At 35.5% G+C, this 144,179-nt stretch overlaps 1 protein-coding gene across 1 annotated transcript; it reads left to right on the plus strand.

The window, feature by feature from the left end:
• Window positions 1-49,116: 49,116 nt before the first annotated feature.
• SRFBP1 (serum response factor binding protein 1) lies at window positions 49,117-112,241 on the plus strand. The gene is given in 8 exon segments (NM_001133644.1): window positions 49,117-49,183; window positions 61,348-61,436; window positions 62,475-62,547; window positions 82,494-82,565; window positions 103,722-103,803; window positions 104,545-105,259; window positions 106,809-106,846; window positions 111,405-112,241. Coding segments are annotated over 8 exon segments (1,290 nt in total). The 5' UTR covers window positions 49,117-49,147; the 3' UTR covers window positions 111,590-112,241.
• The last annotated feature ends 31,938 nt before the right edge of the window (window positions 112,242-144,179 follow it).

Consider the following 144,179-nt stretch of genomic DNA (forward strand, 5'->3'; position numbering starts at 1 on the left):
AAAATGACATTAGATAAAAATTTTAAAAACTCTGAATAAAGTATGAACTCCAGTTAATAATAATATATTAATACTGAATCATTAATTGTGAGGACCGTATCAAACCAATTTAAGACACTAATAACAAGAGAAACGGGGCGAGGAGCCTAAGGGAACTCTCTGCACTATTTTGAAAATGTTTTTGTAAACCAAAAACTGTCCTAAAATAAAAGTTTATTTTAAAAGGCAAATGTCATTAGAAAACTAGTGTGACTATATAAAATTATTTTTAAAGCAAAAAATGCAACATACATGTAAAGCATTTTTATATATCTTTATTGATTTTGACCAATTCTCAGTGCCTTAAAATATTTTCTACTTCTTCATGGTCATTTTCTCAATATAAAGCTACTTCATTATCACTAGAATTTAAAGGACTTTGATCAGTAATAGTAATAGAAGAAAAAACTATGACAATAAAGAATTTTTAAAAATCTGGATTTCAATGCCACCTTTTGGACTAGCAACAAATGTGACCAACAACTCACTAGACCCCTGATGTCTCCATAGTCCTCATCTGTAAAAATGTGTTCTAAACTACATTTTATTAAATGCAAACATTTATAAGTATTAAAATACATTATCTTAATCATTAATAATTGATAAAATCAACATCTTATCTAGGAAGTCTTCTATAGACTACAGTTGGCATAACCAAATCAGCTATTACTAATCTCTAATAGCAGAGAAATTAGAAAAGAAATAAATTAAATAAAAAAATTATAAAAACAAGTCTGCTGCTTAATGAATTTGGTTAAACCTCTCAGAAATTTAATTGTTGCCAAATATTCTAAAGATTCTATAAACAACTAAAAATCCTGGCAGAATTTCCTTATTTATACCATTTGTTGATATACTACTTATTTATAGTATCGTATATAGCAAAGCTGTAGACATTTTAACAGTTTTCAAGGAATCTCTCTCAATTTTATTTCAAAGCGTTATAAACCAGAGGTTTCATGAATACTGAGTAATAGATACCTTTGATGGGAACCTTGCTTTTAGCAATACTATACTGTATATTTTAGTGCTACACAAAATTAAAAGAAAAAAATGTCTTTCCAACTACATAGGAACTTGATATTATAACCAAGAAAATTAAAATGAAAGGTAGGCATGAGCATTTTTTAAGTTAGCAGTCATATTTCACTAGGCCATTTGAAATATTTCAATTCCTTAGAGATGAATGAGAAAAAATTCTGTCACATTTAAATGCAAATGTTGAACATTACATTTGAAAGATCTCTCAACATTCTCCTACCACTGCAACTCTTCCTCCAAAAATTCTAGATTTTTATACTTTCCACTAGTATTAATTAGACTCCTAGGCAATTTAGCTGACACCTTAAAAATGTCAAAGATCTGGTTGAAAATTTAGAAAAAAAAAAAAAAGGAAAAATAAATTGTGAAGACCAGGAAACCTGACAATGAAAACAACCAGCTGTCCTGGGCTGGAAAGAAGTGGTATTCAATTGAGGAATCTTCCTGGATTTGAGTCTGAGTTGGCATGTCATTATGCAAGAAAGAGATAACCAGAGATGGAATATTTAAGAGACCAGAATTTTTCAAATCATCCAGGAGAGACTGGCATTCTACACCAAGGAAAAATATGTACAAATATATGGTAGGCTCTAGAAAACCCACACAGTCCCAGATCGATGGATGAAGGCTAAGATTGTATTTCACTGATTTCTACAGAAAGTAGTACAATGCTGGTAAAGGAGTTGTGCATGTGATTAACTGTGGTGCCAGGCTGGCTTGGAAGAAATGGGCATAGGATCATTGATGACTTGACAAAAAACTGAGAGTAAATGTATTAGGTTTAGATTTTGTTGAATTTGAGAAAATAAAATAATACGGGCTGAAAGAAAACAAGTTGTTTTTTTCTCTCATGTAAAACAAGTCTAGGAAACAGGCAGTCTCGGGTAGTATAGCGCTCCATAAAATCAAAGAACCATTCTCCTCCTTCTATCTTGTCCTCTGTCCTTCAGCTCATGGTTTCCTTCCCATGGGCCAAAGGAGGGCTGGAACTCCAGATAGAACATGAGCTGTCAATCCAATAAGAAGGAAGAAAAAATAAGTCCCTCTTCTCAACTACCTTTATGGAAAATTATACACAAACTGTTGCTCATATATTTTGACCAGAACTTAGTCATTTGGCTAAGACTAGCTGTAGTAGATGCTGGAAAATAGTAGTCTTTCTTTGGATAGTCATGCTTACTAAAAATCATGGGTTCTATCCACAAGGCGGAAAGAGAAAGGATATTGGGAGCATTTTAATTTAATATAATTTAATAATAACATTTCAAAAATAAAACAGTTATAGATGATGATAATGTCCAGCAGCATCTGTTTTCCAAAGTATAGAGAACATAAAAGACGTAAAGACTGAGGAGCTTAGAAGGAGGTGAGGAAGTTGGATGGATTATGCACAAGAACACGGATATCAATCAGAACAATAACAGAATTTGCAAAGAATAGGTACTAAAGCATATTCAAAATCCTCACTGAATTTTGAGAGAAAACTAAAGTCAGTTAATAACTGTATAATCAGAAGGTGTGATTTTTCATAAGAAGAGTATTTTGTAACAGAAGAGGAGAATCCTGGTACAAAGTTGATAGACTTTTAACTTCAGCCCTTCAGATCAGGAGATCCAGAAGGTAAGGAAGGTAAGTGAAGAGCTCTCAGCAATATTGGTAGTGAAAAGAGCATGATCCCACAGATTTCACATTTAAGGACACCTTTTTCATTCACTAATTTCATAATTATTAGCAAGGTACAAAACTATCTTGTTTCCTCATTTAAGAATTGGGAATAATATGTGCCTCAAAAGTGTATGGTAAAGTTAAAAAAAAAAAAAAAACACTAAAACATTGCTGAACTCATAGTAGAATCCCAAAAAAGATTAGCCACACTCTCTTCTTCCTACAGTTTCCAATCTGTCTGTAGTGGGAGTTTGCTTTTTTAACATTATAGTCATTTCTATAAAAATTTAGGACAGAGAACAAGAATATCATGGACAGATAATGCATTATTTAACCTTCAATTAAGACAGTTCATATTAGCCTTAATTTAGCATGAATGAGGAATGTCTGTTAGGTCATAAATTCAGCCACTTGTTTTCTTAGTACCCTCTATTAGGCATTAGGAGAAAAAGGGTGCTGTGAGTCTCAGTGACACGTACGAAAAATAAGCAAATATCCTCCCAGGGTGCCTCTTTGCTAAAAGCCTGCCATATGTCCACAATGCACTGAAGCATTAACAGCACATCTCATTTTATATCCCCATTTGACAAGCACAACTTAAAACAAGGATGAGCTTGCACTGAGTGTGCTTGTCTAATTCCCATTACTGCTAATTACGTGTACACAGCAGGAAGACCACATCTCTTCAAAATAAGGCTTACTTTTCAAGAGAGAGGATAAAAGTCAGTAAATTTTCAAAGTACCAAATGATTTCTTACCATTATTAGCATTTTATATACCTGTGGATATTTTATTTTATAACCCTAACCATTATTCAGTTGTGGCCACAGGCCCTATATGAGCTTTCGAAAAATAAAGTCATTCCTAATCTATTGCCTGGCAAGATCTAGCAGCAATTTGTCTTCATAAAGAACCCTTGCCATGCTATTTCCTGAATTGCAGACTAGAAAATTTGTCTCAAGATTAAGAGGCACCAGTGAAAATAATGAAATACATAAAAATAAAAACTTTCCTATCTCTTTATTTGAATTCTATTAAACTAGTGTGTGTCATTTTAAAAAGGAGATAAGGAAATTTTCAACCAGTTTTTCCGTTGATTTTCTATTTTGATTTTTCTGATTATACAAGGAAGTGCTTATGAAATGCTTTGGGCATAATAGCACAATACATGTCATTATAGGATACGCTATACACACACATTTCTCCGTGCAGTTTTCCCCAGGATATTTATGATGCAAACAAAAGTTAAAATCTAACAATTTTTTCAGTCTTCCACCCTTGATTGTATGTTTTTAAGATATTGAAGATTACAGAACATCAGAGAGAAAGTATATGTTGATAAGATATAAAAACACAGTAACGTAGTGTTACCAAAGCTGCAGAGCCTGACATATTGCTGTAATAAACCAAATTGAGTAAATTCTTGTGTCGAGATCTGCCTGTGTTTTTAGAAACATCCATTTTCTTATGAAATATCCAATAGTAAAACAAAATCCCTTTCTGTACTACAATGCAGATAGCAAAATAATCCAAATTCCAATGCTTGGAAATACATAGATTTATACTTACCTTCTTTATCCCAATTTGAATGAATATATCATTTTATTTTTATCCAAGTACCAATTCAACTTGCAATCTCTGAAGATTGCTTAATGCTTCTATGCCTTTTATCAAATGATCCTTCAGCAGATTTCAGGTCTCTGTAAACTCTCCTTGAGATTTCATATTTTGAGACTTTCCATTTTAATTTTATCCTCAGGAGTGTTTGAGGCATTTTATGGAAAGAAAACTATATCTGCCAAATGATTCCTTTAAAGTCAATTGTTATAAAGGATGTCTTTGATTAAATAGCATGTGATCACTGTATTCAGTTCACAGGGAAAGTAAGTGTATGCCTCAGAGGGGGACACAGAGATATGGGATTAAGTTTATGGACAGTAAGGATTAGACAATTCGTTTCTTTAACTTTACCCTATTCTGTTCAAATTACACATGATTTCATGGGTGTCATCTTCAAATGGAAAAAGACCAAAGGCAAAAACACATGCTTTGTCTTATTTAGCTGGTTAAGTCTTTCAAATGTGGTCAACACATGACTGTGAAAATTTCAATTTAAAACTACATTTATGATGAGTATAAAACTGACCCCAAAACTTCAATTAATTATAGCAATTGTACCTTTTCTTTGAAAGATTTAGAAGTTGCACTCCTAAGTACCTGAGAGAGCAGCTCTGATTATTTGATTCCCTACTTACTCCCCAGGTGAGCTCCAGAAGCTACGCCAAGCTATATCTAGGGTCATTTTTTTCTTCTAGAGCATAGAGAGATAGCTATCCGGCAAATGAGAAAATGCCTACCTCTCCTCTGCTTCAAACCATTCATTCTTCCCATTCTTTAAATATCAGAATGAAGTATACTTTCTAGGCCAGCTTTAGGACTGGGACTAGAACAATGTCCAGCAAAAATGTCCCATCCAACAACTGAATCAGTTTACTGAGCAACTTCCACAACTAGAGATAAAATGTGAATGCTGACAGAGAGATCATGTTGACTCTATTAACACTGATGGGTGGCCAGAATAAGACTTCCAGAATGAACAAATGAAAAACAACTGTGGACTAGCAAGACCTTCTTCGTAAGTTATGTAAGTGCAAAATAATTTTAAGAGGTCTGGAATTGGTTCAACCTGGCTGGTTATTCTTGGCAATGGTGGGATTAGTGGACTCTTTCTCCGGTTTAAATGAGTTAGATAAATACTCAGAAATTGATTGAGGTTACAAATCAAGCTTCTAGAAAGAGAATAAATGAGCAGCTGTAAATGTTTGTGAAGATGCCTCGTTAAAGGGACAGCCAAATTACCTGGCTCCAGCCTGGCCCTTTGACTCACCCAATCAAACCAGCTGCCAAGTCTCTCCCCAGAAGGTGGCCATTAGGCCGCTGGCTAAGTGGCAGGAATTACAATATAAACAGCCTTTTTTCTACATATTTCTTCCCTACCTCTTCAATGTTAACAGTATTGGGAAATAAGGAAAAAATCAAAAATAGAGAGATTAAAAAATAAATGTGATTTCTAAACAAAGGTAATTTATAAACCATTCAAATAAATACATTTGCAGAAAAAATAGATTCTTTTTCTGCATTTGTATTAAATAAAATTTGTCACACAAATTTACTCATCATACCTACCTACTAGATGTTAGTTTCCTTTAAAAATAAGCATTTGCTACCTGAAATTCATAAACTATATTCATCTGTAGGCAAACACTTGGTCTTTTTATTGTATTCCATAACTCTGACACTGGCGCCAAACAACCATCCAAATTCGAAGCCTCAAAGGCACGTTTGCCATTTCACTTACCCTTACCTCTAATCTTAGCCCTCTTTCCATTGCCCTTAGAGTCATCCATTCCAACTCCCCAGAGGTTCAGTCACAGCCTCCAGTACAATTTGTCTGACTCTGATTCTGCCTTGTGCAATGCACTGTGTGCATTCCTGAGAGAATAATCTTTACATGTCTTATTTCTCATTATATCCCATGCCCCAATGGCTTCAACGGCTCCTAGAAGCCTACAAAATAAAGTCCAAGTAATTTGTTTGCTAAGTATTCCAGGAAGATTTTCAAGACCACAATCTGATTTGACCTCAGCTTCTCCCACACTGTCCCATTACTCCTCTTCAAATCAAGCTATGTTCTGGACAATTAGATCCACCACTCACACCAGTCCTGCAAACGCTTCTTATCTTGCTTTGTCTGCTGTATCCACTGCCTGAGTTGCTTCTTCTATGGTCAGCCTCCTCATATGCCATATGAGGAATCTTCTCAGATTCCGTCTCGGGAAAGCCTTTGTTGAAAGCCCAAAATAGGTCAGGACCTCTGTTTCACGCTCTTCTGGAATCAGTGTTTCTCCTTTGTAGTATTTGTAGCATGTGTGATTAATTAAATATTTGCAAAATTATTTGTCTAATTCTGTTTCTGTCACAAGATAGCAAGAGCCATGAGGACAAAGATTGTTATCTATTTTTTTCTTTGTATTCCCAGCACCTGGAAATGCAAAATGCAATAATTATTTCATTTAATAATAATATTTCATTTAATAAAGGGAACTGTGCAATTTTTCATTTCCTTTACTAGAGTAGTTCTCAGACAGAAGGTGCACTACAGTAATGCATTGTGATGATGTGTGTGTGTCCTATCTGCAGCCTTTATGTTTTATTTACCTTTGTCTCCCTGATAGCACCTTGGACAAATCTGTGCAGCTACTGCTCAGCAAATTTTTTTTAATCTAATGGGAAGGAAAAATTATTAAGTGAATACTATTTTTTCACACTGAAAACCCACATAGAAAAACTAACCTTTGGCAGACTGAGATAATTAGCTCTGATTTCAGGTACTTTTTAAAATTTGATGTGTTCATTTTTATAATTGTCTAAAATTTTCTACATAAGCACATTCTGGATATCTGCCTTATAACCAAATACGGCTTCATCATTTCAGCACCTGTTGCATTTTTCTTTACTACAACATTGAGACTCAATTGTTCACTTTAATTGTTAAGGCTAATGACAAAAGAACAGATGTGGACTTAATACACAAGTAATATTTTCATGATGAATGAAGGTTAGATGGATATCACTGAGCACTCTTGAAACAATGGTTATGAAGCTGTTTTGATGAAGAATAGTGGAGGACGTTTTGAATTATCCCCTAGCATATGGTGGCATAGGAATGCCAAACTTAAAAGAACTTGCCTATAGATGTTGGTTTCATATTTACATTTTGAGCAATGATTCAGTTTCAGCAAACAATATCATCTGTCACAGTAAAGCAATGTTTCTAAATAAAATTTCGTGTTCTGTTTTAGTTTTGTTTGCATTTAATTGGTAATCTTATTTTGGATAGCATGAGTAGGGGGTAGAAATTATGGGGAACTACTCCCCATCCCTAGCTACCAGGACCACTGGGCAGAACAATAGAAATACAGTATTACTGTATTAGTAGATGTAATTTTTCACATTGTTTTAAACCACAAAACAAAAATTAGTCATTTTCTATGCTTTCACATTCAATAATCTTATAAAAGAGGGTAGTATATTAATAAATACAAACCGCTCACTTTAAAATATTGATGATGATGACAAATAAAAATAATTTAAAACTACATTGAGGAGGGGTATAATAATTTCTTTTTCAATTAAAAGAAGTCATACATTTCTCAACTTTGAGAAACATTGTTCTTACCTTCCCAGTGTGCACCCCCCCAGCTTTTAGTAACAGCACCCCACACTTCTCTTGGAAAACCACTCTCCTCCTTGTGGTTTTAGCAGAACTATAAACGATGCTATTGCTGCTAGCCTTATCTAAGGTATAACCACATGACTCACATTAGAGCAATCATATTCTCCCAACCAGGAATTTGAATATTGAGTGGAGAGACATAAAGGTAGAAGACAGATGGATTTGGGCTATTTCCAGTGGAAATAATTGTGAGTTTTTGCTACTGAGATCCCTGAAGTTACAGTGGGTTTCTGTTCTTTCCTGAATCGTTCTTGAGCCTATCATTTTATATCATGAGTAATGCACTATCCTTCTTATAAATTCTTTTTCTTCTCTTTTCTTTTATTTTTGCTTAAGTTGATCTGTTGGTTTATTTTGGTTACCACCAAGAATCCTAACCAATGCAGTAATCTAAACAAAACTAACCCAAAGTCACACAAAATTCAGAGGAGAATTTGAGAAATTGAGAAAAAGTATTCAAGAGCTTACAGAAAGATAAGGAAGATGAAAGCAAGACCATGTATAACGTTTTCTTTCCTCCTCTGTCTGGTTTATAAGTTTAGAATTCACTTATTAATACATTTTGAAACTGATATTCTGCTCCATAATGTCTCACACCTGACCAAATGTTTCTTGAAAGCAAGAAGTAATTCATATTCATGTGATATCCTAGCATCTCACAGAAAGTTTGGCACACATAATAGGCAATCAATAAATATACTTTGAACTGATAAGTTTCACCTCCAAGGTTTACAGTTACAGCAGTAGGTCAATAAAGAAACAGTTTCTAAAATTTATCAAGTTTCTTATAAAAAGAGGCACAGGTGAGTTTTCCAGTTACTGGAGAATGATCTTTAGTATTACTGCCATAAACATCCTCCAGTCTACAGTAGGCTGCTTTAAGTTAGAAAATGGTGTTTACCTTTATACCTCCACAAGCCAAAAAGTGCCTGGTATATAGCTGTCACCTCAATCACTGTTTAGTCAATTAATGTAGACTGAGATTAGATCTGTCATTCCAGAATTTATTTTCAGGATATAAATCAATGTGACTTGAATTTGAAGACAATGTTTACATCATATTCCAGTTTACACATATTGTTGTTCTGCTGAAATTGATATCAAACTATCTCTGTTGCTTACCAAATTTCCTCCTTTAAACTAGCATGCCATACAGCAACACCAGTTCTTCCAATTGTCTATACTAGGTCTGTTGAGGTCTAAGGTGAGAACCACTGAGCACTGAACAGTAAGTTAATTAGTAATACTAACTCTTTTGGGTGTACCATCATTGTCAACATCTTTACTAAAATATTTAAGTCATTTTTGCTGAAGTACATGATACAGAAGAGATCACTTTCACCTATGCACTGGTGACCTAGCTAGTTTTTCATAGAGCATTAAGAATGAGCTAGCCATGCCCTTACCTCTCCCCACTCCATCCCCATTCCACTCCCCTCAACCCAAAAGTGTCATTTTTATTGGCCACTCAGCAGAGATAAGGCTTGGTCTTATGCAGATTCTGCTTCACTTAATGATGAACGTTGGTGAGAAGAGTTTAAAGGAAGTCATCCTAAAGACTGAACAAAGCTGTGACAAATTCCATATGAAATTTAAAGTAGTTTTTTCTAATTCTGTGAAGAAAGTCAATGGTAGCTTGATGGGGATAGCATTGAATCTGTAAATTACTTTGGGAAGTATGGCCATTTTCACAATATTGATTCTTCCTATCCATGAGCATGGAATGTTTTTCCATTTGTTTGTGTCCTCTCTCATTTCCATGAGCAGTGGTTTGTAGTTCTCCTTGAAGAGGTCCTTTGCATCCCTTGTAAGTTGGATTCCTAGGTATTTTATTCTCTTTGTAGCAATTGTGAATGGGAGTTCACTTATGATTTGGCTCTCTGTTTGTCTATTATTGATGTATAGGAATGCTTATGATTTTGGCACATTGATTTTATATCCTCAGACTTTACTGAAGTTGCTTATCAGCTTAAGGAGATTTTGGGCTGAGACGATGGGGTTTTCTAAATATACAATCATGTCTTCTACAAACAGAGACAATTTGAGTTCATCTCGTTCTGTTTGAATACGCTTTATTTCTTTCCCTTGCCTGACTGCCCTGGCCAGAACTTCCAATACTGTGTTGAATAGGATTGGTGAGAGAGAGCATCCTTGTCTTGTGAGGGTTTCCAAAGGGAATGCTTCCAGCGTTTGCACATTCAGTATGATATTGGCTATGGATTTGTCAGAAGTAGCTCTTATTATTTTGAGAATATTCCATCAATACCTAGATTATTGAGAGGTTTTAGCATGAATGGGTATTGAATTTTATCAAAGGCCTTTTCTGCATCTATTGAGATAATCATGTGGTTTTTGTCATTGGTTCTCTTTATGTGATGCATTATGTTTATTGATTTGCATATGTTGAACCAGCCTCGCATCTCAGGGATGAAGCCGACTTGATCGTGGTGGATAAGCTTTTTCATGTGCTGCTGGATTCAGTTTGCCAGTATTTTACTGAGGATTTTCGCATCGATGTTCATTAGGGATATTGGCCTGAAATTTTCTTTTCTTGTTGTGTCTTTGCCAGGTTTTGGTAGCAGAATAATGCTGGCCTCATAAAATGAGTTAGGGAGAAGTCCCTCTTTTTCTATTGTTTGGAATAGTTTCCGAAGGAATGGTACCAGCTCATCTGGTAGAATTTGGCTGTGAATCTATCTGGTCCTGGACTTTTCTTGGTTGGCAGGCTATTAATTATTGCCTCAATTTCAGAACTTGTTATTGCTCTATTTACGGAAAACAGCCTGTATAGCCAAGACAATCCTAAGCAAAAAGAACAAAGCTGGAGACATCATGCTACCTGACTTCAAACTATAATATAAGGCTACAGTAACCATAACAGCATGGTACTGGTATCAAAACAGATATATAGAACAATGGAACAGAACAGAGGATTCAGAAATAATGCCATACATCTACAACCATCTGATCTTTGACAAACCTGACAAAAACAAGCAATGGGGAAAGGATTCCCTACTTAATAAGTGGCATTAGGAAAACTGGCTATCCATATGCAGAAAACTGAAACTGGACCCCTTCCTCACACCTTATATGAAAGTTAACTCAAGATGGATTAAAGACTTAAACATAAGACCTAAAACCATAAAAACCCTAGAAGAAAACCTAGGCAATACCATTCAGGACATAGGCATGGGCAAAGACTTCATGATTAAAACACCAAAAACAATGGCAACAAAAGCCAAAATGGACACATGGGGTACAATTAAACTAAAGAACTTCTGCACAGCAAAAGAAACTATAATCAGAGTGAACAAGCAACCAACAGAATAGGAGAAAATTTTTGCAATCTATACATCTGCCAAAGGTCTAATATCCAGAATCTACAAGGAACTTAAACAAATTTACAAGAAAAAAAACAAACAACCCCATCAAAAAGTGGGCAAAGGATATGAACAGCCACTTCTCAAAAGAAGACATTTATGCAGCCAACAAGCATAAGAAAAAAAGCTCATTATCACTGGTCATTACAGAAATGCAAATCAAAACCCCAATGAGATGCCCTCTCACACCAATTAGAATGGCGATCATTAAAAAGTCAGGAAACAACAGATGCTGGAGAGGATGTGGAGCAATAGGAATGCTTTTACACTCTTAGGGGGAGTGTAAATTAGTTCAACCATTGTGGAAGATAGTGTGGCAATTCCTCAAGGATCTAGAACAAGAAATACCGTTTGACCCAGCAATCCCATTTCTGGGAATACACCCAAAGGAATATAAATCATTCTACTCTAAAGACACACGCACACGTTGTTTATTGCAGCACTATTCACAATAGCAAAGACTTGGAACCAACCCAAATGCCCATCAATGATAGATTGGATAAAGAAAATGTGGCACATATACACCATGGAATACTATGCAGCCATGAAAAAAGGATGAGTTCGGCCAGGCGTGGTGGCTCATGCCTGTAATCCCAGCACTTTGGGAGACTGAGGCAGGTAGATCACAAGGTCAGGAGATCAAGACCTGGCTAACATGGTGAAACCCCGTTTCTACTAAAAATACAAAAAAATTCGCCGGGCGTGGTGGCGGGCGTCTGTAGTCCCAGCTACTCGGGAGGCTGAGGCAGGAGAATGGCGTGAACCTGAGAGGCGGAGCTTGCAGTGAGCCGACATCCCGCCACTGCACTCCAGCCTGGGCGACAGAGCAAGACTCCCTCTCAAAAAACAAAAAAGGATGAGTTGATATCCTTTGCAGGGACATGAATGAAGCTGGAAACCATAATTCTCAGCAAACTAACACAGGAACAGAAAACCAAACACCACATGTTCTCACTCTTAAGTGGGAGTTGAACAATGAGAACACATGGACACAGGAAAGGGAACATCACACACTGGGGCCCGCTGGGAGTGGGGGGCTAGTGGAGGGATAGCATTAGGAGAAATACCTAAGGTAGATGACGGGTTGATGGGTGCAGTGAACCACCATGGTACATGTATACCTATGTAACAAACCTGCACGTTCTGCACATGTAACCCAGAACTTAAAGTATAAATAAAAAAAAAAAAAGATGTGGCAAGCATACTGCCCTTCTGAACTCAGTGATGTTGTTGTAACTTTGAGAGCTGTGGAATTTGAAATTCATGAGTGGAAATTGAATTAAAGACTCCTTGTCCTGAGGTATTAGATTACTCCTAAAACAAAAAAAAAAAACCTGTTTTGTTTTTGTTTTTAAATTGTTTTGTTTGTTCTAGTTCTTTCTCTACCATTAACTAGCTCTATTACCTTACTTAAGTTACTTAATCTGTCTGAACCTCGCTGTCATACCTATCCATCTATCCATCTATCCACTTTCAGATGGAAATTTTTTCTTTGAACATATAAGGCTCTTTCATGCCTTTGTACATTTGTACATATTGGAAACATGCTTGCCTCCTGTAGACTGGATAAATTTTTGTTTAGTTAGCTAACACTCGCTCAATCCACACTTCCTCCTAGAAGCCTCCAAGACTGCTCTAGTTGCTTCTCCCTGTGCTCCCCATCCTGAACACATGATAACTCTGATCACACCACATTATTAGTGCTTTTGTTGATCTATCCATCTCTAATCTCGGATTAAGAACTCTTTGAGAGTACAGACTATGTGTATTCCTAATGCTATTTTTATCACTTAACAGTGACTGTGAATATTTGGAGCTCAGTACATTAACTAATAGAAGGATGAATGAATAAGTAAACAGATTCTCTTATAATATTTGTGTCTTTTAGTTATTCATTGGAATAGTTTGGCCTCATTAAAATGTAAAAGAAGGATAGGAATTTAGCTGCATACCCTCCTGACAGAATAGCATTACGCACAAGATTTATTGTTTTTGTGACCCTGAGATTAGCTTCATTACAATGCAGTTATCCATGTAACCACAATTATGCCATTTGTAGTCAATTCACTATTAATGTTTTCTTTTGATGGTTGCAGAAGTTAAAGAAAAAATGAGCATCATTACCAGCACAGCAATTATTATAACTGAGTTTTGAATAATAAACAAACAGTATACAAAAGTATACTTTAAGAGTAGTTTATTAGGCATATTATTTCTCTTGATATATTAATTTTCAATGTTTTATTGGTAAAATGGTATCAAATGTTATGTAACCAAGATGTCAATATTTGCAATATCACTAAATTTTAGTTTTAAAACTTATTTTCATAAAATTATATTTAAAATATTCTTTACCGTCAGTGTAGTAAAATAAAAATATATATTATTTGAAGCCTGAGAAGAAACCACTTACCAAGAAGGCTTTAAATATTTGTTGTGGGTCGGATTTTGTGCCATAACAAATAAACAAGTCATATCATTCATATTAATGTTTGGTTGGTTTTATCATCCCTTTATATTTCATTTTACAATAGAAAGATAAGCCTGAAATTCAGTCTTAGACTATGAAGTATAGTCTAAGCCTGAAATTCAGTCTTAGACTATGAAGTATAGTCTAAGCCTGAATTGCACTGTTTCCAATATCTCAAAGACATATATATCTGAAAACTAAGTGTGTCAAAAAGATAAAATTTTATTTTTGACGATGGTTATAAATGGAAGAAAAAAAGAGCTGAAAATTTAAGAATCTAAATTGTTTTCTTCTTTATCAAAATAGTTAACATTATGATTAACAATGTTCTAAAAGTAAGGTAGACTATAAGTTTCCAAAAAACCATGCATAAGCCGGAAAAAAAAGGGAGGAAATACATAGCCAAAAAGTTTATTTCTCCCAATCACCACAGTTTTTCTGGAGCAGCTGAATAATATAGATGCTACCATCTGGAAAACCTCTAAAATGTAGTCTATGTAAAGAATTTTTCAATTGCCATTTATTCCTTTGCCTTGTATACTATCTTGCGTATGTGTATATTTGTGGTTATTTATTTTCACTGTTTCATACCTGTCCCTTAAAATTTATCCTAAGAATGAGCAGATTTAGGAATTAAATATATTTTTCTCTAAAATTTAGAACAGCTCAGGGTGACTATAAGTTTGAAGAGAGATATGAAGGCAGCAAATCTGATTGTACATATTATGCAAAAATAAAAAGTCAGAATGAACAAGTAAGCAAACAGTGAGTCATCATTTTATAGCAGAATTTAATTGATCAGTGCAGCTCAAAATATCATGGAGTTGGTACCTAAAGAAAGTCATGGCATCAATTTTTAAATTAAAAGCTCATTTTACATCTTCTAAGCAATTATCAAAGGATGTTGGTAAGTTACAGAAATTATAGCATCACCGTTTGGCATTCACAGTTCTGATAGCTATCTTCGTGGCTTCCCAGTAAGGAAGCTGGTTAACATAGTGAGTGGATGCTTGAAATCCATTGTTCATAGTTTTATCAACATGGTAATGATAATAATAACTAGGAATCCCTCATTAGTTATGTATATACAAATTTTATGTATTCTTGAATTATATAATGTTTTATTTTTACTATTTCTATATTATTATTTAAAATAATAGTTGCTATCTATGGACTACTCACTATATTCCCATCATTATGCCAAGAACCTTATGGAAATCATCTCATTTAATGCTTACAGTGACCAAATTAAATAGATGCTATTATTATTTTCATTTTATAATTAAGAGAACTGAGACTTTGAAAGGACTTTTTGGCCTAATTATTGGCAGAACCTGAACGCTTCCCAGATCTGTCTGATTCTTGAACCCACAATCTTAGCCACAAACTTACACTGCTTGAGTAAAGAAATATTCAAAAAAATACCATTCAAAAATCTCATTTTCATGACCAATGTGCTTCATAATTTTTTAATTTTGTCTTAACTAAAAACAGGAAAAAATGAAATTCTTCAAATGCAGATAGAAGACACTTGCTTTATTGAGAAAATCTGCTGTTAAACCTTGATCTTGAATTCTGCTGACTCTTCATAGTATTACCACTAGCAATGCCAGATTCATAACATTGTGTACCAAAGACTAGAGCAAGTTTTTCTCTTCTATTCATTCTATTTTACCAAAATAGAATGTTTTATTTAAACCGACGTGCAAAATAATCACTAAACATTAGTTTCTAAATTATAGGTATGTAATTTAGAGTAGAAGAAAAGGAATATTGTACCTATATAATCAAATCTCAACAAAAACGTTAACAGGTGTCAAATCCTGCATAGTTCAGTACAGTATTCTCTAAGCTTGATGATATTCAATATATTAGAAATCTCTTAAATCATACACAGCACATCCCATGGGCTTCCCTGAATTGTGTAACTTACAGATTTTTTAAAGATGGCTTTACATCAAAAGCATTTTCAGTTATCCCTCTCAGGACCTTCAAATTTTATCTAGATACTTTTTTACAACTTAGGAGAGAATATAACCTTGGTTGTCTGTATGGTATCCCATTTACCCACCACTTTCACATCCACAGAAGTAGAAAATTAACAAGTGCCATGAAAATCTGGTGTTCGTAAGAACGCTTTGATGGTCTTTTCTTTAGTTATTAATATCCAAGGTCACCATTCTTCCCATTTTGAGAAACTTTGTGCCCCTTTTCCTGATTCTTATTTCTGCCCACAAACAGCTAAATATGACACTACTGTTAGTGGACCATATTTTATTCAGAATTTCCATAGAAATAATATGTATTTTGTGGGATAATTTCCCATTTATTCAGACCATAGTATCTGAGTTTATATTTTAACCTAAAACATCATTTTTAAACAAAAATTTAAGTGACTTGTCTATATTTGTCTAAGACTTCCACACATTGAAAACTGAGATTCCAACCCACAATCCTTTTATCCGATTGTAGAAATCCCACCATTGCCAGGTCCCAAGACTATAGTCTTTCACGGCAATATACACAGAGGTGTAGATATATTAAGTACCTTGTGCCCTCATAGCAGAATAATGTATAATATAATACAGTCATTCCCAAAATGTGGAACACTCAACATTCAGAGTACTTGATATAATTTAGTTGGTACACCGATAAAACATTTTTAATTTTAGTGGTAGTGTGTTTATTGAACATATATCAGAACATATTAGTAATATATTAAAACTGTAATATTAAGTAAATAATAGGAAGGGTGATATATGAACGAGGCAAAACTTATGAAATTCTACAGGAATTACTGAGGTTTAAAAAACAGTCATATAATTGTAATATAATTGAAACTTGACTATTCTCAAAAGAACATCAAAATTAGGCCAAGCTAAGGTATTATAACTAATTCATAGTTTGTACTTAAAGTAGAAAATACAGGAATAATTTCTTGCTATATTAATGAATAATATCTTCAGGCATTCTCAAAGCTAATGTTTTATTAAATGTGACATTATAAAAATTAACTTTTACAAACCTAGCCAAGAAGTAAAATATGCTGCATTTTAAATAGTGTATAATACTTATAGATTTTTCTCCCACTCAAATTTGTGCTTTACCCTGTAAGGACAATAAATAACAATGGCTTGAAAAAATTTGTAAGTACTTCTTATAAGGCTCTCCAGACATTTATTTGAGACAGAAATATTAAGAATCACATAAAATCAAGCAAAACTGATGGTAAGTTCTATTCCTAATGGCACATCTAATAAGCAAGTTTTATTTATTTGAATGTAAACAAGAACACAGTAGAATTTCTGTTCAATTAGGTGAAGGCTTGAGCTTTGTCCATTCTTAGCTCCCTCAAATTGTGTGAATTTGTGGCTTTAAAAAAAACTTTAAATGAAAGTTGAGTTATTTCTTTTATGTTGAACATAGTCTTCGTTTTGAGCTATTATTTTCAGGAATAATGCCAAATCACAAATACCATAAACATTACAGGAAAAGGAAACCAAATACAGCATGTTCTCGCATATAAATGGGAGCTAAACGTTGAGACACATGGACATAAAGATGTGAAAAACAGACACTGGAGACTACTGTAGAAGGGAACAAAAGAGGTGGGGGTTGAAAAACTACTTATGAGGTACTATGCTTACTACCTGAGTGATGGGATCATTTGAACACTAAACCTCAGCAACACACAATTTATCCATGTAACAAACCTGCACGCGCACACCATGAAACTAAACGTTAAAAAAAATAAATATAAAATACATTACACTAGAGTATTCTAAACACAAGTGGTTCAATACCAAAGGTCGGTAGTATCACAATCCAGAAGCAAATAACAGATACATAATTCCACAATTAAAAGTTTAATGTATAATTTACTGTATATAAATGATATCTCAATAAACAAAGCTTAGTGGGAAAAACATAGGAAGACCTATGTAGTGAAACTGATAAAAGAATTACAGAATTAACCAGCACCTGGTAATAATGAGTGCTGACTGACAATTATTTCATGGAATAACACAAAGATATAAAATTATACTATACAAAGCTTTGTCATAAAAATTATGACAGACAGTAGCTCGGAGGTAAATTAGACAGCTGAGCCTGAGGCACTCTAGTCAGCTTGTAAGAAATCAAATATGTGTCCAGTGAGACTAAAATATATACAGCTTCAACACAGTAAAGGGACTGGCAAAGTCACTGAGAATTATTGTTAGAGATACACAGCATCTGCACAAAATAATAATCATAATCAGAAATCCATCATGTTGACTGACCTTCCTCTCCACTATCTACCCAGAGGAAGAGAAAGTGTTTGTTTAGGGTGCGGGAATTAAGAAAAAATTCTCTCTGGGTTGGGGGTTTTGTGGCTCACACCTGTAATTCCAGCACTTTGGGAGGCCAAGGCGGGTGGATTGCTTGAGCTCAGGAATTCTAGACCAGCCTGAGCAACACGGCGAAACCCCATCTCTACACGCACACACACACACACACACACACAATTAGCCAGGGGCAGTGGCACACACCTGTAGTTCCAAGTTCCAGTTACTTGTGAGGCTGAGGAGGGAGGATCACCTGAGCCTGGGGAGGTTGAGGCTACAGAGAACCATGATCATGGCACTGCACTCCAGCCTTGGTGACAGAGTAAGGCCCTGTCTAAAAAGAGAAAAAACAAAAATCTGTCTGCCTCCAAATTTAGAAAGGATTTACATTGAGTACTCATTCTTGCCACTCTGATTTTTTTCTTTTTTTTTATTTTTAGCTTTTTAGTTCAGGGGTACATGTGCAGATTTGTTACATAGGTAAACTTGTGTCGTGGGAGTTTGTAGTACCAATTATTTCATCACCCAGATATAAGCCTAGTACACATTAAATATTTTCCCTGATGTCTGTTTTTCCCCTCTATGTGTCCATGTGCTCTCACCACTCTGATTTTGTATTTGTAAGTATTTATTTCTCCTTCTCACATGTTTTTTTCAGTTTGCCTTTGCCTCCCTTTTCTTTTTCCAGTTTAGTTCTGACTATATTCAGTTATTTATAGTATAGTGTTCATGACTATCATGATAATCACTGGTCCTTATGAGTCTCCTTAGTTTCTGTATCTGTTATATCTGTATCAATTATTTCCAGCACCATTCATTTATTCCCTTCAACTAAACTTCCAAGTTGCATATAGATTTATCTGTGATATATAATAGTGTTATATGTGACTATAACTTACAATTTAAAACAATGGTGTTCAACAATTTTTCTCTTTTGTACTGTTTCCATTCACATTATGTTTCTTGATATCCATGTTGCTATACAATCTAAGTCTATTCCTTCTAACCTGTACATAGTATCCCAAAGCATGCAGATGGCACATTTGCTTATCCAACACACCTAGCAGCAACAAACATCCGCATATCAGCCTCCTTGCACACCATAGGAATGTGTCCAGGAGTAGATATCCAATAGCAAAATGACTATGCTTTGCAATATGCACATATATCAACTGATTTTTTGACTTAATATTACTCTCACTCTCACATATAACTGTACAAATTTAAACTCCTACTAGTTGTACATGAGGTCTTATTTTTCCTGCATCCTAACCTGTCCCTGATTTTTACTTGATTTTTAATTTTTACTGAACAGACAGATATGTACTCATATATTACTGCTTTTTAATTAGCATTTTCTGATGACCATTGATGTTACAACACTGATCAAGTATTTAATTTTTCCCTTCTAAAAATTGTGTCTTTATATTCTTTGCCCAGTTTTGAACTGACTTTCCTGACATTTACCGATGTGAAGTAGTTCTATGTACATAATAAATATTGTATTTGTTGAACATCAACTTTTCCATCACCTTTGTGAGCCTGTTAACCTTTGCTTTGATTGACCAAAATGTTTAATTACATTGTAAATATTTATACTGTTAATAATTCTGATTATTGGTTTAGATCTTATTTAAGAAATTATTTCCCATTCTCAAAATATTCCCTGACATTTTCTTCATTAACATCATAGTTACATTTAGAACTTTAATTGATTTTAAATTTATTTTTGTGTCGGTTTGAGGTTGGGATCCAACTCAATTTTTCTTCATATAGCTTTCCAACATTCTCTCTTTTTCCCTTTTATAGTAATTTATCCTTTCACACAAGTTTGTAATCCTATATCTCTTTTTATTGAAATTGTATATCCTTTAGCAGAGTTTATAAAATTTAATCAGTTTATAAACGTCCTATATAAAAGTTATGTTTCTTGCTATATTAATTCCTGGATACTATATAATCTTGTTTTCTATTCTATGTAGCACTTTCTAATTGGTTCTTGTTGATATAAAGAATGTTGCTGCTTTCCATATAGTATTTTTAAAACTGGAACTTTTTAAAAAAAAAATCTTAGTTTTGGCCGGTCGCGGTGGCTCACACCTGTAATCCCAGCACTTTGGGAGGCCGACGCGGGCGGATCACCAGGTCAGGAGATCGAGACCATCCTGGCTAACACGGTGAAACCCCGTCTCTACTAAAAATACAAAAAAAAAATTAGCCAGGCTTGGTGGCGGGCTCCTATAGTTCCAGCTACTCCAGGAGGCTGAGGCAGGAGAATGGCGTGAACCCGGGAGGCGGAGCTTGCAGTGAGCCGAGATCGCGCCTCTGCACTCCTCCCTCTCAAAAAAAGAAAACAAAAAATCTTATTTTTTTTATAAGAAGTACTTGGATTATTTTGATTTTTCAATGTAAGTAATCAAATGACATATAATTTGAAAATAAATTGTCCCTTCCTCTCAAATCTTGTGGATTTTTAAAATTTCTTCCTGTTGTTTTGCAGGACCCGTCTAAAATCTCTCCATTTATTATTATGCTTGCTATAGGGTTTTAGTGTATAGCTTTTCTTAAAGAATTTCCCTTTCTGCCTATTGGGGGGTGGAGGGTGGAAGAATCAGGAAAAATAACTGATGGTACTAGGCTTAATACCTGAGTGATGAAATAATCTATAAAACAAAGTCCCGTGACACAAGTTTACCTGTGTAACAAACCTACACATGTACCCCTGAACTTAAAAGTTAAAAAATAAAAAATAAAAGAATTTATCTTTCTAATCCCAGCTTTCCAAGAACTTTCTATCATCTATAATTTTTTTATTTTATTGTTTTTATTCATCTATGGACTTGATTATAAAGAGGTTTTTTAGTCTTTTATGATTAATTGCATTGATAGTTTATATAAATGTTTATTATTTTTGCTGATAAGACAAATGCCCAAGGTAGAAAATGTATAACATATAGCCAATTTTTAAAAAGAAAATAGTCACTAATAATCTCAACACTCAGAGAAAATGTCTTAATAAATTTGTATATTTCCTTCCAGCTTTTTTTTTCTTATTTACACACATATACATATTTTTCAGATAAAATTTGAAGTACATGTGGCCTGGGAAGCTTGTACTCCTTTGTTCATTTAACATTGCATTGTGAAAATTTTGCAGAATCATTACTGGCATTATACTTTTGTAGCCTGTATCAAAGATATTTCAACAATTGCTTATATTAAATATTTAGGTTACTTCCAATGCTGATAGTTAATGCTTTTTACATAAATGCTTATTTAAACAAATCTGTTGTTCAAAAACCCTGGATTTCTAGGAAACATATTTATTGAGACCGTGTCATATGAGTTTTCAAAAATTTCTTTAGAAATACTACCAAGTTCCTTTTCAAAAAGATAGTAGCAAATACAGCATTTAGCTGGGCATGGTGGCATGCACCTGTGGTCCCAGCTACTCACGAGGCTAAGGCAAGAGGCTCACCTGAGCCTGGAAGGTCGAGGCTGCAGTGAGCCATGATCATGCCACTGCGCTCCAGCCTGAGCGACAGAGTGAGACTCTGTCTCAAAAAAAAGTTTTTAATGTTATATGTGTATAATATATACTATATATTTATAACAGCAGTTAACAATGATTCCAGCCAAATACAAGAGTGCTCGTGTAATCATACTTGTCAAATTTGAGTTAGAGCAATAAAGAAATTATTAACCAAAATCTTACTTTCTCCTACCCATAAATATGACACTATTTTACATTTTGAAAGAATGCTTAAAACAGAATTACATATTCATAAATGTAGAAATGAAATTCAATGCTAAATAGCCTAAATGATGCAGTACTTTGAAAACTATTAATATATTTGTGGTCTCAGCAAAAACATATATCAACAATAACTAGTTAATACATTGCCAGTTGTGTTTAATATTCAGTAACCTGGCTCTCTCCCTCTAGCTCTACATAATCTGAGTTTTGACCCTTTCTAAAATAGCTGTTATCTTTCACTTGTGTCTTCACCAGTACTGTCTATATTTTCAGTTGTTCAAAGACCTAACTTTTGGCTGTATTTATCATCTGTATTTCATGTTTGCTTCCTGTTACACTAGTTTCGGCATTTCTCTTTATCATTTTCTTCCTTCTACTTATTTTGGCTTTATTCCATGAGTTTTTTTCACTTTTTAAGATACTTAGCTTATTAATGTTAAATCTTTTACCCCAATATAGGTATTTAAGACTATAGACACCCTTCTAAATATGACATTAATAGCAACCTACAAAATTTTAATGATAAATACTACTAAAAACACACTATTTTAGATTATAGACTGGGGGCTACTAATTCTCAGAAATTTAATGAGGTTCGCTTTATACCCTATATGACACATGAACTATCTTAATAAATTTTCTGCATAGGCTTGAAACTAGTACATTCTCTAATTCTTCAATTTAATATTATGCATGTCTGTTTGAACAAGTTTAGTAAGTATGCTGTTCAAATTATCTGTAGTTTTATTGGTTTTATTATACACCTAGTATAGTAGTTACTGAAGTGTTTTAAAATATTGTAATATGATGGTAGATAGTCCTTGTGAGTTTGCAAATATAGGCTTTATGTATTATTAGACTAAGTTATTTAGTGTACACCAGGTTAGGACTGTTGCATCTTCCTGGACTATATAACTTTTCACTATTTTCTAATGATTTTTGTCATATATACATATACGTGTATATATTATCTGTGTCTGTGTGTGTGTATAAACAGAGAGAAAAATTTAGATGTCTCTTAGAAAAAAATTGTATTCTTAATCCTACTTGACAAACCTTGTATGTTACTTTCATCCTTTTACATTTACTGTAACTAACAACATATTTTAGTGTAGTGCTGCCATTCATATTGTACTATTTGCCTTCCTATTTCAATTTATTTTTCTCTGTTTCTGACTATTTATAGATTGATGGAGAGGTTCTATCCTTTCTTTTATTCCACTCCTACAAATTAATAAAATATATTCTCTAAACATTTTTTGTGAGTGTGCCTTAGATATCTTAACAGGCACACTTAATATATAAATTTAATGATCTTTACCTTTCCTTCAAGCAACAGATAGATCTTTAATGATTTAACTCTGTTCATTCTTTGTCAATTTATCTTATCTTTTTCCAGTATTTTAGCTTCATCTTTTACTTAAACCCCATAAGTCAGACATTATTTTATTATTTTATAAGGTCATTGCTAATTTAGATGTACCTATATATTTTTCAACATCTTTGCTTATCACTTTTTCCTCTATTTTTAGCATCTTTAGATTACTTTCTTTTGTATCAGGCCAGTGATGCATTTTTAAAACTTATTTTTATGTTTAATCTAGCATTTTTTAATTAACGGATCTCCCAGAGTAATTAGACTCTTGTTTTATCCGAAATTATTTGTAATCTTTACTTTTTTACATTATTTAGGTAAGTTTTACTCAAAAACCAGATGCTAATTTTTAAATACACTATTTGATTCAATGAGCTAATATGTTATTGAAGACTATTGCATCTATGTTCTTAAGTGAAATTGGCTTATAATTTTGTACTACCATATCTAGTTTTGCTACCAAATTCTACTATCCTCAAAAAATACTTTCTTCTTATCTTTCACTGAGCCTATTATTTAATTGAACTGTGAGAAAACATGCAAACCTAAAATATGAAGCCAAGTGAGAGAGAGATAGAAACTTGAGGGGGTTTAGAAGTTTAAACAGTGCTTGACAAAAAAATGAGCCAATATTTGCAAAAAGAAATTTTACTGACATCCCCAATTTACTGTTCTTCATTATGAAATATGACTCTACTATATACCAACTTTTTAGGAATATCAAATACTCAATAGGAGACACACACTTGTCTGAAACATTTACTCTTTCATAAACTAGGAAAGATTATCAAAATTTATATGTTCATATAAATATAAACATAAATTTATATATTTAATTTGTTAAAATTATTTATTTAATATGTTAAATATTAATACAATTTATTAGTATTTATAAACAAATTATAAAATTTATATATTTAGATGAATGTAGTCAAACATTCATCTAAATAGAAATACAAATTAGGGAAAAGAGATACTGCAGAGTATGGCTTTTCCACTTCTTACAAAAAAGTATCAAACTAGCTCTTAGAAGAGTTTTTAAATTTACAGCTGATATTCACAAAGGCATGATTTAGCACAGTATTCTCTTTTCCTGTGTTGGCACAGTATCTGGCACGTGGAAGTTACTATGCATTCATATACTGTTATTGTGATAGCATCCCTCACCTTTTCCCTAGCTTTAGAATAACGCTCAAGAAACTATTGTATTTTTCCTATCATTTAATTATTCCAGACATACTGGTACTTGTTCAATCTCTCTCTCTTTCACTCACAAATCACAAAAATGTCTTCTTAACTTCAGTTTTTCTTCTTGACAATAAAAAAGCTATTGGTAGTGTGACATAATATATTGACTCACTAATTAGCCTTAATTGATCACAATTGATTAGTTTGACAAGCATGTGACTTAATAGAAACAATTCTATAAGCAGTGATAAGTAGAACTAAAGGTACAAAATTATGAATGTGATTAAAAATGCTTTCACCATGATCAAAAAAAAATTAAATGAGAATACAGTAGGTGTTTAGTTTTAAGGTCTCTGTGTAATAAGTGGATTTAAAATGTTTTCTTTCTTTCTTTGTTTTGTTTCTGATGCCAGGGCTGCAGTGCAATGGCAGAATCACAGCTTATTCCATCCTCAAATTCCTGGGCTCAAGCCTTCTTCTTCTCAAGCCTTCTTCTGCCTCTGCCTACTGAGTAGCTGGGACTACAAATGTGCACCACCATGCCCAGCTAATTTTTAAATTTTTTGTAGAGACCAGGTCTCACTATATTGCCCAGGCTGGTCTCAATTTCCTGGACCCAAGCAATTCTCTCTCTCCACTTCCCAAAGTGCTGGGATTACAGGCGTGAGCCACTACGTCCAGTAAAAGATATTTTCTTATTGTTCTACAACAGGTAGATGGACCGTTAAATTGTGTGATTAATTTTATGAGAAGAAAAGTAAAACCATAACAAATAGATAGGTGCTGAAGTAGTAAATAGAAAACTCATACTCACTTACAAGAGAATTCTGGAAACCAACTAATAACTTTAACTCTGATTTCTTTCCCTAGATAACTTTTATTCAATACATGGAAAATGAAACAACTCAGGTGGAAACAGATCAAAACATTTGAAGAAAGTAGTGTCAGGGAATTTATGAGAAAGGAGCGCTGAATAGTGAGAGAGAAAAGAAGAAGAAAACAGTGAAGAATTATGTGCCTAAATACTTCACCCTGAATACTAATCATTATGTTATATACAATGAAAAACTGTGGATGAATCTTGACATTATTTATCTGGCTTGATATCTCTCTCAATACAACAGATTTTGAAAGTCAACTTCTGTTTGAGGATATAAATACATATTCTTCCTTTTTGTTCCAGTCAAGGAAGCATCAAGCACTTAAATAGGAGACATTGAAAATTGTCACTGATGTTATCACACAATATAAGCACCAACCCTTTGATCAACTAAATTGTTAATTTTAAAGTTGTTTTAAAATTACAGGTAGAAGCATGGATCCAAAGTAATACCAATGTATTACAGATGTCGGTTGTTCTAAGTATAGTATAATGAATATCCCATCATTATCATTGTCATCATCTTCTATTCTCTAGGTACCATAGAAGAACAGAATTAAGCAATCTCTTACATTCCATATGTATTTGTGTTGGAATTTTTTTGATATAACAGAATTTGGTGTTTAAGGGTATGGCTTGACCCAGACTATCCCTGTTCAAATAGTGGCTTCAACATTTCCTCACTGTGTGACATGCTCTGGTGAATTAATTTGCTCACTGTGCTTCAGTTGTTGAAACTATTGGGAAACTTTTTTTCTTAATAACGGTACCACCCTTAAAGGGTCATTTTGAAGGTAAAATAAAGCACATCAAGTGCTTAGAGATATACGGCACTTAGAAAACAAATTTTGCTGTTTTATTATTGTGAATACTAGAATTCATTATTATTTTTTATTACTATTAACATTGTTCTTAATCCTTAACTTTTCTCCCTTTTTGTCCTTTCTGGGAGATAGAAATATTAACAACTTGAGGTTGTTATAACTGTGGTATAACTACACAACTTGCTGATTCTGAAATAATGTATTCTTTCTCACTCTCTACCCCTGGAGCCTATATCAAGTTAAAGTCTCTTGTTTTTGAAAGTAAAAAAAATATATATATACATAATGAATAAATAAAGCATATAGTTAATATTTCACAACTAACCTTTAGCAGAAAAAGATTGCCAAATTATCTTCCATGTAACTCATCACTGTACTTTATTTTCTGAAAAAATGGAGCGATGTCCTTGATCCAGACAGCTTCACAGGACATATTTGATTAGTTCCTAAGGATACATATGAAATGTCAAGGAAATATTACCACTAGGCATTTTAACACCTTAATGAGATCATTTTATTCTCCCTTCCTCTGCTCTATTACCTTTCCTTATAGACTCCAGTTGCTTATTACTTTGGCAACAATAGATGATGTTACTGATATGACTACAGAGTCTCTAGACTAAAATTTAAGTTCTTTAGCTGATGATAAAATTGTCAGAAATTCATTGTAATAAAGATGTTCATTTTTTCTCCCACTTCTTTGTTCTAAGGACCTTTGCAAAGGCTTATTCTACCATCTCCAAGTCCCAACCAGAAACTTGAATTCAGAAATATGAGAAAAGAGTATGCACTTGGGAACCATACAGGCTGAGCTAACTTAATGCTGTGGTGGGTAAATAAAACATATTTGAATAGTTCCTAGTATAATGTTCAGTTTAAAAAAAGTACTCAATTAACCTTAATTTCTTTTTCTGCTTCTTTTCTTTTGAAGTCTCACTTTTTTGCCCTTAATTGTACTCTGTATTTTAGATGTCTTCCAACTGTCAAAAGTCTTATCTATCCTTCTTACCCAACTCACCTTTCACCTTCTTAACTAAGCCTCCTAATATCACTATTAAAGAATTTTAATTTTTTAGTTCTTTGAGAGTAGTAACAATATCTCCTGTCAGAATTTCTAAAAGAGTAAGTGGCTTGAACACAATGAAAAAGTAAATTCCTTTGAATGAACTATTTGAAACTGGAATGTGAGTTTGGGTGTGAGGTCAAGAATACTGGCATGCATAAGGATCCAACTTGTGCTGCGTATAAATCAAATAGGCTGTATCAAAAGTAAACCAAGATACAGCTGGAAGCCATTACCCTAAGCAAATTAATGCAGAAATAGAAAACCAAATACCATATGCTCTCACTGATAAGTGGGAGCTAAGCATTGAGTACACATGGACATAAAGATGGGGATGATAGAAACTGGGACTACAAGGGAGAGATAAAAAGGGGAAAGGGGCTGGAAAACTACTTATTAGCTAATTGAGTATTATGCTCACTACTGGGGTACTGGGATCATCTGTATTCCAAACTTCAGCATCACAAAATATTCCCATGTAACAAACCTGGACATATACCCTTAATCTAAAATAAAAGTTGAAATTTATTTTATTTTATTTTAAGTTCTGGAATACATGTGTAGAATGTGCAGGTTTGTTAATAGATATATGTATGCCATGGTGGTTTGCTGCACCCATTGATCTGTACTTTAAGTTCCCTCCCCTCATGCCCCCACACCGCAACAGGCCCTGGTGTGTGTTGTTCTCCTCCCTGTGTCCATGTGTTCTCATTGTTCAACTTCCACTTAAGCAAAAATGCGGTGTTTGCTTTTCTGTTCCTGTGTTAGTTTGCTGAGGATGATGGCTTCCAGCTTCATCCATATCCTGGCAAAAACATGTTCTCACTCCTTTTAATGGCTGCTTAGTATTCTATAGTGTATATGTACCACATTTTCTTTATCCAGTCTATCATTGATGGGCATTTGGGGTTTTTTTTTTAAGTAAACCAAGGTTCTAATATCGGGGGGCAAGCACATAATAAAAGCACAAACTTTTAACTATTAACTGGGAGTCTCAACATGGACCTTTAGCCTTAGACAGCAAAACCAGCGCTCTCAAAGGGAAATTTTCTTAAACATGAATAGCACAGGGTTCACATAATATGACTCGGCTTTTTCTACTAAACTTTTCTATTTCTCTGCAGCTAGAAGGTACTTATTTAGACTTTATGTAAATAATATTATTTCTACCTACTGAACTCCTGCTAGAATGGCCTGCTAGCATTTGTAGTTCTATATTCACATAATTATAGTACTCATACATTCCAATTTGCATGACAAATAAATTCTACAGTTTTCTTAGCAGGGGCTTCTATGATAAGGGGGGAAAATACCTAGGGATGTGACTGAAATAACTACATTGCAGAAATAACTAAAAATAAGACCACCAAAACTATGAACATTGATTCTATACAGGAAATAAATTATTCTGAAACAAAAATAAATTTTCAGAAATATGTACAGTGAATATCAGGGTAATAGTAAATAACAGAAAAATCATAATGCAATTATGTAAGATGTTGTTTTGGCACTGAAGGATTAAGTAATAGCTACATTATGAGAAGGATTGGATTTGCAAAGAGTGAAATGTAGGGAAGATTTCAAAAGTAGTAGGATATTCAAAAGTTAACAATTGTTGCCTGTAGGAGTAAGGGAGATGAAGAAATTAAAATCACTTCAAGTATCCATGCTACCACTGAAAGGATTCATTTTATTATTTGTCAGTTTACAAGGGTGTTGGTTGTAAAATATGTAAGCAAGCCAAAAATAAAAAAAATATCAAATTTTCAAAAGCATACAGACCCATTGTTAACAGTGTTTTGAGATTTTCTGTGTTTTTCTTTGTTCTGTTTTTTTTAGGCATTTATAGCCGTTTGATAGTTTCAGGTTCCTTTCAACAAAAAGATAAGCATAAATGCGACCTTTTTTCAACTTTTTTATGGTGCAATAATTATTTTATTTTCAATTTTTCACAATTTGCAAACAAGATTAGAGTACACTAAATAACTTGGAACATATATGACTATATATATGTCTGTGTACATTTGCAAAGTTTACCTATAGTTTTAGGAATAAAATTGCTGAAATAAAAGGTAAAAACATTTTACATTTTAATATATTTCACAAAATTTCTCTAAAAATTATTAGAATACTAGAGTATTACACACCTACTAGAGCAGTGGCCCCCTGCTCATATTTTCAGTAACCCAATAAATATTTTTTAAGTGCTGATTTTAAGTGTTGTTAAAACATTCCAATGGAAGCACCTTTTCCTCGCTCTCCAGTAGAGCAAAAGTGAAAGGATTATTTCTATAACAAGGCCAACAAGAGAGAAGACATACATGCAAATATAAATCCCAACTAAGAAAACAGTTCAAACTCTCACAGGAGAAGGGTTATAGTGAAAAACGTAGTCCACATAATAATTAAAATAATATTCTATTATGCATAAATTCTTTGTAGGTTTTCTCCAACTAGTCCAAAGATGAACTTTTCCTCACTTTAGACAAAAATTGTGCCAAATCAGAAAATAATTTCCAACTCAAATATTAGTCTTATTAAAAATATAATAAATTATCTGATGTCTGTGATAGTAAAAATGAAGAATGTCTTCTGAGTATAGACTAAGCTGTTTTGTGCCTTTCTTAATATGTTTAAATTTAGAATCCACTGACTAGGGTACATTAATCTGCCAATTTAAACTTTCCAGTTTTTTCAAACAAATTATCATATTATACGATATCATGATTGAAGTAAGGACTCTAAGGATGTTGTATTTTCTTTAAATTTAGTATAAAGGAGTGATTAACTAGAAATAAAATTATATTCAACTTACAAAATTAAATTTAAGACCACCACTTACCTGAGTCCTTCAAACACTCATTTAATCAATATGTGTTTTTAATGCTAAGTTACATGCTTACTCACAGAGCTTAATTAAGAAATACAATGATGAAATTAGCAAAGGTACTAAAAGAGGCCATCTGGACATTTAGTCTTTCAGACCGTAGACTATCTGTATTTATTTTATGTTTTTAAAATTCATCTAGGAACAATTTAGAGAACCATTATAGTAATACCAGATGTACTTTGCAAGATGATTATGAAGCAGATGGTTTTATGATCACATTTGTGTTTTAAAAGGTGTTATTCTATTATATAAGGTTCACATTTATGACACATGCTTCTTGTTTAATATCATGGATGATGTCATCCCACCAGAGCTTATCACACATTTCTCTTCCTTGCATCTGTTCAGCAAGTATGCAGAATGATTCTCTTAGCAGGGGGTATAAATTATCTCATTACATTGTTGGAAGAATGATATATTACACAGTCCTAATTTTCTTATTAGCATGATAATATCAGTAAAACTTATACTATAGGCAACCATGGAAAATCAACACAGATGCCTAAAAGCCAACTTTAGTTGTGTCCAGTTAGATCTGATGTGACACTTCACTCCTTGGTGATATCTTTCTGCTATGTATAATAGAGTTTTATTTAACGAAGCTCAAAGGTACAACATACTCTGAAAGTAATTCTGTATTAAGAGACTATAACTGTGATTATTCTTGGCATACTCAACTAATAATAAAAATATTAGGCTTTAGTTAACCATGATAGAGAATAAACGTGATTATAGTAATAGTCGTGCCCTAGTGAAGAAAGCAATTAAGCATTATGCCCTTCGTCATGTAGTAAATTTTTATTTTCTCACTTTTTTAGGATATAGTTAAATGTAAGAAAAGCATTTCAGAAAAAGCTTGCATTGGCTATAAACTCAGTCTGTGTCCTGACATCCTGCCACTGTTCCCTGCCTGACTTGTGTAAGTAACCTAATTTTGGATCTGAATGATCCAGTGGGAATGATCCTATTACCTAAACTGACTAGATTAGTGCCACTGTGAGAAGGTAACTTCATTCATTCTAGCATTTATTTATCACCTGCTAAATGGTCCTAGGCTAGCCATTGGGAATGCAGATATATGTAGATCATTGCACATGCCCTCAAGGGGATCATAGTCCAGTGGTAAAGTAGGCATGCAAGTAATCACATGTATATGTATGCATTCAGAAATATGTATTTCAGAGAGAATAACATATTGCATGATATATTATATAATTACACAATTATTATGTACAGTAATTATGTTTTAATACAATAATAATTTTAAAATATATAAATAATTACATATATCAGAGAGAATTACTATTATAGTAATAATATTACAATAATAATAAACTTTGGTTAATTACATTCATTCTGAGGTATTAAAGGGGAAGTTTATGGATATCTGAAATTTACTTTAAAACATACCTAAAGTAAGATGGATTAATGGTGGAGAGATAAATAGATAGATGATAGATAGATAGACAGATAGATAGATAGATAATGTTATACAGCAAATATAGTACAATGTTAATGATAGAATCCGGGTGGTGGGTTACATGTATTTACTCTCAACTTTTCGGTATGTTTGAAAATTTTTTCATAATAAAATGCTAGAAAGGAAAAGAAAGTAGGATGGCTGATAGTGATTGGATGTTTGAGAGTGAAAAATATGGTAAATGGAATCAAGAAACAGTTTGCTGAATGTATTAGTCCGTTTTCATGCTGCTGATAAAGACATACCTGAGACTGGGAAGAAACAGAGGTTTAATGGACTTATAGTTCCACATAGGGGAGGCCTCACAATCATGGCAGAAGGCAAGGAGGATCAAATTATGTCTTACATGGATGGCAACAGGCAAAGAGAGAGAGCTTGTGCAAAGAAACTCCCATTTTTAAAACCGTCAGATCTCATGAGACCCATTCACTGTCATGAGAATAGCATGGGAAAGACCCACCCTCATGATTCAATCATCTCCCACTGTGTCCCTCCTACAACACATGGGAATTATGGGAGTTACAAGATGAGATTTGGGTGGGGACACAGAGCCAAACCATATCACTGAAGCTTTGGCAAAGTCTCTTAGTTCCTCTAGCACATTTGCCCTTGCCTCATGGTATTCTGAATTCCTTCTTTTATCTGGTCCTGCACTCTATTTATACAGTTTGTCCAAGCAAGATTAACATTTCCGTGTGTATTCTAGGACTTCTGAATTCTGCTTTGACCAGTGGCCTTTCTTTTTTCTTTCCACGTGTGCGTGTGTGTGTGTGTGTGTGTGTGTGTGTGTGTGTTTAATTCTTTCCATAGCCTTTATCCGTGTTCTTTGATTTTTGGCCTTTTGGCGGGGGAGGAGAAGAGACTCTCAGCATCCAGGTGTAAGTATTACATGGGATGTGAAAAGGAGGCAGATATTCTTTTTATTTTTATGTAAATTTGCTATTTCATAATATTATCTCGCCAAACTGCATTGAGTGCTTTTGAGTAGATAGGCAATTGTCTGGGAGGAAAAGTGACCAGTTGGTAGGCAAATCAGCAGAAACTTTTTAAAAAGATGGTTACCATTACCATTATATCAGAGAAATTTAGGTTGACCCAACTGTTACAGAAAATCAAAATCAACAGTGGCTTAAACACGTAAATTTTTTTGTTTATTTGGTTGGTTGGTTATTGTTTTCTTCAAGGAAAAGCCAAAACTTGGTATGATAGCTTGACAAAGTAATCAAGGTCCCAAGCTCCTTCGAAACTTTACTTTGCAATTTTTACATGTGGCCTCATCTGTATGTTTGCAAATATTGCTGAAGTTCATACCATTGTATCAACATTCCTGTCAGCAGGAAGGAGGAAGACTTGGAGGCACATTCACTTCAATGTAAGTTGTACCTACCAATTCACTTATATTCCTCTAAAGGATTCAAAATGAGTAAGCATGCCAACATTTCTGTACAGGAGGCTAACCTGTAGTCTATACTCTGGGTGGATGAATATATTTTTAGTTGTCCCAGCTTTTTAAAAAAATCAATGATTCTCTTAAAATATCTCATGAGGAGAACAAGGAGTAGAAAAAACTATCAATCACAGTTACAGAATTATCAGTCTAGAATAACATATAATAAAATAGAGAACTTGAGAGTCCTGCAATCAATATTTCAAAGAATTTAAAAAATGAAACCAACTAGAAGTAAAATATAGAGGGAGACAATAGTTTAGTGGCCCTGGAGCTAATTCAATGTATGCTGAATCCTCAAGGACATATTGGTGTTTCATTGTACTAGATTTGGTCTGAAACAGAATAAGCAGAAATGGAAAGTAGGAAACACCTTGAATTATCCTTGATGAATATTTCTTTTTGATTAATTAGAGGATAATGATGGTAAGTGGTAATTTGCCATTTCCTCACATTGGGAATTGGACAGAGAAAGCATATCTTCAATTTGTCAAAAAAAATATGAAGTAAATTTATGAAGCCTTTGGGGCAGGGAGTGCTGCTGTACCTTTTGTCTTGTGGAATTAAGATAGTCTATGTAGAGATCTATCTACCACCCTAGTTTTACAGGTGACGATCCTGAAGTCCAAGAAGATGAAGTGACTCTCCCAGGGCCACAGCAGTAATAAGTTTTCATATTGGCACTAGACACAGAAGCATTCTGATTCATAGTCCATGGCTCTTAAATCTCTTAAAAATTTTCTTGGCAGCATCTAGCTATTCATCAAATTCTCAATCTTGGAAAGGTATCAGCATGTCAATGTAGAATTATTTTCAGATCTTTGTAACATGGAGTCAAAAAACCAGTTTAACTCAGAGTCCCTTTATAATTCTCTAAATTCTGCATTTTTATGAGGATTCATTTAATCCATTGCTTAGCCTGCCTTTATGTTCATACTGATGTAGCTTTTTATTCATCTTAGTGACTACTAATAGTAGTCTTGAATATTAAGAAAATCTGACTTTGCTATTTTTATTAATAATATTCTCAATTTGACCAAGTACTCAATCCCACCATGCACAAAATACATGTAGTAGTCCCTGTTAATAGCACAGATATTCAGCTAGATGCGGGGAATAAGATGGTGAGCAAAATCAAACATGGTTCCAACTAATACTGGGCTTAGAGTTTAGTGAGGAGACAGACATTTAACAAGCACAGTAGTGGTCACATAATTTTAAAAATTACAGAAAGTAACATGGCCCAATAAAAGCACATGATAAAGACCTTCAACAAATATTTGTTGAATGAATTATTGGACACTGACCGTATATGGGAAATGGTAGACTGATCTGAAGAGAGATGGTAATGTAAAGATGCACCAAATTGTTAAGGGCTTTGAATGGCAGGATAGGACTTTAGACCTTGTGCAATAAAATGTATGGATAAAGAGAGTCATTAAAGGTTATAAAATGAAGAAACAAAATGATCCTTTTATGTTTTGGGAAGAAGGTTTTGATATTAGTGAGAGAATGGCATTGTAGGGTGTAAAACAAGAAACAGGGAGACCAGTTTGCTGGCAATTTTAACAGTTTAGGTAAGATAATGAAAGACTGAACAAAGGTAGTGAGATAGAGGACAAGGAATGAATTTAAAAGACATTTCATGCATACTTATGACAGAAATTGCTGACAAATAATCCTTTCAGGTGTCAGGGGTAAGATAAATGAGATATTAAAATTAATCAAGTGTTTCTGGTTTAGATGACTAAGATTACATCAGTAAATAAGACAGAACAAAGAATAAGTTTTGTAAATAGAGCTGAAGAAGAAAAACAGCCGCTCCTGATATTGGAGAACTGATCTAAAACAGTGTTGTTACAAGTTGGTTTGATGCTCTAAACTAGGCCATATTGTTCTGCTCTTGAACATAAACAGTCTCACAGAATATCAACATCAAATGAGGTAACTCTGAGACCATTACTAAGTGAAACTAAAAAATGGTCATTATTCAACCACAAAGTACCAAATATTCTTTTCCCCAGCTAAAATGAGTAAGTGTTTTATAAACCAATTTCAACTTTATCTTCACTGTAGTCAGCCCACCCCTATACATAAGATTTATTGAGATATCCATGGATTTTCCTTCTGCTTTCTGAAGCACCCAATTTAGATCTAACCCCTGCTTCATCAGATCCTCTCCAAAATTACTCAAGCAAACGCCTAATTCTACAAATGCTTTCAAACACCTTCTTACTGAGACCCTATAGTGTGCATTCTCCCTCCTTGAAACAAGTAATAAATCTAACTCATTTAACTACAGCTGTGCTTCTGGTGGTCTTTGGCTCAAGGTCATTGCATGGCAATAGACCTAGTATTAGACAATGTAATCTTGAAGTGTTTCTTGGGGTATAAGATACCATGGAAATACAGTTGCTGTGTTGTGTCATTCATTTCCTTTTGGTTCATTAAGTTCTTAGAGATACACTTTTCTGAGGAAAATCATTCTGGAGGAACCTAAAAAGGGACCAAAAATTTCAGAATTGCTTAAGAATCTACTATCAGTGTCTTTTGATAAATTCTGTGTATCCAAAAAGAAAGCAACCATGTAAAAGTCTAACTTAGATAAAAGTAATGTAAATATCTTTGCGTATTAACATACTATGAAAGGTACCATTCAAGGCAAAAAATAAATAGGAGGAGAAAAGGTAATTTTTATAAAAAATTGGAGCAGTGAGGTCTGCTTTTTATTAAAAAGATTTTCTAAGCTTTATCATAAATATTGCCATTTTTGCAATTACAGTATGATATTATATGGTAACTGGTCGTATATAACAATCTACTGCATAAATAGAATGACTTGGATTAATCGGGTATGTCATGTAGCATATATACAGTTAAAACCTAGCATGAAAGATTAAATAGGAAATGTTGCGCAATATTTCTTAAAAGTAAAATGCTCCATTGTAATGAGATTATTTGGTTTAATATCACATTACTCTCTGATATCTTTTAAACTTTTTGGGAAGAGGGATAATTTGTAGAAAAATCTTGATTTAGGTTAAATATAGGGTTTTAAAACTATTAATGTTGTCCTTTTTATACTTTTGTAAGAATGTACAAGGAAATTACTTTAGAAGAAAATGACCTTCTATTTACATGTTGAAATATTTGTATGCTGTGAGTTTAAGAAGCCTTTAATTACCTGTAAGTTTTAGAGAACCATCTGCTTTCTATGATTGTAAAAAAAAAAACAAAACTATGAAAGCATCATTTTAAAGGCTCCTTACAGATTATATTGATTTTCAAGTATATTTAATAAATTATTAATCAAACACAAAAAGTAGAGACATTCCTACATATTGGTGTATCACAGAACTCCCTAACACCATTACTGTCTTTGTTTTTAAGCCCAAACTTCTGCAGATTTTATCCTCTCCCACAGCCCAGCCCTTGGTACTTCATTGCACTATACAGTTGGTTGTTATGGACATAAACATAGATCAGGGGTTTTCGACCTCAGCACTATGGACATTTGGGCTGGATAATTTTTTGTTGAATTAATAGTGTCCATGTGGCTAGGTCAGGTATGAAAAAGTCTGGTGTGAAGCAACCACTACCTGATGAGGCTTATAGCTTAGACAGTGATACACGTTAGGAGGCAAGAGAGGAAGCGGTCACTGGCTCAGCCAACACAGTCAAGTCTGTCAATCAATGGCAAAGGACTGGGATGATGATCTTATACTAAAGCGCTCTGAAATCCAGCTTAGTGCCTAGGAGGTCACTGGTGACATTGAGAAGTAGACTTGCAGTAGAGTGGTAACAAGTAGTTACTAAAGTTCAGTGAGCACATTGAGGAATCTCTGTAAAATAATGAAGCAGAGATATCATGCTTGACTATGAATTGGGCAAAATAACAGAGCTTCTCTGTCTTACTCTTCTTCTTACTAGAGAAACAGCATTTGATTTCTTCAAGGAGAGGCTAGGTGAGCTGATAATTTTACCTCTCCAGGCCATATATCTTGCCTCTCTCTTGGTCTTGATGGAGAAGTGGATCAATAAATTTGTTACAAATCCTTTATTCCTTGATGGACAAGTTAAAAATGTTTTCTCTGGACAGGCTTACATTGTAAACCTTAAGTAAAACTATTTATAGTTGAATTTCCAAATAAACAAGTTATTTGGGAATAATATACAAGGATTAAAATTGCAATTCAATGCACACAATCCAGAGTAGCTCTTAGATGTGTCTGAAAAACAAAAAGAAAGGCTGGAATTTTATTGAGAAAAAGAGAAAAGTTATGTACGTTGTTTTGAAAGAAAGTTCATTGGCACTAGTAGTGTTGAGCTGAGTGAGTGTAGGAGCTTCTGAGCTCTAAGTAGTAAGTGGCTGCAGTTACTATGTAAGATGTAATCTTAAAATGATGTTTTTTTCTCTTGAATTGCAAAAATAATTCCTGGAAGGGACTTGGGTGTCCTTCCCCATGGCTTCCCAATTCCATTTTAGTTGGGTATGACATGAATGTCTCCATTTTGAATAATTAACTTTCACAATATCATTCACTTTACTTTCTTTCAAACTTCTATCTTTATGTTTCAGTATAATGCAGCAAAATTTCCTTTAGAGATTACTCAATCATTTACGGATCCATAAATTTCCAGGTATTCTGAAACCTACTTCTATCAGTCTATTAAGATTCATGTATTTTGTTTTTTGCCTTAAACACCTTACTTCAGTTTTTTCAAATGTTTAATAACTTAAGAAAACTATCATTTTTTAGGAGGGTCGTGTGTAGAAAATATATTTAAGAAATTAAAAAGGTTTTCATTTCTAGGCCTAACAATGTTTTTGGAGATTTTAGGGGTTTATGAAAAATCCTTTGGAAGCTTTATTCTATTTGTGAAATAGTGTGTCTTCTACTACCTACTTTTATCTAACTAATTTCCTCCAGTGGAAACTTTCTCTTCCTATTCTTCAGCTTCCTATTAAAAGTGCTTCCTTCCTTGAAAATGAAACTCAAATTCCACCTCTTGTAGGAAGCATTCTTGTCAAACTGCTTGTTCACTGCCCTGTTAGACTCCAATAGTGCCTCACACTCTTACTACCGTACTTAATGTAGTCTATCTTGGTATTAGAATCATTTAAGTTACTACTCTGTGAGTCCACAGTGGACACAGACAATGTCTCCATCATTTTTGTATCTCCTACTGAACCTAGTACAATACTTTACAAAATAGACACTCAAAAACGTTTATTAAAATGAATCAAAGCCAATCACTATGTCGAAAAGAATCTGAACTGCGTTTTAATAATGTTTTCTGAACTTAACTTTACATTATTACAGGCTTTGTTGCAATAATCTTGAGCCTATCTTGGGCTAATTGGCAAATAATTAAAAGAAGTAAATTGTATATGTGAAGGAATGTATAGTTTATAAATTATATTACCTAATTAATTATTGATATTAATTAATAAATAATTAGATGAATGGGAATTAATGACATGGTGGCTACAAACTATTAATGTAATTTTACATTCATATCATACAGCTGTTATAAAATTGCTACCAGTGATTTTATGTCAAAAGATTTGGAGTGCCCCCTTATTACCTCTATGATCTTAGGTATATTTGTTATACATAAGACATGAATCCCTCATATGTACCATGCCTATCTCACAAAGTTACTGTTAAGATCAAATGAAATAATAAAAATAACAGTAAATTATTTAGAGGTAAATATTCATCAAGAACTCTATACTGTGTTTTCATTTAAACATCACAACAATCCTGTGAGATAGATTATCACTCCTATTTTCACAAATAAAGATGCGTTGGCACAGAGAGCTTACATAATTTCCCCAAGATTATATAGCTATTAAGAGGTAGAATTAGAATTTAATATCAGATAGCCTGATTCCAGAGCCAAAGCTCTTAGCCAAAATGTTAAATTGCTAAGTACATATTAGCTCTATCACTTCGAATTTTATAAAACTTGGCTTCATGACATTAACTAGCTACTGAAATTTTTAAGATACAAAATTTCTAGAATAAAACTTTCTTAAATTTCCTAGAGACATAAAGTAACAAATCTAATCAAAATGCTCCATAAAAATTAAAATGCAATTTATGCCAGAAATATGTTAGAAGATTGATTTAGTAAAGCTGTTAGCTTAGTGACTTCTGAACTACCTGCCCCTTATACAGTAGCTGTTTACACTCTTTAGTTTGTTATATATTTTTTAAAAACAGAATCTTAAATGAATCCATTAGTGTTTCACTTAGACACTTTATTATTGTTTAGTGACTTACTTAAAATCAAAGTTTGAAACCTTAAGGTGTTAATCCCAAGCATTAAATAAATACAAGACCTGGTATATCCATCTATTTTCTTTCTAATTCAGAAAATGCTATCACATATCATATTTAGATTGTTTTCCTCAACATCTGCAATTTGGATTACAATGTGCAATTTGGAGAACAACACTGCCACCCAGGGGATAGAGGATTGAAAGTGCAGAGTCAAAATAAAATTTTAGAGCAGTGGTACTGGATTGCGGATGAAACAGTTGTGTTGCAATCTGTTGTGAGCTGAATTACTAACAATAGTTCACATGCTAAAGGTTGTAAACAATATGCTATAAAAAAGATAGGATTCTCAATAATAACTTCTCCTTTATCTATTCATTTAAGTAAAAGAGAAAAATATAGAGCTACATCTACTTTTTTAGTAATGGCCCGTAAGTTTCTGACAGCTGCGATACAATTACAACACATATGGGAAAAATGCCTTAAAAAGAAAAACAACATATCAAAGCAATTAAGGCCTCTAGTAAAGTAGAAAAAAAAACCTGAATTTGATTAAATTATTCACCATGAAAAACACCAAATATCATTTTAAGCTGTGAAATGTTAAAGCTCTTCCCATGAAAGTCAGGAAAAAGTAAGGGATACTCACTATCACTGTTATTACTTACACTGTTAATACATTTGTTTGGAAATTCTAATAAATATAATCATCCAAAACAAAATAATTGTTATAAATACTGAAAGAGGTAATTATCTTTCTAATAATGTGATTGCAAACTTAAAAATCCTTCTCACTTCCAAAAAATACTTGAAAAGTGATTGGATAACATACACAAAAAAATTCATGATTTATAGTTTGTATCTATATTGGCAATAACCAGCTAAAGTATATGGAAATGAGAGAACATATTCTTTTCACAATTGCAACAACGACTATGAGACTATGTTTTAAATTTTATTTGGTTTAAAAGTTAATAACACATGGTGCAAAATTTATAAGGTACAAAAGGAAACATGGTAGAAAGAATTTTCCTACATTTACCCAGCTCCTGACTTCCCCTATAAAGAACAAAGATAGTATACGAACAAGTAATTGTGATTTGTGTGTGTGTGTGTACACATATCTTCCCTCCTAACACACACAAACAATAGCATACTATTGTGTAGTGATACTTGATTTATTCATTATGCAATATATCATGAAAAGCCTTTCATTCCAATAAACAGCTGGTTATTCTTTTTAATGGATTATTAGTCAGTTACGGGTTGATGGACAAGTTCCCTCCAATCTTCTATTATTACAAACACTTATATACTGAATAGCTTTTTACATGCATCAATAATTTGTACCAGTGTAATGTTACTATATTTTTCTAGAAGTAGAACTGCTAGTCCAAGGGTAAATGTATTTATTTAACAGCTTTATTGAGCTTTAATTGACACAGAATTAACTGCATATATATATACAAAGTATACACTTTGATAAGTTTTGACATACGTATCAACTGTGATACCATCACAAATTGATATGATGAACATATCAATTACCATCCAAAACTTCCTCATGACCATTTGCAATTTTTTTTCTGGCATCCTTCTATCCCCTCTCTCTCACTTCTGCAGGCAACCATTGATCTATTTTTGTAACTATACATTAGTTTGCATTTCCTAGAATTTTATATAAATGAAATAATACAGTATGTACTCTTTTTGTCTTGATTCTGCCACCCAGCATAACTATTTTAAAATTCATCCATGTTGTAGTGTGTGCCATTGCTTTCTTTTACTGAATGATTTTCGTGTGTGTCCACGTGTGCGTATGCGTGTGTGTATCATAGTTTATTCATTTGCCTTTTGAATAAAGTTTTGTATTGTTTTTATCATTTGGCTATTAAAATTAAAACTTCTCTGAACATTTAAGCACAAGATTCTGTATGGACACGTACTTCCATTTCTCTATTAATCTAGAAGAGAAGGCCTAGGTCATATACTAGAAACTTCTTAAGAAACTCTGTCTCTAAATTGTACCACGTTACATTCCCACTAGTGATGCTTGAGAGTTCCAGGTACTCCACATCCTACTTGGTATGATCAGACGTTTTATTTTAGCCATTCTAATAGGTATATAAAGAAATCACATTGTGGTTTTAATTTGCATTTCCCCGATGTCTAATTGTGTCTGGAATTTTTTGTATTTTTAGTAGAGATGGGGTTTCACCGTGTTAGCCAGGATGGTCTCGATCTCCTGAGCTCGTGATCCGCCCGCCTCGGCCTCCCAAAGTGCTGGGATTACAGGAGTGAGCCACCGTGCCCTGCCCCGCGGGGAGGCGGCTGAGGCCCAGCGAGAATTCGAGCGCGGTGCCAGGAGGGGCCGGCAGTGCTGGGGGACCGGGGCGCACCCTCCTCCGCTGCTGGCCCGGGTGCTAAGCTCTTCACTGTCAGGGACCTGCGGCGCCGGCGGCGGCGGCGGCCGGCAGCTGCGAGCGTGAGGCCCGCCAAGCCTGCGCCCACCCGGAACTCGCGCTGGCCCGCGAGCGCTGAGCGCAGCCTCGGTTCCCGGCGGCGCCTCTCCCTCCACACCTCCCTGCAAGCAGAGGGAGCCTGCTGAGGCCTGGGGCAGCCCAGAGAGGGGCTCCCACAGTGCAGTGGCAGACTGAAGAGCTCCTCAAGTGCGGCCAGAGTGGGCACTGAGGCCGAGGAGGCGCCGAAGCCGAGCGAGGGCTGCCAGCACGTTGTCACCTCTCATAAAGATGCTGAACATATTTTCATGTGCTTATTTGCAGTTCACATATCTTTTTAAGAGTGAAATAACTGTTCAAATATTTTGCCTGTTTTCTTAACTTTTGTGTTTGGAGAGTTCTTTACATAGTCAAGGTTAAAGTGCTTTACAAAATATGTAATTTTCAAAATTTTTCTCTCCATGTGTGGTTTCTCTTTTGGCTATCCTCCCAGTGTCTTTTGAATAGTAGAAGTTCTATTGTTGATTCAGTCCAATTTTTTAATGTATTTTTATATGGATTCTGCTTTTTGTCTAATATCCTAGAAACTTTTGCCTAACCCAAGGTCGCAATATTTTTTTCAATTGAAAAGATTTTTTTCTTAATTTTTTGTATTGTTAATTTTTATGGATACATAGTAGGTGTATATATTTATGGGGTACATGAGATATCTTGATGCAGGTATACAAAGTGTAATAATCACATCAGGGTAAATGGGGTATCCATCACCTCCAGCATTTATTATTTCTCTGTTTTATGAATGTTACAATTATACTCTTTTAGTTATTTTTAAATGCACAATAAATTATTCTTGACTGTAGTCACCCTGTTGTGCTATCATATACTACATCATATTCATTCTATCTACCTATATTTTTGTACCCATTAACCACCCCACTTCCCCCATCCACTACCCTTCTCAGCCTCTTGTAACCATCATTCTATTCTCTATCTTCATGAGTTCAATTGTTTTAATTTTTAGCTCCCACAAGTAAGTGAGGACATGTGAAGTTTGTTTTTTCTATGCCTGGCTTATTTCACTTAACATCATGTTCTACATTTCTTTACATGTTACTGAAAGTAACAGGATCTCATTTTTATGGCTGAATGTATTTCATTGCATGTATGCATCACATTTTCTTTATTCATTTATCTGTTGATGAACATTAGGTTGATTCCAAATCTTGGCTATTGTGAATAGTGCTACAATAAATATGGAAGTGCAGGCATCTCTCTGATAGTCTGATTTCCTTTCTTTTGAGTATATACCTAGCAGCGGGATTGCTGTAACATATGGTAGTTCTACTGTTAGTTTTTGAGCATTTGTTATTGCCTGTCTTCTGGATAAAAATCATTGTAACTGGAATGAGAAGACATCTTATTGTAGTTTTCATTTGCATTTCTCTGACGATCAAGATATTGAGCATCTTCTCATACTTGTTTGCCATTTTTATGTCTTTTCTGAGAAATATCTATTCAGATATTTTGCTCATTTTTAAATCAGATTATTAGACTTTTTTCTACTAAGTTGTTGGGGCTTCTTATATAGTCTGATTATTTATCCTTTGTCAGATGAATAGTTCCCAAATATTTTCTCCCATTCTGTGAGTTTTCTCTTCATTGTGTTGATTGTTTCCTTTGTTGTGTGGAAGCGTTTTAACTTGATGTGATCCCATTTGTTCACTTTTGCTTTGGTTGACTGTGCTTGTTGACTATTACTCAATAAATCTTTGTTCAGACCAATGTCCTGGAGAGCTTCCGCAAAGTTTTCTTTCAATAGTTTTATAGATTCAGGTCTTAGATTTAAGTCTTTAATCCATTTTTATATTATTTTTATATATGGTGAGAGATGGGGGTCTCGTTTCATTATTCTGCATATAAATATCCAGTTTCCCAGCACATTTATTCAAGAAAATGTCCTTTTCCTAATGCATGTGCTTGGCACCTTTGTAAAAATTGAGTTCACTGTAAATGTGTGAATTACTTCTGGGTTCTCTACTCTGTTCCATTGGTCTGTGTGTCTATTTCTGTGCCAGTACCATATTTTGGTTTCTATCGCTCTGTAGAATAATTTGAAGCCAGATAATGTGATTCCTCCAGTTTTAGTCTTTTGCTTTGGCTAGCTATGGCTATTCTGGTTCTTTTGTGGTTCCATATAAATTTTAGGATGTTTTTTCTATTTCTGTGAAAAATGTCATTGATATTTTGGTAGGATTGCATTGGATCTGTAGGTTGCTTTGGGTAGTATGGACATTTAAAAAATATTGATACTTCGAATTCATAAACATGGAATATCTTTCCATTTTTGTGTGTGTCCTCTTCAATTTCTTGCATCATAGTTTTCTTGCATTATAGTTTTCATTGTAGAGATCTTTCACTTCTTTGGTTAAGTTTATACCTAGGTATTTAATTTTATTTGTAGCTATTATAAGTGGGATTACTTTCTTGATTTTTCACATGGTTCACTGAACACAGAAATGCTGCTGATTTTTGTATGCTGATTTTGTATCCTGCAACTTTAATCAATTTATCAGTTCTAATAGCTTTTTGGTGGACATGTTGTTTTTCCAAATATAAGATCATATAATCTGCAAAACTAGGATAATTTTACTTTCTTTCCAATTTAGATGCTCTTTATTTCTTTCTCTTGTCTGATTGCTCTAGCTAAGACTTTCATTACTATGTTTAATAACAGTGGTTAAAGTGAGCATCCTTGTCTTGTTCTAGATCTTAGCAGAAAGGCATTCAGGTTTTTACCAATCATGATACTGTTTCTGTCATATGTGGCTTTTATTATGTTGAGATATGTTCTTTGTGTACTCTGTTGAGTTTTTATTGTGAAGGAATGTTAAATTTTATCAAATGTTTCCTCAGCATCAGTTAAAATTATCATATTTTTGTCATTTATTCTGTTGATATGATGTGTCATATCAATTGATTTGCATATGGTGAACCATCCTTGCATCCCAGGGATAAATCTCACTTTGTCATGATGGATGATGTTTTAATGTGTTGTTGAATTCAGTTTACTAGTATTTTGTTGAGAATTTTTGCATCAATGTTCATCAGAGATATTGGTCTGTAGTTTTCTTTTCTAGATGTGTCTTTGCCTTTAGTATTAGGGTAATACTGGCTTCCTAGAATGACTTTGGAAGTATTCTCTTCATTTCTCAGAATAGTTTCAGTACGGCTGTTCTTAGTTCCTTAAGTGCACAGTAAAATTCGGCAGTGAAGCCATCAAGCCCCAGGCTTTTCTTTGCTGGAAAACTTTTTATTAAGGCTTCTATTTTATCACTTATTGGTTTATTCAGGTTTTGGGTTTCTTCATGGTTCAATCCTGGTACATTGTATGTGTCTAGGAATTTATCCTTTCTTCAAAGTTTTCCAATTTGTTAGCATGTAGTTGCTCACAGTACAAAGTTTTTGTCCTGTGATTCCTTCTTGAAGTTTTATAGGTTTTCCATTTAGATATAAACTCAACCATTTTGAGTTGTTTTTCTAGGTGGTGTCACATGTGGGTGAAAGTGGTGTGTGTGAACATGTGTGTGTTCCAGATATCCAATTATTCAGGCACAATTTGTTGAGAAAACTAACTTTTCCTCACAGAATTGCCTTTGAAACTTTCTCAAAAATCATTTGTTCATATATGTGTGAGTATGCATTTCTTAATTCTGTTTGCTAAACATCCATGTTTAGTTGTAATCTAGAATTGTATGAATAAAACTTAAGAAAAGTGCAAAATGAGAATAATGGCAGTAATCCAGCATGTTAGATAAGAGATTACTTTGACATAATCACGGAAGATTTCTCAAGGAAAGTAGGTGTTGTGAACTGAATTGTTTTCCCCACCCTTCAAATTCATATGTTGAAGACCTAACCCCCAATATGATGCTATTCAGAGATAAAAATCTTTAGGGAAGTAATTAAGTTTAAATAAGGTCATAATGGTAGGACTCTAATCCAATAGGATTGGTGCCACTATAAGGAGAGGAAAACACCAGAGAGCTCTCTCTCCACATGTGCACAGCAGAAAGGTCACATGGGGTTGTGGCCACAAAAAGGTGGCTATCTGCAAGCAAAGAAGAGAGCTCTTACCAGAAGCTAATCCTGATGGTACCTTGATCTTGGACTTCAAGTATCCTAAATAAATTTGTGTTGTGTAAGCTATCCAGATTGCGGGATTTTATTATGGCACCCCAAACCAACTAACACAGTGGGACTAACACAAGTTCCTCTTGAGGAACTTGACACTGAAAAACTTGAGTCTCTATTGAATGTGTTTGTGGACCCTTAGTTCCACTAATTGGAGCACTGTAATAAAAAGAAAAAAAAGGTCTCAAACTAGTTGCTTTTGATTATTATAGCTTTGTCATTTCACACATCTGACAGCATTTAATTGATCCGGGTCAGCCCTCCATGAATAAAACAGGGAGACAGTTTGCTTTCTAGAGAAACTTTCAACCTAATTATCACAAATACATTATTATTACTGGATAAATTGGGCATTGCTTAATGAAAGCCAGTTAGTAGAACTAACTTTGTTATCAAACAAAATAATTTTTGAGATTGTGGCATCAAAAGAGGTAGGAAGATTGACTTGGAGGTGATATATCTGGAACAAATGATTTCACATTAATATTGTGAAAATGGAACAATACTGGTCTCTTTAAAAACAAGAGTATCTAAGGTTGTTGAGAGCTTTTAATATAAAAGAATAATCAGTACACAAATAATTTCAAATTAAAGTAGACTATCATAAATACTATAAGTATGACCCACTGGTAGACTATCATAAATACTATAAATATGACCCACTGGTGAGCAAAATTAAACTTATCTTTGGGGATGTGGTAATAATTCTTAAAAGAGATGGATGGAATTTGACCTGGTCTTGAGAAATAGCACTTGAGCAAGCAGATGTAGCAGACGAAGCATCATAGCTAAGGGAGACAGCATGGGCTAAGAAGGAAAACAACTAAGCAAGTGCTGATCCTGAGGAGACTGGTGGTTTAAGAACTGAGATTTTAGGGAGTAAAAGAAGTGGTCAAGAGAAAAGACTGCAAAGCTTTTCAGAGTTACAGGGAAATTTTGTATTAATAATACATTTTCTGAAGCATTATGGGATCATAATATCTCCTTTCTCCCAAATTCGAAGACAAATTTTCAATAAAGCTCTCTATTTATCTTGATTATTTGACATTCCTTCCTATGTATTTATATGCAAAGTGTACACTACCCACCTGGAGCTGAAAAAGCTCCTACACTCCAGGAGTTCAGCTTTAATGACAGAAAGTAGACAAAGGAAACAATTATAATTCAGCGTACTATTTAGTAGTGGCAAATCTACCTTCATGCAACACTGGTCAAACAGGAAGTCAGCTGTTAAATCCATTTGTGTCCAAATGCACCAAACTAAAAGAATACCCATTTCTTTTACCAAGTCAGAGCTATTCTAAGTGGAGTTCAGTTTTATGAGGTAACAACATGGGTTCTGGACAAGGCTGGTTTCTTGGGCAAAGGCTCAGAAGTGGGCCTTGGTTAACTGAGCTTTGGGCACAGTCTTGAAATTATTAGTAATTTCATTTTGGAATTTGAGTTTTGTAAGTGAAGTCTAGTGGGATAATGGAACATGTGCCAAGGCCTTGTTGTCTCAGGTCATGTGTGTTCCTGTCCCCAACAGCTCCTCAGGTGGATTCTCTGGTTTCCTGCTCTCCTGTCCCCACCCAGCAACTGCTGCCACCTTGCTCCAGTGTATACACTCCTACCTGAGTCTTGGGGCAGGGGTCTCAGGCACCTCTGAGGGTCTGCCCTGACAACCTAATGTCTCTGTGCTTTAGGGAGCATAGTATTAAATAGTAAATTAACAAACACCATGAAGAGTCAAGAAACACTATGGAAGAAACTGTTTTTTTTTTTTTTAAGACGAAGTTTCACTCTTGTTGCCCAGTCTGGAGTGATCTTGGCTCATGGCAACCTCCGCCTCCCAGGTTCAAGTGATTCTCCTGCCTCAGCCTACCGAGTAGCTGGGATTACAAGCATGCGTCACCACGCCCGGCTAATTTTGTATTTTTAGTAGAGACGGGGTTTCTCCATGTTGGTCAGGCTGGTCTCGAACTCCCGACCTCAGGTGATCCGCCCACCTAGGCTTCCCAAAGTACTAGGATTACAGACGTGAGCCACCGCCCTCTGCCGGAAGAAACGTTTTTCCTGCATTTTGAATAAAGGGGCCTGGATTTTCATTTTGCACTGTACCCCAGGTATTATGTAGCTAGACTTGAAGTCCTGTAGCAGTGGACAGTCCCAGGCAAGTGACTCTGGGCGAGGCACTTGGGGCCTCCGAAGTCACTTTCCACATCTGTAAAATAACAGTTCAGAGCAGAGTAGGGTGGCTCACTCCTGTAGTCCTAGTTATTTGGAAGGCTGAGGTGAGAAGATGGCTTGAGCCCAGGAGTTTGAGGCTGCAGTGAGCTATGACTGTGCCACTGCACACCAGCCTGGGTGACAGAGACTGGGTCTCTAACAAAATAATATTAATAAAAGGATAATAATTTCTATCTTGTTGGATTTCTGTGGAGATTTGGAGCTAATTTATGTAAAGCTCTTGGGCCAGCATTTGACACATTTTAATGGCCAATACTAGAAGGTGTTACCATTCCCTAAACCTAAACCTTTCTATAGTGTGCAGGAAAAAAATATGCGCACCTCAGCTATAATGTGAGGTTGGAACAAAAAACTGCCAGGATTTAAAAAGGCGTGCTTGTTAGAAAAGCAGAAATCTTCACAAGCACTAGATTTAAAAAAATGGAAGCAAAAAATCGTTCATTCAAGTGATCATTTCAGAAGAGCTCTTTCACCGCCGTTCAGCGCCCCCCTAGCCATTAGAGAGAAAAACCAAGGCCGGTACAATGCGAGCGCAGTGTACCAAGGAAACACACACACACACGAACAAAAACCGAATCTTGAAAAACTAGACGTTGCCCAGCTACCAGCCCCCGTCTGGTTTCCATAGGAACGCACAATTCCGTTGCGTAGCCCTCTGCGCCGGTAGTTGCTCTATCTCAGTTCCGGTTTTCCCTTCCAAGCGTCAACGTTTCTTTTTCCCAGGCGGCAGCTAGAGCAGAAGGCGGATGAGTTTTGGACAGAAGAGGCTTCCGTTGAGGGGCGTGGCGACGCAGCCGCGGTCTGAGAGACCCGGTTCACGTGCAGGCAGCGGTGGAATGTCATATTCCTTCATCTACCATGGCTCAGCCGGGAACTCTGAACCTCAATAACGAGGTGAGCGCCGAGGAACCTATGGGGCTGACTTTAAGGGTCCTCAAAACCAGCTCTTTTGAGACGCGTGGTCGGAGGCGGGCATAGAGGGTGCGGTTGGAGGAACTTTCGTGGTGGGCCCAGGCGGGTTTCCCGCAACTTGGAGTTTGGCAACCGGTAATTTCCCTTTTCGGTCTCTAGGTGACTAAAGTGAGAGACATGTGTCAGGCCCCACGAATTTATGTCTGTGGCACTTTGGGAAGACCCTTTAGTGTGTATGTTCAATATTCTCGTCTGTAAAGCGGAACTCAAGATAGTTCGTCCCAGGGTTGTAAGATTAACTCTGAGATACGTAAAGTATTTGCAAGTGCCTGACCCTTAAACTTTCAGTACACATTACCTGCTCTTTATTGCCTGTCGAAAATGAAGGAGAGAAATTAAGAGCTGTAGCTTCTAAGAAATTGCTGATCTTGAATGAGACTGTATGCTCAATAATTCGTTTCCTCTTCCAGTTAGTGTCCTATTTCTTTGCTTCCGTTTACAGCAGAACTTCAATAAAGAGCTGTTTATACTTGCTATCCCCAATTCTTTTTTCTGCTTCTTCAGTCCATCCTCATCAGACATTTGTTCTCACCACCGTAACTTCCATAATGTGCCAGTGTCAGCAAAATACGATTTCTACTACTTATCCCCCTCTGGTTTCTGCTTCTATTCAACAAAGTAATGTCATCCGAAGTCTTAAAGTAAGCTGGAAACATAAGGATCGAGTAAGGACTTCACAGTTACATACAGAAAGGAAATTCTTTATCTCGTTTATGAGCAAGTCACTGTTTAGATTACACACAGTAGTGTAAGGGATATTTCATATTTTCTAGTAACCTATACTCAAATAAGAGAGCTAAGCAACACTCACCTGTGTTACAGAACAATGTGTGAAGAATGCCCCCCAAAACTAGTAATGCAGTAAAGTTTCCAAAGGCGGCAAAATGAAGTGGGTGATATATGTCCTTGGTCTTTAAGGATCCTACACAGGAATTGCAGTCAGTGATTCAGGAAAGTGGAAGAAGTCATTCCAGGCAAAGGGACTGGTATAAGCAGGAAAGGGCTAGTAACAGAAGAACCCGTGGGTAATATAGGGGTAGGTAACTCTTCACTGATGGGAACTTGTGAGATGAAGAAGGAAATAAAACTGAAATATATTTTCTGCTGCCAGATTAACGAGTCAGGATTTCAGTTGACAGTGGAGTACAGGATATGCTGAAGAGGGAGGGTGAAAGCAGTTACTATTTATTCATAAACATACATTAAGCTTATGCTTTGTGCCAGAAAGCGTTTGGTGGGCTATTTTCCATTAGGTTACCTGTGATGTATGAAAGATCAGAGTAATGTCCCTGGGGATGAAACCCCAGGGAGCTTCATATCAAATTTTGTAATGACTTTGATGATGGAAATGACAGGGGATGAGTCATTTAAGACTCTTTTAACACTTAGCTAACTTCTGTTCTTCTTCAAAACAGTTAAAATTTGACCTTTAGGAAACCTTCATTAACTCATCTCGGTCTGGGTTAGGTGTCTATTCTTTGTGCACCCAGATTGCTTTCTCCTCTGGAAACACTTATGTAACTGTTTCTGTCTTCCTGTGTTTGTGTGTCTGTCATGTGTAGTGCATATGTTTACTAGGTGATTAAATGAATTTATGAAAGCAGGAACTACACGCATCCACCACTGAAGTCTAGTGTGTTCTAATGTGAAGGAGATAAAAAGGACAGAAAAAAGTGGAGATGATAGAGGATATTATAATTTAAAATTAGTGGGAAAAAAAACCCACAAAAGGAAAGAGAGATTTATCTACATAAAAATTGAATAACCTACCAAAGAAAAGAAAAATGACAACCAACTAGAAAAAAAAATACAGCAAATATGACAAAGGGCTAATGCCCTTAATAGGAAATACCTCATAGAAATTAAAAGAAACCATCTCAGAAAATAGGCAGAAGAAATGAATTAACTTCTTCAAGAAGGAAATGTATCTGAAAAATAATTTGAATTAGCTTTCAATCTTTTCACTTCTTTTCCATCACCACTAGAATCCTAGTACAGCTACTGTACTAGCTTCGCAACTACTTACATTGACTCTTCTCAAACTTTAATCTTTTTTTTTTTATATGTATACTTTAAGTTCTGGGGTGCATGTGCAGAACGTGCAGGTTTGTTACAGGTATAGATGTGCTATGGTGGTTTACTGCACCCATTAACCTGTCATCTACATTAGGTATTTCTCCTAATGCTATCCCTCCCCCTTTCCCCCCACCCGACAGGCCTTGATGTGTGATGTTCCCTTCCTTGTGTCCGTGTGTTCTCATTGTTCAACTCCAACTTATGAGTGAGAACATGCGGTGTTTGGTTTTCTGTTCTTGTGTTGCTTTGCAGAGAATAATGGTTTCCAGCTTCATCCATGTCCCTGCAAAGGACATGAACTCATCCTTTTTTATGGCTGCATAGTATTCCATGGTGTATATGTGCCACATTTTCATTATCCAGTCTATCATTGATGGGCATTTGGGTTGGTTCACAGTCATTGCTGTTGTAAACAGTGCCACAATAAACATACGTGTGCATGTGCCTTTGTAGTAGAATGATTTATAATCTTTGGGTATATAGCCAATAATGGGATTGCTGGGTCAAATGGTATTTCTATTGCTAGATCCTTGAGGAATCACCACACTGTCTTCCACTATGGTTGAACTAAATTACACTCCCACCAACAGTGTAAAAGCGTTCCTGTTTCTTCACATCCTCTCCAGCATCTGTTGTTTCCTGACTTTTTAATGATCGCCATTCTAACTGGCATGAGATGGTATCTCATTGTGGTTTGGATTTGCATATCTCTAATGACCAATGATGATGAGCATTTTTTCATATATTTGTTGGCTGCATAAATGACTTCTTTTGAGAAATGTCTGTTCATATCCTTCGCCCACTTTTTCATGGAGTTGTTTTTTTCTTGTAAATTTGTTTAAGTTCTTTGTAGATTTTGAATATTAACCCTTTGTCTGATGGATAGATTGCAAAAATTTTCTCCCATTCTGTAGGTTGCCTGTTCACTCTGATGATAGTTTCTTTTGCTGTGAAGAAGCTCTTTAGTTTAATTAGATCCCATTTGTCATTTTTGGCTTTTGTTGCCATTGCTTTTAGTGTTTTAGTCATGAAGTCTTTGTCCATGCCTATGTCCTGAATGGTATTGCGTAGGTTTTCATCTAGGGTTTTTATGGTTTTAGGTCTGACATTTAAGTCTTTAATCCGTCTTGAGTTAATTTTTGTATAAGGTGTAAGGAAGGGGTCCAGTTTCAGTTTTCTGCATATGGCTAGCCAGTTTTCCCAACACCATCTCTTAAATAGGGAATCATTTCCCCATTGCTTGTTTTTGTCAGGTTTGTCAAAGATCAGATGTTTGTAGATGTGTGGTCTTGTTTCTGAGGCCTCTGTTCTGTTCCATTGGTCTATATATCTGTTTTAGTACCAGTACCATGCTGTTTTGGTTACTATAGCCTTGTATTATAGTTTGAAGTCAGGTAGCATGATGCCTCCAGCTTTGTCCCTTTTTCTTAGGATTGTCTTGGCTATGCAGGCTCTTTTTTGATTCCATATGAACTTTAAAGCAGTTTTTTCCAATTCTGTGAAGAAAGTCAATGGTAGCTTGATGGGGATAGCTTTGAATCTATGAATTACTTTGGTCAGTATGGCCGTTTTCACGATATTTATTCTTCCTATCTATGAGCATGGAATGTTTTTCCATTTGTATGTGTCCTCTCTTATTTCCTTGAGCAGTGGTTTGTAGTTCTTGAAGAGGTCTTTCACATCCCTGTAAGTTGTATTTCTAGGCATTTTATTCTCTTTGTGCAGTTGTGAATCAGGAGTTCACTCATGATTTGGCTCTCTATTATTGGTGTATGGGAATGCTTGTGATTTTTGCACATTGATTTTGTATCCTGAGACTTTGCTGAAGTTGCTTATCAGCTTAAGGAGACTTGGGGCTGAAACAATGGGGTTTTCTAGATATACAATCATGTCATCTGCAAACAGAGACAATTTGACTTCCTCTCTTCCTATTTGAATACCCTTTATTTCTTTCTCTTGCCTGATTACCCCGGCCAGAACTTCCAATACTAAGTGTGTTGTAAAGAGATTAAGATTAAAGTTTGTTGTTGTTCTTGCGAAGTAAAGTAAAAATTTATCTTTACTCTTCTAAAAAATAAACCATCACTTTTTACTCTATCTTGATGATTATTTATTGCTTATTTTTGGTACTTTGAAGAGAGAATTTTTAATTGCTTTTATAGCAGCTTCCCTAACCTCCAGCACAGTACCTTGTCTACAGGTAATAAGAAGTAGGTATATAATGGGCAGATGAAAGCGTGGATAGCATAACTGTCAGCTAATGTTCAAATGAGAGGGAAAATCTCCTAAATGCTGACTTTTTTTCCTCCCTTTCCATTAGAACTAGAGGAGAAATGCACAATTGAAAACAACAGTGCCATAGCATTTAGTGAGTAAATAATTTGCAAAACTAGAGCTAGATTTTCTTAAGTCATCTGTTTTCTAAAATTTAGGCAGTAGTGATATGTAAAAATCAGATTTAGGAGATGTAGCAATCTGATGGAGTGCTTTAATTTCATAGGAAGGCCAAAGGCCTATATGTACAACTGACATTTTTTTTTTTTTTTTTTTTTTGAGACGGAGTCTCACTCTGTCGCCCAGTCTGGAGTGCAGTGGCGGGATCTCGGCTCACTGAAAGCTCCACCTCCCGGGTTCACGCCATTCTCCTGCCTCAGCCTCCCAACTAGCTGGGACTACAGGTGCCCATCATCATGCCTGGCTAATTTTTTTTTTTTTTTTTTTTTGTATTTTTAGTAGAGACAGAGTTTCACCGTGTTAGCCAGAATGGTCTCCATCTCCTGACTTCGTGATCCACCTGCCTCAGCCTCCCAAAGTGCTGGGATTGCAGGCGTGAGCCACCATGCCCGGCCTATTTTATTCTTTGATGGCAAATTACCAATAAGCCCATTAGAAAATTGCTTTTCATTTCATGTAAGACAGTAAAGGTAGAAACTGAAGTGCCAAAGAACAAAATGAGTTTCCTCCACATATTGTAAAACATAAGAATGTCAAGAACCATGTTTGTATGCGCTTATGAAGTTACAAAACTCCTGTGTCATGATTAGGTGCATAGTACTTTTTAATAATTTTTTTCTGAAATATTAAATTAGGGCCTGTCCATAAGAACCAATTTGTGTTTAGTTGTTAAACTATTCTGGGAAGTTTTGCTAGGTGGCAGCATATGCCCAATAATGGTTAAATTGTAGATAATCCCTAAGCACTCTAGATATTTTAAAAAATTGTTGCTCATCAGAAATAAAAAGTAAAATCAACAATAAGTTATCATCCATATGATAAAATTAGGGTCCTCTTTATAAAAAAATAATTTTGACCAGGTGCAGTGCCTCACTCTATAATCCCAGCACTTTGGGAGGCTGAGGCCGGCAGATCACTTGAGCTCACGAGTTTGAGACCAGCCTGGGCGACATGGTGAAACCCCGTCTCTACAAAAAATACAGAAAAATTAGCCAAACATGGTAGTACTTGCCTGTAGTCCCAGCTACTTGGGAGGCTGAGGTGGGAAGACGGCGTGAGCCCGGGAGGGGGACAGAGGTTGTGATGAGTCCAGATCACACAACTGCTCTCCAGCCTGGGCAATAGAGCCAGACCTTGTTTCAAAAAAAGACAAGAAACCCAATAATTTTGTTAACTATGAATTACTTCAAACGTATGGAAAATAATGTAACAGATCTTCTTATAATCTACTTCCTATGTTTAGGAAATGTCAGTGTTTTGCTATATCTTAATGTTTAATTCCACCCATCTTCTTTTCTACCTCAGAGGTACTTATTCCTCTTGGTGTGTGTTTTTCTCTTCTATATTTTTCACAATTTTTGTAACATAATATCTATACCCAGTGTATAGTATTGTGTTGTATACTTTTAAACTGCATATTGTTTTACAAATTATAAATTGTAGTACTCTCCCTTTATCCATGGGGGTTATGTTCCAAGACCCCCAGTGTATGCTTAAAACCTCAGATAGTACCAAACTCTGTCTTCTTTATTATTATTATTATTATTATTATTTTCTGTACAGTAATGGGCAGGTAACGGATACAGCAGAAATACACTGGATGTATGATTTACATCCCGTGTGGGATGGAGTAGTACAGTGAGAGATTTCATCATGCTACTCAGAGTGGTGTACAATTTAAAATTTATGAGTTATTTATATTTGGAATTTTGTCTAACCGCAGGTCACTGAAACTGCTGACAACAAAATTGTTGGTAAGGGGGGACTACTGTATTTTATTCACGAAATGTTACTTTTCAGGTTTTATCCATGTAATGCCTAGAGATCTTTTGCATTAATTTAAAATACTACATTGCTATATGCTTTATTTATATACATTATTTTCTCTCTCATGCTACATTTTGTTAAAATGATGCAATGAATAATCTTGTGTGTAGCCTTTTCCTGTTGTTGAGAATATGTCTTCTGAATAGATTCCTAGAAGTAGGACTTTTGTTAAAGTACAGCATGGTTTCCCCCAAAGGAGTAAATCAGTTTGCATTTCTACCAGCAGTGTATTTGTCTGTTTCCTCACAACTTCATACGGAGAATGTGTTGTCATAGTTTTTTTGTATTTACTAATCTGATAGGTAATTATTGAATAGCCAGAAGTGTTAGTATTCTTAGAAACGCAGATATACTTAGATTTTTCTTAACACTGCAAGTTCCCCTGGAACAATACTAGCTCTTAGAATAACTATTTTCTAATAACTATAGATTTTTGTTACAGGCTAACTCAAAAACATGGTAAAGTTGGTGAATTATCAGAGGCTAACTGGTTGGCCAACTATCACATAGCCAGCCAAAAGTCAATTCAAGTAGCATTTAATTTTGTCTTTGGACCAGTCTCCTGTCTGCTTTATATATCAGAAACTTGCTGTCATTGTCACCCCAGAAATAGAGCTCATTCTCTAAAAAGCAAATTCATATTAAACATAAGTGTATAAGAAATTGTGTGAATGAGAAAGCTAGTTTATTAAAAAACGTATCTAATATACATAATAATGCTCACATTGTAAAACACATTCTTTTCCTGTATACTGACCATCAGCTGCTTGGTATGTAGAAATACAGAAAGGGGTTTTAGTTGCATGATTCATGTTGAGCTATGATGCATCTGTTCCCATAATTGAGTTATTCCAGAACAGATTAGATTTCTCAAGTCTCTGAGCTGGGGAACCCTTTCTTTGGAATTTCCTTGAGTTGGACACTGCCAACTTTTGCCTCTCTGTGGTTTCCTTTCCTGTGTTTGTGTTGACTCTTCTGAGTCATCTCACATGGTCTTTTCTCAAATAGGTATATTAGACTTCCACTTTATTTATAGTATTTTTATACTGTCTATGCAAGAGATGCCCTGTGTTTAGATTTTGCCAGGTTAACTTTAAAGTCTTCTGTATGCCTAATTTCTAGGCGATACTTCACTGTCAGTACATATATATTCACTGTGTATGTAAGTCTTAACTCTTTTTCTTCAGATCTTATAGATTGTCTTAAATGCGTTCTCTTGCTATTTGGAAGACCCTCGGCTTGGCTTAATCAGTCTTGTTGGTGATGGCCTCAGATTTTCCCTTCAATTTCTGTCTTCAGACCCTTTCCTTCTACTTCTCTTTCATTTTCTTTCTTCTGTGTCAGCATATTTTATTTACATTTCTGTGCCTCTGTTTTCTCTGTGCTCACACTATTCCTCTGTTTTTTCCGTCCCAAACAATAATCATACTGTTTTTACAGTTCTAACAATGATAGTTCCTGCTTTTGGTTAGAGTTTTGCCAAAATGTACTGCCATTAAGCAGTGCACTTGGACTTCTGGCAGTATTGGTGTGTTAGGCCTGTTCGTTGACTTCTGGGTTGTCAGCCAACTTTATAATTCCTGGGTGACAAATAAATTGGCAGCCTTTTAAATCCTAACTTAAAGGCTATATTTGTCATCAGTTTTGCAAAAATCTAAGTGCTTGGGGAAACCTAAGTCTTAAGTATATGAGGTATTCCTTTTGCTTTTAGAATTCCCTTATCCATTAATGACAAACGTAGTATTTCTTAAATTGGAATTTTAAAATTGGAGACAAGCTTTGTTATGATTGGAATGTAACCAAAGACCAACTCTGCCCACTGCAGTTTATTAGTTTAGTTAACAGCGGTTAGCAAATGGTATATTATCATCTCATGCACCTGCAAAGTTCAGCAATTAGAAACATTTGTTAATATATTTTAATGTACAGTTCATTGCTTGCTATTTATTTTATGAATAACTTAACTTTAAAAAATGTATCATGACACTGTATAATTCTGTTCATGCAACGTGGCAGTTCTTTTTTTTTTTCCTTAAGCCTTGTCTGTGTGCCTTTTCATTTATGCAAAGTATGATTTTTTTTCTAAATGGGTCTTCGAAACAAATTCCTAAGAGGTTAACTTATCTAGCAGGAAAGAAACCTGATTACTGTGCATTTTTAAAATATATTATGCATTTGAAACAGTGAATAGACAGTGTGTATTGCTACATTTCTGGTCATTTATTTAACCAATATTTATTGGACACATACTGTGTGCCATGCACTATGTTAGGTATTAAGATGCAGTGTTGAATAAAACCAGATACTTGATCAGCTTCACAAAATTTATAACCTACTGGGGAAAGACACGTTAAAAATAATCAGATTCAAAGTAAAGTATTAAGTTATAAATTAAAGGTACTTGTGACCCTCTCAGGGAGGCCAGAAAAAACTCTTCAAAGAAATGACAATTGGTCCAAAATCAGGACGAATAGATGTTAACAAGTTCAAAGAAATGACAATTGGTCCAAAATCAGGACGAATAGATGTTAACAAGTTGACATGGGAAAAAAGAACATTCTGACCAGTGGAAATGGTAGGTGTAAAGGCTTTGTAGTAGAAGTGAGCATGGTGAGGACAGGGGACTGAAAGGCCAATGTTATTCTTCTGAGAGCAATTGGAGACCGTTAAAAAGAGTTACATAAAGGTGCGACATTGGATATATACTTTAAAAAATTTTATTCTGATGGCATTGTGGATAACTGATTGGAGAGAGGCAAGAATAGGTGTGGAGAAACCAGTTAACGGTAACTCAGCCAAGATTGCAAAAAGGTCAAGATAGGGAAAAAAGTGGTACAATTTGAAAGATAATTAGGATTTAAGATTAATAGGACTTGGAGATTCATTGTGAAGGATTAAGAGAGCTACCTCTAATGACCTTTAGGTTTATAACTAAAAGGATTGTTCCATTCTCTGAAATATGAAACCCCCCTCCCCACAAAAGAAGGGAAGGGTTTTATTGGAGGTGAAGAACATGAATTTAGCCGTGAATTTGAGGTGATTTTTGAGCGCACTCAGAAAGAAATGTCGAGCAGGAAGTTGCACATTTGGGCTTGAAGCTAAAAGGAGTGATCTCAGCTGAAGGTAAAATGTTTGACTCCTTTCTGTTTGGGTGGCAAATTAAATATGCACACATAAGATCTCTTAAGGCTAAATAATGTATTGTGAAAAGAAACACTAGCTTGGGACTGCCCCTTCAACTCTTAACATTTTATGACTGGGTAGAGGTGGATGAATTTTCAAAGAAGATCAAAATAGAGTGAGTAGAAAGGAAAGAAGAAAACTAGAGTGAGTAGAAAGGAAAGAAGAAAACTATCTTGGAAAACCAAGGGAAGAGTGTTTGAAGAAAGAGAAAGTGGTCAAAAATGTCAAATTTACATTGGATTTCAGGGGCTTTTTTGGAATTCATTGGTGTCCTTAGTGACATCTTTTAGTAGACTGATGAGGATGAAAATCAAACTGGATTTGTGTGGCATGCAGAAATAGAGATACTGAGTTTGGACGTCTCTTTCTAAAGGCTTAGTTCTCCACACAACTAAAGAGGGGGTGGTCCTAGCAAACTATGTAATGAGGATGTTTATTTAGTCTCTAATGAAAATGACTCAATCATGTTTAAAAATCAGTGAGAAACAAATGCATTAAAAGGAAGAGAATGACAATGCTATGGTAAAGGGATAATCCATAGTAGAGGTTCTAGGAAGGCAGAAGAGAATGGGCTCTAAAAGACAGTTAAAAGATAAACTCAGATATGTGTAGTGGTATTTCTTATATTGTAACTTTATTCGTAAAGGAAGATGGGTCATGGAAGTACATTTGCATTCATGGTAGTAGAGAAATGATGGTTCTCAACTGTTAATTATTTTCTCCACGCGATTGAAAGAGAGAAAGGAGGACGGAGACTAGAGGATTTAGGAGAGTAGGCAAAAGCTTAAAACAGGCATTGTAGAGTGAACTGAACAGAAAAATATAGGATGGCTAGGAAGAATGGGGGTCCACTTGAGGTTAATTATGATGAATTTATAGTAGACAGAATGTTAAAGTATTTGCTGTTGGCATATGACAATGAAGAACTCAGAGTGTTTTTTTCATTCAGGACTACGGTTTCCTAACCAGAGGGATAGGAGTTTAAGAAATTGGCAAATGTTTATCATGTATCTAAACTGCATAAAAAGAGGAACATTAAGTGTAGGAGTCAGTGGATTGGTGGTCCTAATAAAGTCAAAGATGGTTGTGATAGGTGGAGTTGAACAAGCAAGCTGATAGAGGTTGTGATCACAGTGTGGAATATTTGAATTAATGGTTTTAGAAATTGAATATTATGAATGATGACAAGGTTGACAGTGTGGCCATGGAAGTGGATGGCTGAGATAGAATAGATTAGGTCTTTAGAAAATAAGTAAAGAAGTGAAGATATAATTATCAGATGGGCTATTCAAGTGGACATATAAGTTACACAGAATGATGGCAGAACTTAGGGTGTAAAGAAATTTTAAGTTGGTTGCTAATATCTTCAGTGAATAAGGGAGTGAATGACATGAAGGGTAAGAGAAGATATTAATTAAATGGAAGAGCCTTAAGTAAACAGGATGATGTTGATAATGTTATTTTGGCAAGAAGAATTTGAGGAATTTTGTGTGCCAGGCACTCTTGCAGGACAAAGAAAACACTATATAAGTATTACAAGACTCCTGTTTTCTAAGAGCTTGCTGTCTATAGAAAAAGACAGCCACATGAGCGATTAGTAACAATGCAGTGAGGTAGATGCTTTAATGACAGAATCTATATATTGGGGACCCCAGGGATGGAGTGGTTATCCCTAACTGAAGAAGTCATTGAAGGTTTCACTGGAATGACTATATCTGAACCTGAATTTTATGTAGTTCCTAAAGTGAAGAAGGGGAAGAAGGACATTCCAGGAGTAATTTTTAAGATGTATGCCTCCTAACTGATAGATGAAACATAAACTCCGTGATTACATGCCATTGCACTGAAAGCTGTTATAATGTGTATTTTTTTTATAACTAGAATTTCCATTTCTTGGCCTATAGCTCTGCTTTTTGTTCTTAAACATTGTTCTCTAGTAGGATGATTTAAAGTATGTATGTGTATGTGTGTGGGGGAGGGGCATTTATATTTACATGCACATATGCTTGCACACAATGCCCTTGTGTTTGTGGATCTTCTTTTAAAATTATACTTGAAATAATTTGTTACTAAAAATAATGAAAGATTTGTTTTATAAATAAGTAAAATAAATTGCTAATTAAAAGCTAATTTGCTAATTAAAATACTCATTCAACAAATTAAATTCCTACCATTATGAGTGAGGCTTTAACAGTGAGAATACAAAGATGACTATGACAGGCTGTGATTTCTGGGAACTCACTGTTTATTATGTTCCAAGCCCAGCAAGATACAAGTGTAACATTAAAATACTTATTTCGGGTAATACTGTGACTTTTTAAAAAATTATAACTTGTTTTTCTTAAGCTCTCAGACACATTTTTAGACTGTTGATTTATTCCTTCACTATTTATGGAAGAGGTTTGATTTCATCAAGCTATGAATATAGTCAGACAAAAAAAGTAGTTAAAGTGGTAGACTAAGTCTCAAATATTAAGACTCAAAATAAAGTGTGTTTGTTCCTGAAGTAAGTGCCTTTCTTCTAATTATTGCTTTATTCTTCAAAGGTTGTGAAGATGAGAAAAGAAGTGAAGAGAATTCGAGTTTTAGTTATCCGAAAACTTGTCAGGAGTGTTGGCCGACTGAAGTCAAAAAAGTTAGTCATTTAAAGTAATGATCTTGTGACTAATAAAATGTCAAAAGTTGTTTTTATTTGATACTTTAAAATGTTTAGGGTGGGATGTAGAGAAGTAATTAAATGTCTTACTTATACACCATTTTTGTTTTGTATGCGGAGATGATGTGAGTGAGATAGAATGTGCTGTGTCAGCATGCTCTTCTATGGTTTGGACCATCATTGCTCAAGATACAGGATGAATTTTTTTGCTGCTTTTGCAAAACTCTCTTTTGGTCTTTTTAGAGTGAAATTCCCTTGGGCTTGTGTGTTTTATGTTATCAGAAGTTATTTTAAGATACTGATACAACTTAACAAATCTAGTAATACCTTAAGAATCAGTTCTGAAGATTTTATATCACATTTTTTCTTGAATTGCTAAGTAATTTGAAATCTTCAGTACCTTATGAAAGTGTTTATTAGAACATTGTGTTCCATGTAATTTTTTGGAAAAATACAATATTTTGTATTTTCAGTATCACTAGTGTTAGTGAAAAAGTATTTTATTTATAGTTCTTCTTATGATGTAAGCATGAATACTTAGCCTTCAAGTATGTTTTGTTCCTGATTTATTTCCTATTCTTTCATAAATATGTCAGAATATAGCCCTTCTTTATTTTTTCCTTAAATGCCGGAGAGCAAATTTTCATTTGATAAAATTATAGTCAAACTCTAATTGTAACTTATGACATTTATATTACATTAAATACAATGTACTATTGATTGATGGATTAAAAAAAGTGTTATTAAGGAACTAGAGAAGGCAAACTATCAAAAGTAATAGTCATTAATACAATGCCAAGACAGTACTTATTTTTGCCATTTTCCAACGGATGGGTTTGTTTAATAAATTGAGGTGTGTTTTGGGAGTGGGGGAAATGGGCAGTGTAGGATAGTGGCGTGTTTGTTATTTAGAGATTTATTACGCTTTTCTAAAAAGAAATGAAGTGATTATCCATTACACTACGAGTCTAAAATTAATGCTTTGCCTGGATACATATGGTAATGTACTTTTTGCAGGGGTACTGAAGATGCACTGTTAAAAAACCAAAGACGGGCGCAACGATTGCTTGAAGAAATCCATGCCATGAAGGTAAGGACTTGTGTGGGTGTGTATGTATGTATGTTTCTGAGTATCTTGTTATCCTGCATTTTGTTTGTGTGTGGTATTGCTTATTTGAATATTCCTAGAGTTGCCTAAAACATCTTGTATCAGTCTGTTTGGTGAAGAATGTAGCACATTTAGAAAATTGTAACATTTAAGCTTGCATTTTTCTGTTTTTGACTGAATTTGTTAAAGTGCTAGGCTAATTTGAGTCAAAATTGTGCCAAACTAAATTCATCTATGTTTAATAATGCCTCATGCCTCAGGTTTTTATTTTTACTGTAACTTTAGCACAAAGTCAGTTCAATAATTAAAGTCTTCATGCTGTTTGGGAATGTGGATGGTGATATTGGTGGATGACATCATGCTTTCCTTGTTGCCAACTCAATAAATTTTTATGTATTGTTATTAGCATTTTATTCAGTTCTGTAGTAACTTCAAATAAAATTAGTGTTAGACCAACGTGATCCCATATTTTTGTTTTTTTTTTTCAGTCAGACTCTTCGCTAGCATAATTTTTAGGTCTTCTTGCTGCTCTTACTTTGAGGAAACTTTCATTTACCAAATGACATGACATTAAATGTCTGGGAGACTGTTTTACTGTAGAACTTAAAAACAACATTTGGTCCCAGCAATTTTCTTAATTGCAGGGTCATTTTGCATGCATGTTTGCCTATTATATTTTGGTATAACTTTCAAGTTTTCAATTAAGTAAAAGAGAAAGAAAACTCTCTAACAATATTTTAATTGAGTTAGGTTATCAAAGCTTCTCACCCTTTCTTCCTTTTAAAGGGATAGTAAAGTCTTTAATAGGACAAAGTTATCCCAGTTAATCTGAATAAAAACATCTAGGAAATGACTCCTTGATATGAAGTATATTTGTTTCTTGTGTTCTTCCCTCCCCCTGCTGCACACTATTATAAAATTCATGGAATCCATCTGATATAACTTTTATTTCTCAAAGTTATAATCCCCTTTTTATTCAGTCATTCAGGAAAAAAAAGTCTTCTGTATTTGACTGTCAGTGATCATTTGTGTCTCTGTGGTTTGCAGATTATTTAGTCTTTTTCATATACCTTTTTAAAATGATATTCCTATGAGAAATAAAACCTTTAGAGATTTTGTCTTGAGAATAGCAATAAAATAGGAAGTTACAATTTATCTCTTTCACTTTCTCTTAACCAAGGTTCTTACTAAATTACATTGCCTACCTAAATTTTTCCCTGTAATTTCTTCTAAATAGTCATTTTTGTAGTCTTAAATTATTCAGAGGCTTTGAGCTACTATATAATTGCTGATTTTATTTTACCATGGAAAGAATGCAGTGTGTGTGTGTATGCATGTGTGTGTATATATATATATACACACACATGCATACACATACAATGTATAGTTGGCTACTCTGACTTTAACTTCTTTTGTAATGCTTTTGAAAAACTGGAATAAAATGGAATTTATAAAATTTTTTATATATATAAGAAATGTATATATACACACACACTACATTCTTTCCATGGTTTGTTATATATAATAACTTGTATGTGGTGTATGAAGAGTTTGAGAACAAAAGATAATCTTTAGAATACTTCCCTTTTGTAAATTTCAGTGATACATTTGATTAATTAGAAAGAAAAGTTGTCCTTTTTGATCTAAATGTAAAGCCTGTTTTCTGTTTCTTGTTTTGAATCTCATCAGCAAAGGGAAATCTGATTCAGTGATAAAGTTTGTAGGTTTACAAGATTACCACATCACTACCGTGGTTTGGTTTGGTTTGGTTTGATTTGTGTTCTATTTTTCCCGTGATTACGCAATGGAATGGTTTCATCATAGAAAGCCAAATTCATAGCCTATGTATTCCTTGAATTCATAAAATTCATCGTATGTGTATGTCTTGAGTTTGTGGCAGGAGTTAGGGCAGGCTGGGTTGGCTACTCTGACTTCAACTTCTTTTGTAATGCTTTTTAAAAACTGAAATAAATTTAAATATAAAATGAATACTAGAAAGACTATATATTTGCTGTTCTTACATGTCAAATTTTATTCCTTATTTATGGTTCTTTTACAAATTTTGTTGTCTTTTCTAAACAAAGCAAATAAATAAAGCATTTTTCTTAATTAAAAGGTCATTTGTAATTTTCTTAGGAAATGGTTATTGTCTACTTGGGAGTATCAAATAAATGGTGACAAAACAAACTCTCAATCTCAATTAAATTTGGAGAAAAGACCTCTGCTTATTTATTTTTCCAGAGAAATTTTTCCTTGGCTCAGATACTGATTCATTTTTATAGTCTTATTGATGACATACTATCCTATTCTTGCTTTCTATAATAATAGGGTATTTTGTTGCAGGATGACTTCTTTGTGAAGAAATCATGAGTATTTTTAGAAATGAGAGTTTGCTTTTTCTGGCCAACCAAGAAAAAAAATTGGCTTGATCTTTACACTATAAAATCATAGGTTCTAATTTTATAGACTGTGGTGTATGGAACCCAAGTCTTTGCTGCCTTTTCTGTAATAGTGTCCATACTTTTAACTTTGATATTAGTAGAAATATTGGCTTCTAAAACAGTTTTTCTTTGAAAGTTAGTTAAATTAGCCTATCAACATTTATAGATCAGTAAGGTACTTAACTGGAGAAGGAGATGGTAAAATTCAAGCATATGCTGAAATTACTCAAAATGTGCAGCAAGTCTCTTACTCGATAATAAAAGTAACAACTAGCTTTTACTGAGCATTTACTATGTGCCAGGCAGTATATTATGTGTTTTATATTTACTGTCTCACTAGGTAGATATCATTTTTATCCCTGTCTTACAGAATAAGAAACTCAAGCTTAGAGAAACTGAGCAACTTGTAACTGATTATAAAGCTAATTATGTTATCCACTGTAGTATACTGCTTCAGTAAGTTGAGAACATCCTATGATACATCCAAACTCACTTTCCTAGATATTGGAGGAGATAATTTAATAAACATGAAACTTGCCATCTAGGAAGAAAAATACCCAAAGATGTGCAATGTGTTTTCAGATCCTTTAATTCCTCACAGGTAAATATACACAGTAGCCTATATCTGTATTTCTTTTTTTTTTTTATTTGAGACAGAGTCTCTCTCTGTCGCCCATGCTGGAGTGCAGTGACCCGATCTCTGCTCACTGCAACCTCCGCCTCCTGGGTTCAAATGATTCTTCTGCCACAGTCTCCTGAGTAACTGGGACTACAGGCGCCTGCCATCACGACTGGCTAACTTTTGTATTTTTAGTGGAGACAAGGTTTTGCCATGTTGGCCAGGCTGGTCTCGAACGCCTGACCTCAGGTGATCCGCCCACCTCGGCCTCCCATAGTACTGGGATTACAGGCGTGAGCAACCACTCCTTGCCTATCTGTATTCTTTTTTAACCTCTTCCTCTCTAAGGCTGTTACTTCTTCCTATCCTGCATATTCTTTAAGATGAGAATTTCTGTATTCTTCTTTGAGAACTTGTTCTGCCTGCTACCTCTTACGTCTCTAGTTTAAAACTCTTTCTCCTTTTGTTCTATTCTTCCCCTAGTTTTACATTCTGAAATCTATTATTAAAATCATCCTTTGAGCTTATAATCAGCAGTTAGGATCACTTTGTCTCAGGCTTCTGCACAGCTTGCTCCTAAGTGGTTGTCATTAGGAGATCACAAATAGAAAAAAATAGTATAGATTATAATCTCTAAAGGCATAAAAGTTAAGTAAAATGATACATCATCAAAATAATATAATAACTATATCATACCACTTGAACCTCACCACAGCTCTAGGGAGAATCCCCATTTCAGAGGACATGTTCAGAAGTATTCTAGGCTGCGTATACCCCTTAGATTGGAGGTTTATCATTGTATATATTCATATACTGTTTAGAATTTTGTGATATTTCTGGTTATATATGCTTTTTTAAAAGTTACTGAGTTTTTTCTATAGTTTCACATACTGTGATCTTGGTAAGTTTTTTTCCTATGAATGCTTAAACAAGTTTCTCCATAGGGTAAAAGATACCTTATTGAAGTCTGTAAGTACACTGTACTGTGTTAATTAGCTATGTCAACTTAACATTTTGTTCATTTATTCTATGAAAGTAATTGTATTAAAAGTATCGTTAATCTTACACTATAATTATTTCTGACAGTTTTATTTGTGAGCCAATACAAATAATCATGTTATCAAATCAGACTCAATGTGTTAGAGATCTCACCTAGAATCAGCTTTACTAATAATTGTAAGGGTGCAAGTAGTCAAAGGGGACAGGAGAAGCAAGGAGAGAGATCTGGGACTCTATATAATTCCACAGAGTCCTTCCTTTCCACATCAGACGTGTACTTTCCAGCCTAGAGTCTCCAAATGAGGAAGTCTGGTTATTACCTCATATCAGAGAGCGTTTACATTTTGAAACTTCTCCGTGTAATATCCTAAGGTTATATAGCTTACATGATATTCTCCAGTGTGCCAGGCTTCATAAACCCATAAATTCTGGGTTTGTTTATTGTAAGCATCCTTAACAAGGGACAGCCTACTAAGAGCATTCTTCAGATAAGGACCCTCCTCCTAACAAAAACTCATTATCCTGTCTACCAGAGGGACTGCTTACCAGCATGTTAACATGAAGACTAAACAGCATCACCTCCCTTTGCTAGAGTTTCCTCCTGGTAAAGGAAGTGAATAGATCCCAAGATAGCTACTTTAATTCTTCCCTCCCTGATGTGTAATAATCTTCCTTTTAGCCTTTCTTTTGTGTTTCATAATCTCTAATAATACTGTATTTATACTTTTCCTTCCAACTTTTTGGAAAACACTTCAAACCTATAGAAAATTGTAATACTACAATATAATAATAGTGCGTTGTATCACATCCATGTTTGTACCTTTACTATCAGTGCTGAGTTCTGGCACTTGATTTCAAGTGCCAAGTTCTGGCACTTGATTTAAGTGCCATATGCCAGATTTCTCCATTGTGAAGGTATCTTTTCTGTTTGCTGTTACTAAGTAATCTGTGAAATGATACTGTGAGACTATGTGAATATCCTGTAGTCTTTCACCCAGTGGTTAATGTTCTGTGGCTACATCCGTTAAAACATCTTTATTGTTTCTGTTTCTCTGCTGCAATAATTCTCTGATAATATTTTCATTTTTTGAGAGCAATTTTTTTGAATACCATCAAGGATAGTGATAATAGCCATTTTTGCTTATGGAGAAGAAAAATGTTCTGTTTCCTTTCCTGTTCGTATACTGGGTAATTTTGGACTGTACCCTGGACATTATGAAGTTGCAGAGATCCTGGATTTGGTTATTTTTCTCGGATAAGTGGTTGTTTGAATGAATTTTCTTGGCTAGGTTTTAACTTTAAACTATGTTACTTAGCAGTTCCAGTCTCAGTTTACATCTTCTGTCTTTCAGCAAGATGCTTTGAATCTGCTACTTGTCTGAACACTTAAGATGTTTAGAGGTTTCTTCTCTCTCCCTTCTGGGCTTACCCTGCTCTCTCGGCAGATAAAGTATCCTGGATTCATTTTCTCAGGGGTAGGTCTGCCACTGTTTCTAAACCATGCTGATTGCAGTTGGCCTTAGGCTAAACCTTGAAGAAATGATAACTACTTGTGCTGTATAGCTTTCTATCTTCTTTCCTCCAAGTAAGCTTGGTGGATCCTCCATCAGAGTCTGTCTGTTTCCATTTACTCTCTAGTATCTTCAGATAGGGCTTTTTGGTAGTGTGTCCAGGTGTTATGGTTGTTTTCAGGGTTGGAGGGATGGGGATGATTAATCATGTTATCTTATTCTGAGGGTCTGAAGACACACTAAAATTTTGATTTTAGGAAGATGAAGAAGAATAAGTAAAAGAGGCTGAAAGATGTAGCCAGTGAAGGAGAAAAAGAACCAAGAGTATCTAGGAAACTGTGGAGAAACTCTTTCAAGAAGGGAATGATGAATTAGGTGTTTTTAAAATGAGCACGTTTAAAAACACATTCGAATCAGATTTCCTGCCTCTGGTCTCGCCTTCAAATCATGTTCTGCACTCTAACCAGTGACCTTTCTGAAATGCATATCTAATGGGACTTCTTCCCTGAATGATATACGAGACCCTTTGTGATCTGTACTCTAGCTACCTCTCTGTTGCTTCTGTATCTTCCACTTACCCTGTACCTTTTTTTTTTTTTCACCAGCTAAACTGAATCCCAAACTTAGCACTTTCAGCCCCCCTTGCCTACATCAGAGTTTTTAAACATAGCACATCTCTCCCACCTGAACAAACATTTACTCTTCCTTCAACACCTAATTCTTATGTTACTTGCTCTAGGAAACTTTCCCTGGCACTTCTGCTCTAATCCCAGAAGAATTACTTACCTACTTTATGCAGGCCCTTTTACTTTGTGTGTATTTCTGCTATCATATGGTATAGCAGTCTGCTTTCATGCCATTCCTGCTTCTTAGACAGAACTTCTTAAGAAAATGGGTTATTTTACTCAATTAATTGTTCCTAACACCTAGTAATGTGTCTGATACAGAGTGAACGCTGCTTGGCTAGCTGACTGACTTCTACTGCAAATTTTGTTTTTACATGTTGGCACGTTTACAGTGTTGAGGTTGTTCTGAGTCGCTAAAGATAAATGGAATACTATGGAACTGTTACTAAGAAGAATCTCTAATCAGAGGCTTTTCTTTTTGCTTGTTAAGTATCAGAAACAGGAGGAAAAAGGTTCTTCATTTTATACAGTCACCTTAGCCAATGCCCTGAGACCATATAACTTCAAATTTAATGTTTTCAAAGGTAGAATTTTGTTTCTAAAAGAGCAAGCAAGATGTCCTGGTTTGTTAGCCTTCTGTACTTAACTGTGACCTTTGAAATTATAAACAGGAAATCATAGCGCTATTTTAAAAGATCAGTATATAATGCTCTCCTCACACTCATGAAACAGCATTTAGTAACAGATCATCATACTGAAATCCCAGTTTGCTTTCTGGCCTGTAATTTCTACAGCTTTAAGTTACTGTTTTGTATAGGTCATATTCCTGAAATTCTTAACACTGTTGCATTTTTAATATATAGGAGTCATGATTTTCATTGGAGGCCATGTTTATATAAAGTCTATGATTGCCTTAAAATATTCTTGTCTTCTAAATAAGAGCATATGTGAAAAATAACGATAGTATGTATCGTCTGTTTTTGAACCGCTTGCTTCTGTTTGAAAACAAAGAGCAAGTTGCAGGCCTTTGTTGGCAAAAGAGATGAAAATGCTATTACTATTTACTGAGTCATAGTATACACCTAAGTTTTAAATAAGGAACTGATTCTAAGGAACTGATTCTGGAATTCTTCACCTAGATAAGCCTACTTCAGAGGCTACTGAGTGTATAAACAAGATTGAGCAGTATGAAGGGAGACAGCAGTATAACATGGCTTTTTTTTTAATGTTTCCCATTTATTTTTGTTTTGTTTTGATTAGATTTTTTTGTTTTGTAATTCTGGAAATTTGAACCTAAACCTTAGCCAAACATTTCCTAATAACTGTGAAAGTATCCAAAGCACTTTTAAATTATTAATTCAAAAATTTTGGACAACCGATACTACTATCGTAATTCCAGTCTGAAATAATATGGTGCCTGAGAAAAGAGTTAAATATTACAACATATTTTGTTGGAAACACATAATAGGAGACAAAGGGCCCTAGAGAAAAGCAGCAATAAGATCAGTAAGTAACTGGTCTTACAAAATGAGATGTTCTTTTTGTTTTTTTTCAACTGGATATCACCTCAATTTGGGGTTAAATGGAGACAAATTATTTTCAAACAAAAAGCTTTTCTTCACAAGGCCATCCATTTTGTTAGAAGAGAATGTCCAGAATGAAGAAGTCTGTCTCTTCGATTTATTTCTTAGAATACAGAAGTGTTCTATGTAGAATCTTCAGACTAATGTAATTGCTGGGTGTCATTTTCTCTGTCTACCTCTTTGTACCTGACAGAAGTGAGCAATTTTATATGCCAGGAACAATTTTGATGTTTTTATTTGGCATAAAAAATGTGATCATGTTTAATCACTTACATTAAACAAACTATTTTGCCTTATTTTCTAAAAAGTATTTCACTGAGAGATAGGACTGTATGGTAAAACAGAAGTTTTTGGAGCTTCATTTGACTGCTTTATCTGGTAATGTCTATGTTTAATTAATATTTTTTGATAAGATGCAGATCATTGTACAGTTGAATTATACAAGTTTTTTAAGCTTTTGTTCACTAAAACAATTATTTTTATATATTGATGAAAATAATGTATAGGTGAAAAATGCATTCAGCTTAATTTTTAGAATATGAAGATTCAACTTTTGACATGAAATTCAGCTTGGAACTAAAGTAAGACAGTACTATTTGTAGACATTTAGTAGTTCTTTAACTGGCTGCCAGCAAAAACCTGACACTAGTAAAATTTCTTAGTAGTAAACTTACTTTGTTTTATTATATTGTTCTGTTCAAGACCCTAAAATTAGCTTCCTGTTGTCTGCCAGATGGGATCTAATTTCTCAGGAGTATTAAAAGCATTTTCATCAGTTGACCCCTGTCATCCTGCACAACTGTATTAACCTCATTTGTATCTAATACTACAGTCAACATTATATTCTCTATACATTGCTCATTCTTGTCTACGGTTTTGTCTAATAACAAGGCAGGATTTTCCACCACATCACACATACTTTTGCAAAATCAGAATGCATCATTTTCACAGCTTTCACCAACCTCTAAAGTAGTGATTTTATTGGGAAAGATGGAGGATGTATGCATAAGGCTTCGTGCCTTAGGGCATATGTCATAATGGATGGGAGTTTTGTGTGATTGGAGAAAGCTCCTCTAGTAATTTGGTTATATTTTTATTGTTCCCACCAACTGCGCTAAACAGAAATTACCCCACTTACTTAAAATTACCCTGCTTACTTCATCTTCATACATACAGTACTTAGGTAATCAGTTTTTAGAAATCTATTATTAACACATCTTTCTGTTACTATGACAGGTTATTGGCATGTTACTTCAAAAATGAAACTCTGTTTGGATTGCCTTTTTACACAATGTTCTGCACATAGAAGGCTTTCTGTGGAATTTCCGTGACATGTTTCAAATATAAATGGGCACATCTATAAGTAGATTTTTAAGAGGTTATAGCAGTATATAATTTTTGTTTCACTTATTTGCTGTGGTGAGTAAATAACATATACAACATCAACATTCCTAGCCATACTACACTTTAATTTTTAAGAATTTGAATTTCTGTAGTCTTTTAATGCATGTAAATGGCATAAATGAAATGTTATTTAAGATGACCATTGCCTTCAACATGATTTTGAAAAGTTACGCTAAAACTAATAATGACAGAGGGATCCAGAACAGAGATATTTTCCAGATCAGCTATACCACACAGTCCATTATCATTGTCCAGTTTGCATTGTGACTTTAGATCAGAAGATAAAGTAGCTGTCTTTATTTCAGTTAGCACTGTAGGATTCAAAAGCCAGAAGTTTTACCTGATATTTTTTAGTCTGGTACTTTGCCAGAAAAGTTCAAATACTTATTTATAATGTCATCTCAGAACCATCCTCATGACCAAAACACTTTATTTTGGCTCAACAAAAATATATGTCTATACTTTGTGTGTGCCATGTTTGGCTAGTTTATAAAAATATAGAAATTAATATGGTGTCTGCCTTTGAGAAACTTAAAGTCTAATGAGAAAAATGGAGAGAGCTTCACTGTGATGTATTGAAAGATGCTAATAGACACATTGGAGGAGGGACACTTAGCACTGCTTGAGGATTCAAGGAAGTCTTTCTGTAACAGTGAGTCTTAAAAGTTGAGTGAAACTTTACAAATTATAGGGTGAAAAACTTTAATTTGTATTGCTTCATTGTTTTCTTTTGGTTTTGGGTTTTGTTTTGTTTTTTTTTCTTTTTTACATTTTAAAGGAAGTATGTGTAGAATCAAGAAATACAAAGCTTTTAGATTATTCTGTTAGTTTCTATTCATGAAGTCTGTGTAAAGGAAGATAGTGATTTAAACTCAGATCTCAACATGATCAAGAGAGATTAACTGGTGTGTTTTTTTAATCTAGGTAATAGAAAATAATAAACTTGAATGAAAGACATAGTTATTAAATACACTCTCTGCCATGGTTCCTGCACAGGGGCAGTGTTTACTGACATGTCTGGTTTATGTTATATCTAATACTGTGATAACTGAGATATTTAGTGTAACAATTTATAATACCTAACAAGTAAAAATAACTTCAGTATCCATTCTTTCAACAAGCACTTACTGAGCATTTACCAAATGCCATGTACTTTTCTAGACACTTATGATATATCTGAGAAGAGTAGACAAAGGTTCCTGATCTTTTGTAATTTATTTTTGTGGGGGGTTGGGGGATTAGGGTAGACAGCATAATACATTTAAGTTAATTGTATATCATGTTAGTAGATTATATACTGTGGAAGAAATAGAGCAGAGTGGGAAGGATTAGGAATAATGATGTAAAGTAGATACTTGGATATGTAAGTCTGGAGTTCAGAGAAATTATCTTGGCTACAGATGGAGATTTTGGGGAGATGTTCACATATATATGATATTTAAAATAATGAAACTGGATGAAATCAGTGAGGTATTATTAGATAATAGTAAAAGGAAGAGTACCAAGGACAGAGTCCTGGTCCATTCTTAAGTTAGAAGAGAAAGAACTAGCAAAGGAGACAAAGAAAAAATAACCAAGAATATGGGTCTGACGTAAGTCAAATGAAGATAGAGTATCAAGAAGAAAGGAAGAATTAACTTAACAAAAATTGATAGGCCAAGAAGGGGACAATGCTGCTGATGCGTTGAGTAAGAGGAGTACTGAGACTTATTCGTTAGATTTAGCAGCGTGGAGATCACCACGGGCTTAAAATAGTGGGATTGATGTAATTGGGACAAAAGCCAGTGAAGTGAGTTGGAGAGAAAATAAAGAGCATTTGGAGATGGCAAGTGTTGACAGGTGTTATAATTAGGGTGATCATATAACCAAATTTCCCTGGGATTGTCCTGGTATTCATTCACCATGTGGCCCAGCGTGTTTATTAATAGGGCCTTATTTTATACTCAGATGGGCCCTAGTCTGAACAACAAATACATGATCATTGTGGTTGTGATTCACTGCTGTCAGTATTCTTTTTGACACCCAAATTTAGCCAATGGTAGTCCCTTTAAGCCAGCCTACATAACTTGTTTGAGACCCTAATTTGAATCCCATTTGTCCTTTTCTGGCATAAGAAATTATCACAGGATTTATACTTTTTCTGCCTCATATCTGTAATCAGCCATTTCTCTAAGAAGTCCTGCTTCATTATTAGTGGTATTTAAAAACCAAAATCCAAAACATGGATAGTTTTTGATTGGAAGGAAAGGGAGTGAGAAAGTTAGGTAGCCAGTTAGAAGGCATTCTAAAGACAAAATTTTGAAAAGCAAACATATTACAAAGATATTGAGGTAGAAAATTTATTCAGGTGATTCTGTGTAGAACTGAATGTTAAACATGGAAGTGCATTATAAAATTAGAGCAGTTAGAGCAGAAAGATACATTAAGGCCAAGTACTGAAAGAATTTAAATACCAAACTGAAAGTTTGACTTCATTGTGTATTCCGGATGGTGATACAATGGGCCTTGGAGTTACTCATCCTCGAGTCTGGAAAACCAATTAGGCTATTATAATCCACACAATCCATGAAGAAGTCTTGAACCTAGGAGTAGGATAATGGTAATACAATGGAGGGAACAGATACAACTGACAGTACCAAAGAGAAAGCAGAAAGGGTGATAGGAGCATAACAGAAGCATAGTGAAGGGACTCCCAGTATCACATGACTCTGAGCTGTCTAATCCTAGCAGCAGAGGATTGAGATGCAATTGGCTTCTATAGAGAACACAGGGATAGGTGTAGGAAGAAGATATGATATTTTATTTGGAAAAAAAATCTATTGGCAATATGATGATAGTGTATAACTTTATTGAAGTTTCATCTAGAACTGTATTTAAAAAGCAGAACAGTATTTAGGAAATTAAGTTTTTGTTGTCACTGAAAGGTAATCATAATGAAATTCTCAACTATAGAAAAGTATGAAGATTTTGATGTCTCTCACTCTCACAAGTTATTTCAGATTCTTTATTTCAGAGAAATGACTCATTTTCAAATAGACCAAAAATCTAGAACCCAGACTTTTCTTGGCACCTTCTAATTTTTTGTATTGGGGCATAATCCCTTATAACCTAAATATACTATTCCAATTTTGATCACACTTTGGAAAATACAAACATGTTTTATATTTTATTAAGTTAAAAGCCTGACTCTGATAAGATTCTTTTGAAATTAAAAATGTCAACATGGTTATTGCCTCCAAGTTGCTTTTTGTATTTACCCAATCTCCCTTCCCACAGCACAATACAGAGTAGTTTGGTTACAAATGTTTACTTTCCCTGCTTAACCAGAGGCAACACTACACTGCTTATACAGTTATGAGTCACTATATTAGATTGTTCAAACAAAGTCCTTGGAAAGAAGAAAGACAAGGTTGTAGCTAAATAACCAAAGTTGGGATTACCTAATTTTGACTTAATTTGATATTTTGTGTAAAAGCAAAAAGTGTCATCTAGCACTGTGGGAATAAGAGAACTGGAATAATTCTGATGGATCTGGCTATTAGGGGATGACGTCTTTAATGTAGAAAACATGAATAGTATTAGTTTAACATAATTAGGAAGGAATTCAAACAATTTTTAATTGATCATCACTGACAATATAGCCACAAAGCAGAATATAGGGATTCTAGTCCTAGCCCTGCTTTGATTCTTTGAATGAGTTTCCTAAAGTTCCTTGGGTCATGATTTCCTCTTCTATAAAATGAGTGGGTCAGGAGTCCCCAAGACCACTCTGAGCCTCGATGATTCTCTAGAAAGATTCACAGGACTCATAAAAGGCTTGTTATACTCACAAAAAGTTTATTACTCTTCAAGGATACAGATTAAAATCAGCAAAAGGAAGAGGCACATGGGGTGAAGTCCAGGAAAAAATAGGCATAATTTTAGGTGACATCTCTCAGTGGAGTCATATGGCCACATTCCCATCATAATGTAACAACATGTTCAAAGTGTTGTCAACCAGGAAAGCTCACCTGAGCCTAGGTGTTGAGGGTTTTTATTGGCTGTTAGTCATGTAAGCATGAATTGCTTGCATGGCTGACCTCAGCTATTCAGACTGAAGCCACCCAAAGTGAAAACACATTCACCGTAAATCACATTGTTAACATAAACTCTCTGATCAGATTGGTACCTTGTGGCCCACAGGCTCAGAGGTCATCTCCTAGGAGCTGGCCAAGGGCTAGTCCTGATGACAGGCCTTTCTCAAGTATGTACAGAGTTGAGCAACCTAAATTTTCTTTTTCCAAATTGAAATGTATCTAGGTATTTTTTTTCTCCTAAGTTCATAATGTATAACTTTTACATAAAATTTGCATATTACTATGTGGAAAAATGCATTATATTCTGCATTCGAAATTGCAGAATATTTAGAGTATTTGCAGTTGTATTCATTTTAGAGAAAAACCTAAATTCAAGAGAACTACATTTATCTGAAAAAAAAAAAGACATTGGAATTTGTTTATTTGTTTGTTTGAGACGGAGTCTAGCTCTATTGCCAGGCTGGAGTGCAGTGGCATGATCTCGGCCCACTGCAACCTCCACCTCCCAGGTTCAAGTGATTCTCCTGCCTCAGCCTCCTGAGTAGCTGGGATTACAGTCACGCGCCACTACACCCAGCTACTTTTTGTATTTTTTTTTAGTAGAGATGGGGTTTCACCATGTTGTCCAGGATGGTCTCCATCTCCTGACATCGTGATCTGCCCACCTCAGCTTCCCAAAGTGCTGGGATTACAGGTGTGAGCCACCGCGCCCTGCCTGGAATTAGTTTTAGATGAAGGAAGCCTAAGTGTCGCTGTCTGGTTAATCATTTTACTTAGCATTAACAATATACACTAGGAAGCGCATGGTGTAACAGTATCATATAAGCACAAACTAGTTTCTTTCACAATTTTAAGTGGTATTAACCACAATTAAATGTGGTACATGAGGGACTAGGTGATCTTTAAACAGTGAATACATATAAAATGTCCTTGGAATAGGTATATAACTCCTGTCTAAAATGTCTATTACTGGGTCTAGAAATGAATCTTAGTTTTCCATTTGGCATGAAACCTTTCCTCAGAAAGAACAAGGTTGTATCTGGCACCTGCCTGGCTTAATACCTAATGTAGTTTCTCAGCCATTCACAATTATAAATCTGTATATTTCAGTGAGTCTTTAAGTAGTGCTTTACCTTCTCCCATTATAAGTAAAACAGAGTAATTTAGAATACTTATGAGCGGTAAGTACTCTTCTTTGCAACACCCTAGTAGTACTCTTGGCTGATTTTTTTTCCCAGCATTTGTTCTCTTTCAACTTTGTTTCTCTAAAGAAAAAGCCTAGATTGGCAACTGAAAATTTTTTGGCAAATGTTGGATTTGAATTTTTTGCTAATAAGAGACTTTACTGATTTTTTTCCTCTCTCACTAAGAAATAGACTTAAAACGGAGCTACCATTCAACCCAGGAATACCACTACTGGGTATATACCGGAAAAATTAAGTCATTCTACCAAAGACACATGGACGTCTATGTTCACGGCTGCACTGTTTACAATAGCAAAGACATGGAATCAGTGCAGGTGCCCATCAATGGTAGATTGAATAAAGAAAATGTGGTCCATATATACTATGGAATACTGTGCAGCCATAAAAAAAGAATGAAATCATGTCATTTGCAGCAACATGGATGGAGCTGCAGGCTATATTCTAAAGCAAATTAAGAGTCGAAGAGAAAAGCAAATACTGCATGTTCTCATTCTCACTTACAAGTAGGAGCTAATCATTGAGTACCTATGGACTTAAAATGGGAACAGCAGACACCGTGGACTACTAGAGGGTGGAGTGGGGAGAAGTCTGGGTTAAAAAACTACCAATGGGGTTCTATCCTCACTACCAGCATGACGGGATCTTTACTCCAAACCTCAGCATCACACAATATTTCCATGTAACAAATCTGTACATGTACCCTTGTATCTAAAATAAAAGTTGGGAAAAAAAGGAAATAGACATTTAAAATGTTTCTACTCTGGTCCAATTCTGTTCAACATGTGTCATCGTGCTTGACTCTCATAGTCAAAGGTGAATAAGACACCATTCTTACCCTTGAAGAGCTTACACTCTAGGCTCTTGGTTCCATTTTTCTGTCAAGAATATGGAGAACAAAGGTTATTGTAAGCATAAGTTGTTTGTTTTATGTATGTCCTCAACACATTTTCTTTTGACTACATGTCTTATTGCCTGACCACGTTCTCACTTGAAGCAGAAGTGTTCCCAACAAGCTGGTTAGAATATATGTACACTTCTGAATAGTTAGCCAGAAAGCTATGATTCTTTAGTGCCCAAGCCTCTACATACCATTTGTCTTTCAGAGTTTGCTACGTTTTAGCAAAATTAGGGCTTACCTGCTTTCCAGTGCACTTGTAGAAAGCAATTTATAATGAAGAGAGTTGATGTATTGTCAGGTAAGGGACCCCAGCCTCAAATCCAGGGAAGTTGTCCATCATCCCAGGCATTCTTTGTAAATAATGAATTACTTCAGATCTTGAAAACTCAATTCCGCATGTCTCCTCCAGTTTTAATTACTGATCTTCTGGATTCTACTGAGTTTTGCTATGACTGGCTTCCATAATCAATTTGATAGGTAATTTATATGTTCTTAAAACATAAGTAAATTTTGTGGCCAAATTATAATGTATTAATGACACTATTAAATTCAGTCCTACAGTGATTAAAAGAAAGTTGTTTAAAATTCTCCCTTAAAAAATAGATATTTTGAGTTAAAATATATGTAAATCTAGGTTTCAGAGCAGTTAGAGAAATAATTTGCGAGTCCTGACAATTGAGCATGAACTTCCCAAGCAGACTTCACAGCAGACTCTTAGAAGGATTCAGAAAAGCTGTGTGTGAAATTTTCTCTAATCTTTTAATAGGAACACTAATATTTAAGGTGCTATCTGTGCAATTGTAATAGTACATCAAAAGGAGCCTTATTCTGAAAGTCAGTACCTGATTTCTTCTGAATAAGAAGTATAGGAAGATAAGAATAACTTCATAATATATCATTTATTGCAGTTTTTGTGTTGTCTAAAAAAAAGTCTTAGTTTCTCATTGTTTACTTAAAATAGTACCTGACAATTCCAGTTATAGCACAGCTTTCCTATCCATCCATATTTGCTAAACACAATTTTTACATTTTATATGAAACATGTTTTAGGAGATAGTATTCCCTTTTAATCACACATATAGCTGTATTTAAAACTAAGGTAATAAACGAGTTGGTCCAAAATACTGAAGTGTAAATGGTATAATACAAAAAGTTTAAGCCATCCAAATGCATCTATATTTTACTTAGTTTTAAGGTAAATGTTTAATTATTGGCGTTATTTATGGCACATAGTGTTTGTCCGAATAATATGGTATAATGAATTATTTTATAATACGAAGACTGGTAGGAGATGGAAAATACATTAGTTTCCTAGTGCTTCTGTATCAAATTATGACAAATTTAGTGGCATAAAACAACACAAATATATTGTCTTACAGTGCTGAAGGTTAGAAGTCCTAACAGTAACAGGACTGTATTATTTCTGTAGACTTTCAGTGGGGCCATATTCTCCCTGTAGGCTCTAGGGGAGAATTTTTCCTGCCTTTTCAGCTTCTGTAGGCCACCTGCATTCCTTGACTCATGGTGTCTTTCTCCATCTTCAAGGCAAGCAGCATAGCATCTTCTCTTCCCTCTCTCTTTCTCTTCTCCCCCCTCCACCTCCACCATTTCCGACAGTTCCGGTTTTTTTTTGTTTGTTTGTTTTTGTTTTTTTTCTCTGCATCTCCTTCTCTTTGACCTTTCTGCTACCCTCTTGTAAGGAAGATTGTGATTACATTTGGCTTACCTGGATAATCCAGGATAATAACCCCATCTTAAAAAATTCTTAACTTAATTACATCAGCAAAGTCCCTTCTGCCGTGTAAAATAACATGTTCATAGGCTCATGGACGTCTTCCAGGAGCTATTCAGCCTAGCACCCAATGTGTAATTAATCGCTACTTAGGTTCTAAAAGTAGAGGTTATTGTGATCGTGCTTTGTGTTTGCGTATCATACTACTAGAGCTACAAATGGTTTTCTCTTATATTACATATACATATACAAATATACAAAACATATACAAATATGTTTTCCACTTATATTAGCCCATTTTAGAGGTATTATATTCCTAAACTACTCCCTTTAGTTTTTATTACATGGATTTTTTAATGTCTTAAGTTTAATATCTACCATGTATCTGGGGCTTTGGGTTTCTGGGGCAAAAAAAGTAAAACAGTGAATGAGCTTTTTAAAAATTTTGATACTCTGGCTCCTGCTATTGCTATGAGTAATAAATTGCCCTTTGTCTCCGACCCAGGAGCCTTGTGTCTTTTACCAACATCTGTGATACTGTATTTGGCTAACTTGTTAGCTTGCAAATCTTGACATTGGGTATTGCTAATAATTAATCCAACAAATTGACAGCCTTAGTGGCAAACGTATTTCTTTAAATATACCCAACCTGATTAAATTCATATCAACTTCACTTTCTATATATCTTTTAAATATATTTTGTTGATTTTGAACCTTCACATCATTCTCCCTGTAATATTTCTGAAAGACCACGGAAGTTGCCAAAATTACCTGCCTGGGTTGCTCAGTCCCTCACATTTATGAAAAAACATATGTATATATTCCTTTCTGCTGAAAGGGTTATAATAACACTCAGCTCATATAAATCATGCTTCATTTTAAAACCTGTGTTTCTCATACCTAGAAGATTCTGATGGTCTTGTTTAAATGGTCATATGACATCATCACAAACCATGAAATATAAATTGATTTTGTGTTAGTTTTTCATGAATGCTTTTAAACATGGTAGAGATTTTTTGAATTTATCATAGAGGCAGTAGGCCAGAAAGATGATGATCTAATAAAGGTACTAGTTAAGGTCAGTCTTTCTACCACCCAGTTATAGGACCTTGGACAAATCACGGTTTGAGTCTTACTTTTCACTTGTTAAATGAAGAATTGACAGAGGTAATTTTGGTTACTTTTAGTTGAGTAATTTAATTCACTTACTTTCATTATTTTTATTTAACAATACAGTTGTTTTAAGGCTAATAACCACTTTAAATGCTTTTCAGAAATTTTGATATGTAGCATTTTCTTATTGTTAGACTGACATATCTGTTTATCTTTTCCCTTTCTCAAGACTTGTTTAGTTGAGGTGGTTTTATTTATTTATTGTTTTAATTCCAGGTGGAAGGGCCTTTTGTAATTTTTCCTTTATTGATTAGTTGATTTTCTTTCATTTCTACTTTTTCATTGTGATCGGAGAGTGTTGCTAATAATATTTTACTTGATGGAGCTTACTGTTACTATACTTTCTTTGACTTAATAGATGATAATTTTTATCAATATTGCATGTGTACTTGAGAAGAAGATACAATTGTTGTTAAGATCTTGTAATTTTATTTCCCTATTTTGTTCTTTCTTGACTGGAAGTTGTGTGTCAGAGTCTTGAGCTAATAAATAGTATTTCTGTTTCCTTTATTTCGTGAAGTTTCTGCTTTATGTAATAGTTGTGTTTTATTTGACACATAGTCATAAATGTTATCTTCTTTGTCTTCGTTTTGTTTTCTTTGCCTCAGTTTTATCTGAAACACAGTCTCAGCACCTGCTTTCTAGTTTTTCCTGTTTGCCTGGTATATCTTTGAACCTTTTTAAATAACTGTGTTCTTTGTGAGTCTTTATTATATACAGTATAGAGTTAGGTTTTGCTTTGATTCAGTTTGAAAATATTTTTCTTCTAATAGGCACATTACACTAATTCACATTCTGTTATATTCCTGATGTTTCCTTTCAACTCTGTCGTATTTTATATTCTAATTACTGAATATTCTATGTTGTATTTACTGTGTATTTCTCCACTTTAATGTGTCTTACTTGCGATTTTCAAAAAATTATTTTGGTATTTAGAAAAATCTGTATTTTCTTTCCATGGATGCCATTGTATTTATATCTCTCATATTGCCTATACTTTTCCATTTTCTTATGTAATCTTTTATTTTCTACTCTGTTCGTTTTGAACAGTATCCTTTAACTCCTGTTTACCTGGCCTAGATGGTAGTTGGTAATCTTATTCTTTCCCCGTCTCCTCTACTTTTTCTAGTTGTAGTTTTTCTTGCTTAATCAAAACATATAAAGCCTACCTACTGTTCTTTCTCCTATACCCCCACACTTGTTTTACTCATAGCTCTACAAATAGATACAGTACTCAACATCAATTATTTTATCGAAGTTATCTCTTGCTGGCTTCTAGAAGATTCCTCAGGAGAGGCACATATATATAATATTTCCTGAATTCTTGCAGTTCAAACTGGTTTTCTATATATTAGATATTTGAAGAGCTGCTTGACTGGGTGTAAAATCCTAAGGTTAGAGTTGTCTGTATTGAGTTCCTTGAAAATATTGCTTCTTACTTGCCTTGTATGTTGTTCTTAGAAGGATTTGCTCTTAAAGTCATTTTGCTGTGGCTATTTTAGTAGCATGATAATATCTTACTGGGGTGGGAGTTAGTTCTTTTCTCAAAATTAAGATGTTGTTTAATATTAAGTTTCTAAAGATGTGGAAAGCAACTTAATAATAGTGATAATTTAAAAATAGACACATAACTAAAATTAATTTGTTTTATTCTTTGACAGGAATTGAAACCTGATATGGTAACTAAATCTGCTCTTGGTGATGATATCAACTTTGAAAAAATCTGCAAAAAGGTATATCTGCAGTAGATTATATTTGTCTTATGAAAAGTTTCTCATCTATATTGCTTACTTTTTTCTTGAAGAGAAAACTTACCAAGAAGCCATGCTATTAGTTTGTAATTACTTTTCCTAACTGAACTCCATTACTGCCACCAAAAAAAAATTTATACTAATTTATGTATTTTGTTTTGCTGTAATATCATACCTTCGAGGTCCTTAAAGGTATGTTGAACTTAATATGACATTTCATGTATTATATAAAAATTAGTCTGTTGATCATACTACTTAAAACTAAAATGCTTTATTACTTTTCCAAATATTTTTTATGAATATCTCATTTAATCTGTACATTTACTCTTTGAAAGATGTTTTTTCACCCTCTTTTTACAAATGAGGAAACTGGAACCCAAAAAGAATTAAATTAGGTGATTAAGAACACGTCACTGTTAGGTGGCATCATCATTACATTTTTCTACATCTTCCACTCTTTGGATTTTCTACTCCTGCTTCTTCCTTACTAATTCCCTTTTATAATTTGTACCCACGTTGCTCCACTTGAGAACAGATTTTGTATTAATTGATTTTTCTGTATTGCGTTTCTTTTTACTTTCATTGATTTTTGCTCCACTCTACATTCTTTCCATCTTTTTGATTTGTGTTTTTTTCTGGTTTCTTAATGTGGAAGCTTAAATTACTGGTTTTAGACCTTTTCTATTAAAAGCATTTAATGCTATGCATTTATCTGTAAGCAATACTTTAGCTGCATCTCATAAATTTTGTTATGCTGTATTTTCTTTTTTATTTTATTTTATTTTATTATTATTATACTTTAAGTTTTAGGGTACATGTGCACAATGTGCAGGTTAGTTACATATATATACATGTGCCATGCTGGTGTGCTGCACCCATTAACTTGTCATTTAGCATTAGGTATATCTCCTAATGCTATCCCTCCCCCCTCCCCCCACCCCACAACAGTCCCCGGTGTGTGATGTTCCCCTTCCTGTGTCCATGTGTTCTCAATGTTCAATTCCCACCTATGGGTGAGAACATGCGATGTTTGATTTTTTGTCCTTGCAATAGTTTACTGAGAATGATGATTTCCAATTTCATCCATGTCCCTACATAGGACATGAACTCATCATTTTTTATGGCTGCATAGTATTCCATGGTATATATGTGCCACATTTTCTTCATCCAGTCTATCATTGTTGGACATTTGGGTTGGTTCCAAGTCTTTGCTATTGTGAATAGTGCCGCAATAAACATACATGTGCATGTGTCTTTATAGCAGCATGATTTATAGTCCTTTGGGTATATACCCAGTAATGGGATGGCTGGGTCAAATGGTATTTCTAGTTCTAGATCCCTGAGGAATCGCCACACTGACTTCCACAATGGTTGAACTAGTTTATGCTGTATTTTCTTTTCTTAGTTTAAAATGTTTTAAGTTTCTTTTAAACCCTCTTTGATTCATGGTTTAATTCGAAATGTGTTGCTTAATTTCCAGACAGTTAGGGGTTTTCCAGTATCTTTTTGCTATTTTTTGTTTATTTAATTCCTTTATGATCCATGAACATAAACTTTGTGATTTCTATTCTTTTGAATGTTGTACTATTTGTTATAGTCCAGAGTATAGCATATCTTGGTAAATATTTCATGTGCACTTGAAGACAACATATATTCTGTTGGGATATCTGTAAATGTTAAGTCAAATTGGTTGATGGTATTCAGATTATCCATATTTTTACTGTTTTTTGTTCTGCCTACTTTATTAAGAGGTGTGTTGGAACCTCCATCTATGAATGTCAGTTTGCCTATTTGATCTTTCAGTTTTGTCACTTTTTGCCGTATTCATTTGGAAACATGTATGTTAGATATGTAAACTTTTAGGATTTATGTTCTTGGGGCACTGATCCTTTATCATTATGTAATGGCCCTCCTTAACTCCGACAATATTTATTGTGCTGAAGTCTGTCTTGTCTGAAATTTATACCACTGCTTTAGCTTTCTTTTGGTTAGTGTTTACATTCAATATCTTTCTCTATCATTTTACTTTTTAACCTGCATATGTCTGTGTACTTAAGGTGATTTTAAAAAAATCAATAGCATATGCTTGGATCATGCTTTTTATCCAATCTGATAATCTCTCTTTTAAGTGGTATGTTTAAGCCATTTCTATTCAATGTGATTATTGATGTGGTTGGATTAAAATCTACCAGGTAGCAGTTGCTTTCTATTTGTTTCATATCTTTTTTGCTTTGTTTTTCTTCTTTTTTGGTCTCCTGTGAGTTAATTGAGCATCTTATCTCTTCTATTGACCTATTCATTACATGTACATATTTTATTATTGTTTTTTAGTGTTCACTCTAAACAGTTCATAATATACACCTTTAATTAACCAAAATCTGCTTTCACCTAGTTTTATGCTGTTTTATATGCAGTGTAATGATCTAAAAACAGTAAATGCCAATTACTTTATGCCTTCTATTGTGCCATCGTTGTTAAACATTTTACATATGCTATAAGCATATAATAGATTTTCCTATTTTTGCTTTGAACATTTGAACGTTCAGTTCAGTTTCAAAATAATTAAACATAAAAATAAATCTTTTTTTACTTTCACTTATTCAGTTTTGATTGCTCTTTATTTCCTTGTTTAAATCCAAGTTTTCTGCTGGTGTATTTGTTTTTCCTGAAGACTCTTAAAATATCTTGAAGAGTAGATCTGCTGGCAGTAAGTTTCTACAATTTTTTTGGCAAGAAAGTTTTTGTTTGTCCTTTATTTTAAAAAATATTTTTACTAAGTATAGAATTCTGTGTTGATAGTTCTTGTCTTTCTGCACTTTGTCGTCTAGCTTCTTTAATTTTGTAAAAGTCTGACATAATTCTTATCTTTGGTCCTCTGTATATAATGCCCCACCTCATCCCACTCCAAATTGACTATAAGATGTTCACTCTGACTGGTTCAGTGTGAATTTGCTATTTGTCCATCTTTTTTGTTTTTTGCTCTTTCTGGTTCTCTAACTCTCCGTATAGGAACCAGAAATTCACAAGTCTCAACATCTGAATTTTAGAAGAAAAGAAACCAGAAATCTAAATTTTGCATTAATTTTTATGATAAACTATAAGACTACCAAATTTTGGGTTATCTAGAGTGTAACCTTGAACTGTGTGTTCCCAGAGGATACATTATCATTCTTTCTGCCTTCAGGAGACTTGAATAGAAAAATTTGACATACGCTGACTCTGGATGTCATGTTTTTAATCAATAAAATACTTCAATGAGATCACCATTAAAGGTCCCTCTTCCAAGCTCATAAGTTTTTCTCTTTTTTCTAAACCTCCATAAAGTTTTGCTTTTGAGAATCACTATTCTTAAAAAGTGATGGGATAATTCAAATGTAATAAATCAGAGCATACTTTAAAATATACTATGATAATTATATAAAAGTTTCTAATCATAACTACTTGAGTAAAATGAATAAAAGTTTGTGTAATGTTAAGATCTCTCAAATTGTTGGAAATTTTGCTGTAACAGATTGGTAGCTAAATACTCATTCAGTAGATGTTTATGTGCAAATCAGCATGCTAGATGATTTAGGGCCATGATTTCCAAAACTTATTTTTCTCAGAACCTTTTGTTAAAAATTTTACCCCACACTAAGTGTTGTATATTAAATAAATGAAAACAGCTACTGTGGGGATTGGGGCTGGCAGTTAAGAAGCCAAGTCATCCTTTGGTATCTTAAAAGCATTGCTAAGGACAGTACAAGAAAATATAAGAGATAATCTTAACCACAGAGTTTATTTCTAAAAGAGAATTTATACTTTAATTATAAGGTGTGTATAAGAAAAAGATTTAAAAATACTCATTCTTATATTACGTATTGACTTGTCTTTAAAACTGAATTATTTATTAAATACAACATATATTCAGTGCTTATAGTTTTCACTAAAGTATGTTGGATACAATCACATTTAATTTTTAATATTCGCAACTCTAGTGGAGAAGTTTTGATTGGTAGAGAATTACATCCCCATTGTATAAAGTAGGAAACTAGAGCTCATGGAGATTAGTTTGTCCAGATTAACACAATCAGCAAGTTAACTAAACAAGAATGTAAATCCATGTCTTCTGAAGGTTTCATTAACATAGCAGGGTTTTGATCTGGATTTCATTCTTATTCATTCTTCTGCATAATCTGATTTTCATCATTAATTATGACAAATCTGGATTTTCCTATGTTTACTTTTCTTCAGGATTGCTGTGGAATCCATGTAATGGGCTTACTCTTTTTGAATTTTTAAATATAGTATAACTTCAAAAACTAAATTCTTACCAATGACTTTTATTTGAGGTTCTGATTAGATTTAGATTTAGAATTACGTATTGTGAAAGTATGTTTGGAACAGATACTGCATAGTTTTTACTTTTCTTCCTCTCCATCGTTCCTAAGGAGGAATCATCAGTCCACTGGCATCATTAGTAGTTCATGGCAGTAATTATGTGAGATGTGAGAAATTGTTGAATATTAGAGTTTCAAAGTGTTGAGAATATTGTGAATATTGAGAATATTGAGAATTATGTGAGAAATTGTTGTAATTATGTGAGATGTGAGAAATTGTTGAATATTAGAGTCTCAAAGTGTTGAGAATATTTTTCAGGGAAAATCCAAAGATTAAAAAGTTCTTTGAACTGGATGATGTTAAGGTTTTTTCCCAGCCTTAAGAAAAAAAGCACTCTGATGCTACATTTATGTAGACTCTCACTCATTTCTCTACAATTAATTGATGTTAGTCATGTTAAATTTTAAGGCATTTTCTGGCAAGAAAAGCTGTCCTTGTCAGAAAAGCAACACCAAAGTTATGAGTGCAGTTTTGCAGTGAGTATTTTTAGTCTATATAATTCATTCATAAAGAGAAGAAAGGCTGGGCATGGCGGCTCACCCTGTAGTCCCAGTGCTTTGGGAGGCCAAGACAGGTGGATCACTTGAGCCCAGGAGTTCAAGACTAGCCTGGGCAACTTGGTGAAACCCCATCTCTACAAAAACATCCAAAAAATAAGCTGGGTGTGGTGACACACAGCTGTAGTCTCAACTACTCAGGAGGCTACACTGGGAGAACCACATGAGCCTGGAAGGTCGAGGCTGTAGTGAGCTGTGATCATGCCACTGCACTCCAGCATGGGCAAAAGAGTGAGACCCTGTCTCAGAGAAAAAAAAAAGAAGAAAAATGTTATCCCTAAAATGGTTTTAAATTTGTGCTCAGGTCTTACTGAACAAAATAATGACACGTTGAACAGAATAGTGCTAATTAAATCAAAATATGGCACAATATATTTGTTTTTATTTTTTGAGATGTCAAAATATAATAATTGTTTTTTTGCCATATATGTCATTAGCATACTGATTTCCTTTCCTTTGGATATATACCCATACCCAGTAATGGAATTGCTGAATCTTATGGTAGTTCTATTTTTCATTTTGTTTTAGAACCTCCATACTATTCCTCATAATGGTGGTATTAATTTACATTGCCATCCAACAATTTATAAGGGTTCCCTTTTCTCCACATCCTCTCCATCACTTATTATCTTTAGGCTTTTTTGTAATAGCCATTCATATGGGTTAGGGGTGACATCTCGTTACGGTTTTAATTTGCATTTCCCTAATGATTAGTGATATTGAACATTTTTTATATATCTGTTGGTCATTTGAATGTGTCCTTTTGGGAAATGTCTGTTTAGGTCCTTTGCCCATTTTTAATTGGGTTTACTTGCTAGTGAGTTTCCTTTTGTTGGTTTCTATGTTTTATTTGAGACAGGGTCTCGCTCTGTCACCCACACTGGAGTGCAGTGGCAGGATCTCGGCTCACTGCCACCTCTACCTCCCGAGTTCAAGCGATCCTCCCACCTCAGCCTCCCAAGGTGGGAGGTGCCAGCCTGGAGGCTGGTGTGCAAGTTCTGGTGTAGCAAGTGTAGCTGGGACTACAGTCATGTACCACCATGCCTGGCTAATTTGCTAGTTAGTTTCTTGGGTTCCTTTAATATGATTGATATTAGACTCTTACCAGATGTATGGTTTGCATATATCTTATGTTTTCATCTAGCAGTTTTACAGTTTCCAGCCTTATGTTTTGGCCTTTAATCCATTTTGAGTTGAGGTTTGTGTATGGTGTGACATAGTGGTCTAATTTTTTTTTCATGTGGATATCCAGTTGTCCCAGTACTGTTTATTGAACAGACTGTCCTTTCCTTATTGTATGTTCTTGGCAGCTTTGATGAAAATCAGTTGGCCATAAATGCGTGGATTTATTTCTGGTGTCTCTATTCTGTTCTTTTGGTCAGTATCATTGGTGTTTCTGTGGTTATCGGTTGTAATATTTCCTCTTTCATTTCTCATTTTATTTGTTTGAGTCTTCTCATTTTTGTAGTCTAGCTATATAGGTTTATAGTTTTATATCTTCAAAAACCAACTCTTGGTTTTGTTGATCTCCTCTTGTTTTTCTCATGTCTCTCTCATCTGTTTCTGCTCTAATCTTTATTTTCTTCTGCTTACTTTGGGTTTAGTTTGTTCCTATTTTTCTAATTCTTTGAGGTGTAACTTGAAGTTATTTATTTGAGATCTCTTTTGATGTAGGCATTTATTGCTATGAACTTCTCTCTTAGAACTCTTAGAACTGTTTTTGCTGTGTGCCATAAGTTTTGGTATGTTGTGTTTGCATTTTCATTTGTCTCAAGATACTTTTTAATTTTCTCTTCAATTTCTTCTTTGACTCATTAGTTGTACAGGAGCACGATGTTTAATTTTCATCTATGTGTGAATTTTTCAAAAATTCCTTCTGTTATTGATTTTTAGTTTTATATCATTGTGGTCAGAAAAGATACTTAATATGTTTTCTGTTTTCTTAAATGTGTTAGGCCTAATTTTGTGGCCCAGCATATCATCTGTTTGGGAGAATGTTCCTTGTGTTCTTGAGAAGAAGTATTCTGTTGCTGTTGGATGAAATGTTCTGTAGATGTCTATTAGGTCTTTACAGTCTAAGGTATACTATTAACCTGATGTTTCCTTATTGATTTTCTGCCTCGATGACCGGTGCATTGCTGAAAGTGGAGTATTGAAGTCATCTATTATTATTGTATTACAATCTGTCTCTTCCTTCAGCTCCGTTAATATTTGCTTTATATATTTGGGTCCTCTGACACGGGATGCTTATATATTTACAAGTGTTACATCCGTCTGATGAATTGACCCCTTTATTTATATAATGACCCTTGTCTCATTGTACAGTTTTTGATTTTGTCTTTTTTAACTGAGTATAGTTACTCCTACTGTCTTTTTATTTCCATTTGCATGGAATATCTTGCTTCATTTCTTCACTTTTAGTCTATGAGTCCTTACAGATAAAATAAGTCTCTTATAGGCAGCATATGGTTAGGTCTTATTTTTGTTTTTGTTTTTTGTTTTTTAAATTCATTCAGCCACTATGTGTTATGATTGGAGAATTTATTGACATTCAAGGTAATTATTTCTGCATATGGACTTACTACTGCCATTTTGCTAATTGTTTTCTGGCTGTTTTGTAGCTCCTTTGTTCCTTTCTTTCTCTCTTGCTGTGTTTCTCATTAAATCATTTTCCCTAGTGGCTACTTTGATCGTATTTAAAAACTGTATACTTTTATTCCTCCTTCTCCTGCATTTAGGTGTTATAATTTGCATGTGTATTCTTTAACAAACTGTTGTAGCTAACAATATTTTAATAGTTTTGTCTTCTGATCTTCATATTAAAGATACAAGTGATTTGCACACCCCCATTTAGAGTATTAGGAGATTCTAAATTTGACTATGTACTTATTTTAGCAGTGAGTTTTATCATATATTTTAGTGTTAAAATTAGTGTTCTTTTCTTTCAACTCAAAGAACTCCCTTTATCATTTCTTCTTGTAAGACAGGTCTGGTGGTAGTGAGCTCTCTCAGCTTTTGTCTGGGAATGTTTTTATTTCTCTTCTTTTCTGAAAGGCAACTTTACCAAGTACAGTATTCTTCCCTGGCATTTTTTTTTTCATCAACACTTTGAATATATCATCCCACTTTCTCCTGGCTTATAAGGTAGGCCTTTACTTAGAAATTTGCTGCTAGTCTTATTGGAACTCTCTTACATGTTATTTGCTTCTTTTCTCTTGCTACTTTCAAGATGCTGTCTTTGTCCTTGAGTTTTGACATTTTGATTATGTGTCTGAGTGTAGTCTTCTTTGCATTGAATCTCACTGGAGACCTTTGACCTTCCTGTACCTGGGTATTTATGTCTTTCCTCAAATTTGAAATTTTTTCTGATATTATTTCTTTATGTAAGCATTCTGCCCCTTTGTTTTTCTCTTCCCCTTCACAAACTCCTGTAATTCAAACATTTGTTCTTTTGATGCTGTTCCGTAAATCTCATACATTTTATTCATTCCTTTTCATTATTTTTTCTAATTTCTCTTCTGACTATATATTTTCACATAACCTATTTTCATATTCACAGATTCTTCTGTTTGATCAGTTCTGCTGTTGATGTTCTCCATTAAATTTTTATTTCAGTGTATTTTTCACCTCCAGAATTTAAATTTTTCACATATGTAATTTTAGTCATTCTGTTAATTTTCTCATTTTGGTATTTTATTGTTTTCTTTATATTATTAATTTGTTTCTGTATGTATTTTGAAATTCCTTAAGCTTTCTGAAAATAATTATTTGAATATTTGAATTCTTTGTCATTCTGTTCTATATCTTCATTTATTCGAGGTCAGCTACTAGGATATTATTCTGTTATTTTTGTCGTGTTGTATCTCTTAGGTTTTTTTCTGTCTCTTGTTGCCTTATGTTGATTTTTGCATATTTACAGAAGTAGGGACTTATTCTAGTGTTTGCATACTCGCTTTTTCTGGGAGAACCGTTCTCCAGTCAGTGCATCCAGAGATTTTGGGCAGAGTGTCTGGCGTGATTTGAGGGCAGGCTTGCTGCTGGAATCCTTGGGCATGCTGGCCTGGTGACCAGGTCACCATATGGGCTGGCCTGGCATCTGGGTTCATGTGATAGGGCCTGAAGACTGGATCAATAAGGGCTGGGCTGGAGAGACAGTCTACACGGGTGGTCTTGGGGCCTCAGTCCATGGCATTCAGCCTGGCACTGGTGAATGCTGAGATGGACCTGGACCCTGGGTCTACTGAAGTAGGCCTGGACTCTGGATCCTCTAGAGCCTGGGACCATGGGGGATGGCTGGGTATCAAGGCCAGCATGGAGCCTAGGTCCATGTTGCTGGTCTAAACTTAATATTGCTGGTGCTGGCATGGTGTCTGGAGCCACTGGGACTGGTCTGGATCCTGGGGCCATGGGGACCAGCCTGGAGCCTCTGTCTGTTGGTGCCAGCCTAGAAGCTGGTGTGCAGGTGCTGGTTTAGAGGCTAGGTCCACAAAAGCTGGCCTGTATCCTACAGCCTCAGGGGCAGGCCCGGGACCTGTGTAGACAGGAGTGGTCCTGCACCCTGGGTCTGTGTTGGCTGGTCCAGTGGGAGTTTTCTGGGACAGACCTGGACCCTGGGTCTGCTGGAGAATGGAGCATCAGAGGCCAACCTGGCGCGTGGGGCCTTGGGGACTCAGCCTGGCACTGGGCAGGTCTGGAGCCTGTCTCTGCACGTGCCTGCCTGGTGTTTGTGTCCAAGGGTGCCAACCTGGTCATGGGGCAGGTCTGAAACCCGGGGCCACAGGGGCACACTTAGTGCTGCATAGGCCGGTATCCTCAGTCACAGGGCCTGGCCTGGTGCTTGGGTGGGCTTGAAGCCTAGAGTTATAAAAACCACCTCAGTACGGGGGTCAGTATATATCCTGAAGCCACTGAGGCAGACCTGGACCCTGGGGTTTGTAGGATCCTGCCTGGTGCCAAGGCAGGCTTGGAGGCTTAGTCTGAATGTACCAGCCTGGAGCCTGGGACCTGACAGGTCTGATAGGGGCTGACCTAAATGCTGAGACCACAAGTGCTGGCCTGATACTGGGCTGCCCTGAAGCCTAGGGCTGGCCTGAAGCCTGGGGCCATGGGGATCATCCTCAGCTGAGGGCAGTTCAGAACCTGGAGCCACTGATGTTGGCTTGTCTTGGGACAACCGAGAGACACAATTTGCTGTGTAGGCCTGGAGCCTGGGACTGCGGCATTCAACCTAGCACTGGTGGGCCTGGAGTCTCAGTCCTTGGCTCCCAACCTGGAGTCTGGGCTGTGACGGCCTTCCTGGTGCTGGTTTTACTGGAGTAGGTTGTGTTTTGGGTTCCCAGGCAAAGTGTAGTGCTCACCTCTCCCTCCCATCACCACATGGAAGTATTTGTCTCCATGGTTTACTGCCTGGGGTTGGGGAAGGGGTAATTTGAGTAGTATAAAACTGTCCTTCCTACTCTCTTCATGTGTTTTTGTTGTTGTTGTTGTTTTTCTGTTTTTCTTATTTCTGTGCTATACCTAGGTGCTGTAGTATCTCATCTGGTTTCATTAGCTCTTACAAAGATTTTTTTTTTGTGTAGTCATTCAAATTGATGTTTCTGTGCAGGTATGAGCCCTAGAGAGTCCTCTTCTGCCATCTTGCTGACATCTATCCCTATGAACATTGTTACATATTTCTTTTGGGGCATATACCTGAAAGTGGAGTTACTTGGTTATGGAATATGGCATATTTCAGAAACTAGGACCGAAAATAAAATATTATAATAAAATATGTTCCTTTTACCTTTATTTTCTTATTGCTTATGAAATAACATGAGTTTTGGGAGCTCTGGCTAGGAACCAAGATAAAGACCAAATATATATTTCTTATTCTGTAACAGTATCACACATATGTTCAAGTTAGGAGATATGCTGGTTTTCCAAAGTAGATGCACTAATGTATACTCCCACCTTCAGTATATGAGAGTTCTAGTTAAAGTTGTATTGCTAGTCTTTTTCATTTTAGACATCCTAGTGCATGTATAATACCTAAATTTAATTTGCATTTTTCCATTGAAATGTCATCATTTTGTTTGGTCATTTGCATATCCACTTTTGTGTAGCGCCTGATTTTATCTTTTTAACTATTTAATTGGTTTGTTTTCTTAATGATTTATATGAGTTCTTTAGATATTTTGGAGTGAGCTCTTTGTCAGGTTGGAAATAGCTGCCTTTATTATTTGGCTTCCTTTTACTTTGTTAATAGTGTCTTTTGATGGATACAGTTTCCTCATTTTAATTAGTCTCTTCCATTGTGATAATATTTTCTCTTTCTTTTCTCCCCTTTTCATGTTTTCTGCCTACTTTTATTTGGTATTTTCTTACTATATGTTATATCTGTGATCTTTTTAGTTCTTTTTGAAACTGGGAGGTGGAAAATAAACAGATAAAGATGTGATATTTTAAAGCTCACAGGAAGTATTCCATTCTTCAGATGGGTAGAAGGATAGATTCATGCATAGTTCTTGGTAAGTTTTCCGAGTAGGGTGACCACAAATAGTTAAAATGACTGTCCTGTGTATGTGTATCTCTTTGTAGTATATAGATGAGCATGGTCCTGAAAGGATTACCTTACCTATTTCTTGTCTATCTGCTATTCTTGCAAGCAAGTCAAGTTGATGAAAGTGATTCATGTTCTGCAATAATGGCAAGGATAATTCCCATAATCTCTCAAGGGAAAATATTCTGGGCCAAGTTTGTCTTTGGAATTTTTGCTTTCTATATGTCGTCAATCTTTTCCATTTTTCTTTTAGAAGCTAGTGCCATAGTGGAACATCCCATCCTGATCTGTTCAGCTGTTCTATGCTTCTTTTCTGGCACTCAACTCCATCCTCCCCTTTAACCTTCCCTTCCCGCTAACTCTGCCACCAGTACCAAATTGTAAGATCCAAAGACCCATAAAATAGTGATAAGTATAAACACTGTTTGATTCAATTGTGTCACATCACTACTGAAAATTTTTTTTAATTAATTTCTACGCTTTTTATTTTCTCCAGCATTCATTTCCTTCTGTCATATTATTAACTCCCTATGGCTTTCCAGTGTTAAAAGGGCGAATTAGAGGAAGGTTCATTTTTGGCCTCTGCTTGCCTAGAATTCGTTATAAGTACGTGGAGTTCTACATAGTTTTCCTTTTTGTTCTTGTTGTTTTGTCCTATTTTTATGTGTTTGTTCTTCCTTAGTTGACTATAGGACATATGCATATGGTGCTCTGGGACCAAATACATTTAGAAATTGATCCATTGCTGGAAATAGGAACCCAGGAAGGCTGTAATTGGTATTTAATGTAAGTTTTAATTGAAGATTAACATCACTGTCACTTAAAAGCAGACCCAGTGGCTTAGGGGAAATAGAGCAGTGATTATGTCCTCTCCCTTTTCGTGCAGAAAACAAATAATAGCTCAGATACCCCTACTACAAAGCTATTACTTCCTCCAGTTGATTGATAAATGATTAGCTTGAATGATTAAATGACTGGCTTTATCACTTACACTTATGTTCCTTCCCTCACAGTAATGTTCACATATAACATTCTGTGTGTATGTATGTATATCAAATTAAATTTCCCATAAAATTTTATTTAATTTTCACAAAAAAACTATTTATATATGACCAGTTTTCAGTGTTTTTATTAAATGTCTTCAAAGACAGGAACATACAGTAGACAGAATATTGGAGAGTATTTTTCCAGAGAATTCTTTTTCCTTCCTATGGAAAATATTTCATTTGTCTATTTTCAGCATTTATTTTAAAAATCTTAGTTGAGTTTATATTTGATAATATAATTGAGACTTTTTTCATCACCACCTAAATATCCATGTTTAGTTAGCCCCAATTCTCATGATACAGCCAAATGGACTGTTTGCTATTATTTTGCTAAATGGTTTTGATAAGTACAAATATGAATATGTGGATTTATGTCATCAGATGAAATCTATAATTGAAATTAAGTCCATCTGATATTCAAACTACTGCTGCTAGCATTCTACCTCCACCAGTTTATTTATAGTCGCTTTATTTTAGGTAGCATTTCAAAGAAGAGATCTTTTTCATTTTTGGGTTATTTACATTCTGAGATACATCCAATGCTTTTCTGTTTACAATAAATACCCATATACCCAAATAAAAATTTTCCATTAAAAGGTAAGGTGTTTTCCCTTTTTTATTTAATTTATTTGAAATGAAAGAAACTGGAGGTACATGAAAACCAGTTTCCAGAGAATTTTCCATGGCAAACATTATGTCAACTTTAAATAAGGAAAGCTGTGGTTTCCTTCATACCTCCCGATATTGGGAAGACTTTTTCATGCAGGTGTAAAAACTGTTTGTTCATTGAGATTACTTAGTAGCCTTTTAAGCTTCAAAATAAATTTATTTAAGATGCATCAGTGTATTTTTATTCCCTCTATAAATCTCCATTTTCTGTCTCACCTATGAAGCTTATCACATTCTGCCTTTTATTAGTTATTCGTGCATTTGTCTTAGCCTTTTAAATTAGAGCAACATTGTGAGCTTCAAAAGTTGATCTGTGTGTCCTCATGTGTAAGGCAGTGTCTTCACATAATAATAAGAGTTCAGTAAATATAAAGAGGGAATAAGTTAAGTGAGGAAGGAAGATGGGCAAGAGAGAAATAAGGAGGGAAAGAGTCTATTCTACTTATTCTTGTGAGTTTCTGCACTAACCCAGTGCAGTAAGCAAGGTGCAAATATTATCCCAGTGCAATAAGCAAGATGCAAATATTATCTCAGTGCAACAGAGACCCAAAACACTGCCAAGGGAATAAACCTGAGCCCATCTGCTTCACCAACTTTCTTTTTTAATGCTTATATTTCATTTCTTTTCAAAAACACATGAAGGGAGGTTTACGCAATTTATAGTGTAAAAAGCATCTGGAGTTGGGTCAGGAAATGTGAAAGTTATCTCAGAGTTGAAAACTTGTCGAGAATACTAGACTGAATTCAGAAAACAGATTCTGAGTTCTAGCTTGTCCCTAATTGGCTAGGTAATCTTGAAATCAAGCCTAGAAGGTTAGTCTAATTGATTGATAAAATCTTTGGTCCATTTCCCCTTTAGATCATGTTGAAATTTGAATTTTAAAAGTAAAATGTAGGATTTTCTAAGAATAAAATTCTTAAGAATAAAATTAAAGATTTAAAATGAAAATTAGGAATAAAATTAAAAGCTAAAAATATTAAATTTGACTTTCTCTTAGAAAGAATAAAAATCCTTAAATAATTGCTATAATTTACTAAATTGGTATGTCAAAGACTTTCTTTAAAACAAACATTTCAAGTATATATGTAGTATTTTTATTGGTCTTTTAAGAATGGAAAACTAAATTTAATATTTATGAAACATACAGCTAATGTGTATGTTAATAAGTTTTTCATTTGCACAGTTTTTTCCTATTAGAATATTTTTTCTACTCTCGTAATTGCAAGCAACTGAGATTTGCAAATTACTAACATGTCATCAAGATGAAATACAAATTAGTTAAAAATAGCTGGCAGCTAAATATAAGGAATAGTGAAGGACCAGATACATACTAAGGAGATACATGTCTCTCCTACAATACATTCTGATGTTTAGGAATGCCTTGATTAAATAATTTTTAATTCAATGAAAGCCTCAATTCTAATTATTATGATTTCTTATAGTGTTATAATACCAGTATTCTAATTAGTACTTGAACATAACTTGTGCCTTTTTCTTTGAGGCTGACAATTCAGATACACTTCTAGGAACTAATTGGTAATATCCTCATTATCATTTGTGAACTCACCCTCTGCAAAGATTCTTGTTTAGCAAAAGTTAGAGGTTTAAATTTCTAGGAGTCTTTGCATTTCAACTAGTGTTGCCTTCTCCCTAGCTTTGTGACTTTAGTCAGGTTACTTACCACCTCTGACTCTTGTTGCTTCTCATTTCTGTAATAAAGAGATCTTCCAGATCAAACGTCGTGATGTTGCATTTTAGTCCCTCTTCAAAGTTGTTATGGCATCACATAAAAATGACAAAGCTCATCCTCCCAGTGTTTACATTTATTTTGCCCCAGAGCTTCACTGTGTCATGCACTCACTATGTCTGTATTGTAATTTTTAAATATACTTTGTTAAGTATTCTTAACTGTAACATTTTTTATATTTCAATATAACAAGTAGTTCATTCTCTAAGATGTTTGGCCATGGTATTGGGTAGGCAACTTTATCAAAATTTCATTTATAAAAATTAGAAGCACTGAGTACATTTTCAAATGTATCTACACCATAAAATTATGGTACAAAGTAGATACAGCACATACCTCAAAGACATTTTTGTTTAAAAATTCAACTCAGAAGTCATGAAAGTTTGACTCATGAAAATTTTAAATTTCTCCCCCAGAAAATTTTCCAAAAAAAGATTTTAAAAAATACTATTCATTGCAAATATGTGTGAAAGGACACAGCTAATTTTCTAAATCTATAAAGATTGCTTATGATGAACAAACCGGCAGAAAAAGAACAAAGCAAGATTTATGAACAGATGTTTATAGAAAGGGACATACAAGTGGTTTAGTAACATAATGAATAAAAAATAACGTTTTAATGACTTACTGTTTTTAGTTCAGGATTACAAAGAACAAAAAGTCTGCTAACATTCTGCATGGGAAAACTGCCTAGAAAAACGTACTTTAATATATTGCTAATGGAAGTCAAATTTGGTAGATCTCACTTGTATGTGGAATCTAAAAATGTCAAACTCATAGAAATAGAGAGTAGAATGGTCGTTACCAGAGGCTGGGGGCAGGAGTAGTACAAACTGGAAAAGGGAGAATCAGTCAACAGATAGAAAGTTACAGTTAGAAAGAAGGACCAAGTTCTGGTGCTCTGTAGCACAGCAAGGTGACTACAGTTAACAATATATTTCAAAATAGCCAAAAGAGAGGATTTAAAATGTTCTCATCACAAAGAAATGATAAATGTTTAAAGTGGTAAATATGCTAATTACTCTGATTTGATCATTCTACAATGTATGCCTGTGTCAATATCACTTTGTACTCTGTAAGTGTATAAAATTATTGTCAATTAAAATAAAACAAAACATGTTAGTGTTTTATAACAATATGTATATATTTATAACATTTTATCAGCTGATAGCATTAACTGTTATTCAGAAACACAAATTGCATATAATTACAGAACCTAAAGCTGTAGTATACATAATTCTACATAACTACTCATTTTATATATCTACATACCCTGTAGACCCAAACTTTTATGTTCTCCTTTGACTCACCGCTGCTACATATGGCTGCAGAGCTCCAATTTGACAACTACAATGTGAGTGACTCTCCGGGGATTATGCAACACGGTGGCCCTTTTCGAATCAGTCTCATTTTTTATAAACTTGATATTCTTCCACAAATAAGTGCTCCACAAAGATTGCAACATAAAAACACAGTTATAGAAGAAGACATTAGAAAAAAAATAATTAAAATCTTCATTCATGAGATTCGTACATAATTATGGAATTGTAAATCTTTTTCTAGAGCCTTTCAGAAAAAAATGAAATTCACTGAAATCAGATTACTAAATCAGAGCTAGTCTGGGATATCTTCCAGGGCAGAGAAACAGCTTTGCTAAACGAAATTAATGATAAAATCATTCTTAACAAAATAGCATTTACCCTGGAGTCCACACTAGACATGCAAGTATTACCACTGCTCTTCTAAAACTTGTTATAACTAAGATGGGAAGATATAGCTAACTCTGGAAAGAAATACCCAGTTCAGCAAAGATTTTAGCAAGTTGTCAAAGCAGGGATTTGGAAACAGCAGTAGATGTGTTTTTCAACAATTGTTTGAATACATTTTAATCAAAATCTGGTTAGGATTCCCAGAATTTCTTATGTCTGTTTTATATCAGTTCACATATTGGGAATTACCTTTGAAGTGGATTTTTAGAAACTATAAGAGGTAAACATGCTGAAAGAAGCAGTAAAAGGTAAAAAGCTGCTCCTGGAATATCTTCTTTTTTCCTATAACCTGAAGGGCAGTTTCCTGGGGAATATATTTCTCAGGATTAGTCATTTTTATTGTCATTGTTTTTGCATACAAACCTTCTGTAATTAATCCTGAGGATTAAAATATACTGCTTCTTCATTGAATACCAAATTGTTTCTACCAAGCCAGAATCTCAAATTGTGTTACCAATCTGGAAGCACACTTACTGCTATAATCTGTTGCTTTAATTTGGCAACAGAAGTCTGGCATGGTAGTATTTTTATTTTAAATTAAATTTTTAAACATCATAGGCCTACTACACAATTTTTTCTTTCTTCCTGATTTTTTAGTTCTGCCCCACCAAGGATTCTACTTGCATGTAATTTAGAGCAGGCATCACACTTTTTCTGTAAAGGACCTGAAATGAATGCCTTTGTAAGACACACAGCTTCTGTCACAACTACTTCGCTTTGCCGTTGTGTCATGAGTGCAGACATAGGCAGTATATAAATGAAGGACTTTGGCTCTGTTCCGTAAAACTTTATTAAATAAAAGAAAGTTCCAGCGGCAGGCTGGAACAGCCCCAATGGGCCAGTTTGCCAATTCCTGGTTTTGAAAATCAAATACTTCTATAAGAATTTTTTTATAAAAATGGCAGTACTCTATTATTCCTTTCCTGCTTCAATTGCAGTTAGTTCGTACAGAGTTTACCCCTACAGTAAGATGTTTATGTACTGTATTAGCTTTTTCATTTTAAGCACTAGCTATTAACTTTATGTTGTGGTAGGTAAGGATTTAGATCTCTTTTCTCCTTCAGGCTCTAAGTCATATATCCCCTCCATCCTCCTCATATACTTATCTCCTGATATCCCTCCTAATCCCCTCCTTCCTCCTTATATACTTGAATCAGATTAGATGAACATTTATTGATTATGTTATTGTGACTGTGAGTCATGTACTGAGTTATTGTACTTTTCTGCATAATATTTCTGTTTTCTACAGTTTGTGATAGGTTTGTTTTGTTAGTTTTCTGTCTTATCTCTAGTGTAACACCAAACTCTCCATCTGCTATTGACATGTCCTCTCCAGATATTCAACACACCAAGTATCCCAAACCTAAGTCTCCTGTCACCATCATCCTGGGAAGTTCCTTCTGCCTGGGTCTTCTGTTTCTTGTCTCCTATGCCATTCTTATTATTTGTATCCTTCCTCATTTTAGGGGAGCCAGTAGCTTCTTGGATAGAAATGTACAAGGGATGTAAATTTTTTTGAAAAAACTTTGCATGTGTGGAAGTATTTTTCTTCTTCACTAGGTTGGAAATTCTTTTCCTTCATAATTTTAGAAGCATTAGCTGCTATAGTTTGACTTCCAGAATTAAAGTCTGAAACCATTGTGATCTGTGCATCTTTTCTTTTTAGTTTATTATTTGGTGACTTGTTTTATTATCTGAAATCTTGTAGATCCCAATATACTAATGTGACTATTTTCATATATTGTTTTCAGTCTTCTTAGCCTGAAAAATCATGTTTTTCATTGGGGTTTCTATATTCTACCTTTTAATACTCAAGCAAGCATGTTTGACCTATGCCTTCAGCAGCTCAGCTTGTCACTAAGTGACTCAGGATACTAGCAATAGGCTTCTTTCCTAAATTCTCTTCTTTCTATCCTTCCTCTGTTGTATCAGGAAACTCAGCAGCAGGTTGAAGAAACGGGTTCACTTTGCACTGTACTTAAATGAATGGTCCATAAGTAGACGACATTTCTTGGAAACGGTTGAACAGAAGCTGTGTCTAATAGTCAGAATAGACACGTATCAGTTTCCTAAGGCTGCGATAACAAAGTATCACAAATTGAATGGTTTAAAACTATGTAAATTGGCCGGGTGCAGTGGCTCACACCTGTAATCCCAGCACTTTGGGAGGCCGAGGCGGGCGGATCACAAGGTCAGGAGTTTGACACCAGCCTGGCCAACGTGGTGAAACCCCATCTCTACTAAAAATACAAAAATTAGCTGAGCGTGGTGGCGGGTGCCTGTAATCCCAGCTACTCGGGAGGCTAAGACAGGAGAATCGCTTGAACCCGGGAGGCGGAGGTTGCAGTAAGCCAAGATCACACTACTGCAACTCCAGCCTGGGTGACAGAGTGAGACTCCGTCTCAACAACAAAAAAAAAAAGTAAATTTATTTTCTCACAGTTGAGAAGGGTGAAAGCTTAAAATTAAGGTGTCAGTGAGGCCACGCTTTCTCTGGAAACTCCAGAGGGGAAACTTTCCTGTGTCTTTCAGCTACTGGTGGCTGATGCCAGGATAACTCCAATCTTTGCCCTTAGTGTTCACGTAGTCTTTACTGTGTCTCTCTGTGCCCCGTATCAAAATATTCTTCTCCTTATAAGTAAACCAGTCATACTGGGCTTAAGACCACCCTGATCCACTGTGATTCCACATAATTTAATCAGCAAAGACTTTGTTTCCAAGTAAGTTCACATTCTGAGTTTCCAGGTGGATGTGCATTTTGAGGGGACGCAATTCAATCTAGTACACAGGTAATTAAACAGCAGGTGGTCCTGGCACAGGATTTGCACCAGGTGTAATTTAAATAAATTATTCTTTCAGTGACATTACTCAGATAAATCCTACAAACAGAATAGCTTGCATACTACCATCATCTTGTTTTTATTTTGGTATTCGTACATTTATAATACTGGGTTGGAAATGCCTTATATTTGACTGTTCACGGTGAAGGGTAAATTTAGGATAAAGACATTTGAAACTGGTTGTTTTACTTTCATACACTAGTGAAATTTATTCACTTGCTTTATTAAGTGTATATTGGGTGCCTACTATTATTACCAGTCACTATTCTAGGCACTGAATCTACAGCAATGAGGCAAACAAAGTCTCTGCTTTGCAGATACGAAAACATCTACACTGCCATGCAGTGCTAAGTGATGTGAAGTAAATAGTGATGGGAAGTGTTGTGCTAGTTGAGATGACATTTAAGCAGAGACCTGAATACAGTGAGATAATCAGCCGTGTATATATTTGGGAGTAGAGTATTCCAGGTAAAGAAAAGATTGCAATGGTATGGGCTAAGCATCAGAAAGCAATAAAGCTTAAAGAAGAACAGATATGGAAATAGCATGATTTGATTACATTTTTAAAAATCACCATGGCTGCTATGTGGAAAATTGACTGTTGAGAGAGCAAGTTGCAAAGGAGAGTGACCAGGCATAAGTTTAATTATGTTGGTCCAGGTGAGAGGTGTTGGTGATTTAGTCAAAGGTAGTAAGAATAGAAATGGTGAGAAGCAACTGGTTCTGGATATATTTTACATTTGGAACCACAGGGTGTATTGTGAGTTTTGAGGGAGAGAGAAATAGTGGGAAAGAATCCTTAGAGTTTTAGGCCTGAGCAACCAGAACAATGGAAATTACATACAGTAAGTTGGAAAAGCTACAGGAGAAGCAGATTTGTGAGGAAAAATCAATGAATTCTGTTTTGACAATGTCAAATAGATGTCAAGTTAGGTGGTTTGATGTATCAGCTTAGAACTCAGGTTGGAGCTGGAGGTCGAAATTTAGATGTTGTCAGCCTTCATACGGCATTTCAAGTCATTAGCCAGCATTATGATTTTTCCAAATTTATAAATATATTGAATATTGTATATAATGTTCCCATTCAGTCTAGGCCCTGAGAACGTGTCAGTGATAGTAGACATTTAAAATAGAAATATAGAGCGTTAGATAATTTCTAGGTCTCTGTTAAATGGGACTTCAAGTATTACGGTAGTCTCACCCAGTTTAGCACTAATATGTTATTTGATTCTTTGATATTAATTTAGTCTTCTTAATTAGATCGTTTAAGCTCTTTGATAGTAAAAACTATGTTCTTTTTTTAATGTTACACATGGTGCTTATCACAATTCTGAGAACATTAAGTATCCAAAGATTATTTATTAATGATTAAGTGATAATTTTAGTTGTTCAAAGGCAGTAATATTTTTGTCAGGATGATCTTTGTCTTTAGCATGGATTGATTATACAGATAACCTATCTAAGGAGAATATTAACTAATTCTATTCTCCAACTCTAATTTTAAAGACTATGATAGATTTTATTTTACTCACTTTCAATAGTGTCATTTTTATTTCATTCCCATACATTTATTATATTTTTAAATTTGCAGCCAGATTCTACTGCAACTGAAAGAGCAATTGCCAGACTAGCAGTACATCCTCTTCTGAAGAAAAAGATAGATGTGCTAAAAGGTATGAATTAAATGACTTTTAAGCCATGTACTTAATGTATTTGTAGAATTTGGATAATGGCTATTCACTTATTTTAACTCTTGAGGTTCTATTATAAATATAAGTTTCTTTCAAATATTTACCAATGTGGAAGGTGTCTGAAAATACAGAAAGTGTGATCTCTGAAGAAAAACCAAATCTGTATTATTTAATAAATTCTAATATATGAACATATAATACGTAATATATATCTTTTTATATATAATATACACAAGATAAAGTTGAATAGTTTTTTTAAAATATTGACATAACTCATTACTTTTGGTTTTGCCACTTAGGAACATAATTTTATATATGTTTATTATAAAATATATTTATAAAATGTTTTTGTCACATGATACTGAATTTTATGTCTTAAAGCACAATTTATAATAATGCATTATTATTATATAAATTAAAGTTGCCATTTCCTTTTATTTGTATTCTGTGATGTTTTTACTGTTCTTCATAACTCCAAGACATGAAGAAAAGATTTTCTTTTCATTTTCACAATTTAAAATGAATACGTCTGAGCATATCTTATGTTTGGTTTCTAAGAAGTCAAAAGATTTCTTTATGAATTCAGACCGAGTATATGTATTTAGTATCAATTCCAACTGCCCTCTTAAATCTTTTCAAATAATTTTTTAAAATACTGTCCTAAAACAGTCATGTTTTATATGTTTCAGTGCTAAAATGAGTCATGCACTGTTTCTCTTGCAGCTGCTGTACAAGCCTTTAAAGAAGCAAGACAAAATGTTACTGAAGTTGAGTCATCAAAGAATGCTTCAGAGGACAATCATTCTAAGAATACTTTGTATTCAAATGATAATGGAAGTAATTTACAGCGTGAAGGAACTGTCATCAGTGAGCAAGAAGTCAAAGAAACCAAAATATTGGCGAAGAAACCAATACATAATTCAAAGGAAAAAATAGCCAAGATGGAACATGGACCTAAAGCAGTGACTATTGCAAATTCTCCATCAAAGCCTTCAGAAAAGGATTCTGTAATTTCCCTTGAGTCCCAGAAGACACCTGCTGACCCAAAACTGAAAACTCTAAGTCAAACCAAAAAAAACAAAGAATCTGATAGCTCACTCTCTGGTAACAGTGATGGCGGAGAAGAATTATGTGAAGAGGAGAAGGAATATTTTGATGATAGCACAGAAGAAAGGTTTTACAAGCAGTCTTCCATGTCTGAAGATAGTGATAGCGGTGATGACTTCTTCATTGGGAAAGTCAGACGGACACGAAAGAAGGAAAGTAGTTGTCATTCTTCAGTTAAGGAACAAAAACGACTCGAAAAAGTGTTTCTTAAAGAAGATACAGGTGAAACTCATGGGGATACAAGAAATGACAAAACCAAGCCAAGTACAGAAACCAGAAAGTTAGAATCAGTGTTTTTCCACTCTTTATCTGGATCTAAAAGCTCTAGAAGGTAAGATTTTTTTTCTATTCTGAAATAATCATTAGTTCTTTTTTAAAAAGCTGGAAATACCTACTTGTCCATACATGAAGAGAGTATAATTCTAGTTTGTACAACCCATCCTGTTTTTAGACATGGCCCACTCCAAGGTTATAGTGGGATATTAGGTACAGATACACATATGGCAATGCCACATTTGCCCAGTTTCATCAGAAAATGAGATGTTATAGCCAAATAATATGCCAGCTAATTTAAATTTTATTCCTTCACTTATCAAAGTTTTGAAACTTTGAAATCTTTTTTGATGAAAAACTTTTGAAAATGTTTCATGTATCTTTCTAAACAGAACTTTCTGAAAAGAATATGGTGTTTTTTCTTGATGATCCAGGACCATTATTGTAAACATCAGTCATTTTACTGTCTAGTACCATTTCAGTATATAAGGCTGCTTGCCCTTAAACTGAGTTTCTCCAGACTGCTTTTTATTTGATGATGTTGCTATCTCCATCTCTGTTGCTCACTACTTTTCATAGCTGTTCTGTTATAAATCAGTAAGTTTAACTTTATTTGTAATTCCAATTGGATAAAGGATATCTTCACATTTTAGAGTGAAGCTTATGGTTAGCTAATTTCTTCAGTAACAGCTATAAACTGTTTTTGCATATATTTACAAGTCAGGGATAGTCTTTAATGAAATAGAAAAATGTGATGTAAAAATTTTTCAAGAATGTCACAGTATGGCAAAGACATAAAAACGTGTGGAGTGTTGAAATAATTAAAATATTTACTTATATTTTCCAAACTTGCCTCAAAAAGCTACCTTTTTTACCTCATTTGAAAATGGTACACCACTATCCCTTTACCACAAAATATAAATCTTTTTTTTTTTTTTGAGACGGAGTCTCACTCTGTCACCCAGGCTGGAGTGCAATGGTGCGATCTTGGCTTACTGTAACCTCTGCCTCCCAGGTTCAAGCGATTCTCCTGCCTCAGCCTCCCAAGTAGCTGGGATTATAGGCGCGTGCCACCACGCCTGACTAATTTTTGTATTTTTTTTTTTTTTTTTTTTTTTTAGTAGAGACGGGTTTCACCATATTGGCCAGGTTAGTGTCGAACTCCTGACCTTGTGACCCACCCTGCTTAGCCTCCCAAAGTGCTGGGATTACAGGCGTGAGCCACCGTGCCCCGCCAAAATGTAAATCTTAATTTTTGTTATATGAGAGTCATTCTTCCTGTGAGAAGACTTTAGAAATTCTTTATCTAGATAATCCCCAAGGGTAAAGGCAAGGTAACCAAGACAAGATATTTCCCATTACAAACAAAATTCTCTTTAAAAGTGGTGAGGGAAATAGGTCCTCATGTGTCTGTAGTAACACTGGATTCTAACAAACCTTTGTTTGATACAGGTACAACCTGGGACTTTCATAATTATTTTATTGTTTGCTGGTGTGACTAAGGAGTATAGTGGCCCTTTGAATTAGTTTTATCATCAATTTTGTTATTTTCTTAAGATCAGAGGATTTATCTTTAAAAAGTCATAATGGTGTTTTTCTTCTTTTAGAAATTTCAAAGAACAGGCTCCAAAAACAAGATCCCTAGGTATGTATTCACAGTTGCCTGACCTTCATATGCAATTAAGCTATGTTTTACCAGAGTAAAAGAATGAGAAATTGTTGTTGCTTAATATAGCCTGAATAAATTATGTACCCACAGAAATATTAACAGAGCATCTTATAATTATCAATATAATTTTTTGTTGTTGGTTTTCTTTTTTTCTATGTCCTGCCAGAGGGAAAGATATAGATAAAATTTATCAGGAAATATTATGTCTATTTAACTTACCTCGAATTAAACCAACACATTTTCAAGTAAATTATGTAAGTTATATCTTAATTATTAGTGATCCTAAACACTAATGCCATGCCATTAAACATTGAATAACAAGTATATTACTTTCTTGGGCAAGAGTATAATCAGAATATTTTCAGATTAATTCGTAACAAATCTAAGTTTAATGTATTTGGGTAGAGTGACTTCTCACACAATCCTAGACTTTCACTAACTTAACATAGCAAAAATTCATTTCTCATTCACATCACAGTCCACTGTGATGAATTAGCAGAGAGGCTGTGTTCCACATAGTCATTCAAGGATCAGGCTTCTTCCATCTTTTGGCGTTTTCCTCCTCCAGGTTCCAAATATTCTCCATTTGCCAATAGAAGGGAATGGAGTACATGGAGAATTTTGCAGGTGTTTGTGAGCCAGGCCTGAAAGTAGCGGAAACCAGTTCTGCTCACATATCATTAGCCAGAATTCAGTCACATGACTCCATCTAGCCACAAGGGAGCTAAGAAATGCAGTCTTACTATATATCTAGGAGAAAAGAGGAAGTGGAATTTCTGAACACGTAACTTTTTCTGCCAGTGACCAGACTTTCTATCACCAGATGGCCATTTCACTTTTCCTCCTACACAGAGCACACTTAACCTCCTTCCCAAGGAAGCCAACCCAAAGTCACATCCAGTCACTTCATCTAGCTCAAAGTCCAGGAACACTGGTCATGGAGTACTTTCCATCAAATCTCATGGATGAGATTCTTCAAAGTCTGTTGACCTTTGTACTAAAAAGAAATTCATACTATGATATACCATGTATCGAGTAGCAGAACAGGGACAAAGTAATGACGATAAAAACTCTTGATTGCTTAAGGAAAAAATGGAAGGCACACAACAGGTCTACTCTCTGAAATTCTGCTGAGCAAAGATTATGAAGGCTCTGAGAGGAACTTCTTTATCCATTGCTCTTCATGGTCCGTGTCTAGGGAGAGTCTTTGTTTCATGGCCACATCTGAGGTGGATATTTAACATGATCTCTTTGGAGTTTGCCCCAAGTCACTGGTACAAATATAAAATGATGAAGATTGTACAAAGTTCAGCAGAGGTTTTTTCCATCCCAGGCTTGTGATTTCTTTCACTATACACCTCCTCAAAAACTCAGTGGATTTCTGACCTCTGTTTCCTTCAGTCTGTCTGTGGGCTAGTTACTGTACTGAAAATTCTTTCTTAGAGCTAGTTCTCAAACTTGTCTTATTTATGTTTGTTTGTGTTTTGTTTTGTTTTTCCCACTTCCCACTCTCATTCAGCATCTACTGCATTGAGAATTATCAGATTTGGATGGGAATGCCATACATTTAGTCTTATCTCTGCTCTAGGGCTGGGTTGCTGTGGGCCTTTTATTGCTTAAAACTTTTCTTAGACTTACAGGTTACAGGAGTCAAAGGCTTTTCTAAACCTTAAGTTCCCAAATATCTAGATTCTTTTGTTCTCTCTGTTCTCTTTTGTGTAGTGCATTGTCAAGGACAGCCAGTAATATACACTGATCTTTTTATTCTTTCCAGCCAGTTACCTTTGTACAGCAAACTCCATAGGCTTGTGGCCTGCTTGCTAAGTTATCACTGACAACAGTTTTACCTATTTCTTTGGCACATAGGTTGCTTACTTCTCATTCTCAGTTATCTGTTTCCTTGCTACCTACCACCGAACTGCTAAGCCAATGCCAGATTTTTATGTTATTGTAATGGTACTTCAGAGTACCAATTTTAGTATTATTCATAGTAGGCTACCTGCTGTAACAAGTAACTACTAAATCTCAATGGTTTGTCATCTATCAGTCTGTTTGCTTCTAGGAGTTTTATTCTGTCTTGTGCCTCTTGCCTCGTCTGGATCCTAGGAGTTCTCTTCATTCATCAGCGATAGAGAAGTAATGGAAGATTGAATGTGAGGTTTTTATGGTCCAGGCCTTTTACTCACATTTTATTGGCCATAACTCAGTTAGCCATATGACCTTACCTAACTGCAGCAGGAATGGAAACTATATTCTGATTGTATGCCTAAAAGGAAGATAATACAGGATTTGGCAGAAACATGTCAGTATGCCCCATTTATGCCATATATTCACAAACATAGGATAACTGTAAATATAAGACATACCTACATTTTCACAATGAGAATATCCAAATAAAGGGTTTTTTGTGCTTAGCTTGTATGCTGAAAATATTTACCAGTTTATTTACATATACAACTCTGTGTAATATATAAAATAATACATTCATTTAGAAATACTGCCTTATTCAAACCTGTTTTTATGAAACAGGTTTTTGTTTTTTTTTTAATTTTTTTATTTTTATTATTATACTTTAAGTTTTAGAGTACATGTGCACAACGTGCAGGTTTTTTACATATGTATACATGTGCCATGTTGGTGTGCTGCACCCATGAACTCGTCATTTAGCATTAGGTATATCTCCTAGTGCTATCCCTCCCCCCTCCCCCTACCCCACAACAGTCCCCGGTGTGTGATGTTCCCCTTCCTGTGTCCATGTGTTCTCATTGTTCAATTCCCTCCTATGAGTGAGGACATGCGGTGTTTGGTTTTTTGTCCTTGCGATAGCTTGCTGAGAATGATGGTTTCCAGCTTCATCCATGTCCCTACAAAGGACATGAACTCATCATTTTTTATGGCTGCATAGTATTCCATGGTGTATATGTGCCACATTTTCTTAATCCAGTCTATCATTGTTGGACATTTGGGTTGGTTCCAAGTCGTTGCTATTGTGAATAGTGCCACAATAAACATACGTGTGCATGTGTCTTTATAGCAGCATGATTTATAATCCTTTGGGTATATACCCAGTAATGGGATGGCTGGGTCAAATGGTATTTCTAGTTCTAGATCCTTGAGGAATCGCCACACTGACTTCCACAATGGTTGAACTAGTTTACAGTCCCACCAACAGTGTAAAAGTGTTCCTATTTCTGCACATCCTCTACAGTTTTTTTTTAAACTTTTCATCACTACAGGCACTCTTTGAATATTGTAACAGATTTCTAGAGCACATGTGATTTGTATAAGATAAGGGTTGTTTTGATTTCTGTCTAGATAATGTTTTGTAAATATTATCCCAAACTATGCACTGGTTTATATAACATTATTTTATTCGTTTTCATAAAGAGATCTTTAAAAGGCTTCTGACAGGCCGGGCACGGTGGCTCATGCCTGTAATCCCAGCACTTTGGGAGGCTGAGGCGGGTGGATCGTCTGAGGTCAGGAGTTCGAGATCAGCCTGACCAATATATCTCTACTAAAAATACATAAATTAGCCAGGCGTAGTGGCACACGCCTGTAATCCCAGCTACTCAGGAGGCTGAGGCAGGAGAATTGCTTGAACCTGGGAGGCGGAGGTTGCAGTGAGCCAAGATCACACCACTGTACTCCATCCTGGGCAACAGAGCAAGACTCTTGTCTTAAAAAAAAAAAAATACTTTTGACAATGATTTCTAACTTGCAGTGGAGAAATTACATAGTTATAGGACTGATTAATAAGTCTATATTAAGTTTTTTTGTCTCTCTTTTTCTTTCTGATTCCGTCCCCTAAGTTCTGTAAGCACCTAAAATGTTCATTGATTCATGTCTTTTCATGCTAGTATGTCTTCCCCAAATAAGACTTGGTTCAAAATCATGTAAAGTGATAAAATACTATATGGACTAGAACACAAGTTGCCACCTTCATATCTGGAGAGTAACGTTACAACTAAAAAAGAACTTTGTCTTATATTCTTGAGTAGACTTAGTACTATTTGCCTTGTAATAACCACTTTTGGCTCAATAACAGACGGGAGTGGAATCAACTTATAGCCTTTAAAAATGAGTAAAGCACTATCAGTATTGTCAGACCCAGTGGAGTGTCTTAGCTAAGATGTGAATTTTCTGGCTACGTCTGCTTCATGTACACAGATATCATAAGCCAATGATGTTCCTTTGAAAATACATGATGCCCTTCTTTTTTGCCTTATATGCTAGTACAACAGAGTGATTCCTTTCTTTATGTTATTATAAATAAGACAGCACAGCATAAATTAAGAGGCACTCAATAAACATCTACTTACAAGGGTTAGAAAGCATGTGTGTCAAAATTGACTACTTGTATATAAATTTTCAACTTCAAACTATTCCCTGTTAGACTTCAGTTTTAAATTGTGAAATATTCCATTTAAGAAAACAAAATTTCTTTTTTTAACATTGGTTTGAAAAAGATGAAATTTACTTCTCCTATATGCTCTTTAGGTATATAGTTATTATTTTTGCTTTCTCTTCCTAGATTTTCCACAGAATGAGCCTCAGTTCAAGAATCACTTTAATAAGAAGCTATCAAGAAGACTTGAAAATACAAAACAGCAATTGCAGCTGCCTCTTCATCCTTCATGGGAAGCAAGCAGAAGGCGAAAAGAACAGCAATCTAATATTGCTGTGTTTCAGGGGAAAAAAATTACGTTTGATGATTGATTAGTGCCTCTTTCTGCGAACTTTTCCATCTAAAAAAAAATGTTTTTTTAAGACAGGATCTCATTCTGTTGCCCAGACTAGAGTACAATATTGCAATCACAGCTCACTGCAGCCTCGAACTCCTGGGCTCAAGTGATCTTCCCACCTCTGCCTCCCAAAGGGCTGGGACTGCAAGTACACGCACTACCATGCCCAGCTTTCTCACCCCAGGCCCTGCAGCTTTTACTTAAACTCGTATTTGAATAAATCTCTTGGGGAGAATTATAGAATGTTTGTTTTTCTATTTCTTTTTTTTTTTTTTTAAGTAAATTCAACTTATGTTTATATAAGCCTTTCACAAATCCAATATGTACCTAAATTGATTTTTAATAATATCCCTCAGACTGTTTCCCTTATGAAGTAATTCGGGGATTTTAGTGATCTCATATTTTCTCTTTAGTGCTTATCATGAAATGTGCTTCACTGGTTCAGCTCTGTTGTTTCCTTAAAAATAAATGTCAATATATATTTAAAATAATAATGGAAACATAGGAAATCATAGCTATTTAAACCAGATCACCCTTGTTAAAAATCATTCTTGTTAGCAAACTAAAATAGTAACTTTTATTATGGATGTACAGATAAATAAATATTAATTTTATTATAGTTTTAAGTACTTGTGATCATGTACTTTTTGATTCTAAAATAGTTGTCTAGGACAATTTTGGAATTCTTAATTATATTTTAGTTAAGAAAATTGTTTAAATGTAGCAATACAACCAATAATTCGTTTTATGTTTCACTACATATAAATATTTCCATTAAATCAAGAATGTATATTATCTAGTTTTGACTATATATTCTGATTTTAAAATTTTTAATGAATCATAGATTCTAATTTTTAAGAACAAATTCTGAAGGCGGTAGGATTAAAAGAACATTTCCACTGATGGCTAAGCAAAGAAGTTGTAAGATGACTCACTGAGGAAAGGACTGCTTTATACATCACAGTACTGCTATTTAAAAGGAAAACAGAAATTTTTTAATCCCTTCAAATGTTTCACTTTTGCTATGCTGGGAAAAATTTTGAAGTTCTTGGTAAACTGAATAATGCTAATCCATGTTTCCTGCACATTAGTTCCTTTAATGGCAGGGAAGGCCATCTGGTTAACCTGTATTCACAAACTCTCAAGAGTTTCTACTTATTTCAGGAGCTTAAGAATTTAGATAACTCAGCCGGGCGTGGTGACTCATGCCTATAATCCCAGCACTTTGGGAGGCTGAGGCGGGTAGATCGCTAGAGGCAAGGAGTTCAAGACCAGCCTGGCCAACATGGTGAAACCCTGTCTCTACTAAAAATACAAAAAATTATCCAGGCATGGTGGCCAGCATCTATAATTCCAGCTACTCGGAAGGCTGAGGCATGAGAATTGCTTGAACCTGGGAGGTGGAGGTTGCAGTAAGCCGAGATTGCACCACTGCACCCCAGCCTGGGTGACAGAGTATGACTGTCTCAAAAAAAAAAAAAATTGATAAATAGAATAATGGAATTCAAGAGATTATGCAGAGAGAAAATTATTTTTGCTGTGTCAAATGCATACATTGTTTTTGTACTTCTTTCTTTTAAATTTTATTTTGACATAATTTCAGACTGACAAAAAAGTAAAAGGAAAATGTCTCTGTACCTACCCAGAGTTTGCCAGACTGTGAAGTTGGGGTCACTATCCTCCACACTGCTGAGTCTGTCCAAGACTTTTTACCTCAACTGGAAGGAGTTAGGGTCCAAGTAAAAAGTTAAGAGGGAAGAGTTTTAAATTTGTTAGCTGTTAGCTATTAGATTTTGTTACAAGTACTGTTGGACTTTTTCTGGGATGCAGTGAAGTTACTTAGAATCAGATTGGTCATTTTGAGGTTTGTGCTTTGTTAGAATGGGTCTACAAGAGCCATTAGTCTAGGGCATTGGTTCTCAACTTGGAGTAATTTTCCCCCCAGGGAACATTTGGCAACATCATCTGGAGATATTTTGAATAGTCAAGGGTGGGGGGTGGGGGGTGGCTACATCTAGCAGATATAGGCCTGGGATGCTGCTAAGCTGTCTGTAATATATACAACACACAAAAAAAGAATTTTATAGCCCAAAATGTTAACAGTGCTAAGGTTGAGAAACCCTGGTCTAGGGTTCATCTTACTCCACTACGAGGCATTACCATTTTAGGAACTCTACCTGTTACTGTGTCTATCAGGAAATCTTTCCGCAATGGCTGGTCAGAACACAAACTATACCTGGGCTTGTGGAAGGCATAGATCCACTTACTCCTTTCTAGTGTTTAGTTTTTTTCCTGGTCTTAGTTATATTCTTTATACGGCTCATGCAGGTTGATCTTCCACTAAAGACTTGAAAGAACCCTTCTACAGAGCTTTGGAGCACTTTTTCTGTGTATTCCCTTCCTCTAGTATTTTGCCTCACAAATTCTAATCACATTGACTTTTCTGAACTCTGAAGTCTGTCTCTAATTTCAATAAGGCCACTGAGCTCTTTTGGGGTGGTTCTGTCTGCACTGTAGTTTGGAAACTTCAGGCAGTGAGCTGGTATACTTGTAGCACTCAAACTCATTTGTTTTTCTTCTGTCAGTTATGGTTATCTTTTGCCACCTGTTCTACATTGTCTGAAAACTGTTGTTTGCTGTACTTTGTGCAGTTTCCTAGTTGTTTAATATAGAAGGGCAAATCCAGTCCTTGGATTTTAAATTAAGTCCTTCATTGTGTTAATGCTCAAATTCTACTTAATTTGGCCAGTGGGAGCCTCCACAAGTTGTTTCCTATGTCCTTTTAACGTGTAACTTCTTTAATAGTGAGAAAATTGATTACCATTATCGAGGATATATTTACATATTTGAAAGTTCAACCCTAGAATACATACACAAGTTAGTTTCAGAATTGCTAAGTGATAGCTCTGCAAAACAGAAGCCTACTAGCCAAAGGGTTCAATATTTGTTGAGAGCTCTTTAAAAGTTACTTGGGGTAATAACAGCTAAAATGGCAGAGTAAGAACATCCAAAAAATGTTTCTCTCTGTGAAAGCAATAAGAAAACTGTCCAAACTATCAGAATCAACCTTTTCAGAACTCTAGATAATTAACCAAAGGCTTGCAGCAATCCAAGAAATATTTACTAAAGAAAAAATATCTAAATCTTGAATCTAAATCTTGATAAGAACAGGGATCATTGTGAAACCTTGCCTTATTCTAATCTGCTTCCCAGATTCATGGTAGCTGTGAAAACCAACAGCCCATGATCATAGTGCAAACCAACAGCCTGGCAGCCACTGGAGGGAGTTCAGAACAGGGTTGGAGTTTCTTCAGACACATTCCCTGAGTACTGTCATTATTTGACCTGACCGATGGTTAACTGGAAGACTTAACTTGCAATGCTATATTTGTTTCATCTGAGTTAGAGCTTGCCCAATGAGATAAGCTTTTTCCCAGAGATTGTTTTTCAAAAACAATTAGAGGCTTTTTTTTTTTTTTTTTTTTTTTTTTTGACATCAAGACTACCTTAGGCAGTGAGTAACAGTTGGGGTAAACAGTAAATTAACCAAAAAGTAAGTAAGTTAAAATAGCGTCTTTAATGTCTTTTTTGAGTAAGTCTGAAGTCTGGGCTTCCTCGGGGAATTTCTATTGCTTTTTTTCTATTACTCTTTTTAACCAAAAGTAACCACACTACTAAGCTTAATGAATCAGAGATTTCAACAACCTTACACAACAAAGAATATAGACCTTACACATAAATAGTTCAGAAAGATTAAACAACTAAAGATAGGGACTTTGATAAGTTATGACATATTTTTTTGGAATCAGGGAGATTACGTACATGCATAAAGCTGTGTGCATACTCAGGAAAAAGCTGAGAAGGACCTAAACTCTCACCAATGGCTGACCTTGAGGCACTGCATAAGTAGGTGAAGGCTAAGGAGAAGCTGTTAACTTGTGGCTAAGTATTAAAGGTGTGCCCCAACACACAGAGTCCCCAATACAAAGAGAAGTATTGATTCCAGGCATTTGAGGAAATCTGTCCAATTATTAGCACACTACTAAGCATATGAATCAGGTATTTCATAACAAAGAATATAGACTTTACACATATCTAGTTCAGAAACGTCAGTAAACAGCAAAATATAGCAACAACAGCAAAACGTGGTGAGGAAAGGGAGTCTGATTTACAGAGTTGTAACATGTTATTTAAAATGTCCAATTTTCAACAAAAAATTGAGACATGCACAAAAGCAAGAACGGTCCATGCACTGATGGGGAAAAAAGCAATAGAAATTCCCTGAGGAAGCCCAGACTTCAGACTTACTCAAAAAAGACATTGAAAACGCTATTTTAAATATGTTCAAAGAACCAAAGTAAACTATGCCTAAAGAGCTAAGAGGAAGTCTGAGAACAACGTCTCACCAAATAGAGAATATCAATAATGGGATAGAAATTATGAAGAAAAGCCAAAAAGGAATGAACAGATTCTCAGAGACCTGTGGGACACTGTCAGATGTACCAACATAGGCATGATGAAAGTCTCATGTCAACCAGAATTTTCACCCATAGCCATACATTCCCAAGAGAATTGAAAACGTGCTTACATGTTTTCATTAAACATGTTATACTTGAATGTGAATGTTCATAGTGGCATAATAGCTAAAAAAAAGAACCCAAATATCCATCATCTGATGATGAGTAAACAGTGTGGTTTATACGTACAATGGACTGGATTCAGGCATAAAAAGGAATGAAGTATTGATACAGACTACAACATGAATGGATGAGCCTTAAGAATATCATGCTAACAAAGAAGCCAAACACATAATATGGTTCCACTTATATGCAATGTCCAAAATAAGTAAATCCATAGAGCCTGAAAATAGATCAGTGATTGCTAGGAGCTGGGAGAGGGAAGAATAGTGAGTGCATGCTAATGAGTCCGACATTTATTTTTAGAAAGATGAATGTATTCTGGAATTGGATAGCGTTGATTATACAACCTTGTGAATATACAAGATCCACTAAACTGCACTTTAAAAGGGTGAATATTGTGTGAATCATATTTCAATTTAAAAAAATAATATAAAGTTTCCTGGGTGAATACTGGTTTCCCTCCTCCCTACAGTATATGTAGTACTTCATTTGAAATGTAGTGAAATTTATATGGTTCTGAGAGTATTTTATTTTAATGATTTTTCCTCCATCCTTGGTAGTTTTGTTTTTTTTTTCCTTTATGTATATGAAACGGCAACACTGTTCCTGAAGTCAGAGCTACACAAAATACTATAATCAGAGGAGTAGCAACTCTCCCCTTTCCCATTGTTTGTTCTTTCCACCCCATTCCCGCCCATCCCCTGTAGACAATAAATCTCATTAATCCCTGGTAAATTCTTCCTGTGTTCCTGTCTGCACAGATGAACAAATATATGTCTATTTTTCTTACCTCATATTCTTTCTTATGCAAAAATTAGCAGTCTCTAGATGATTACGTGAACTTTGCCTTTTTCATTTAAAATATATCCTGGCAATCACTGCAGATTTGTTCATAGAGATCTTCCTCATTTAAAAAATTGTCTTGTAGTACTCCACTGGGTAAATGTATAAGAATTTACTAAACCACTCTTCTATCTATGGGTATGTGGATTATTTTCACATTGTGCAATTATAAACAGTGTTGCAAAGGAAATATAAGAAAAAACAGTATGTATTTCGTGTTGTTGCAGGTCTGTCTTCAGGGTAAATTTCTGGAAGTGGGAATGTTGTGTCAGAATGTAAATGCATATGTAATTTTGTTGAAAATTGCTAAGTTCCCCTCCATGAAGGTATGTATGCCCACTGCAGTGTATGACAGAGGCCTATTTTCCCATGACCTCTTTTTTTGTTTGTTTGTTTGTTTGTTTTTGCTTTTGTTTTTTTGTTTGTCTGTTTTGAGGCGGAGTCTGGCTCTGTCACCTCCCATGACCTCTTTGTGACAATAAGATGGGTAAGAAATATTACCTCTGTGTAATTTGGCTATGCATTGCTTACTCTTTGGGAGGATAGTTGAATAATTTTTAATGTTTAAGGACCACTTTTGTATCAATTTTTTGAATTTTTTATATTTTTTTGCCCATTTTTCCACTGGTGAGGGTTTTTTTTTCCTTTTCCCCCTAATTTTTTAAGGTTTATTTATTATATATTAGGGATAGTAGCCCTTTACCTGTTTTATATACTGCAAATATTTTTCCCAATTTGTCAATTGTCGTGATTTTATGTTGTTTTTCTATCATGTTATTTCTTTTTCTGCCATTTATTTCTGCGATGTAATCAGATGCATGAGTTTCTCTTTTTATTTCCTTTTATTCCATTTTTACAAATGTATTGAGAAAAATAGTTCAAAAATCTTTCCTTACAACGGTTTGCTTGCTTTGCTTGCTACTTCATCCAATATCAGTATTATATCAGTATTGTGCTCCTGCTTTTTTTTTGAAATAAAGTCTCACTGGAGTGCACTGGTGCCATCTTGGCTCACTGCAACCTCTGCCTCTCGGGTTCAAGCAGTTCTTCCTGCCTCAGCCTCCCCATTAGCTGGGATTACAGGCACCTGTCACCACGCCTGGTTTTTTATAGTTTTAGTAGAGATGGTGTTTCACCGTGTTGGCCAGGCTGGTCTCAAAATCCTGACCTCAGGTGTTCTACCCGCCTCGGCCTCCCAAAGCGCTGGGATTACAGGTGTGAGCCCCCACGCCCAGCCGGTGCTTCTGCTTTCTTGTTTCCATTTGCCTGGAAGACCTTAGATATTCTTTTATTTTCAGTCTTTTTTTTTTTTTTTTGAGACAGAGTCTTGCTTCATTGCCCAGGCTGGAGTGCAGTGGCACGATATCGGCTCACTGCAGCTTCTGCCTCCTGGGTTCCAGCGATTCTCATGCCTCAGCCTCCTGAGTAGCTGGGATTACAGGCGCATGTCACCACGCCCAGCTAATTTTTGTGTTTTTAGTAGAGATGATGTTTTGCCATATGGGCCAGGTTGGTCTCGAACTCCTGACCTCAGGTGATCCACCCGCCTCAGCCTCCCATGGTGCTGGGATTACAGGCGTGAACTACTGTGCCTGGCCTATTTTTAGCCTTTCTAAATAATTGTTTTAGGTGTTTCTCTTGAATAGAGCATATAGTTGGTTCTTTATGAACCCAAATGAAGATCTTTTCCATTTAATGAGTGAAGTAAGCCCTTTCACATGTGTTAAGATGAATATGTTTGCTGTCAACCCTTCCAGATTATTTTATGCTGTAATTATTACATTTATTACATTTAGTCTGTTTCTCATAATCTGTTTACTGTGCTCTCCTTTAAAAACAAAATCTTAAATTTGGTATTTAGGAAGGTTTATGTTTCTGATATGTTTATGTTTCTTATACTTTTTTAATGCCCTTAACGCCCCCCCCCGCCCATTTTCTATTTAGAAACTGTATTGTCCATCTTTAATGACATTCTTTAACTTTCACATGTTGCTTCAATACTAGTTACTGAGTTTTTCCTACTTTCCTCTTTTCATCTACCTTCTCTTCCTATTTTTAGTTGCATCATTTTTTATTCATCAGAACATACAGCACGAAACAAATAGCATTATCATATAACCTATTATTATTATACCCTGTTCTCACCTTAATTTTGATCTTAGATTTGCAATTAAATATATTTAATGCTAAATTGCTGAAGTTTCTCTAGTCATTTTTTTGTTTGAATAAAGTTTATTTTCTAGCACATTTCTTAAAAAATAAGACTCATGGAAAGAATTTTTTGAGCTCTTGATGTTTAAAAGTTTTTCTGTAGTTTTGATACTTAAAGAACCATGGCTAAATCTAGGGATTGTTACTTTCAGTGATCCTGCCACTCTTCCTTGTGACAGCAAAACTCTTCACTGTATCTTTGATAAATCTTTTCCAGGAGTGTCTCTTGCCCCTTTCCCAGTTAGGAGATCTGTCTATTTGTCTGGGCACAGGATAGCTTTCTGTCCCTTTCCAGAGATACAGGGTTTTTTGTTGTTGTTGTTTTTTCTATTACCCTTTCACAAGTCACAGTGAGTCTTCACCTGTGTCCTGAGTGACAGTGTTTGATGTCCTTCCTTCCAGTGGCTTAAGTTTTTGTTGTTGTTTGTTTGTTTGTTTGTTTTTTCCAGTAGGGAAAAAGGGTCCTAGTGGAGATTTGTATCTTTCCTACAGCAGCAGCCCCTCCTCTTTCAGGCCTACATCCTCAACAGTTTTATCTGCCCTGTCTCCCATCTTTCTCCTGAGTGTCCAGTGTAGGCTCATATCTATGAGCCTAAGATTAGATGCAAATTCCCCTTATGTCGGCAGCTCTCAGGGCTTCATAGTCTCAAGTTAGCCTACATTCAGCTGCAGCAGTTCATCAAAAACTTTAATCAAATACTTCTTACCTTTATGGCAACACCATCTTCCTTCTGTGCTCTGTCACAAGAGAGCCAGTGCTCTTAAATCTTGTTCCTAGGAGGTGCTTGTACTTCCCTAGATCTCTGGCTGCTTGGTTTTCCGACCACCACATCTCTTTGTTGGATTCAAGAAAAGTTATGATTTTGTAATTTTTTCTATTAGAATTTTTAGAGTGGAAATAATGATCATTCCGGCTTACTATATTCTATGCCCCAGTTTCATTTTTATGGTATCTTTTGTGCTGTATAAGTGTTTTTATGTAACCAAATTTATCAGTCACTTCAATTTGCCATCTGTGTTTTATCTTATGTAAGACAGCCTACCCTTGTTGGACAATGCAATCTGCCATAAGCCTTGAGCTTCCACAGGTTCTCGCTAAGTATACCAAGAGCTCAAAGCCCTGTTCACCTTTTACCTGGGTCATTTTTCAGGATTTTATTTGCACTGAGCAAGCTTGAGGAATGAGTAACATCTCCTCCAGGACAAAAATCAGTCAAGTTCAATACTCCTCTCCTACAGTGAATCTACAGGTATCAAACGATGGTCCTTTGTGTTTCCCCCATAGGGCTTGGGAGAATACAAGTATACAGGAAGGGGTTAACTCAGCTGGCCAGGGTTGCTCAAACTCTGCACATTCCCAAGATATGCTTGTCTTCCAGACTGGTTCTTGGTCAGCTCCTGGAAGATGAGCTCTGAACTAACAATTCTTTCTGATAAGAGCATTTTTGTATGCGTAAGGCCTTGGACCTTCTAATACCACTTTGATCAGCTAGTTTTATCTAAGTGATTTATGGTGAGTACCGATCTGTGCTTTGGGAGACTGGAGTCTGAGTAGCTGAGGTCAATTATACAGGTGATTTATATCTATGTGACTGACCCCCCATTAAAAACCATAGACCCCAAGGATCAGGTGAGCATCCTAGTTGGCAACACTTTGCAGAAGTTGTCACACATTGTGCTGGGAGAAATAAGTACATCCTGAGAAAGGCCTGTCTTTCGGACTGGCTCTTGGACAGCTCCTGGAAGATGACCTCTGAGCCTTTTGCAAACGTGGTACTGATTTGATCAGAGAGTTTATGTTAACAATGTTATTTACGGTGAACATTTCTTTCTCTGGGAGGCTAGAGATGGAGTAGCTGAGTTCAGTCCTGTAAGTGATTTACGCCTATGTGATTGACCCTCTGTAAAAACCTTGAGCACCAAGGCTCATGTGAGCTTCCCTGGTTGACAACATTAGTACATGTTTTCACACATCATTTTTGGAGTGTGTCCATATGACCCAACTGGGAGAGGACACCCGGAAGCTTGCCCCTGCCCCTGTTTTGTCCTAGATTTTGCCCCATGTACCTTTTCCCTTTGCTGATTGTAATCTATATCCTTTAATCTGTGATAAACGATGACTATGAGTATAGCAGCATTTTCTGACTCCTGTGAGTCCTTTGTTTTTTTGAGAGACGGAGTTTCACTCTTGTTGCCCAGGCTGGAGTGCAATGGCGTTGTCTCAGCTTACTGCAACCTCTGCCTCCTGGGTTCAAGCGATTCTCCTGCCTCAGCCTCCAGAGTAGCTAGGATTACAGGCATGCACCACCATGCCTGGCTAATTTTGTGTTTTTAGTAGAAATGGGGTTTCTCCATATTGATCAGGCTGGTCTCCAACTCCCGACCTCAGGTGATCCGCCCGCCTTGGCCTCCCAAAGTGCTGGGATTATAGGCGTGAGCCACTGTGCCCAGCCTCCTGTGAGTCTAGTGAATCATTGAGCCTCAGGGTGGTCCTTGGGACCCCCAACCCAATGGGGAAACTGACACAAGCATCATGCTCACACTCTGCCTCTTGTTTTTGCCATGACTAATAAAATTATTTGTCTCTAATCCAGGACCACATGTCTTCTGCCGGCATGCCTAAAATTGTCACAGGCTAACTTAGTAGCTTGCAGGTAGGGTAAACTCCCTTTCCTCATAGAATTCTTACTATCTTCAAATTATTCCATGTTTTCCTCTAGTATTTTTATAGGTATATGTTTAAATGTAGCTCTTCTCTTTTTATTTTATTTTATTTTTTTCATTTTTTAGAGTCTCACTTTGTCGCTGTGTTGAAGAGCAGTGGCATGATCATAGCTCACAGTAGCCTTGGACTCCTGGACTCAAGGAATCCTCCTAAGTAGCCGGGATTACAGCCACATGCTAACACACCTGGCTATTCAGTTTTTATTTTGTATTCTTTTTTTTTTGGTAGAGATGGAGCCTCACCACATTGCCACGTTGCCCAGGCTGATCTCAAACGCTTGGCCTCAAGTGATCTTTCCACCTTGATTTCCCAAGGTACTGGGATTATACGCATGAGCCACAGTGCTTGGCCTGAATGTAGCTCTTAATCCATCTGGATTTACCCCTGTGTGTTCTGGCAGAGATTGGCAAACTGCTTGATCAAACCAATTAGTATACAGCTAATTTACATTTTCCAACCCCTCTTGAAGTTAGGTTTGGGTCATGTGACTTAGGAATTGCTTAATCCTTAAGTGGAATGTGGATGAAAACTATGTGAGCCATTTCCAGGTGTGGCCCATAAAATCTCGTATCTCTCACTCATTTTTTATGTCTCAGATGGATGCCTGCCTTTTTAAGATGAAGGAATAATTATCAAAATTATCAGCCTAAATAACTAAGAATCTCCTCCACTTAAGCCATTTGGACTTAAGTGATCATCAAATAAACATCCGTTTTGTTAAACCAATGAGAGTTTGGAATTTTTTGTTATAGTACAGGTAGCACTATTCTTATACAGAAATTGGTGCTAGAAAAATGATACTCCTATAGGGGTGGGGGACGGGGAAGAAGCCCAAAAGCCCAAAATATAGGGTCTGGCACAGGGTCAGGAGGAAAATGACTAGCCAGGGCTAAAAAACTGGAGATTCATGTTATACAGTGACAAAACAGTTATTAAAATGGTCATCTGCAATTTTTTGGAAGGTGGGCCACATGGTTCCTAACCCTGTAACTCTAGGAAAAAAGACTGGAAAATGAAATGTTATTAGTGAGTGTTGGGCTGTGGGAATCATTTACTAGTTTGCAAGCAAAACAAAAATGAAAAGCAAAGGATGGAAAATCACTGCTTCCAGTCCCAAGTGATAAGAGATTGTGTACAAAGATCCACTGAGACTCCTGGCTCCAGCATAGACCTGAGTAAGGGTGTGCAATTTCCTTCCAAACATGATAGCCTTTAAGGCATAAGGACAAAGGAAGGAAAACGCAAGGCAGTCTTGAAAACTTTATTTAGGAAAGAACTTTAAGAGATGCTACCAATGTATGTAATAGAATAGACACCCTCCTCTCAAAAACTATAGTCATTTGCCTATTTTTGGTGCCAAAGTAATTGCAAGACTGGACTCCATCAGCCTTTGAATGTTCTATCATTAAACGTACTTTGGGGCTCCCAAACTTTCTCAGGGAAGAGGTGGGATGCAAAAACTATAAAAACCCCCAAGGAGGGTATACTCTCCATCATTTATTTCAAATGTGGCATATGGTAATCATGAAAAAAAAAAAAAAAAGAGTCTCCAAGAGGATGGCTCTAGTGCTTTGAAAAACAATGAACAAGTACTTCCTTCCAGATAGCAAAATTAAAATCAAAGAAATGCCCTCACTCCTGGATCAGAGGACTTCAAAATGTTTGCTAGTGAGATATTGTAACTATAACAGAACTGTGTGTCCTCTGTATCTCTCATATTCCCTAATGGGAATGGCAGCTTCTATTATAAATTTGTCCTTACTCATCCTAGTATGTAGGGCCTGGTGGCAGGGGAGAAATTTCTATAACTGGTGTTTAAGAAGGTATATCCAGAATTAATGGAAAGAACCATGCTTCATTCGAAGACCTTGGAGTTTGAACTGGTTATAGTAACTGGAAGGAACTTTGAATTGCCTCTGTTGAGGAAGGAGGGTGTATGTTCTAGGTGTGGTAGGATATTTGGTAACCAGAAGGACATAGTATGTTAAAAACTGGCTAAGTTCTTACTGAATCTATTTCTTCTTTCCTTAGGCACCTGGGCAAATAATATTTCCCAGCCTCCATAAAGTTAGGCAAATTCTGGCCAGTGGAATACAGGTAAAATGATTACATGATTTTCACCTTCCCCACAAAACTTTCCAGGTAATCTTCCACCCTTCTTCCATTATTTCCCAGAGAGACGTTGATATACTAGGCAATTTTCAAGATAGAGTTTGAAGATGGTGAAGTTTCTATTTGCCGGGTTCTCTGAATAATTGCATGGAGCAGATCCTCCCAAGTCCATCCAGTCTTTACACAAGCAAAAAATGAATGAGTATTGACGTGACTGAGATTTAGGGAGTTTATCTGTTACTGTAGTTAGGATTATCCTTACACATATATGATATATGGTTGGAATCTAACTATTCTATTTTGTCCAGAATGAATAATATTCTAATGCTATATTTGAGTAATTGGATTATCCTTATTTGAAATGTCACCATGTAATCATGTAAATGTTCCTAGAGACTGTTTTTGCTTATCTCTTTATCTGATCCAGTGTTACATTTTAAACTATTATACCTTTATATTTTATTCAGATAACCAGTAGCTTGGTTTATCCATAAATCTTTTCCCCCAAATTTTCTTAGCTATTCTTATACCTTTTCTTTACAAATAATTTTTTAATCAATTTGTGAAATTTTATTTTTTTAATTATGTTGGGTCATTACTTTTGATTACTTTTAGGAATTGTTTGTAACCTGGGAAGTATTTGTATTTCAAACATCTCTTTTTGTTATTCTCTAATTAGTTGCATAAAATCATGGATTTGCCTCTGTGAATTGGGCCTATACTATAGAATTGTAGAACAAATTATATGTACAGGAACATGTTCAGTAGCCTAAGTATGATATCATCCTGCAAAAATTAAGTAGCCTTAAGCTGAATACTGGAATGTTGTTTGTACTTTGAACATGTGTTTCTCTTCAGGGAAAACTTGTTTTGAAAGAAAGTCATTCTCCATGTTGTTTTCAGGATAAAATTAAAAGGATGTTTTTCAGTAAAGACAGCCAAAGCTTAGAGGGTCAATAAAGGGAGAAGGGTATTTGTGTTTATTTTTCATCTGACTATGGTATGAATACTCAATGCTTAGCTTTGCTCTCTCTGTCTGGACAGAAGTTCACAGCCTTCACATACACCAACAAGCAAGCAATTTAGCTCGTATTTGAAATAGGTGTGAATTAGTTGATATCGTAGGCACCAGCTGTGATAAAGGAGAGGTTGTCAGGCCCTATCAAATTTTTAAAGATTTACAAGCACTAAAATTGCACAATTAATATACCTAAAGTGTATGTTCTTGAGTGCTTGAATTTATGTTCCGCACTTTAATACCTGCAAGCCTCCCTCCCTCAATTTTTCAGATCTCTGTTCAAAGGTCATCTTGTTAGAGAGAACTTCTCTGACTTCACTTAGAAAGTATCAACTGGTTATTTCCTCCTCTTTGCTTTTTCTTCTATGACATTCATCACCTAACATATATAAGTTTATATAGTTTTCAGCCTCCCCCATCTAGAATATGGATTTGTGGATTAGGGACAATTTTGAACAGTGGTTGATACATAGTAAGTGCTCAGTTAAATATTTGCTTTTCTAAAATATGTATAAGTTTTTCAGTTTATCAATGACTCATATGGTTGAATAGCTGTAGTCACCAGTTAGGAGGCTATTAGAATAATCTAAATGAGAGATAGGGTGGCTTGGGCTTGAGTAGTAGCAGTGGAGAATGAGAATGGGAGAGAGAGTGATGGATATTTGATTATATAGAAAGGAATGAATCAATCCCCTAAGGAAAGTATGGTAGAGTAATTGAAATAAGAAACGGTATGATTACTGGGCAGCATTTGGGGCCCATTTGAACTTTACCATCATTGATTTAAAGTGAAAGCAATCAGTATAGGCATTTGTATTTTTATTTCTGTGATATGCTTTTTTTTTTAACCATATCTATTTTAGGCTCTTGATCTTTTTTGTTATTGGTTTGTGGGAGCTCCTCATATGTTAAAGGAATTAGCCTTTTGCCTACCATGACTTGCAAAGAATTTTCATTTTCTCTTTTGCCTTTTAGCTTTAATTTTTTTCAAACAGAATATTTCATTTTATTCATGTTATAAATGTGATCTGATCTTTTACATTCTAATTGGCTGTTGGTGGTATATGTGAAGGTTATGAACTCCTATATACTGATAATTTTCTCAGCCACCTTACAAACTCTCACTATTTTTAATAGTTCCTCTGTTGTTTCTCTTGTGTTTTTCCAGGTTCAGAATTATATCATCTAAAGATATTAATAGTTTTACTTATTCCTTTCTAATTTTCATAATTCTTTATCTTGCCTAATTAGAATTGTTAGTACCTCCAGTAAAACATACAATAATAGCAATGATATTAGACCACCTTGTTTATTTCTGACTTTAATGGGAATAATTCTAGTGTTTGCTTTTAGCATGAAATTCACTTTTAAATTTAGATAGATATGGTGTTAAGATCTATTCCTCTTACTGAAATGTATTTTTTTTCAGTTCAAGAATAGACATTGAGCTTTATCAGATACCTTTTAAACATTTATGAAACTGAAGATATGATTTTTCGTTGTTCTTTAAACATTTCTAGGAATAACTCTGAAAGAACATTTGTGCCTGGTGCATTTTGACAACTCTATTTTTTCTGTATTAAGTTATCTGTTTCTATTTTAATCTGAACTCAATTTAAATTTTTCTTTAAAAGTAACCATTTTTGTCCCTGTTTTATATGTTATTTGCAGAACTAAACAATGTAACCTCTTGATTTTTTTAAATTTTATTTTTTATTTTTTGAGACAGGGTCTCACTGTGTCACCCAGGTGAGTGCTATAACACAATCATGGCTCACTGCAGCCTTGAGTTCCAGGGCTCAAGCAATCCTCCTACCTCAGCCTCCTAAGTAGCTGTGACTACAGATACACGCCACCACATCTGGCTTTGTAGAGACAACGTCTTGCTATGTTGCCCAGGCTAGTCTTGAACTCCTGACCTCAACTGATCCTCTTGCCTTGGCTTCCCAAAGTGCTGGAGTTACAGGCATGAACCACCACACTTGGCACCTCTTGATTTTTAAAATAACTTCTGCTAATTTGAACTATTTTGCCCTTTATCTTGTTTTGCATATTTGTGTTTTCTACTTCTAGATTAGTTAGTTAACAATTTTCCTAAGGAAGGTATGTATTTTTTCTTTGTGTGCTCTTTTAGCCATATCCCATGGGTTCCAAAGCATTGTGATTTTTAAGATACTGTTTTTCTCTTTTCTACCTTTTCAAAATTTCATTTCAACTGTTTTCTCAATTTTCTTTCTCTGCTATTTTGGAATTTTTGGTATTAACATTTAAAGTTAAAGGTATGTATTTTCTTAAAATCTAAATGAATCTCACTCTATAGGCCTACCAAATAATATATAGGCCTCAGAAGTCTTTCACCACTCTTATCTTGCATGCATTTGTGTCAAATATTTTAATTACTAGATATTATTGCTTAAAACAGTCAATGTTCATGTAGATTTACCCACGTTTACCAGTTTCTGTGTTCATCAGTTTTTCCTTGTCTCCATCCTTCTTTCTAATATTATTTTTTTACTTTCTTAAGTACATATGTTTTCAGCATTGTATAGTGATAGTCTCATTCTTAAATAATAGTCTAATAGGGTAATAATACTTATTTCCTTCCATTACTATGAAAATATCTTACTGTCTCACTGTTTTCTTTTTTTTTCTTCTTCTTTTTCGAGACAGAGTCTCCCTCTGTCGCCCAAGCTGGAGCGCAGTGGTGCGATTTTGGCCCACTGCAACCTCTGCTTCCTGGGTTCAAGCAATTCTCCTGCCTCAGCCTCCTGAGTAGCTGGGATCACAAGCATGCCTTGCTACACCTGGCTAGGTTTTGTATTTTTAGCAAAGACGAGGTTTCACTCTGTTGGCCAGGCTGGTCTCAAACTCCTGACCTCAAGTGATCTGCCCACTTCAGCATCCCAAAGTGCTAGGATTACAGGCGTGAGCCACCATGCCCAGCCTGTCACTGTTTTCTGACTTTGTTTTGTTTCTGTCAAGTCAGCTCTCAGTCACATTGTCATTTTATAGGCAACTTTTGTGTGTGTCACTGATTCTTTTACAATATGAAATAATTGCATTTCTTAACAGAGGCTCTCTTTACAGTTGTAATTTTGTATACTATACTTAATAATACTCCATGGCTTTAGAATAAGGGTCAGCAAACTTTTTTTGTAACAGATGAGGTTGTAAATATTCTAGACTTTGCAGGCCGTAAGGTCTCTGTGGCAGCTACTAAACTCTGGTATTGTAGCACAAAAGCAGCTATGGATAATATGGAAACAAATTATTCATTAAATTTTTTTTCTTTAACTTTTAAGTTTTAGGGGTGGATGTGCAGGTTTGTTATATAGTTAATCTCCTTGTCACAGGAGGTTGGTGTACCTATAGTCTTGTCTTCCTGGTAATGAGCATGGTACCTCATAGGTAGTTTTTCTGATCCTCTCCCTCCACCCACCCTCCGCCCTTAAGTAGGACCCAGTGTCTGCTGTTCCTCTCCTAGTAGCCACGTGTTCTCATTGTTTAGTTCCCACTTGCAGGTGAGAATGTGCAGTATTGGATTTTCTGTTCCTGTGTTAGTTTGCTTAGGATAATGGCCTCCAGCTCCATCCACATTGCTGCAAAGGACTTGATCTCATTTTCTTTTTAATGGCGTCATATGGGGCATATGTACCACATTTTCTTTATCCAGTCTAACATTGGTGATCATTTAGATTGATTCTATTTCTTTGCTATTGTGAATAGGGCTGCAGTGAACATACATGTGCATGAGTGTTTATGGTAGAACAATTAATATTCCTTTGGATATATACCCAATAATGAGATTGCTGAGTCAAATAATAATTCTCTTTCAAGTTCTTTGAGGAATTGTCACAACTACTTTCCACAATGGCTGAACTAATTTACACTTCAACCAGCAGTGTATAAGTATTCCCTTTTCTCCACAACCTTGCCAGCATCTATTGTTTTTTTGTTTTTTTTTTTACTTTTTAATAATAGCCATTCTCACTGGTGTGAGATGGTATTGCATTGTGGTTTTGATTGACATTTCTCAAATGATTAGTGATGTTGAGCATTTTTTCATACGCTTGTTGGCTGCATGTATGTCTTCTTTTGAAAAGTGTCTGTTCATGTCTCTTACCCATTTTCTAATGGAGGTTTTTGGTTTTTTTTCTTGTAACTTTGTTTAAATTCCTTATAGATTCTGGATATTAGATCTTTGTTGGATGCATAGTTTGTAAATATTTTCTCCCATTCCATAGGTTTTCTCTTTATTCTGTTGATAGTTTCTTTTGCTGTGCAAAAGCTCTTTAATTTAATTGGTCCTACTTGTCAATTTTTGTTTTTCTTGCAATTACTTTCAGTATCTTCATCATGAAACCTTTGCCAAGTCCTGCGTTCAGAATGGTTGTCTTTCAGGGTTTTTATAGTTTTAGTTTGTACATTTAAGTCTTTAATCCATCTTGAGTTGATTTTCATCTGGTGTAAGGTAGGGGTCCAATTTCAATCTTCTGCATATGGCTAGTCCATTATCCTAGCACCATTTATGAACAGAGTCCTATCCGCATTGCTTGTTTTTGTCAACTTTGTCAAAGACTAGATGGTTGTACATTTGTGGCACTATTTCCATACTCTCTATTCTGTTTTGGTCTATGTGTCTGTTTTTGTACCAGGACCATGCTGTTTTGGTTACTGTAGATCTGTAGTATAGTTTGAAGTCAGGTAGTGTGATGCCTCCAGCTTTGTTCTTTTTGTTTAAGATTGCCTTGGCTATTTGGGCTCTTTTTTGTTTTCATATGAATTTTAAAATAGATTTTTCTAATCCTGCCAAAAATGTCATTGGTAGTTTCATAAGAATAGCACTGAATCTGTAAATTGCTTCAAGCAGTATGGCCATTTTAACAATATTGATTCTTTCTATCCATGAGCATGGAATGTTTTTCCATATGTTTCTGTCATCTCTGATTTCATTGAGAAATGTGTTATAATTCTCATTGTAGAGCTCTTTCACCTGAATAGTTAGCTGTATTCCTAGGTATTTTATTCTTTTTGTGGTAATTATGAATGGGATTGTGTTCCTGATTTGGCTCTTGGCTTGTATGTTGCTGGTGTATAGGAATGCTACTGATTTTTATACATTGATTTTGTATCTTGAAACTTTCCTGAAGCTCTTTATCATATTGAGGAGCTTTTGGGCAGAGATGGTGGGGTTTTCTAGATACAGAATCATGTCGTCTGCAAACACAAATATTTTAACTTTCTCTCTTCCTATTTGGAGGCCTTTTATTTCTTATTCTTGCCTGATTGCACTGGCTATGACTTCCAATACTATGTTGCATAGGAGTGGTGAGGGAGGACATCCTTGTCTTTGCCTGCTTTCAAGGGAAGTGCTTCCGGCTTTTGCTCATTCAGTATGATGTTGGCTGTGGGTTTGTCATAGATGGCTCTTATTATTTAAAAACATGGTCCTTCAATGCCTAGTTTATTGAGGATTTTTTTTACTATACTTTAAGTTTTAGGGTACATGTGCACAACGTGCAGGTTAGTTACACATGTATACATGTGCCATGTTGGTGTGCTGCACCCATTAACTTGTTATTTAATATTAGGTATATCTCCTAATGCTATCCCTCCCCCCTCCCCTCACCTCACAACAGGCCCTGGTGTGTGATGTTCCCCTTCCTGTGTCCATGTGTTCTCATTGTTCAATTCCCACCTATGAGTGAGAACATGCAGTGTTTGGTTTTTTGTCCTTGCAATAGTTTGCTGAGAATGATGGTTTCCAGCTTCATCCATGTCCCTACATAGGACATGAACTCATCATTTTTTATGGCTGCATAGTATTCCATGGTGTATATGTGCCACATTTTCTTAATCCAGTCTATCATTGTTGGACATTTGGGTTGGTTCCAAGTCTTTGCTATTGTGAATAGTGCTGCAATAAACATATGTGTGCATGTTTCTTTATAGCAGCATGATTTATAATCCTTTGGGTATATACCCAGTAATGGGATTGCTGGGTCAAATGGTATTTCTAGTTCTAGATCCCTGAGGAATCGCCACACTGACTTCCACAATGGTTGAACTAGTTTACAGTCCCACCAGCAGTATAAAAGTGTTCCTATTTCTCCACATCCTCTCCAGCACCTGTTGTTTCCTGACTTTTTAATGATTGCCATTCTAACTGGTGTGAGATGGTATCTCATTGTGGTTTGATTTGCATTTCTCTGATGGCCAGTGATGATGAGCATTTTTTCATGTGTCTTTTGGCTGCATAAATGTCTTCTTTTGAGAAGTGTCTGTTCATTCCTTCACCCACTTTTTGATGGGGTTGTTTCTTTTTTTCTTGTAAATTTGTTGGAGTTCATTGTAGATTCTGGATATTAACCCTTTGTCAGATGAGTAGATTGCAAAAATTTTCTCCCATTCTATAGGTTGCCTGTTCACTCTGATGGTAGTTTCTTTTGCTGTGCAGAAGCTCTTTAGTTTAATGAGATCCCATTTGTCAATTTTGGCTTTTGTTGCCATTGCTTTTGGTGTTTTAGACATGAAGTCCTTGCCCATGCCTATGTCCTGAATGGTATTGCCTAGGTTTTCTTCTAGGGTTTTTATGGTTTTAGGTCTAACATTAAAGTCTTTAATCCATCTTGAATTAATTTTTGTATAAGGTGTAAGGAAGAGATCCAGTTTCAGCTTTCTACATATGGCTAGCCAGTTTTCCCAGCACCATTTATTAAATAGGGAATTGTTTCCCCATTGTTTGTTTTTGTCAGGTTTGTCAAAGATCAGATGGTTGTAGATATGTGGCATTATTTCTGAGGGCTCTGTTCTGTTCCATTGGTCTATGTCTCTGTTTTGGTACCAGTACCATGCTGTTTTGATTACTGTAGCCTTGTAGTATAGTTTGAAGTCAGGTATCGTGATGCCTCCAGCTTTCTTCTTTTGGCTTAGGATTGACTTGGCGATGCGGGCTCTTTTTTGGTTCCATATGAACTTTAAAGTAGTTTTTTCCAATTCTGTGAAGAAAGTCATTGGTAGCTTGATGGAGATGACATTGAATCTATAAATTACCTTGGGCAGTATGGCCATTTTCACGATATTGATTCTTCCTATCCATGAGAGTGGAATGTTCTTCCATTTGTTTGTATCCTCTTTTATTTCAATGAGCAGTGGTTTGTAGTTCTCCTTGAAGAGGTCCTTCACGTCCCTTGTAAGTTGGATTCCTAGGTATTTTATTCTTTTTGAAGCAATTGTGAATGGGAGTTCACTCATGATTTGGCTCTCTGTTTGTCTGTTATTGGTGTATAAGAATGCTTGTGATTTTTGTACATTGATTGTGTATCCTGAGCCTTTGCTGAAGTTGCCTATCAGCTTAAGGAGATTTTGGGCTGAGACGATGGAGTTTTCTAGATATACAATCATGTCATCTGCAAAAGCGACAATTTGACTTCCTCTTTTCCTAAGTGAATACCCTTTATTTCCTTCTCCTGCCTGATTGCCCTGGCCAGAACTTCCAACACTATGTTGAATAGGAGTGGTGAGAGAGGGCATCCCTGTCTTGTGCCAGTTTTCAAAGGGAATGCTTCCAGTTTTTGCCCATTCAGTATGATATTGGCTGTGGGTTTGTCATAGATAGCTCTTATTATTTTGAGATACATCCTATCAATACCTAATTTATTGAGAGTTTTTAGCATGAAGGGTTGTTGAATTTTGTCAAAGGCCTTTTCTGCATCTATTGAGATAATCATATGGTTTTTGTCTTTGGTTCTGTTTATATGCTGGATTACGTTTATTGATTTGTGTATGTTGAAGCAGCCTTGCATCCCAGGGATGAAGCCCACTTGATCATGGTGGATAAGATTTTTGATGTGCTGCTGGATTCTGTTTGCCAGTATTTTATTGAGGATTTTTGCATCGATGTTCATCAGGGATATTGGTCTAAAATTCTCTTTTCTTGTTGTGTCTGTGCCAGGCTTTGGTATCAGGATGATGCTGGCCTCATAAAATGAGTTAGGGAGGATTCCCTCTTTTTCTATTGATTGGAAAAGTTTCCGAAGGAATGGTACCAGCTCCTCCTTGTACCTCTGGTAGAATTCGGCTCTGAATCCATCTGGTCCTGGACTTTTTTTGATTGGTAAGCTGTTAATTATTGCCTCAATTTCAGCTCCTGTTATTGGTCTATTCAGAAATTCAACTTCTTCCTGGTTTAGTCTTGGGAGGGTGTATGTGTTGAGGAATTTATCCATTTCTTCTGGATTTTCTAGTTAATTTGCGTAGAGGTGTTCATAGTATTCTCTGACGGTAGTTTGAATTTCTGTGGGATCGGTGGTGATGTCCCCTTCATCATTTTTTATTGCATCTATTTGATTCTTCTCTCTTTTCTTCTTTATTAGTCTTGCTAGTGGTCTATCAATTTTGTTGATCTTTTCAAAAAACCAGCTCCTGGATTCATTGATTTTTTGAAGGGTATTTTTGTGTCTCTATTTCCTTCAGTTCTGCTCTGATCTTAGTTATTTCTTGTCTTCTGCTAGCTTTTGAATGTGTTTGCTCTTGCTTCTCTAGTTCTTTTAATTGTGATGTTAGGGTGTCAATACATAGGCTCAAAATAAAGGGATGGAGGAAGATCTACCAAGCAAATGGAAAACAAAAAAAGGCAGGGGTTGCAATCCTAGTCTCCGATAAAACAGACTTTAAGCCAGCAAAGATCAAAAGAGACAAAGAAGGCCATTACATAATGGCAAAGGGATCAATTCAACAAGAAGAGCTAACTATCCTAAATATATATACACCCAATACAGGAGCACCCAGATTCATAAAGCAAGTCCTTAGAGACCTAGAAAGTGACTTAGACTCCCACACAATAATAATGGGAGACTTTAACACCCCACTGTCAACATTAGACAGATCAGCAAGACAGAAAGTTAACAAGGATATCGAGGAATTGAACTCAGCTCTGCACTAAGCGGACCTAATAGACATCTACAGAACTCTCCACCCCAAATCAACAGAATATACATTCTTCTCAGCACCACACTGCACTTATACCAAAATTGACCACATAGTTGGAAGTAAAGCACTCCTCAGCAAATGTAAAAGAACAGAAATTATAACAAACTGTCTCTCAGACCACAGTGCAATCAAACTAGAACTCAAGATTAAGAAACTCACTCAAAACCACTCAACTACATGGAAACTGAACAACCTGCTCCTCAATGACTACCGGGTACATAACGAAATGAAGGCAGAAATAAAGATGTTCTTTGAAACCAACGAGAACAAAGACACAACATACCAGAATCTCTGGGACACATTCAAAGCAGCGTGTAGAGGGAAATTTATAGCACTAAATGCCCACAAGAGAAAGCAGGAAAGATCTATTGAGGGTTTTTAACATGAAGGAATGTTGAATTTAGTTGAAAGCCTTTTCTGCATCTATTTAGATAATCATGTGCTTATTATTTGTAGTTCTGCTTATGTGATTAATCACATTTATTGATTTGCATATGTTGAACCAATCTTGCATCCCAGGGATGAAACCCACTTCATTGGGCTGGATTAGCTTTTTGCTGTGCTGCTGAATTCAGTTTGCTAGTATTTTCTTGAGGATTTTTCCATCTATGTTCATCAAGGATATTGGCCTGAAGTTTTCTTTCTTTGTTTTTTCTCTGCCACATTTTGATATCAGGATGATCTCGGCCTCATATAATGAGCTGAGGAGGAGTTCCTCATGCTCAATTTTTTGGAATAGTTTCAGCAGGAATGCACCAGCTCTTCTTTATACATCTGGTAGAATCTGGCTGTGGATCCATGTGGTCCTGGGATTTATTTGGTTGGTTGGTTTTTATTACTGATTTAATTTCAGAACTTGTTATTGGTCTATTCAGGGATTCAGTTTCTCCTGATACAATCTCAGGAGGTTGTATGTGTCCAGGAATTTATCCATTTCTTCTAAATTTTCTAGTTTGGGTGCATAGAGGTGTTCATAGTAGTCTCTGTTGGGTTTTATTTGTTTGTTTGTTTGTTTGTATTTCTGTGGGGTCAGTGGTAAAGTCCTCTTTGTTGTTACTAATTGTGTTTATTTGGATCTTCTCTTTTTTGTTTATTAGTCCAGCCAGTGGTCTATTTCTCTTATTAATTTTATCAAAGAACCAAAACCTGGATTCATTGATCTTTTTGTATGATTTTTTAATGTCTCAATTTCCTTCAGCTCACCTCTGATTTTGGTTATTTCTTGTCTTCCGTTAGCTTTGGGATTGGCATGCTCTTGTTTCCCTAGTTCTTCCAGTTGTAATGTTAGGTTGTTAATTTGAGATCTTTCTTACTTTTTAATTGGGCATTTAGTACTATAAACTTCCCTGTTAACGCTATCTTAGCTGTGTCCTAGAGATTCTAGTATGTTGTATCTTTGTTCAAATTAGTTTCTAAGAATTTCTTGATTGCTGCCTTAATTTCATTGTTTCCCCAAACATTATTCAGGAGCAGGTTATTTATTTCCAGGTAATTGTATGATTTTGAGTGATTTTCTTAGTATTGATTCTTATTTTTATTGCACTGTTATTCTGAGAGTATGGTTAGTATGATTCTAGTTTTTTTTTAATTTGCTGAGTATTGTGTTTTATGTTTGATTGTATGGTTGATTTCAGAATGAAAAGAATGTGCCATGTGGCAATGAGAAGAATGTATATTCTGTTGTTTTGGGGTGTAGAGTTCTGTCTGTTAGGTCCATTTGGTCAAGTGTTAAGTTCAGGCCCTGAATATCTTTGTTATTTTTCTTCCTCAATAATCTGTCTAATACTATCAGTGGAGTGTTGAAGTCTCCCACTACTATTGTGTGGGAATCTAAGTCTTTGTAGGCCTCTAAGAACTTGCTTTATGAGTCTGGGTGGTCCTGTTTTGGCTCCCTATATATTTAAAATAGTTAGGTCTTCTTGTAGAATTGAACGCTTTATCATCATGCAATACCCTTCTTTATCTTTTTTTTTTTTTTATCATTGTTGGTTTAAAGTCTGTTTTGTCTGAAATTAGGATTGCAACCCCTGCTTTTTCTGTTTACCATTTACTTGGTAGATTTTTTTCCACCCCTTTGTTTTGAGCCTGTGGATATCATTGCATGTGAGATTGGTTTCTTGAAAACCCTTCTTGGGTCTTGCTTCATTATCTAGCTTGCCACTCCATGCCTTTTAATTGGAGCATTTAGCACATTTACATTCAAGGTGAATATTGATATGTGTGGATTTGATCCTGTCATCATGTTGTTAGCTGGTTATTATGCAGACTTTTTGTGTGGTTGCTTTGTAGTGTCACTGGTATGTATACTTAAGTGTGATTTTGTAGTAGCTGGTGACAGTCCTTTCCATATCGAGCACTCCTTTTATAAGCTCTTGTAAGGCAGGTCTGATGATAATGAATTCCCTCAGCATTTGGTTGTCCGAAAAGGATCTTATTTCTCCTCCACTCATGAAACCTAGTTTGGCCACATATGAAATTCTTGGTTGGAAATTTTTTTCTTTAAGAATGCCGAATTAGACTACCAGTCTCTTGTGAGTTGCAGGGTTTCTGCTGAAAGGTCCACTGTTAGCTTGATGAGGTTCCCTTTATAGATGACCTGCCTCTTCTTTTTAGTTGGCTTTAACATTTTTTCTTTCATTTGGACCTTGTAGAATCTGATTATAATGGTGTTTTGGAGGTGGTCTTGTGTAATCTCTCACAGAGGTTCTCTGCATTTCCTGGATTTGAATGTTTACCTCTCTAGTGAGGTGGGAGAAGTTTTCATGCATGATATTCTGAAATATGTTTTTCAAGTTGTTTGCCTTCTCCCCATCTCTTTCAGGGATGCCTATGAGTTGTAGATTATGTGTCTTTACAAAATCCTATATTTCTTGGAGGTTTTGCTTTTTACTTTTTTATTCTTTTTTCTTTATTTTTGTCCAACTGAATTGTTTCAGAGTGCCGGTCTTCGAGCCCTGAGATTCCTCCCTCAGCTTGGTCTGTTCTGCTTTAACACTGTGTTTGCATTATGCAATTCTTGCAGTATGTTTTTCAGCTCTGTCAGGTCAGTTTAGTTCTTTTTTATAATGGCGATTTCATCTGTCAGCTCCTGTATCGTTTTACAGTGATTCTTAGCTTCCTTGGATTGAGTTTCGACATTCTCCTCAATCTCGATGATCTTCATTACTATCCATATTCTTAATTCAATTTCTGCCATTTTAGTAATTTCGACTCAGTTAAGAACCTTGCTGGGCAAATAGTGCGGTCATTTGGAGGAAAGAGGCTTTTTGAGTGATCAGGGGTCTCGTGCTGGTTATTTCTCATTTGTATGGGCTGATGTTCCTTTAGTCTTTGAAGCTGCTGTCTTTTCGATGGATTTTTTGCTTTTTTTTTTTTTCTTTGATTCCCTTGGGGATTTGATTATGGTATAAGGTGGGTTTGGCTGGCTTGCTTTGATTCTAGTCAGCTCCTGGGCCTTGGAGGAGTCCCCTGCAATTACTGTCTCCATGCCCATGTTTCTTTTGTTGGGTATCCTGGTCCATGGGACTGCTCAGGCAGGGGCCACAGTTGGCAGACAAGCTATGTCCTTGCCCAGTCAGCCCTCATCTGTTGTCCCTGTGCTTCCTGGGAAAACACAGGATTGTGCCTGGTCACAGAGTTCATGTGGAAGCAGGACGATTGAGTTGGGAGCTTTAGCAGGTGTGTCCTGTCTGGCTATAGGAGGCAGGGCTGGATGGAGTTGCCTGCCTTGCCCTCTGGATGTTTCCAGGGTAAGACAAAGCTTCACTGCTTGGCAAACTCATGCAGAAGTAGGACTTCTGAGCCGGAAGCTTTAGCAGGTGTTACCTGCCTGGCTGCCAGTGGTGGAAGTGAGTGGGTTCCTGTGCTCTGCCATTGGGGTGTTTCCCAGGACAACAGGAAGCTGCGCCCTCCAACTGAGTTCATGCAGAAGTGGGTCCACTGGGCCAAAAGCTCTAGCAGGCATCGCCTACCTGGCTATCAGTGGCAGGGGTGGGTGGGCTGGCCTGCCCTGCCATGTGGGTGCTTCCTGGGGCAATAGGAGGCTGTACCAACCAGCTGAGTTCACACAGAAGTGGGGCCGCTGGGCTGGAAGCTCTAGCAGGTGTTGCCCACCTGACTACCGGTGGTGAGGATGAGTGGAGTGTCATGCACCCTGCTGTCCAAGAGTTTCCAGAACAACAGGAAGCTGTACCCTCCAGTTGAGTTCACACAGAAGCAGGACCCCTGGGCCAGAAACTCTAGCAAGCATTGTCCTCCTGGCTATCAGTGGCGGGGGTAGGTGGAGTCACATGCCCTGCCACCCAAGTGTTTCCTGGTACATCAGGAAGCTGTACCCTCCAGCTGAGTTCACACAAAAACAGAACCACTGTGCTGGAAGCTCTAGCAAGCATCGCCCACTTGACTTCAAGTGGCGGGGTAGTTGGAGTGGCCAGCCAAGTTCAGGCTGAATCAGAACTGCTGGGCCAGAAGCTGGCAGCAAGCCCCATCCAGCAGTGTGAGATGGAGCAATCTTACTGCTTCCAGGCACCACAACTGCAGCCTCTGTTGGGGCTATTAAGCTGATACTGATCTGCTCCAGGGCCCAAAGCTTGCAGAGGTCTCTTTGGACTTCACTATTGCCCCCACAAAACATCTGAGTGGCTCGCTGCCTCAGTCTGAAAATGTGGTAGGGGTTTCTGGGAGGTCCAGGGAGATTCTCCTGATCCATCTTGCACAGTTCCTGTGGAGAGCATGAATCCCCCTAGGGGTTCTCATTCTCTCACCTTTCCTGTATTGGAGAGGTTCTGCTGGCTCTGAGCTAAGCCCAGACGGGCTGGTGCCCAGCTTCACTCCTCTCTGCTGTTTGTGTTCCCCTGCTGACTTGCTGGGTCCCCAATGTGGTTTCTCAGATCATCAGCCTGCAGGGTCCGTGTTCACTAGCCCTTTTGTTTCCTGTCCATGAATGTGGCATACATGAGCTGTTTCTAGTTTGCCATCTTGGCTTGAAAGACACTGTAACTGTGTTTCAATGAACTTTATCTACAAAATCAGGTGGTAAGCCTGATTTGGCTCATGGTTCATATTTATTGATGCCTGCTATAGATAGTACCTTTTACTGCCTTTTCTGAGTAATGATTAAATTAATATATTTATCTTTCTCTCAGCTTCCTTTCCTCCACTACTATTAGTTGGCAGCATTATGTTTCTTAGATTTTATTTTTATATTGATAAATGTAAGAATAGGCAAATGGATATATTTATTTGCTTTAAATTGCATATTTTGACCCCAGCTCTAAAAATATGAAGAAATAGAACACACTTTTTCATTCTTTCCCCTCAAATTTGTTAGTTATGTCATTTCTACCTTATGAAGGCTTATGACATTTACATTCTGTAATACCACCCAAATCGTTGTGGGTCAGATGACTTATTGAAGATCACACAGCCAATAAGTGATGAAGCTAGGATATAGACTTGAATAAACTTTGGTGTTGACAATTGTTATTGTCTTAGCCTGTTCAGGCTGCTGTAACAAAATACCATAGATTGAGTGGCTTGTAAATGACATACATTTCTTTTTCACAGTTCTGGAGGCTGGGAAGTACAAGACCAAGTTTCTGGCAGATCTAGTGTCTGGTAAGGGCCTGTTCCTCACTCATGATGCCTTCTTGCTGAGGTCTCACATGGTGGAAGGAGCAAACAGGCTCCCTTGGACCTCATTTATAAAGGCACTTATCCCACTCATGAGCACTCCACCTTTGTCATCTAATCACCTCCCAACAATTCTTAATATCATCACCTTGGGAGTGAGGATTTCAGCGTATAAGCTTGAGGAGAGAAACACATTCAGACCATAGCAGCCACGCTTTTCTGAAGCTAGGATAATCCCGATACTAAAACCTAACAAAGATTGTGGGGGTGGGAGGAGTCCAATCATTTGTAAATGTAGATGTAAATAATACAGAAAACCAAATTCTATACAATTTTAAAAGTTGTCCAGCATTGTCGTGTTAGTTACATTTTAGAAAGTAAATTTGATTAAATATATCATTCCAGTAAAACCAATAAAAGATATTTTTTCATCCCAATAAAAAAACAAGACATATTTAGTAAAATCTGTTTTTATTTCTAAGAAAAGCATTAAAAATCTAGGGAAAGAAGGATGATTTCTCAACATGAAAATGGATGTCTTAGACAAATAGCAAATATTGTATTTAATGGCGACATGTTGCAAATTAAAAACACAATGAGGATGGTTGCTATTACCATTTTCACTTAATGGTGTTGTGAAAGTTGAAACCAGTGAAAGGAAGAAATAAAATTAACACTGAAGTTACCTCTCTTTATTTGTAGGGGAACTTCCCACTAATTTTATTTGTTTCCTGTTTGGTCAAGGAGTAAGAGTTTTGTTTTGTTTATGCCTTCATCTTTATTTAAGGTATCCAAATTCCCTAACCACTTTCTTCAGGACTCAAACTGCCCAAGAGTATTGAATAACAGGCTTCTCATAGGTGAAAAAATTAGAGAATCTTTCACTCCGGTCCCCAAACCTCTGAACGTTCTTGTCCATTTTCTTTCTGTCCATTCTCCCTCTCTCGTTTGACTGCCCATTCTATCTTCTCTCTCTTTTTCCCAGTTTTAGTTTTAGAGACAGAAAAAACAGTCCTACAAGTATGTCATAAGAACTTGTCTGGCAATTTAGGGCTGATCTTTTTTGAATCTTTGTTCTTGAGTGGTTATGAACTTACTTAGGGTAGAACAATGACCAGCTGAATATAAATAAGAAAGAAGAGAGGATGGGAAACAGCTAGAAAACAATCAAATAAATACTAAAATGTAGCCCTGATACATCTGCAAGTAGAATTTTACGGTTAGAGCAATTTGACAAGCACTCAGTAAATATCAGCCACTAATTCTTGAGAAACGCATCTGGCTGCCAATAAACATTCCTAACCGTTATCAATCTTTTAGTCACTTACATAGAATTAAAAGTTTAGGGAGAAAGCACTATTTAATTTTTCTAGTTTTAAACCTGGAGCTATTTATTGCTTGGTGTGGAACATCATGATTAACAATTCCATGTGTGGGATATGTCTTCCCAAAAGGAAATTAAGGTCCTAATTTTGTTTAAAAAGTAAGAAGACAAGGTGTTAGCCAAGAAACACTTTGTCTTGTTAGACTTGTAGCTGTCCCTTACAAGTCAAATAAGAGAAGGTGCATCTATGTGAATCTATAAAAAGGAATCAAGCACCTTCAGAGATAGAAAGGTAAAGTCCCTCTGTGTCCACAGGGCATGTACTTTACTCCTGGGGAAATAAGAGGTCTAAGGGAAATAGTCAGTTGTCTAGAATAGCCAGAGGAAAGAATACATGAAAATCAATGGGATATGAAACCAGTGAAGAGGACAATTGGGACCAGATAAAGGAAGGACTGAAATGTCAGTTAGGGTGCTTGAAATTTAGTTACAGGAAATTGAGAAACCAAATTTAAAATTGAAAAATCTGAGGAAGAAGAATGTTATGTAAAGCATGTAATATAACTACCTTGCCAAGTGTCCTTAGCTTTCTTGTCTTTCCAGTAACCTCTTTGAAAATGTTCTAGGTCAAAGTTTTCCCATGATATTTCAAGTCAACAGATCATTTGTATAAGGTTAAAATTACACTTGACCATAATGGGAGAAAAATACACATGCACATGACAAAAACAGCTCCAAAAACAATGTTTTGGTTTTTCTCATGAAAGAGCACAGCACCTTGACTATGTTTCATGAGATTCCAAAACTATCTCAAATTACTATCAGAAGAAAAGGAAAGGTTTATTATCAAGTTTTCAGGTTATTTAATGAAGCTCATTAATGAAAGAAACAAATAGTCCAGCTCAAATGAAAAAACATATGCCATTTGGATTGTTCTCAGTTGTGTGTGTGTGTGTGTGTGTTTGTGTGTGTACAAATGAGGGTCTCACTATTTTGCACAGGCTGGTCTCAAACTCCTGTCCTCAAGTGATCCTCCCTCCTCAGTCTCCCAAAGTGTTGAGATTGCTGGTGTGTGCCACCACTCCTGGACTGCTCTCAGTTCTTTAAAAAAAAAAAAATACTGATTTTGATAATGAATCTAGCAATGTTCATTAATGGCTGCTAAAATGATTAAGTGAAACTCTGATGGGGAATTTTATAGTAGATGGATCGGACTGACAACATTCAACTCACTGATCATTCTTAACATCACAAAAAGATAGCCAGAGACATCATGGGCTTCCTCATGTGATATAATTATGAGGGCCAACACCACACCACCAAGTCTCATTGCTTCCTAAAATCAAACCTAATCTACATCTGGTCAAGCCTCTAAATATGACTTTTTAAACTAGTAAACACAGAGAATAGAAGAATGTGTTAAATGACATCACAGGATATAACAGCAAAATCCAGAATGTGGAGAATTCTATAAGATATAATGCCTATTTTTTCCCCACACATTAATAGGAAGACAAGGAAAAAATCATAAAAGGAAAACATCTGTTTATATATTTTAAAGAGTCTTAATATACATAATAACCAAATTCAATGTGTAGAACTTGTTTGAGCCTGATTCAAGCAAACCACCTTTTTTTAAAAAGAAAATGATTTTGAGACAATTAGTGAAATTTAAATACTAACCAGAAATTTGATGATATCAAAGAATTATGACTTTTTTTAGGTGAGATAAGGATATGGTGATTCTGTTAGAAAGATTCCTACTCTTTTAGAGATACTGACCGAGGAATTTAGATAAAATTACATGATATCTTGGATTTGCTTTAAAATAACAGAATGAGCATGGGGCTTGAGAAGTAGTGGATAAGGAATAATCAGCTGATAACTACTGATAATAACTGCTGATGCTGAGTGATGTGTACATGAAGTTTCAACAGATTATTATAATGTTTATATGTCTGAAAATTTCCATTAGAAAATAATGCATGCTATCCAGAGAAAATTCATCATATGCAGAAAAAATATGAAGGAAAAAATAAAATCTTTCATTATCCAAGGCTTCAAACTTAAACACTACTAAACTTTTGTTGCATTGTCTGTGAGTCTCTTTTTTGATATGAATGCATTCAAAACACACATGTAGAAAAATGTAAACCAATACTACTATTGTTATATTACAGCAGAGCATTTTCTCATACCACCAAATTTAAAACAGAGTTTTTAGAGGCTGCACCATAATTCTTACGGTAGGATTGAAAATTAACAATTATTTACATGGGTTATTTCTAATGATTAAACTGGTTTGATTATGCTTCATAAATATTTATCTGTGTAGAGATAAAGATTATCTGTATATTTGATTATATTATAAAATTTTATATGTATACATATAAAAATTTTTTTGAGACGGGATCTTGCTCTGTCACCCAGGCTGGAGTGCAGTGGCACAATCACAGTTCACTGCAGCCTCCAACTCCTAGACTCAAGCAACCCTCCCACCTCAGCCTCCTGAGTAGCTGGGACTACAGGCATGCACCACTACTCCTGACTAATTTTTAAATTTTTGTAGAGACAGAGTCTTTTCAGAGTTGCCCAGGCTGGTCTTGAACTCCTCAACTCAAGCAATTCTCCCTCCTCAGCCTCCCCAAGTGCTAAGATTACAGGTATGAACCACCATGTCTGCTGGCCTTGATTATATTCTTAAGAGAAGTTCCTCAAAGTGTAATTATTGCCCAAGAGGAATTATTTAAGGTTCTTGATATATATTGTCAAATTATTTACATAAAAAATGATGTCCATTTAACCTCAAGCAGTTTATTAAAGTGTTATTCTCTCAGTTTCTTGGTAGCATTATAGGGTAATATTATTTAAATCATGATTTATTTGCAATGTTCAGTCTTCCTATAGAATGACATAGTACACTTCTCTATTCAACAAATATTTGGGGTTTTCTTCACATGAGCACCATGTCAAGATTATTTCTAGTTATAAACAAAATCTTTTGAAAAGTACAGTTTTTAATTGGTTATTACTGGCTTAAGAAAATTTTTGTATCTTTTACATAATTAG

The sequence above is a fragment of the Pongo abelii genome, chromosome 4, assembly GCF_028885655.2.
Source record: "Pongo abelii isolate AG06213 chromosome 4, NHGRI_mPonAbe1-v2.0_pri, whole genome shotgun sequence".
Lineage (NCBI taxonomy): Eukaryota > Metazoa > Chordata > Mammalia > Primates > Hominidae > Pongo > Pongo abelii.